Source organism: Saccostrea cucullata, unplaced genomic scaffold (genome assembly GCF_032062105.1).
Source record: "Saccostrea cucullata isolate Sc308-1 unplaced genomic scaffold, CSIRO_AGI_Scuc_v1 ctg319, whole genome shotgun sequence".
Lineage (NCBI taxonomy): Eukaryota > Metazoa > Mollusca > Bivalvia > Ostreida > Ostreidae > Saccostrea > Saccostrea cuccullata.
In genome coordinates, this window is record NW_026920610.1 from 567,151 (window position 1) to 681,929 (window position 114,779).

Sequence of the window (114,779 nt, forward strand, 5' to 3'; positions counted from 1 at the left end):
TTAATTGCCTAGGAAAACATGAAGAGATTGAATACATATGTGTATATATGTATCTTTTTCCACTTCTGTCTTGAACAAAATAACAATTTACCTAAACATTACAATTTCAAATTTTGCATTTACAAAACACATTGATAAATCAACATTAAGCTATAAACAACACAGTCAATAATCATCATGTCTTATGAACACTACAAAACAGTTTTTGTCTATTTATCACAGCAAGGGTAGTTATTTGTAAACATTCAAATGACAAGAGTTACATCCCTTAGCATTTTACCCAAACATGTACATGTACCAGTATTTATGATATACCTTATGTGTATCACTCAATTTTACTGTAGATTTAATGCAATCACGTGACATCGTGATCCGACTTTCCAGTTCACCACACTGTGGTTTTCTGAATCCATATTACCACTCTCTGAAACTGATGACGTAGTACAGAGAAATATGACGTTATTTTTCTTGCGCGTTAAAAAGTCTCTTGTTATTATGCTTTGTTTAATGGATTAATATCAGACAATTGATCACTAAAGGTTTATTTTAATATATTTAGCCAATAATAAGGGGGTATATAATAAATTTATGATTATAACAGTATCTTGATCCAAAGAGCCGTATCATGTCTCGTTGACAGGCGTGGATCATTAGATCAAACTCGATGCTCTCGTTTGATCTGATGATCCGCGCCCGTCAACTCGACGTGATACGACCCTTCGGATCAAGTTACTGTTACAAAAATATATATATATCAGGATTTATTCTAAATGCACATCTTTTTACCTGTGAAGGGCATTTTGTAAGACTTTTGTTAGGAAATAATGTTTTGAGCAAAATCTGAAATAACACTATAGAAAAACATGTAGTTTTAAACTAAAGGGAATTAACTCTTGCACATCTGAATGACTAAAGTTTGAATGCATTTCTAATTTCCTCTATAACCATATATAACAGTTATCATAAAGCTATAACTATTCAAATCATCTTAAAAAATATATTATAATAAATACATGCAAAAGCTAAAGTAATAATAAATTAATGAATACATAGAGTAATTAAATAGGAGACAGGAAGGAATAAATAGGATTTCTGTCTGGAATGGTCATGGAGAAGGTGGTACATAGAGGGTGACAAGGTTAAATAGGTCAAGGTCATACACTATCTATTTCAATAGGCCAAGGTCATACACTATCCATAATCTCTGAAATATGTAGTATGTTATTGAGTTATGCTAGGGAACTAAATGTTAGGAACTGACACTCATATTTTACTTTCACTAACACATTAAGGATAGATTGTACAACCAGTAAACTGCAATGCTAGCCATAAACAGGATAAAATAAACATTTGATTAATTGTGATCGCTAACCTTTTGAAGATTGAAAAAATGCCACAGTTGTACATACATGTAGATTTTGAATTTCTAATAAATTGTGCAGTAAAAAAAAAACATGGACCAAAATTCAAAATGAACAAATAAATGGACAAAGCTAAAACAGAAGTATTTTTAATTTTTTTTGAGGGGGTGAAATAGATTAAGTACCCATCCTAACATACAAGTCAACAATTTCATATACTTAAAAATCTCTCAAAAACACCATCCAAATTTGGTATTTTGGATTACCAGGTACTCAGTATATTGGAAAAAGCTGCTCAATTGAACATGAGATATGTAAAAAAAAAAATACTTAAGAACAAAAATATCAAATTGTATCAAATAAATGTTCAACAACAAAATAAACAAAATGATGCAATAATTAAACAAATAAAGTAAGATAAATAATCAATAAAAATATATAACAAAACCCAGAAGCATATTCATGCACTAAGTCTATTTATTAATTTCACGTCTATGGACATATCTATGAATGTTTAAAAAATAATGAAATTAATTAATACTTTCTTAGAAAGTTTAAATGTTGTTCACTTTGCATTCACAACTGTTACATTTTACACATCAACCTTATAAAAAATTACAATAATACCATAAAATATTACATTGTTATAGGATTAATTTTGAGTTTTTCTACCCTGATGTAATTTTATATGGGACCTTTTTTCCTTCATGAGAAAATTAACAGATTTTACATTTCTTTTTTAAAGATTCTGTATTCCAAAATAAACAAATTAATAATTTATACATGGATATAAGTGTATATAGTGTAAAGCAGTTTTATGGATTATCTAGATTCCTTAAATCCTACTTCCTCTATAAAATATAAATTAAAGCAAGTACATTTATCTGTAATTTCACTAAGTCTTGAACCATCTATGAATGTAACATAATCTTTTATACTCATGGGCATAAATTTTGCACTGGATAAAGAAATTTGAATAATAAACGAATACTGAAATTAAGGTAACAGCAGTAAATCTTCAAGGCCAAAAAAAAAAGTCGGAGGGATGAACCTTAATACTGACAAAAGTAAGACACCAATAAAAATAATTTCAGCATCTCAGTCTCTCACCAATTCTATCTTCTATGATTGAAATTTGAAAACTAGTCTATATCCCTTGTGTGAAAAGTATATTTTAAAAAAGACCCCATTTTCTACACCAACAAGGAGAATAATACGTACATGTACTTAAGGCCATAATAAATAAATTGCTAGATTCTCATCCGAATTTTTTTAAAAACAAGGCTTTTATTTTATATTTTTTATTTTTTCAATTTTGCAGATTTTTTATTGACCTAGTCAATCGGTGTAATTTTATCTACAATGAATAAAAGTCATAGTAAAGGTTCCATTATCTCTTACTTCACATCATCACCAATCTTTTCAACCAATGACCCTTGTTTAAAATATATACGCGTGTATTACAGCAATTACCATCTTTTCAGCTGTCAAAATTATGTTGACATTCGCGGGATTTAAAACGAAAGTAGTATATTTAAGACGAAGAAAAAAGAAATAAAAAAAATCGAGGCGGGGGTTTAAAATCGGGGCGGGCGGGGATGAGAATCTAGGAATATTTTTATTATGGCCTAATCTAACTATTTCTATTTTTTTTAAGTATTATTTAGTATCAAAATTTCAAAAAGGAAATAGTTTGAAGAATTTTGCTCAAGAATCTTGAAAATCTATGAACTAAGGCCAAATAAAATTGAAATCTTGGTTCTCAGGCCCGCCCGCATCTGTTTTGAGGTAACCGCATTGCTGATTTTATTGTTTTTTTGATAAAATAAAAAGTTGATATTGCGGAGACCAATCCGGGAAAAAAATTTCCGACCTCATTTGTTTTGTAGTTTAGTATTCAAATATCACTTCCGGTAGCAATTTACAATGAGATTTTGGCTCCTTCGCTTGAAAATACATTCAAGGACATTACCTACGATATTTACGTTGTTAAGCAATGGATAAAGCAGTAATTTTGACCAGAAATGGAAAGTATATCTGTAATTTAAAAAATTATCTTTATGTTTAAGAAAATTCGGAAATTAAAAATTAAAAAAATACCTCCCTCATCTAATTTTTTGCCATTTAAATGAAAAATAAAATGCCGCCCTCCCGCATCTGTTTTGGAGAAAGTTGGCCTGAGAACCAAGGAATTAAATTTACATAGCCTAATTAGTACAAAGCAAAGACAATATTGAAGAAAAATAATTGTTCTTACAAGCTTAAGATGGCAATAAAAAGCTGCTATACTCTCTTTTGTTTATACTTAAACTCAAAACTTGTTCAAACTATATTTCCATCTAAGCTATTAAGATGGTCCACATATATCACTGACAAACTCCAGTGAAATACACACTGATAATCTCCATACAAACCATATCAAGAACTATATAAAAATAGCATTTAAATACAACACTTTTGTATCTGGAAGAATTTCTTACAGAGAGAAAAAAAAAAACAAGAGGCCCATGGGCCACATCGCTCACCTGAGAAGCTTTGACCATTCTGTTCTTCACCAGATTTCACCCTTGTTAACATATGCATCTACCCCACTGATCATAATTTAGACATTTTGAAATCTACACTACCACATGATCCTTCCATAAAAGCTTTTTGGCTAGAAGATTTTCAAAGATTTTTCCTATATATTTCTATGTAAAACTTTGATTCCCTATAATGGCCCCGCCCTTCCCCCGGGGGTCATGATTCCTAAAATTTAGAATTTACACTACCCCAGAATGCTTCCACATAAGCTTCACTTTTTCTGGCCCAGTGGTTCTTAAGAAGAAAATTTTCAAAGATTTTTCCTATATAGATAAAACTTTGATTCCCCATTGTCGCCCCACCCATCCCCCGGGGGTCATTATTTGAACAATTTAGAATCTACAATACCAGGATGCTTCCACATAAGTTTCAGCTTTTCTGGCCCAGTGGTTGAGAAGAAATTTTCAAAGATTTTTCCTATATATTTCTATGTAAAAATTTGATAATTGTGGCCCCGCCCTTTCCCTGGGGGTCATGATTTGAACAATTTAGAATCAACATTATAAGGATGCTTCCACATAAGTTTCAGCTTTTCTGGCCCAGTGGTTCTTGAGAAGAAGATTTTCAAAGATTTTTCCTATATATTTCTTTATAAAACTTTGATTCCCCATTGTGGCCCCACCCATCCCCCAGGGGTCATTATTTGAACAATTTAGAATCTACATTATACCAGGATGCTTCCACATAAGTTTCAGCTTTTCTGGCCCAGTGGTTCTTGAGAAGAAGATTTTCAAAGATTTTTCCTATATATTTCTATGTAAAACTGTGATTCCCCATTGTGGCCCCGTCCTTCCCCCGGGGGTCATGATTTGAACAATTTGAATCTACACTATACCAGGATGCTTCCACATAAGTTTCAGCTTTTCTGGCCCAGTGGTTCTTGAGAAGAAGATTTTCAAAGATTTTTCCTATATATTTCTATGTAAAACTTTGATTCCCCATTGTGGCCCCGCCCTTCCCCCTGGGGTCATGATTTGAACAATTTAGCATCTACACTACCCCAGGATTTCCACATAAGTTTCAGCTTTACTGGCCCAGTGGTTCTGAGAAGAAGATTTTTTAATGACCCCACCCTATTTTTGTCTTTTCTTGATTATCTCCCCTTGCGAGGGGATATGTCCCTTCATTTTAACAATTTAAATTCCCCTTTACCCAAGGATGCTTTGTACCAATATTGGCCCAGTGGTTGAGAAGAAGTCGAAAATTGACGGACAGACGGACGGACGGACGACGGACAAAATGTGATCAGAAAAGCTCACTTGAGCCTTCGGCTCAGGTGAGCTAATAAAATGCTAAAATAGTAGAAAAGAGCAATGATAATGGAACAACTGTAAATGACGTGATGATAGGAGATTCCTTGGTCAGTATGAGTTATCTGTCCCTTGTTTGATTGCTGTTCTCTTGCTGCCCGTCCCCTCCATCAGGTGGCGCTTCATCGTCTGGCTGTTTTGTTGTTGTGTCGGATATTGTGTTGTTTTGGTCTGGAGGAGAGCTACAAAATCATAACAACTGTATAAATACTTCTATAGACAACATACAATAAATATATTAATAACCAAACAATTGATTTAATTATTATATGGCATTATATCATTACTGAGATGACATAAACGTATATTAGTATCCTTTTAAGCTTATTTTTTTCAATTTTTTAATTAAAATGTATTTTAGAATCCACAAGAGCAGGAAGTTTTATTTCATTTTAAAAAAAATTAGCATTTTAAAATGGTAAAATAGTAGAAAACATCTGCTTCTAAAATTAGCAGCATGTAACATTTGTATATAAATGTTAGGCAAAAAAAAATTGCAGCCCTCTACATTTTTATTGCTAAATCAATAAAATAACCTCCCTGTCATTTTTTGAGGTTTTGTACAATGTAAAAAGCTGCCTCATCATGTTATTTAATAAATGTAAAAAAATGCCTCCCTCCCTCATCATATTTCTTGAAAAAAGGCCTGAGAACCAAGTAATTAATTTTGCATGGCCTTATCTATTTATTTCATAAATGTAGACTGTCCTATAAAAGGCACTACAATAACATCTTTGTGTACTTTAAAAGAGAATCATTTTACTCCTGAAACTCAACAGAAATGTGCTAAGTGCTTTCAAAGGGTAAAAAATCTCTAAGCTCTACTCAGTATAACTCTAATATAATCTAAACTCAATTCTTTCATTTTCTTTGTTGTACTCTTTGTATAAACTTTTTTCATAATGATAGAAAAAGAAAAGAAGTAGCAGAATGGATTAAATTTTCAATATTTTGCATTTTTAAATTAGTAGATTAAATAGGTAAAAGCTTGCACATGTGAATATTTTTAAAATTTAAATATTACAAAGCCTAAAACCTTGCATTTAGTTAAATATTATCACTTCAAAGAGAAAGAGAGAAGGTACAATTGAAGCTTTAAGTCTATAGAATGCACACTTCAGTGTGTTAAAAGACTTTCTTGGCCTGAGGTCTATACATGAAGTGCACAGTGATGGGTGTTAAGCATAAAACTGAGGCTATAAAGATAGGCACTAAAATATACCTTGTTTAATGCATAACAATTCTGAAACAGAATATTTCCATGACATTAACTATACAACATGCCACACACAGAATGGGAAAATGTCAACATGCAAGAGTGATTGTCACCAAGGCATTATGGTGGATTGATAGCTTTAGTGATACAACATTTTATGTCATCATCTAGTAAATGTGTTTATTGAATTTCAAAGTCTGCAAAACAAAGATTTATTCTAAGAAACCTTCGGGCCCAGGTCTGGACTATCTTATGGCAATGTAAAAATTAAAGGTTGTAAAAACTTAGCGATTAACAATTACTGCTGAAGATTTGGCAAACTGTACCATGAAAGAGGCTTGTCTGCAATTGTAGACAACAGAAATAAGATAGGAGAGGTTATATTATCAAGATCAAATGAGAGACTTGGCAAATATGGATAACAACAGTAATAGACGACAATCAACATTGGTTACCTACCCTGCGAACATGCACAAATTTCCACAGCTCACTACTGTGCATTAAAGGTCAAGAGTTCATACAATTTTAATATGATTCTCTTAATGATGAAGAGACTTTGTCAAAGGCTCATTATTAAATTCTAAACCCTGATTTTCAGTGTTTTGTAAAGAATTTTGCATTTCAGTGAATCGATAACACACAATTGATTTACCTGGAAAGACATAATGGCTCATTAAGATTTAAAACATTACATATGACCATTTTTTCCCCAGATTTTGCCAGTAAATAATGCATATTTAGGTGGAAAGGATAAACAGTGGAAATACATATCATAGATAGTATTTTTTTTCACAGTATGAGAGGTGTCTATGAATTTTTCTACATTTCAATTTTCAAGCCTTGTATTCAATTTGATGATAAATGCTTATGCACAAGATTACACGTTGTATTTGCAAGAAAACACATACAGCTATTTCCATTGCTGGAGGATATTAGTACTTATTTAATTTTCTCAGTACTTTGATTATCAAGTCAAGTTTACCTCTCGGCAGAGTCCGGCACCACAGGAATCACATGATCCTCTGCGCTCTGTCCCTTCACATTTTTACGTCTATAATGGCTCCTGCAACAAACACTACATTGTGAGACATACAAATCTATACAAATGTGATACCCTGTATGTTTACTGCCAAAATTTATAAGAAATAGCATAATATCACTATTAAATATTGTCTGCATAACAAATAATCTGCTTTTCGTATATTTTGCAAAAAATGAGACATTGTATACATATGTATGAAGTGTTAACCTGTATCGTTGTTGGATTATCACAGACTTGTTGCCTCCCTTTTTAAGTCGCTCATGTTCTTTATATGTTCTGTACTGGTTCTGAATTACCACTGCAGCATCCCTCGACTTCTTGAACCTCTTCTGGGCATAATAACTCCTGAACTGACTCTGGATCAAAACAGCTGCCTGGCTCATCTTTTTGTAGTAGGCATACTAAACAAATGGAAAGATACAATAATCATTCTTAATTCATTAGTGCAAAACTAATAACAACATTTCCTCAAAATGTGTCCTCTACATGGTAACTTTTCTAAAAAAAAAAATTACCTCAACAATTCTTGTCTATAAGTGAAGGCAAAGTAATACACAGACTGGGCTCTTTAACCTTGACCAGTTTATTTTTAACCCTGACCTGTTTATATTTTCTGTAGTATTTCACAGCCTCTATCTCCCTGTGGTGTTGCTGTTGAAGCCACTGTTTATCTCTGTTCACATTTTAACCCTGACCTGTTTATCTTTAACCCTGACCTGTTTATATCTCCTGTAATACTTCTGTGTCAGTACGGCAATCTCTATCTGTTGCTGTAACTGCTGCTTGTTTCTGTACTTTCATTTTAACCTTGACCTATTCATCATACACCCTGGCCGTGTTTATATATCCTGTAATACTTCTGTATCAGCACAGTAGCCTCTATCTCCTTCTGTTGTTGTTGCTGTAACTGCTGCTTGTCTCTGTACTGACATTTTAACATTTAACCTTGACCTATTCATCATTAACTCTGACCTGTTTATATCTCCTGTAATACTTCTGTATCAGTACGGCAGCCTCGATCTCCTTCTGTTGTTGTTGCTGTAATTGCTGCTTGTCTCTGTACTGTCTGTACGTCTTCTGAATCACCTTCGCTGCCTCATACAGCTTCCTCTGCTCTTTGTCTACAACAGTTTGAAAAAATAATTTTTAAGATCTTCATTGTATGAAATCATCACATCATCTGTAGGTTTTTTTAAATGAAATTCTGCGATCAATAGCAATACTATTCCAATTTAGCTATGAGATTATAAATGAAGAAAGTCTTATTGGAGGCAAATATACAAATATTGGTGTCTTACCAGAGAGAGTGAGCTGTGAGAAGTCCTTCTCCATGAACGTGGTCGGAGCATTGAAGTACTCAGTGAAATCTTCTGTGGTGGGGGGTGGGGAGTCTAGGGTGAAGCTGTAGGGACTGTAGGGGCTGGGCATACAGGTGGAGTCCGGACTGAGGGAGGAGGCAGGTGTCCCAAGGTCAGCGTACCTGTCAATTACAAACATATGTAATAGCAGTCATTTCAAGAGAAAACTTGAAAAAAAAATAGGATGAAACAGATTTACATGTATATACTTCTCAATAATATTATTTTTTTTAATATAACATATTTTTTTCCACGCTCACTAATTTTTAGAAATACACTTCAAATCATTTGAAAATTGTTGTTGATATTTTATAAACCACTTTTTTTCAAACACTCAATAAATTTCATTCTGAACATCAAACTTAATAGCAAAAGTTAATATTCAAAAACCTTTACTATAAAACTCACACTTAATACATAAAATTGCTGATTAGTTACAGTTCTATATGGTGTTAATTCAATTAACAAAACTTATACAAATCCAATGAAAAAAAATCCCCTGTCTCTAATTGAAACACTTGCCTGTAATCATCAAAAGAGAACGTGTCTCCCATTGGAGTTGAGATTCCCGAGTCCTCCTCGTAAGACGATGTATTGGGTGATGACTGAGACTGGAGCGAGCTGTAGGAACTACACCGTTCCCGCTCGGGGGCCACTTCATCCCCGCGACTAGGAGACAGCTTAATTCGCTCCGGCATCGCAGCGATGATCTGTTTGGCCAAGGTCATCATCTGGAGTTTGACATCCTCACAATTGTCTGAGCCTGGAATGAGTATAACATATCAATACAGGATGAGTTAGCATTGCCTTGATTAGATATTCATACACATATTTCTATTTGTTTGCTCTATAATAACTCTTTGAAAGTTAGTGGAGTTGATTTTTAGCTCTACTGGTCAGAGACCAGAAGAGCTTATGCGATAGTAATGCGTCCGTCGTCCGTCCATTCGTCTGTCTGTCTGTCCGTCTGTAAACAATTTTTCAAAATGCTACTCCTCCTACAGTTTTGGTCTGATTTCAATATAACTTGGCACACAAGTAGACTACACTAAGATACATAATTCTGTGAATCGGTTTTTGATTTCGATGAACGGTGTTGCCGTGGTTACTAAAAATAGAAATTTCTGTGAAATTCTTTCAAAATGCTACTCCTCCTACAGTTTTAGTCTGATTTCAATATAACTTGGCACACAAGTAGACTACACTAAGATACATAATTCTGTGTATCGGTTTTTGATTTCGATGAACGGTGTTGCCGTGGTTACTAAAAATAGAAATTTCTGTGAAATTCTTTCAAAATGCTACTCCTCCTACAGTTTTAGTCTGATTTCAATATAACTTGGCACACAAGTAGACTACACTAAGATACACAATTCTTTGTATCGGTTTTTGATTTTGATGAACGGTGTTGCTGTGGTTACTAAAAATAGAAATTTCTGTGAAATTCTTTCAAAATGCTACTCCTCCTACAGTTTTAGTCTGATTTCAATATAACTTGGCACACAAGTAGACTACACTAAGATACACAATTCTGTATATCGGTTTTTGATTTCGATGAACGGTGTTGCCGTGGTTACTAAAAATAGAAATTTCTGTGAAATTCTTTCAAAATGCTACTCCTCCTACAGTTTTAGTCTGATTTCAGTATAACTTGGCACACAAGTAATCTACAATAAGATACATAATTCTGTATATCGGTTTTTGATTTCGATGAACGGTGTTGCCATGGTTACTAAAAATAGAAATTTCTGTGAAATTCTTTCAAAATGCTACTCCAAATACAATTTTAGTCTGATTATAATATAGATGTGGCATGCAAGTAGACTGCACTAAGAACATATAGAGACTTAATCAAGGATCATTATTCTATTTATTGCTGTTGAAAAGTTTCAATTTCCAACTGCTTAAGTACTTTTCTCTTCCTTTGCTATAAGTACAAACCAGTAGAGCTTCAGTCTCGACAGAGACTTCTGGTTTTATCATCCTAACAGAATGTAAATTTCACCAAGTGATCTAGGTCAGGAGCTAAGGAGGCTAATATGCATGTAAATCTTGTGTGTCTGTCTTTGTTCCTGACACTAAGGAAGCTTAATTTGCATGTAAATCTCTTGCAACTTTGTATTTGAGGTCAACGGACTTGACTATTAAATTTGACATGCGAGGCCTTGTGTAATTTAAATCTATCAGTCTACATTTTTAGATTTCTAAATTTACAATCTTGTTTCACAATGAAATTGAAATATAAGGAATCACTGTCTAATGAGTAAAGTTATGCAAATTATCCCATGTTTCCAGCTATTGTTGATGCCCTGGCATACTCTACTGACTAAACAGTGATTCCTTAATAATACAATTATTTATACACTTGACCCAAGTGATATTTTTTCCTAATTGACTGTGACTTGACCCAAGTGATATAACTTACTTATTGACTGTGACTTGGAGCGAGTTTGCTGGTAGTACGATTCCTCATCAGATGACACTCTCTCCACGTCTATAATGGGACTTCCATTAGTGCTGGACTCAACCTCATCTTGAAATAGAAAAAAAATTCTGAAATTGAAGTTCTTCAGAAATGGATTGTAAGAAACATCAAAGTTGACCAATCAAGTGGTATGACTTTGAAGAAAAATTGTGAGTTAAATTTTTTTTAAGGAAATACTCTACCTGTATCCATTTTTGTGTAGCCTAAGGTTGTCTGTATTATGGATGCTGAACTTGGGTCCATGTTATCCAGATTCACCCGCTTTAATTGGTCAATTTCAGAGTTCACCATCAGATCAGGGGACATAATATCTCTATTGTTATCTGACAGCATTGGGTTATCTCCCCTGGTCATTGGGTGATCTGTTGCCATGGGTAAGTATGGCTCAGAATTTGTTTCTCTGATTGGGTATTCATATGAACCAGCCCTGGTTGCTCTTCCTTCATCAGAGTTGGCTGGTAGATCCACTGAAGCTCTCTTGCTAAGCTTCTTACGTGTGGCTTTCCCCCTCAGATCTTGTTCACTCTGTCGGCGGATCAGGAAGCCTTGTTGCTGGGGTGGATTTGGTATCTGTATGTGTAAAGAGGTCATGCCGTTGGGATGGGGCTGCTTGAAGACATTCTGGTTGGACTGAGGGCATAACGGGAATGCAGTGTCAACTGAACCAGCAGTTTGGGAAGGGCTTATAAGAACAGTCTGGTATTTGTGTAGGAGACCGTAGATCTGGTGATGGCCAAACATTTGAGCGAAGTTGAGAGCGGTAAAGCCATCCTTGGTGGACACCTTGAGTGTGTCAGAATTCCACTGGTACAAAACAATAGCTGCCTGTTGGTGGCCCTTAGCACAAGCCCACATCTGTAGAGAAAGCGAAGAGGATAAGTCAATTATATATACATCCATGTATCAAATTTTTTAATCCAAATGTTCAGGGTTTCCATTAAAAATACTCTTGATCATTTATTTTATATATGTAAACATACATTAACAACACCTAATTGACAAAACTTACTAGTGCAGTGCAAGAATTTTCATCCAAGCAATTAGCATCAACTTCATAATCCAAGAACCAGCATGGATTATTTGTCCTGTTAACAAAAGATTATATATATATATATATATATATATATATATATATATATATATATATATATATATATATATATATATATATATATATATATATATATATATATATATATATATATATAAATTGCTAGCACATATATTTTGGGTGGGAAACTATCAGACCTATTTAAAATATTGTGGAAAAATGCTTATATTATTAGTTTTGCGCAATGATTTATGATACCTTTTAAAATATTGTGTTTCATAATTACAACTGTATGAACATGTTGAAAGATCGTAACATTCTTTCTATACAGACACTAATTACAGTGTTTGGATTTAACTAGTGCATTAAGGTTTTATATTTCCTATAACTTCCTATAAATAAGATATAAACATGATCATATATTTTTCTCTAACAGGGAGAAATCTGATGCTCTACCTCCACTGCAGTAAGGACTGGATCACTCTGGAGAACCCTAATGCTGCTGTTAGGTGCAGTAAGGTCATTCCGTATTTACTGCACTGTGGGAAGCTCTCTGTATCACTCCAGGTCCCAGAAGAAAACATTTTGATATACCAGAGTAGCTTTCCTTCCAAATCAGAGCTCTCCACCAAGTCTTCACTAGCCTACAAAGTATGAACACTTCCACTAAAACCTGAGCAAAATATAACTTCATCACCTACTAAAGGAGGAGACTATACCCTCCTGTAATATGCCCCTATTGGGTCATTTCCAAATACAGTTTCAACTTTGTAGGGAGACTGTTATGACCTTCTAATTAAATTTGAAGAGATAAGCCTCATAAGGTAGATTCAAAGAATCGGTATGTCTACAATGAAAAAAAGTTTGTGAGGACGTTAATTCGTGGGTAAAAGTAATTCATAAAATCCACAAACGTCATTCCTCATAAACAATGATGATTCCACATTATTTTAAGAAGGGAAAGTTGTATCCCTATGTAGTGTCTGTGACAAGGTCATTACCTGTTGGAGAGAGGGCACAGGTCCATTTCTGTAGTGAGACTGAGTCAAACGCTTCTCCAACTGTACAAGTCGCTCCACCAATAAGGTCTTCAGCTCTTTTTCTGCAAGATAAATCATTCATATTCTGAATACCAATGTGGCTTTGGAACTTCTAATTTTGTAAACAAGAAAAAAAAAAAATTCTGAAATGACATTCACACAATTATTTGACTTATTTTAAACTTTTATGTTAAATTCTTCTCTGAGTTTTCATTAGATGAACTGGGGAAATAAAAGGCTCTGAGATGAACAGGTTGAAGAGTACTTAGTTAGCTACCTTCCACAGAGAACCAGGAGAATCGGGAGCAAGGCTTGTGTTCTGGGTTTTCTTTGTACAGGAATGGAACAGGTCGAGACAGTGTCTTACCATCACAGCTGACGTACACAGGAACACAACCCTTATCATGAGCTGTTAAAAAAATTCATTTTAAACTTTCTTGCATGCCAGAATAAACATATTAGAAATAGACAAGTTTTTCCTGGCTTTTGATTATGTTAGTGTTACGTTAGTGTAAATTACCTGGTGTGTAACACCTGAGAACACCTGGCTGTAAGAGTGTTGTTTGTACCGGTTCATTGTCTATCACACAGGTATATGTGGAAGAAACTTTTGTCCAGGGACCAATTAATAACAACTTAGACCCACCCTGTAATAGAACAATGAAACAGAAAGTAATTTAAAAAGTTCATACATTAAGATAAAATCTGTAACTATAGAGTGTCAAGTACCTCTGTGTAACTGAACTCGGGTGAGTAGTCCAAAATGTCCACTAGACCACGTCCGCTCGGCTTTCTATGACTGATCTTCTGGTCTACTAACAATTGTTTGGATTTCTCCTGACACTGTACACAGTTAGACACAGATTTGCCAGGAGGCCTGAAGTCTGTCATTTGTCCTAAGCTTGTGTTGATTTTATTGTCACACTCAGATACAGGAATAGATCCCACCATACCCTGAGATGAAGGATCCTCTGGGGTCTCTAGAAAGCTGCACAACTTCTCAATGTCATGGAGCTCAAGGTCAAGATTGTCAAAGTCTGAGGAACCAAAGCTAGCACTCAGGGGGTCATGTTCTAGCTCATTTGGAACCCCTTTGGATTTCTCCTTGTTCTGTTCAGAATGAGATCTGATAACATGCTGAACATCCTCGGCGGTTACTGATTTAAGATATGGGACTAGGTTCATTTCAGGTTTGTTAATGCTAGTGCTCCCAATCATAGGAGAGCAGCTTTCTGAAGATAACTGCATTGGTGCAAGGTCTTCTCGTTTACTTGAGTTTAAGAGAGATTGCTCTATTGAGCTGACTAGTTTACTATTGTTATCACATATATCTGTAAGAGAACAAGCACTGTGTAAGCCCTGAACACTTTGATAGTCTAGTTGAGGGGCCTCATTCTGAACAGAGGCCCCTGACACACCCGGACAGGAAACCATCGTACTGCCATCAGGCCTTGTCACTTGTAACCCCCCACCCTCAGGCATTACAAGCCCTGGGGTAGAGTGTCCACTCTCTGACCCCCCATGTCCATTTACAAGCAGATAACTACTTCCCGGTACATGCAGGTTTCCCCCAACATTCAACAAATATGGAACATGTGCCACCTCAGGTTTATGGTGTATAACATGAGAACTCCCCCCACTTGGACTCCCTGTTTGCTTCTTCTGGTATTGATGTGGGCGGAGACCTTTATTAACATTGACAGGTGTCTCCCTGGGGGTTTTATCACCAGCTGCCAATGAGGTTTTATCTTTCACAAACTTGTTAGCATTCTCGTGGTATTCAATCAAATGTTTGACCAGAGCCTCCACTGTCTCATCAATCTGAAACCAAAATTGATCTTTATTTCATCTATCTGTTCAAAGCTATTTCACCTGAGAAATAATCAACATTGGAAAATTATGGATTCTACAATAATTGCATTTCTATAAATATTTACCGATGCGTCTGAAATAACGGTAACACTGATAGTTGTCATTATTCTAATACACATGTACCTCTATCAGAGGAATTGGATTGTAGGGATGCATAAAAGTTAGATTAAAAATTATGTAAATCCATTCACTTTATGTAAATATACAGCAACTTTCTGTTTACAATGTGAAAAAATAAATCTTACCATCTGTTCCGATTCTTCTCCTGGCTGGCCAGTGGAAACTAAAATCATTGCATGAAGTAAAGATTAAAAAAACTTAACTGTCTCTTAATTTTTTCTCCAAGAAATTTCATTCAATTTTGAACTTAGTGAAAAGCCGTTTGATATGGACAGTCTACTGAATAAGCCAAACTATCCCCCTTTTCCCCCTTACTCACACATTGGTCTGAGCTGATCTACCAGTTCTTCTTTGGTCCACTCTTTTTTCTCCAGTGTGTACTGTGGTACAACGGGGATCTTCACCTTTGTATTGTCTTGGTAGGGGATGTTCAGGTAATGAACCAGGACAATATCAGGGTTCTGTCAAAGAATAGCACTTTATTGAGTCATTTTTGTAATTTTCTGTATTTAAAAAATCAGTTTCGATCTCTTCAGTATCTCAAACACTGATACTTCACAAAACATCAATTGAGGTGATCTGGATTTGGATTTTTAAAAGTATTTACCCTAAATATCTAAATTCACACATATCTCAGTCCCATCCAGTTCTGAGATAACAAGGTCTGACTACAGTCAACACATATAAGTATAAACTAAGAATATTGATGCTTTATGCCTTCTTAAGATTATAAAAGGCCTCTCTTAATTACCAAGTAAGCTTGACCCTGGGTTATCACCTAGAATCAGACTTTGTCATAAACAGCGACTAACTCAACTTTGAAATTAGAGCTTCAAACATGCAACAGTCATATGATTATCATGGATATTGCCTGATTATAATGGATTTATATTGCATATTGTTTAACGTCCCTCTCGAGAATTTTTCACTCATATGGAGATTATAATTGAAAATGAATTGCCATGTCATTTGGGCTTTTATCAAAGTTGAGTCTTTCTCTTCCTTCATCCAAAGACATGGTTTGGTTGAAAATATTTTCTAACAATAACAGTACCTCTCACTACAAATAATTACATTCATTTTTATATTCAAGGTTTTAGCACTTAACAGATAATTTCTGTATTTTTTCTTCATAAATTCTTTTACACTAAATTATATAAGTGCACGACACACATAAAAAAGTAAAGATCTTGTTTTTTGGAGAAATTAATTTAATAGTTCGTTTTATCTGCAATAATGTAGCACTAAGGATGATTACAAGATTGCTAATGTCTGAGTTTAAAGGGAGAGGCTTCAATTCATGTCTTAAAAACAACATAATTCTACATTGTTGCCGAGATAAACATACATACTGTTGACAACTTGAATACAAACTTTGTATACAGCTAAGAAGGCATCGATTTCCAAGAAAGAGATATGGCAAAACCTGCACCAAACACATGTTACCCTGTAATTCTGTAGACTGCAGTCATTCAGTGTGAGAGGGTAAACTAGTACTCACCTGTAGCAGCCAGTAGCAGCGCCGATGGAATGTCGGTAGGATATCAGAGTGGACATAAGAACCGTAGATACACTACAAATATACAACACAACATATAGCTCTCTCAGTCGCTGAGTCAGCATCAGATTATTACATACAGGTTTATGACACACAATAAAACAAGCACTTGTACTGGTTCTGTGCAACATTATTTTGCATCTGAAACAAATAAAAATACACTTACAAAGAAACTTCAAGACCTTGATTTCATTCAAATTACCTTCCTGTACAAATGGTCAATACATTTAATACCATCAAAATCAATCACATGTCAAAGAGAAAGTTCATTTTATAAAGTCCTGACAGGAATCTTGTCAATCATTGTGACCTTGAACTTCTGCAGAGACCTTAACTAAATGTCATAACACCATATAATCATAAACAAGCCTTAGTGGATTCCAGTTTTAACAATTACAGATCTAAATTTATGTTTACTGTCAAGCAGTATTTCTCCATCACAAAGCTATATCCTTGTGTCTAATAGAAAGAATTAACTCATAGACAGACAAAAGATTCAACACTCCCCCCCCCAATCCAGAAGTGGAGAGGGATAGGGTGTATGAAAGCAAACAACGCTAAAATATAATCAAAAAAGTAGATGCACTATGTATGTGGTATATTTGTTAGATAATGTATGATTTATTCCTGCATGATATAGACAGTTTTTCCATATTGCATTACATTATTTATTTGACAAGACAGCATGTTATTCAGCTGTTTTTAAGTACCAGTCCACATAAAAATCAGACAAAGGGTGATATATGAGGGTTCTCAGAATTTGATGATTTTTCACTCATAGATTTACTTTGAAGTATGAACAATGTATGTAAAAGGAAAAATGTTTTGAGTCATGGTAACCATGGAAACCCGGCCAAAGAAATTTCCTTAGCAACCGGCGGATTTTTCAGTGTTGAAGGACAAAAAATCACCTATCTTTGAGGCTTAAAATAACTCGAAAATACCATGAGAATTATTCTTACTTATGGGTGTAATAAAGATACACATTTATTGTGTTCTAATAATGTAATAAAAAATATTAAGGTCCTAAGTCAGTTCTGTGGTAGTTATTGGAAGGTACACATGTTTTACAAGTTTTGCTGATTCAGCATTTTTCGTGATTTTGGCAATATTCAAGGCCAAATTTTAAAAATGGCCAGATTAATACAATTGTTGCATGTATCTCACATAAAAGCAGAGGTATTTCTCTTTCAGAATTTGAAGTCAAATCCATGGGCTCTTTTGAAAATCGAATCTGTTGCCTAGCAACAAAAATGGGCTTTTTGATGCATAAAATGATAAAAAATGTAAAAAGTTTACGGAAAAATCAAATGAACGGTTATTTATGATAAATAAGATACAAATTTTAAAATACTATACTTAAATTGGGTCTCCCTAGCACATCATTGATATTGCATAATTCTTTATCTCCATAGCAACGGCAGGTTCTCCATAGCAACAAGGCAAAGAAAGGTAGTTTTGGCGTGTATTCGTTTAATCTTATTTAGGCTTATTCAAATTAAGTCAGAAAAATGTGATTGAGCAAAACTGACAATGAACTGTTGGTAAATCTTAATTTTTTATCTCCATAGCAACGGCAGGTTCTCCATAGCAACAAGGCAAAGAAATGTAGTTTTGGCGTGTATTAGTTTAAACTTATTCAAGCTTATTCAAATTTAGTCAGAAAAATGTGATTGAGCAAAATTGACAATGAACTGTTGGTTTTATTACTGTTATTTTTTTTTGGTACTTAATCAACCCATATGGCAAGGATTCCGTGTACATGACAACCAAAGTTCCTAAGTCTCCTGTAAAACAGATTTGACTTTGGGAGTGTATTGTTTGTCATGGAATTGGATATTCAAGTAATATGCTGATAATTGCATGGTGATAGGTCGGTAAGACTTTAAAATGTTGTATCAAGTTATTAAATATTGTTCAACAGAATGAATAACGTCACTATGGAAACATTTCAAATGATATTTCAAATTGAATATGAAGATCAGGTTTTAATTATTCTATTGATACTTGTCATAGATTGGAGAGTGTTTTTTCCAAACAAAAAGAACCGTTCGCGGTAGCTCAAAGGTAGCACCTACTGCGTCCCACAGTGGGATTCGAACCCGCGAAGGAAGGATCAGCTCTTTCCTTCGTGACTCTAGAGAAGACGCTCTAACCACTGTTCCATGAGGGCGACGCGGCACATTAAAATAAATCTAAACAAGCAAATTCAAAGAATTGTGGTCCCCCGCTTTCGGTGTCTTTGTTGATGAGATGTTATTTTTTATGACATATTGTGTCTAATATGAACATCCTATCATATGTCATTTATTTAGAAATTATCATTGAAGTTGATTTTTTCGAAGGATGAAACCCTAATCCTGACTGTTAAAAAGTTATGGCCAAAGTTAACGTTTTTTAAAAGTAGGACAACTCCAAAGTCAAGATCAAAGGGTCAAAGTTGTTGATGAATGGTTTCCTCACAAGGATTACACATGTAAAGAATGAAAGCTCTAGCCCTTACCGTTCAAAAGTTGTGGTCAAGGTTAAAGTTTTTTCATAAGTACGTAAATCCTTAAGGTGAAGGTCAAAGTTGTTGATATTCAATGAAAGGACTTGCCACAAAGAATACATATGTGAAATATAAAAGTCTTAGTATCTATCGTTCAAAAGTTGTGACCAAAGTTAATTTTTTTTAAAAAAGTAGTTAAAACTCCAATGTCAAGGTCAAAGGGTAAAAATTGTTGGTATCCAATGAAAGATCTTCTCAAAAGGATTACATATGTGAAGTACGAAAGCCCTAGCCCTCACCGTTCAAAAGTTTTGGTCAAGGTTAATGTTTTTCCATAAAAACGTACATCTCCAAGGTCAAGGTCAAAAGGTCAAGGTTGTTGGTATCTAATGAAAGGTCTTGCCACAAACAATACATATTTGAAATATGAAAGTCCTTGTACCTTCCATTCAAAAGTTAAGGCTAAAGTAAAACTTTGGAATTTTTGTGTAAAAGAGGGTCAAAGTACAAGGTCAAGGTCAAAAGGTTAAATTTGGTGGTACCCAAAGAAAGGTCTTGTCACAAGGAATACACATGTGAAATATGAAAGTCATAGCTCCACTAAATCAAAAGTTATGGGCAAGGTTAAAGTTTTTGTGACGGACAGACGGACAGATGAATGAGATTTAATGTCCCGTCGCTTTCGCGAAAGCTGGGGACAACAATAAGAAAAGTCGCATCGCAGTCAGTAACGGTTATTTACGTAAAATTGAAGTTTACACCATTTGAAAGAAATATTGCAAGATGTCCGAAGCTAGATCAAACAAATACAAATGAATTTAATAAAACATGGCTAGTCACACAAGTAGAAACTTTATTTTTGTATGTTGTTTGGTGAGATTTGCATTAATGTAGTGCAAACATATTTCAAAAATTATGCAAACGATGGTCAGAGGGTCATCTTCATGTATCCGGTTAATTCATATCTTAAAATGGAAATATTATGCATCAAAAACAAAGCAACTGACATCGAACTCATGCATGTAACACAGGGCTCATGGGTCACATCGCTCACCTTAGCACTGTGGCTAGGAAAAATCAATTCAGTAAATGCCTAAGTGGTCCCGATCCTAAAAGGGGGGGGGGTTGATTTGAACAAACTTGAATCTATGCATATTTGAATCTACACTAACTAAGGGTGCTTACATATTTTTTGACTAACTGTGGCTTTATTCCAAATAAGTTATGTACTTTTGTGGTTCCACCCAATCCTGGGGGTCATGATTTTAACAAATCTTTATCTAAATTACTTGAGGATGCTAACATTTGAACAAGACCAATCAAGATTTTTATATATTTAAAAAAAATATATTTTCCCTATATATTCCTAATATGTAAAAATTTGATCATCCATTGTGGCTGTACCCCCGGGGGTCATGATTTGAACAAACTTGAATCTACACTATTTGAGGATGCTTCCATATAAACATGACCAATCTTGGCTTTGCTGTTATTAAATTTTTAGCTCTTCTGAACCAAAGGCTCAAAGAGCTAATTCTATGGCCATTTGTGCGGTGTGCGTCGTGCGGTGTTTGTTAACTTTTTAGAAAATGGGCCATAACTCAAGAACGCCTTGGCCAATCAGTGTCAAATTTGTCACAGGGTATCCTTGGCCCAAGGGCTACCATTTATACTAAAATAAGGGTTGGGACCCTTAAAGAAGGGGAGATAATCAGGAAAACAAAACCAAAAGCACTGGTTGCAAAAAATCTTCTTCTCCAGAACCACCTGGCAGATTTTCACCAAACTTACACACAAGGATCAGAATATATTGAAGATTGAAAATTGTTCAAGGCATGACCCTGGGGCAAAGGGCGTGGTCTCAAGGTCACTTCAAAGTTGACCTAAATTTACAATTGATAAAAACGTTTATATTTTGCTTACTATAAGGACTAGGATCATCAAGTCTTGTAAGTTGATGCATCTTAATAACTTCACATCATGTTAAATTAAAAGTAGGTCACAGTGACCTACTTTTTTAATTTTGCGGGCATTTGTTTTCAAATTGATTTGAAGGCATATTTTGGACACTTTAAGGCCTATGATCATCAAACTTTGTTAGTTGATGCATCTTTGGTCCTTGAACAACGTCAACTTAAAAGTAGGTCACCTTGACCTACTTTTTGAACTTAATGACTTATCCTTTTTAAAACATTTAATCCCATTATTGCAGACACTGAGAGGGTTAGAATCATCAAATCTTGTAAATTACTGCATCTTGGGACCTTAAAACATATTTATGAAAAAGTAGGTCACTGTGACCTACTTTTTGAATTTTGCAGGCATATGTTTTCATATTGTTTAAAAGGCTTATTTTGATTACCTTCAAACCTACGATCATCAAACTTGGTCAGCAGATGCATCTTGGGACTTTGAAAAATGTTGACTAAAATTTAGGTCACGGTGACCTACTTTTGACATTTTATGGCTTTATTTAAGTATCTTCGGTATTTATAAGCTTAGAATCATCAAACTTTGTGAGTTGATGCATCTTGGGTTTTTGGAGAGTGACGACCAAAAAGTAGGTCATGGTGACCTACTTTTGACATTTTATAGCTTTATTTAAGTATCTTAGGTATTTATAAGCTTAGAATCATCAAACTTTGTGTGTTGATGCATCTTGGGTTTTTGGAGGGTGACGACCAAAAAGTAGGTCACGGTGACCTACTTTTGACATTTTATGGCTTTATTTAAGGATCTCTGGTACTTATTGGCTTAGAATCATCAAACTTTGTCAGTTGATGCATCTTGGGTTTTCAGAGAATGTCAACCAAAAAGTAGGTCATGGTGACCTACTTTTGAATATCTCAGATACATATTGGCTGAGAATCATCAAATTTTGTCAGTTGATGTATTTTGGGCTTTCGAAAATCGCCTACTAAAAATTAGGTCACAGTGACCTACTTTTTAGAGGCTTCAAATAGAAGTGATAGGTTGTACAATTTATCAGAAGAGCGATTCAAGGCCCTTGGGCCTCTTGTTTCTTTATATTCCTATGTAAGACGTTGGTCGTCCATTGTGGCCCCACCCTACAACCGGGGGTCAGGACTTGAATAAACTTGAATGTACACTACCTGAGGATGCTTCTACATAAGTTTCATCTTTCCTGGCCCAAAGTTTTTACATTGATACCATTAATTTATATTGATATGGTGGTAAGAAGTATAAAATTCAAGTCCATCCCCTTCCCTTCCTCAAGTAAACTTTTGAGTGCTGAGCTGATTTATTTTTACCTAGCCCATGTGCTCAGGTGAGCGATGTTGGAGATTGCTCCCACTACTTTGATACATGTTGCTTGGGCCTGTTCTCTGGGTAATTGCGTTTGAAGCTCCAGAGCTACAGATTCTTGTAAACTGAATAAGTGTCAGCTTCCCAACAACAAGTTAAAGGTACAAGCTTATGGATATCTATCTTTTGAAAAATGGAAAACATATTTATAATTCAATACATACTTATACAAGTAGCAATAATACTTACTAAGTATATTAATATCTTTCCCTGTGCTACATGTACAGGCGTAATTGTGATGTCTTCAATTTAAAAACATTCTACTGTCTTTTGAGATGATTGTTTTTTCCTTTGGCTGTGTAAGAAGAGGGGGGTGGCTATTATGCCGATACTTAGCTATAGAACACTATTGAAAACTTCACTACAATATACATGTGCCCCCTCAATAATAATGATATCTGACGATCTTCTATTTTTTGGTTTGTTTGCCAAGGCATTTTCGGTTGTTGATAGTGCGCAAACTGAAAATATATGGTTGTAACCCCCACCCCACCCCCCACTCCCACCCCCGAAATTGCTTACTAAGGGTCTGTATTTACCAGAAGTGGTTTCTGTATGCCTTTTAATTTCCATTGTTGCACATCTGAGTTCAAACTTAAAACTGCAATTTTAAAGGGAGATGTGCCTCTGAGAATTTCATATGTCACCTGAGTCTTTCAGGTGACATATTGCTATCTCTGTTCGTTCGTCGTCGTATGTCATTCGGCGGTCGTAAACATTTGAACATTTTTAGCTTCTTCTCTGGAATCACTGAACCAATTTCAACCAAATTTGTAAAAACCCATCTTTGGGTAAAAGAGGAACACAACATTGTGAATTTCAGGTTCCCTGAGGGGTGGGACCAAAACCACTAAAATTAATGCAGTCTTTAAAAATCTTCTTAACTTCGATCTAGACATCAAGCAGTGAAACTGTTGGAATGATTGTAATAAGCATTGAATCTTCTACACTGTACCAAAATAGTAAAATTCTTTGCCCCAGGGTCAGGGGTTCTGTATGCTAGGGCTGGGCTAAATAGATTATATAGTGAAATTATTTCTTTGAAAATCTTCTCCTCTTCTCCTGGGTACATAGTTACGATGAGAAAGAATTCCTGTTCTACAGTAGTGAATTTCATGGCCTTTGGACAGGGGTTCTGGTGTTAGGACGGGGCTTAAATGATTATATAGTTAACATTTTTTTTTATTCCCCTACTCTGTCTATGGTTATAAAGTTACGAAACTACATAGGCGTCGGAACCGGGGGGGGGGGGGGGGGGGGGGGGAGGGGCTAGGGCTTAGTCTTTTCCTAGTATAGACATTGAACATTGCTGCGTAGGTTTAAGCCCCCTACTTTCCACACACATTGCTGAATAGTTTTAAAATTAGGAATTCAAAGTGGTGCTGTTTGGAAAAAGAGTGGTACTAAATATCGAACTTACCCCCCCCCCCCCCCCCCCTTCCATGTCAAGGGCTTTGGTTTAATACATAACCCAAAGTCAGTTGCAAAACTCATTATTTTGGATTTCAATAATTTATTTATGATTTATACTGTAATATTTTTCACGAGTTAAGTCTTAAATCCTAGCTACTTTCATTGGATAAAAGTACTGCTTGAAAAATGTCAGAGATGAAAACTTTAAAATATCGGAAATGAAAACAGTTCCGGAAATAAAATGCAGCCATTGAAACCATGCACCATGAGTGTCTTGAATCTAATCCACAATATCGTACAAGTTACATAAAAACATTATCTATGGAAAACATCCTTAATATGGCATCATATGATTTTTGCCCGTTTCACACATACAGGAAATTTTGCCCCATTTTAAATTCGCCCAGTCACAGTTCTGTTTAAGAATTTAAAAATGTACTGTGTTTTTTTAACTCGCCCCATTTTAAATTCACTCACATGTAGTTGTTGCCATGGTAACAATTGATTGAACATTTCATATATTTTTTTAGCACTCTACACAAATACAATCATCAACACATGAATTTAATTTTCATTTCTATGACGAACACTGATCCATAAGTCAAATCTCTTTACAGGAGGCATAGGGTACATTGGTTGCCATGCACTGGGAATCGTTGCCATGTGTTGATTAAAGACGGAAAAATTAAGATTGACCAACAGTTCATTGTCAGTTTTGCTCAATCACATTTTTCTGACTTAATTTGAATAAGCCTAAATAAGATTAAACGAATACACGCCAAAACTACCTTTCTTTGCCTTGTTGCTATGGAGAACCTGCCGTTGCTATGGAGATAAAGAATTATGCAATATTCAATGATGTGCTAGGGAGACCCAATTTAAGTATAGTATTTTAAAATTTGTATCTTATTTATCATAAATAACCGTTCATTTGATTTTTCCGTAAACTTTTTACATTTTTTATCATTTTATGCATCAAAAAGCCCATTTTTGTTGCTAGGCAACAGATTTGATTTTCAAAAGAGCCCATGGATTTGACTTCAAATTCTGAAAGAGAAATACCTCTGCTTTTATGTGAGATACATGCAACAATTGTATTAATCTGGCCATTTTTAAAATTTGGCCTTGAATATTGCCAAAATCACGAAAAATGCTGAATCAGCAAAACTTGTAAAACATGTGTACCTTCCAATGTCTACCACAGAACTGACTTAGGACCTAAATATTTTTTATTACATTATTAGAACACAATAAATGTGTATCTTTATTACACCCATAAGTAAGAATAATTCTCATGGTATTTTCGAGTTATTTTAAGCCTCAAAGATAGGTGATTTTTTTGTCCTTCAACACTGAAAAATCCGCCGGTTGCTAGGGAAATTTCTTTGGTCGGGTTTCCATGGTTACCATGACTCAAAACATTTTTCCTTTTACATACATTGTTCATACTTCAAAGTGAATCTATGAGTGAAAAATCATCAAATTCTGAAAACCTTCATGTATCACTTTTTTACAGTTTTGTCTGATTTTTATGTGGACTGGTACTTAAAAACAACTGCAATAACTTTAACCTCATACATCACAAGCCTTTGTGGTATCAAATTTAGATTCATTTTCACTGCTTGATTTCTGAGCAATGAAGACAATAATGTGCAGTGAATCAGAATTACGCAAGTCATAACTCTGAATGGAGCTTAATGCCTCATTTTCCTTTTATTGTTTACGAGGATCTATAAAATAACAAACAGTAAAACTGGAACAAGGGTAATGAGCATTATTACACACCTCGAGACCCTGGACTTTCAGCTTCATGTGGTCCTCGCGAATGTTTTTGCCATCTTTTCTCTTTTTCCAGCAGTAGCCGTCTTTGCGGTACCTTACGCGGTTCCTGCTGTACATTAACATGGAACCACTCGGTGGCCGAATCTTCATCTCCATCTTTAGCCATTCTTTATGTTTGGAGAAGGCAATCAAAATGGATGCAATTTCCTAATTAAAGAAACAAATAAGTTTTTATTTATTTCTTTTTAGATGCATACTTTTTTCATACTAAAAACTCTGTCAACTGAAATTTTATTCCTTGATTTATCATTGTACCACTAACTAAGTATGGGTGGTAGAAAAAAATCCTGAACACAATTAAAGAATCAAATTTTACATCAGAGGCAGTTTCCAAAAGATCTCCATAAATACATCAACAGAGCTAATCTAGTCCATGTGTTAATGAACCATTAATTACATTCTACACAAATTAAAAGGATATTACAGAGAATCAAATAAAGCTAACAGCTAGCTGTCCTTGCATATTAACACCTAATGAGGGATTGTCACAGTCTTCATAATTTACCTCCTAAAACTTTAATATTCAAATACTTTTATGTACACTATTTACATCTAAATTTACAAAAAATTGACATACTATTAGCTATATCAATGCATTCAAAAAGATCTCAAAATACATTGACAAGTATTGTGCAATTTTTTTTGAACTTTTTTTTTCATTCCTCTGTTTGCCAAACAGTAAAACATAAATCAGGGGCATGACAAAATTGATCGAGAAGTTTCTGTACCAAGAAGGGAATTAAATATATAGGCAGAATTGATTCTTCCCTAGTAAGGTGACTAATTTCAGTATTTCTACAATTATACATGTGCTTCATAATAAATCAATTTGGCCTGCACCAGTTTCACCTCATCTAAAAGATACAGAGTTCAGACAAAATGTAAGCTTTTGGTTTTTTTATTTGTTTCTTGAATATGTCTACAGTTGTCAATATGCACATGATGCCCTAATTGCTGTAATTAATTCATACAGTGAATCAAGAAGTGATCACACAAAATAAAATAAACATATTAAATTTTTAAACAAGAGGCCCAGGGGCCACATTACTCACCCAAACAACTGACTAGGTAAAAGCAAAAATTAGTTCAGTATTGAAAGGTTTAAATATATTATAAAAATGGGTTCTGGGAGGGGAGGGGGTATTTAAACAAACTTTTGTGACACATTATGGTTTTGTTATTTGTAAGAAAATTTTTTATTGATATAGCCTTTGTATTCATTTGTTCTCTTTATGGCTCCTCTATTCTCCTGAATTTCAAATCTACATTACCTTTCTATGCTTTTAAATTGATGATTAATATCATGATGGCTTTGTGAAGAATTTTAACGATTTTTACCATGGATTTCTATGTAAAACCCATTGTGGCCAAACCCGTGCCCAAGGGGTCATGATTTGAACGAAACTGAATCTTCCCTTTCAGATGATGCTTCTGCATGAGTTTCATTTTTCATGGCCCAGTGAATCTTGAGAAGAAGATTTTTTAAAGATTTTTCCTATTTATTCCTATGTTGAACTTTGATCACCCTTGTGGGCCCACCCTACCCCCCAGGGTCATGATTTGAATTTGTAGCAAGTTTGGTTGAAATTGGTTTAGTGGTTCTGAGAAGAAGATGAAAATGTGAAAAGTTAACGACAACAACAACGACAACAACGGCAGACAATGGACAAATTTTGATCAGAAAAGCTATCTTGAGCCTTCGGCTCAGGTGAGCTAAAAAAGTATATTTAAATACTGTATATATAACAAATACTTTTTTTCTCTCCCACTTTCCTGAAAGCAACATTCTGTGACAAAAACTTTTTAACCTTGGTCAAAACTTTTGAACAAGAAAAGATAAGGCTTTTCATGTTTTGCATTTAAATTAAGTGACCATTTTTGACCCTATGACCTTGAAGTTTGGCCTACTAAATTTTCGTGAAATTTTAAATATCAGTGATTGGTTTTAAAAAGGAGATCATATTAATTTTTGACTTGTGCAATACCAGAGTGTGACAAGTTTTCAAGGGTGCTAAACCTTTTAACCCCATGACCTTGAAATCTGACCTTTTAATATATCATTATAACTTTTGAATGAGACATTATATTTTATAGCTTACATGAGCATTATCTGTTATGAGACCTTTCCAATGCCTACTCTGTTTTCTTGATCTCATGAACTTATAAATTTAAACCTTCAGTCTTCTTCAAATTACTTTGCAATGGTAATAACTATTGAATCAGAGAAGATAGGGTTTTTATATTTGACATGTACAATACCCATGACAACTACCGGTACTTTAAGAAAAATCTTTTCACACCATTATTGACTTCATGACTTTGACCTAGAGGTATACCCTTCTTATCAAATATTTTGTAACTTTGGACATAATTTTTGCTCCAGAAGAGACTGTACACTGCTTTTGAAACAGTTTTGAAAACAGCTATGAAATGAACAGCTGAGAACTGCTAAATAACAGCTGTAAAGAACAAAGTACGTTATTAGCTATATGCGGCCGAGAAATTTAACTATTTTTAAACTTCGATTTTTTATGCAAGTCTTTTATGTTTCGAATTACAATAAGATCAAAGCTAAAGTCAACTTATATAAATATGACGTAATATGTTACAGTGACGTCATAGTACTACACCAAACAGCAATTGCTCAGCGAAATCCGTTTATTTTTCATGAAAAATCAGTAAACATTGATGAAATTGAATATGTTCCCAAGCATTAACCACTTTTATTTTTTGTGTATAAAATTATTGGCTAAAAATCTCCGTCCAGTATTAAATTCGTGTCGGTTAATGAGTGGGAACAGTATACTTTTTTATATAAAGTAAGTCCGGAAATCAAAATTCAATATTAGCGTTCAAGATTTTACGCTGATTTTACACAGTATTTACGTAGGAAACGAATAATATAAACAGTTCTTTTTACTGCTGAATACAAAGAAATTCATACAGGATAAAATCCACATCTGTTCATAAGTTAAGAATTTAGAGATGATACAAGTAATCATATTTTATAATTATTTTTCAAGTTTATAAAATCCCTTAACATTAAGAATGAACCATTTTAGTGTCGGGATTTTCATTGGTTGCATGGTTCAGACTGCGTTACATGTACAAGAAGGATATGGAGATAACGAACAGTATTCAATATTAAAGTCCGTAAAACAATACAAAATCGGAGCAGAGAAATCACGGACCTCCGAAACATCAGAGGTGGGATCAAGTGCCAGGTACAATGAACGTAGAGCGTTAACCTTCCTCAATAATGTGCATTTGATGGTGACCTGATAAATAATAAATACATATTTTATATATTTTAATTCAAAATTAGCAAGACTTTTTAAAGTATATAGCTATTATCAGTTACATAAATTATGCGTTGTTAGTCCTGATGTCTTTTTTTATTGAGGGTGGGAGGGGGAGGGGGGGGAGTTATACCATATAATGTGTCTTGAATAATTCCGCGTTTCCGAATTTACCTTATTTACCGCTGTACTTTGCACAACTCATACTTGGGAAAATCCATCAGTCATAAGCAACTTATACAAACAAAAAATAAAGATAAATAATCTTATGCTTCTATTTAATCAATAAATTCACGTAATTTTCCATGAACTTGCCAGCCTATAGGCTAACCGAAGAATTGTCCATTTTGAGAAGCTTATAATATGACATTTTTCAATGTCGAAGGTTTGTTCGATGTACGAAGCAGGACATACTTACATTACAGAACGGCAATTTTATAAGCTTCAAAAAACATTATATATTGTTTTTAATACACTGCAAAAATAAAGAAAAAAAATTAAGGCCATATTTATATAGCCCTCTAAGGATGCGTATCATTTTTTTTTCAAAGTTGTCATTACTGCTACAAAAAAAGGTTACCGTGACATTACCGCTACATGTACATTTGAAGGTAAATGTATTATATACATAACCGACACATTGACTCTTTCATCAGCCAGCTATCGACTTATGCATGTAAAGGTTGAGTAAAAGTACAACTCATACATTCATAAAACCTGTTTCCTCTGTTCATAACGGGGAGGTAAAAGTTTTTTTTTATTTGAAATTTATTTAGATAATAAAACATTTTTAGTTTCAAAACAGTGCAATTTTCATGCGTCCTGCATTTCATTTCTGGAAATCATTGCTGGCTCATCCTATATGTAGTCTGCAATTCTCTTATTGAAAAAAAAAAAATGCAGCGGAAAGTTGAAAATTTTCGCAGTGTGGCGGTAATTATGATGATGAGCACTTTGCACACAAGCTTAGTTTAATTTATGTCAGATATTGTGTTACACTGGTTTTGTTCAAATGCCTGGAGTGCATGTAAAATATACCTGCAATTTACTTTATAATATACATGTCGATCCGTTTATATAACTCAGATCCGCCTCATCGCAATGCGTGAATCTTTAGGGGGCTCGGAGCCCCCCCCTCCCCCCCGCCTTCCATCTCCCGATCAGAAAAGAAAAAAAAAACTGTCAATGCCAACTATTTAAAGAAGATCAAAGCGGAGGGTGCTTGAAACTGATTTGCACTGTATAGGTACATGTACCTTGTAGAAAGAGAAAGGAAGGGGTGCTCTATATGAAACAAGTGCTTGTGAGAAATGCCCTAATTACCAGAATTTAATTCTTTGATTCATCAAATGAATTTTAAAAAAGATATGTAAAATATCTTAAGTTTTAAGAAATGATTTAATACCAAATAAACGCACAAAGTTTGTACACATACAAGTTTTCAACAATAATAAATTAATATCCCCATTTTTAAGATTATTTCTTTCCTCTCAAATAGAAAAGCAAAGTTACAGTGTCAGTTTGACAACAATTTCTGTCCCAAATAGTTTCCTTTATTTTTATAATACTTAGGGGAAAAACCGCTTCTGCCGTTTTAATATACCGAGGACGGGAAAAAGCATTTACAGCAACCATTCAGTGTTTTAATATATTAGGTAGATATTTATAAATCATGCATTTCTAAAGGATTGACCTCAAGTTCGAAACATTTGAGCATTGTGCAGTGCGCCGCCTGTGCAATACAGCTGCTATTTTTCAATAAGACAGATTTCAAGCGCGTTTAAAACGTTGAAACCTGGAGAAGGGGGGATGAGGGTACGGTAAGTAGAATCGAACATTGGATTTAAAAATCCATACTAAATCAACAGCAGAAAGCTAGTCTCGGAAAAAAGGAAGGGGGGGGGGGGTTACCACGGGCGTGCTAACTATTCAATCATGTACAGAGTGGGTGTTTATTCCCACTGTGTTCAATTACCTGAAAGTTTTATTTCAAGCAAATAATTCACGTGTGTGCAAGATTGACTTTCTAGCATCCTGTGCATAGTGTTCTTTAAAAAAAAAATTAAGAATTTAAAAAACAATTATACTGAAAACATGAAAAAAATATATACTTGTTATTATAAATTAAAGCATCATTTAAATTACGTTTATGTGTCATGGGTAAACTCTAGCTGTTTAGTGTCGCTAAAATAAATACTGGTTAGAGTTGAGTTCCACGATTCATCCACAACACGTACAACATCGTCGAGATGGTCCACGGTTTCCAATATATAATTATTTCGATAAAAATTTAAAAGATACAATCGGATTAAGTCCAACGGAATAATGAATATTGACCCTTTGTGAAATTTGGTTATTTGCATTATCTGTGTTAAAATTGTTTTTATGATAGGTTTTAATTTATTTCAAGTATTATAGCTACCATCATTTATTATTATCCCCTTTCCATAACCTCAAATTTTGAAAAATTATATACAGGATCTACATAGGTATGTAACGGTGTATTTAATAAGATATAGAGATGGAAAGAGAGAAAGCTATAAAAGTAACTCGAGCTCCTGGAAAAGGAGTCGTTTTATGTCCTATGCAGGCAGTCGGATGTTTCTATATGCATTACATATATTCATGTAAAATCCTGTAATCCCTACCCCATCTCTGCTATGACCCTAATGATCAAATGTAAACATAATTGCAAAGAAATTCTAAAAATATCTTTGAATGGATTGATAAATTCTATTTAACAGACAATCGTACATCACTTTTATTCATATAGGATCTTTTGTATGACGCACGAAAGACATGTACGTCAATGACGTCTTCTAACAAAATGAACGTCGGAACTGACGTTACGAGCGCTTAAACACCACTTTTTATCATTATTTGCGATGTGTTACACGTAATCAGATATAAGCAAGTCATATATTGCTAGAAAGATAAAGTTCCTAACTTCTGAGTCAGATAAACATCAATTTATTTCAATGTTCGGCGAAAATCAACCAATAACGTACTTTGTTCTTTGAAAAACTGGTAAAACACTGCTATATCAGCTAAAAACAGCAGTTCATTTTGTCTTGGGGTGCTTTTATATTTTTCATATGTGCATTACTTCTGCAAAGATTTTTTAAACTGAAAATGATATATTGCATACAATATAAAAATTTTTCAACCTCAAACTTTAATCTAAATTATCTTTGATTTTCTTTGATAATGTTGATTGTTATTTCTTAGTTTTCTGCACCTTTTTAAGACTTTTCTCTACTTTTAAAATGGATTTTTAAAATAAGCATTAAAATGAAAATCTTTTGAATTTTAAAATCCACTAGACTGGATGTTCATAGCTGCAATTTTATAGGTTATGGTAGGACATCCAGGAAAATTCAGTTTGAAAAAAAGGCCCTCAAGTACTGCCTGCTAATCTTAACAAATCATTTTATATATAAGGTAGTTCTTCAAGGAAGAGCAATGAACTTTAATAAAACAATAAGTTTAAGCTTTGAAATAAGAAAACTCTGCATGGACCTTAGAATAACTCAAGATACAAAAGCCATTTTCTGGCAGTGAATGCTCTACTAAACATTAATCACCATGATCACTGCAGTCAGAAAATGATGGTGATGCAGATTATTTAAGAAGTTTAAGACCTCTTAAATCTGAACTACAAATTGCTGCCAAGGACCTGCTTTTATAATGGAGCTATTAGCAGACTTAAAGAGCAGCACAGGGATTTACGACTCTGTTCATCGGTAACAGATTTTTCAGTAGGAAGGCAGGTACTAAATACCATCAGATTGCATCTTCACCTCTTAGATCTTATCTCATGTAATGAATATATTCTAAATTCCATCTTCTACTTGGCACGAGTTCTGTGTAGTGGAAATCATTTCCAGTAATTTAATTCATGGTAATTTCAGCCTCCATGTAAATCAATTAACAAATCTCATGGAAGAACATGACTATTTATGAATCCTCTGTAAATCTGATAATTAAGAAATAATTTGCAAAGGGTTTTATGTAGTTAATTAATAAAATTGATAATATTTTGAATTTAATCAACATATGCATAATTCAGAAACTAATCAAGATGAAGGCTAATATATTTAGAGTGAAGTCATGTACTGAACGTAAAATTTAGTGATTAATGGACTCTTCCCAAGTTTGGCAAAAGTTTTTTTTTTATTGATAAGCTGCTCTGGCTGCCATATACTGGTAAATATAGCCTAGCATCTCCAGACAAAGCCTTTGAAGAAAAAACTCCTGGGAGTCATTATACTTATAACATGATACACAGACACAATGATAGGAAGTATATGTACAATACTGAGAATACTGAATTATCCAAATGGTAAAAATACTTTTTTAGCACATGATTTGTCATCTGATAAAGGATTTTTTCCTCCATTATTTATTTTACAGTATTGTACACTACCTGTCTACCAGAAACTTATTTTTACATGATTCTGTCATTTCTGTGTACTTATATCGAATTGTAAATAATATAATAAATCAAGTTCATAATTATTTGATTTAAAAAAAATTCACATAAAATTCATTTATACAGCTTATGTATAGGAAATAACTGTCAGGATTTGTAAAGGAAAAGTATCTGCATAAACACTTGATCAAGTACACCCTGAATTCCTGTCTGGACAGTGTTTTCAATAAGAGCCGGCAACCGGCAAAATTAACCGCCTGTACGAGAAATTTTGCCGGCTATGAAATTTCCGTCATAAGAATTTTGCCGGTGCTGCTACGTGAAATCATTACCGCAACTATTTCCATGATCTAGAGTAGCTTCCCTTGAGTGCGCTCTTTTTTCAAGGAAGTTTGATTAGATCGATAGTCAAGTGTCATGTAATGGCGTCGCGGACAACGAATATTTGAGCGAAGTCGTGGAGAAACGTGCTGCTGCTGTAACACATGGGTTTGAGATCACATACGTTAAGAGGCATAAAAAATGGTCCCTTCCGAAAAGATTTGTTTGTGTTTTATAATTTTCTATTGAAAATTGATTGTGCGGCAGCCTCAATATTAAGTGAGGGGTTCCCCGGTGATTAAGACCTTACGAAAAAATGTATGAATTCTTACAGGCTTTCCACAAAATCTCAAATGTTAAGCTAAGACGTAATCATTACGAATAAAAGTCTTAATATTTTAATCTTGACTCAGACGTAGAAATTCTTACAAAATTTCCACAAACTGAAAACGTGAAATTTCATTCTCATTTATTTGTGCAAGATCTCTTGAAATACAGGAAAAGTATATTATTTTCACATTTGGAAAAGTTTTAATGTACTAGTATTTTGTATCAAATTCCATTTTCTTAATATTTTTGTTCTGACAATCTGTACAAAGTCGTCAAGATTATTTTATGAAAAGTCTCAATATTGCAGAATTTTTCCATTTTTGGGGGGTACTGTTCATCACCAAAGTGTTTTAAAAATCTTAAATTTTTAACTTTATAATCTTTTTTTTGAATTTTGAATAAAAGTCCTGACCAATTTATGTGAAAAGGACTAAATATGTAGAATTTCTAGTATAATGTTTTACCTAGAATTTCACACATGTTGTCTATATGTTTTTATAGACACTTAGTTTCAGAAGAAAAAAATTTAGTCTTTCATAAATCTGTCAAACAAATCTGTGAAAAGGTAAAAATTTGTTTTCTAGTTGGCTTTTTAAGTAAAATTTGATAATTGATAGTGACAGGAATGTGAAAAAATGGAACTTTTTAATGGCCTTAGAGGAAAGAAAAATGAGTCCAAAATGCTGATTTTCGTTTTCGGCCGGGGGGCTTCGCCCCCCTGGGCCCCCCACCAGGGCTCTGCCCTGGACCCGCTGGGGGCCTAAGGCGGCCCCCAGACCCCTCGCCGAAACTGGTTTCCTGCTATTCCATCTATTTTTCCTTCTATTGAAAATCTTATTGAAACCACTGTCAGCAATAATCAGGAGTGCTCCTACCACACGCGAACTCCTGACCCTAGGTCTACACATAGCACAATTTTTGAAAAGGCACACACTTGCTTATCAAAATTACTTGATTAATACCAAGGAGCAGATTTCAAACAATTTGTTTTCAGTATATAAGTAGAGCCCCCCCCCCCATTTTGGTATCCCTGACCCTGGGGCCTTGAAATTTACAATTCTGGAAGAGGCGCCCATCATAACTATATAAATAGTTCATCTGCTTATTACCCAGAATTAGAGAAAAAGATTTTAATAGATGTAATGTATTTTCACTATATAATCATTATAAAGCCACACCCTAACACCAGAACCCCTGACCATGGGGACATAAAATTCACAATTTTGGTAGAAACATTCTTGCTCATCATAACTATGTCCTTAATTAGTTTATTTAATACTCAGAAGCAGAGAAGAAGATTTTCAAAAAATTAACGCATTTTCACTATATAATCAATAGAGCCACGCCCTCACACCAGAACCCCTGACCCTGGGGCCATAAATTTCACAATTTATGTAGAGACACTCTTGCTCATCATAACTATGTACTTAGTTAGTTTATTTAATACTCAGAAACAGAGAAGAAGATTTTAAAAGAAATAATGCATTTTCACTATATAATCAATAGAGCCCTGCCCTAACACCATAACCCTGACCCTGGGGCCATAAAATTCACAATTTTGGTAGAGGCACTCTTGCTCATCATAACTATGAACTTAATAAGTTAATTTAATACCCAGGAGCAGAGAAGAAGATTTTCAAAGAATTAATGCATTTTCACTATATAATCAATAGAGCCCCGCCCTAACACCAGAACCCCTGACCCTGGGGCCATAAAATTCATAATTTTGGTAGAGGCACTCTTGCTGATCATAACTATGTACTTAGTTAGTTTATTTAATACCTAGGAGTAGAGAAGAAGATTTTCAAAGATTTAATGCATTTTCACTATATAATCAATAGAGCCCCGCCCTAACACCATAACCCCTGACCCCGGGGCCATAAAATTCACAATTTTGGTAGAGGCACTCTTGCTCATCATAACTATGAACTTAATAAGTTTATTTAATACCCAGGAGCAGAGAAGAAGATTTTCAAAGAATTAATGCATTTTCACTATATAATCAATAGAGCCCCGCCCTAACACCAGAACTCCTGACCCTGGGGCCATGAATTTCACAATTTTGGTAGAGGACTCAATGCTGATTACAATCATACCAACAGTTTAACTGCTTGGTGTCCAGGAGTAGAGAAGAAGATTTTTAAAGATTGCACTAATTTTAGTGGTTTTTGCCCCACCTCCCAGGCCCCAGGGGGGCAGGGACCATGAAATTCACAATTTTTGTTCCCCTTCACCCATAGATGCTATATGCCAAAATTGGTTGAAATTGATTCAGCGGTTTCAGAGAAGAAGCTGAAAATGTTTAAAAGTTAACGCACGACGGACGACGATGGACAAAAACAGATAGCAATAGGTCACCTGAGTTTACTCAGGTGACCTAAAAATAGCCCGCTCTTTAGCTTACTTCATTGGTGTTCCATCGGTGTCTGTACTGGGGGAAGTCCCTCGCCGGTCGGATATCCTCCAACTGTTTTGGGAGTACCCACTCCTTGTTTCCTGAAATTTTAAAATTCTTCATTAATAACCACTGTTACGTCTTCATTGATGTTCTAAACATATGGCCTTCACCTTAGTGAGTGTAAATCAACTGTATGACGCAAAAGATATTTAAACAATTAACAGAATTCAGAATCTTGTAGTTAATATATATTCAACAAAACAGAAGATCTCCTATAATAATGTTCAAGAGGTTAAAAGTTATTAAACACAAATAATCCTCACTTTCAGTTACTTCAGCCAAGCTGTTCATAAGATTTTTAAAAGATTTTAATATTTTCTTGTGAAGCATATTATGCCCCCACCCTAACTCTAAAGGATCTGAGAACCCATGCACATACCATGAGCATGCTTCAATATCAATAGGAATGACATTTTTGCTTAGAAAATTGTTTTCCTGTTTACTTGCATTATGTAAAATTGATATTGAATTTAGCCAACTAACCCAGCAGGGTTCAAATTATCAGTTAAGAAAACGATTTCACAAAACATGGGGATGTTTGCAAATTTATAGTTCTATTATTTTGCATAATCATGATAATAAGAGTTTTTTAACTTCTTGATTTATAGTTCCATGAGAAACTTTGATCACATATTAAGGTTGGACCCATGCAACCCTGGGGTCCACGATTTCTACTTTCTCAAGCTCATCAGATTTTCAGAGATTCTTCTAATATACTGGATGATCAAAAAGCCCACTTGAGCTTTCAGATCAGGTGAGCTCAAGCCTATATTTGTTGTATTTAAAGGTTAGAGTCCATGAAGAAAGGATGATTCAAATAAGCACAGAAAATATACAATCTACATGTATTAGATAGGTAAATCTATGCAATCTGTTATCATGACAATCATCCGATAAATACATCTAATTCCATAAATGTGTCCATTACCTCTGCAAGATAAATTCTGATTCTAGTAAAGGCCATTCTGATGGGTTTATACCTATGTATAAAAACTCAAGAGAACACGGAATTTCTAGTACAAAATGATGCACAGGTGATGGAAGAAGTAACAAATGAAAACCCAGAATTCTTGGGTTTCTTCATACCGATACTTTGTACTTCATAGGTAAATAAAGGACCCCAAATAAATGCCTTTGTGGTTCTTTGCAATATTATATTCATATTTAGTTTGAGCAAAATACTTTTTATAATCTTATTTTGTATTTAAATAAAGGTAAAATTTTAATTTGAAGGGGAAAAACACTCAAAATTTGCCAACATCTGAATACATTATGACATATTTTTTAACTTTATGCATATCTTTAAATAACAGATCTTAATGATGAGAATGCCACTGGTCTGCAAATAGAATGCATTGTGACAGACAGCTAAAATACAAATACTATGTACATGTAGAATATACAAGTAAACCTTTCTGTGATGCAAAATACAGAAGGACTTGCATGGTCCAAGAATCTTAATACAGTACCCGAGTATGTAACATATTTACCTGGGGGAGCCTTGCTGTTGTCCTGGTGACTGGAGGAGGAGGAGGCTGGCTCTCCCATTCCAGCGGTCCTCACCACTTCACTTCATCTGTCAAAAACAAAACACTCAATTAGATCCACTCCCCAAATAGATTGGTCACTTAACTGTCAAACTCCCTCAGAATCACTTAAGTTTTATGTCATTTCACTCAATACATATATGGATAACTAGTGTTCAGAACGAGTACCAAGAGATATCATTATGGGTGGGTTTTGGTACCAATGAAGAGATTTGTTGTTATTACAAGTCTATACTGGTAAATGGCAGAGCACGGAGCCTGACATTCCCCGTTAATAAGCAGGCAATTCACTGACCAACTCACTCCAGATCAATAACATTCTCAGCTAAAACCTCTGCCTTCACATGCAATCATTCTCTCCTTCTATATTCCACTATGGAATTATATCCCTGGAAGAGGACCAACTCTATACTTGTAGGGAATCCTTTTTCTGAGTTAATGCTAGCCTGTGTCTGTGACTGACACCTTCCCTCTCCTCAGGCTCTAGAACAGACCAGTGAACTGGGTATCCGTTAGAGAGAAGTAATGACTTGTTTTGAATGGTTAGACAAACACATCAGATTATTTTCTCAGCCAATTGCCCAACATTTATTTAATGTGGATGATATTTGTTTAATCTGAGTGCAGTGTTAGAGGAAGCCAGGCATTGAGATGATTTCCCAACACCTGAACTTGCTTCTAAAACATATGTAAAGTCAGTCCCTCAAGAGCCACACGCAGGCATAAAACACATCCAATACGGCTTAATGACAGAATGGCATTTCCAAATGTTTTAAATTCTATTCTTTCAGTCTGTAAGCTTAATGCACACAAAGAAGAAGAAAAAACTCTTTCTTGCTAGACAGAGATATGAAAATGATCACTTTGATTCCAATTTTACATAATTATTATAGTATACATCTGTCTGTAGCTAGACCATAAGAATTAACAGATTATTAAGACTTACAGTCAAAATTTTGATTCTGAATACATGTATTAAAATGTTTTATTTTTCATATCTATTGAAAAAAAATCTATGTTTGTATGTTTATTTTTGAAATGTAAACTTTTTTGTGAAAATTGTAAAGGTAGACATACATGTAATTTTCATTTGCATGGCACTTAGTTAGCTGACTTCAGTGTTAACAATTACTAGTATGTTGCTGCAACATAGAAAATATCTTGTTTTCTAAAGGGTCCTGTATACTTTCAAATGGAATTAAAAAAAAAAATACCTGGTAAACAAAATTTATTGATGTCAGATCTTATGTTTTTCTTTACAAAATATATTTTTGCTCAGATACACAGCTAGCTGCAACTATTTGAGGTGACAATTACTGCTGCAAGTGCACTGACCCTCCAGATGATAATCAATATGGGATTCAAATCCAGTGAATTTGTAGTGTTTTGAACTGCTTGCCCTTGTAAAAATAACAAAGGGACTACATTGTCATTACAAATAGACTACCGGTATATCATAATTACATGTATATATAACAGACCCAATTTTACATACATTTTAGAGAGTCATATTTATAGCATTAAAGCTAACAATCATTCTTCATTTAACTGAGTATCAATGACTTTATTACAAACTGCGTTTCAATCTGTCATTATATAAAATCCAATTAAATTTAAGAATTTCATAAATATCCCAGACACACATTCTTAGAACTGTGAATCCATGACAGGTTAGTTATAAATCAGTGCTCAATATTACGTTTCAGTCTATTGCCAGAGACATTAAGCAGATGAAACTGATTTCCCCGGATAGCAATATGTAACACAAATGGATACTGGCAATATCATTATGAAATTCATAAAATTAACACAAGGAGAATTGTCAATTCAATCTATATAAATGCAATAGGTTTATCATTCCCAAGGTTAGCAAAGCAGTCATATCTTGAACTTCGATGTAATTCTGCTTTATAGCAGTAACATTCAGAGCTGCTATATTTTATTATTTTACAGTTAAGAAATTTGATATGATACAAGTAAAAAAAAACAATATTTAACACTGACTGAAATTCAACTTTTCCAATAACGGTAATCATAAATGTTTACATGATATTGCCAATTAGAAATTATGCCCAACTTTCCAATTTTCGTAAGAAAGTTTCCTACTTGAAATGAGCAGAAAATTGCAAAAATCAATCAATGTAAACAGAGACTAATATTAAAGCATGCATGTTTTTTAAATGCTATTGTGAAATATGCAACATTTTTCAAGTACCTAGTACATGAAGTATTTCCAGTTGATAATATTGAATTTAAAATCCCTAAAAATATAGTTATCATTGTAACTAACTGAATTGTCAATTATTAGTTCAGTTCTATAACAATTAATTAACCATCTAGAAAGGTTTTTAAAATGAAGAACAATTTAGAAATCTCTTCTAAGAGCTTAGCCCTTTATTTTTTTCATCAATATTCATTCTGGCCATACCATCCATCTTCTTTTATTGATGAAAATTTAAAATGACAAAATAGGTAAATGCTTTAGTAAGAATGAATCAGAAACATTTTATGGCCTACTTATTTTGTATTTATTCCTATAAAACAATTTTATCTACTAAATGAATTTTTTTTTTCTTATGAAAACCACATGGATGTTATTGGAGCAATTTAATAAATGTCTTGCTATAAAGTGTGTGCCACCTTATAACTGCAGTAAACTCACCGAGAGATGATTATACACAAAGTCCTGATTATCAATATTGATCTGACAGTCAATTTCAAAAATTCATTTTAAAAGTGAAATATACACCCAGCTCAAAAAAGCTCATTGTTTCATTAAGATTTCCATCACATTGACTTTAACAGTAATGAAATTTTGCAGATCTATTAATACTGAGTTATAACAGGAGTTAAGCTAGAATCTCATCAACAGGAGCATAGGTTACAAAACATGGAGTGTTTCACAAACTTGGCTTCTTCTGAGAGCTTTATCTAGGTAATTAGACCTCCTCAGATCCCTGCTAATTCTAAATGGAGCTGGCTTTCAAGCTTTTACTTCTTGTTAATTATAAAATTAAAAAGAAAAGCGTTTTTTGTTTAATTTCTGTGTTTTCACTTTTGATCTCATTTTTTCCTGTATTTTTTTCTGGGTTGAGAAGCTTGAGAAAAACTGCTATTCTGCCCAAACATTACTGTCTTAGATTCAATTCGTTGAAAGTATTTTCCCCTGGAATCTTGAAAACAGACATTACACTTACCAGTAATTTGTACAATGTACCAATCTCACACTTTAGTGATTAAATTCTTTCTGTTAGCCTTCTGACTTTTCCCTGGCGTTGTGAAGTATTGAGTCAGAAAACACAATTATCACTTCTTGTGTATCCCGTGACCACTAACATGACAGCAAACACAACAGTATAAGACAAAGGTTTCCCAACAGAGAATTACATATTGTAGAGAGAAAACTCTGTAGTCAAAGAATGGCTACAATATTGTCATCGAAAGATGCATTACACATGACCCCCTAGTGTAAGGTACATCATGCAGTTTATTTCTCTCAAAATATAAATCCCGCAATCCGTAGTGTTTTTTTTAAAAATCAAAATAAATTATTTAATGTTAATGAATCTGGAATACTTGTACCGATTTAGCTTGCCATCAAAAGAACCCGATTCCTGACAATAGTAAAACCTTGATTGGATAAGTAGAAGGGATGTGCGTCATTTTCAGCTTAATATTTCTAGTAACATTTTCATACACTTCACAGACTGTGAAAGAATTGAATTAAATTGGACAGGAACATTGAACTAAATATAATTAAATTACTGCTTTACGTATTAATTATGTTATAAACTATACAGGCTAGTCAAATTTGATTTGGACCAGACAAGTAATAAATATTTTCCACTAAAAGCCAATCTTCCATAGTCAACCTGGTTTCTGATCAACTAGCCCATTCTCAAATCCATGCTACAAAAAGTTGGGATGATCTCAAATCTTACCACATATGCATGCAGTTTGCATCATCAATACAAAGAACAGAATTTTCAAAATTTGATGTATCTGAAGAAAAATTAATAATCAGGTATCAATTTAAGCTAAGTTTTGTGTTATTTAAGGTGCCATTTAGGATGAGTGCACTTTTAAAAGCTATGAAAATTTGGTCCTGGTGTCTTGTGCAAAATAAAGTCCCAAAATTCATTAAATTAAATTATTTTAAATTAAATTTATGTTTTATAGGTATTTAACGATGTCTAATTCAAAAGTGGTCCAGTTCAAATTTTTGGAATTTAAGACTTATACATTTTCTTTTCAATGACATTGTAATTATAGAAGGAAGTATGACCAAAAATTCAAGGCATAAATATCAAAAGCATATGCTTGCATAATAATCATAGAATAATTTAGCGATATATTGTAATGTAAAGCTTAAAATGGATAGGCAAAAAGGTTCCAAATGATGTACTTAAGTGCACTCACTCTTTATACAATGTAGATTACAGTAGAACAGGCTTATAGCAAACAAGCTTATAATGTATTGATGCTTACAGTGATGTGATTTTCATTCCCCCTTGACTTTAAAATATACTGCAAACTTAACAGAAATTCATATCAAACTAGAGATACTGTGAGCAATGAGCTCACTAAATGATACCCCCTGCCTCCCATATGAATATAATGACAGTGTCCATGTTTTGCTATGGGAAACCCATAATATGTGTTGGATCAAAATGTACAAGAGGCCCATGGGCCTTATAGGTCACCTGAGCATCATGCAACAACTTTCAAATGATCAAATTTGGTTCCTGTTTTAAGTTAGATACTATGGCATTCACAGTTTTGAAAGAGGCACCATTGCTAATCATAACTATAAACTTAGCAATTGTTTAGTTTGTTTACTTAATACCCATAAGCAGGGTAGGAGAATAAAAATGCATGTCAACTTATCAGTAATATTCAGCAATAATCAGGAGTGCCCCTACCACACATGAACCCCTGACCCTAGGTCTAAACACTGCATAATTTTTAAAAAGAGAGTAAACCCGAGTTTACTCAGGTGACCTAAAAATAGGAGGTGCACAATGGCAATATGTAATAAAGATTCTGTTAAAGTCTCATCAATTATTTATTCAGTGGTATGAGAGGAGCTGCGGTTAAGAGATGTGTACCCCATAGCATAACAGACGAACAGCTATACAGATGGACGGACATCCCGATTACTATATACCCTCCCGCTTTTCAAGCAGGAGGTATAATTACACTTATAAAGAAGCAAAAATCTTCCATCCCTGGTACTTCAACATAAAGGTGTTATACTATACATTATGCACATATAATCAGTATCATATTTACCATTTATAGAATGGTATGTTATCTTACAGATCCTTGTTTTCATTCCTAAGACTACAGAGTCAAGATATTATTATATCCCCAAATGAATGGACATTCACCGTAGCACTCAAGAAAAAAAAAATTTTGATACAATAAAGCGCATTTATAAAGTGGTAAAATTTTTTTGTATGGATGAAACGCTCTGAGTCATGTTTTGAACGTCAATTATAACACAAAGACACGCCCATATTTTTAGAAATGAGAAAGAAATATTCGTCTTAATGTTTTAGGACACTGCACTCTTCACGACAAGCAACATGAGTTGCAATGAAATGGAGCTTTAAAAAATTAGAAGAGAGATTAGAGAAGTAAAACACAAATTGCAATGAATATGTATATATTTTTTAATTTATCATATCTATTGAAGTTACCACAACACATGCTTCGGTCGAACACGTGTTTACTCAGTGTTCATTTAGACCGTCAATTTGATTGGCTATTGTATTTATGGAAAACCTGTTTTACAGGTATTCGGATAAAGAAATGGAGAGTTTTATCCATTTCTAGAGAAATGCACGTGTCATCATATGACAATCAACGTTCTAAAGATAGCTTGAAACGATCCATTCGAACGGAAAATTTTACCACTTCAATGCACTTCATTGTAGCAATGGTAAGCCAAGATTTGTCAACGGAGAAGAAAATACTTCCGTTCCTACCTCATTAAAAAATTGACCAATGTGAGTTAAGTATAGAAAATGAATATGACGAGACCTTTCCATACCCAATGGGACTAAATAGAGCATACCCGATATCTTATTTACTATTAATGTCAATTGTTGATTTCAATTGCAATGAAAAATAAAGGTAATTTATTTTCATTAGTTTAACATGACATCACAGCATAGAGGTAATAATTTAAGATTACGACACTTTAAGTGATCAAGAAGCCACTGATAGGAGAGCGCTTTTTGTGCTCCATACCAAATGCTTGAGAAGAAGATCTACTGCATCTACGGAATGTTTGGACAAATACAAAGATTATTCAGTCAAGAAAAATCATATCCCCTGAGGGCTTTGCTTTTTTTTCTTGGCTGAATAAATCTTCATATTTCCCACACAATAAATTGTTTATTATGCTGAATCAAGCCAAACTTTGAAAATAAGCTCTGTGACTTTTAAATTTGGCACTATTCTTTCAGTTGAAAAAAGTCGCTGGAACACTTTACTACTTAAGTCCCAATGGACACTTCATTAACAATTTTTTAAAAAGTTTTTGTTCAATGAATGATAAACACTTAATTGCAGGAAAATGCACAGATCTCCTAAGACCTCTTAATAAAATGAATTATACAAAAAGAATGATGAAAACAAGGAAATATGAAATTTGATGGCCCTGTTTAGAATTAATCCAATTAATGCATGGTGACTAGAACAGAATCTTAACGATGAAATAAAATTCAAAAATTTGTGCACACTGAAAACTTTCAAAATATTTTTAAGGAGCAATAGAAGGGATATTTTTTCACTAACATTCAAACAGTACTCTGAGGTCAAAGCTCAGTTACTTTTATACATAATAATGATACCCTTAGTAAAACATAGTCATTATATATAGAACGAAACAAGTTACAAAATAAATTTTTCATAGCAAAGACTAATCTATAAAATTTCCAGGTCCAATTATGACTATATTACACAGAGATCATTCAGATCAGAAAGAGATTCTGTTCTCATACAGCTGCCTATTTACCAATACTTATGAGGAATCTAGTGTAGTTATTGTGTAATTTGCTGGATTTGATGACATGGAATCAATAGTGACTGTCCTTGTTAAATCAGAGACAATATACTCTATACCGGTATGTCCCCAGTGTGCCAGTTTTCCTTAAAATCTAGGAAAAAGGATCAATAAAATGCGTGTTTAATGACATCATCGGATATTCCTCTGGTGATCATTAAAATTTGTCACCAAGCAACTAATCCAGATACTGACAGAGGAATGCTTATCTCGTCTGAGATCGGATAAAGCAGCTTTGGAAATTAAAAATTAAATCCAGTCAAATCTCAGCTTTATGTCTAAACCAACAGTATGAAATTTCTTTTTGAAATCTTATCTAAGATAGATCATCTACCAACTGATCACAATCAGTTCCCATCATTTGAGGATAAAACGCTTCAGTAAACCAGCAGTATATTAAAGGATGCTATAAAATATCTTAATCGGGATCCAGGGGAGGGTTTCAATAGCTTATTTCTGTTGACCAAACCTGTTCATCATCTACTGTCAATAAAATCAAATACTGCATCCACTTCAAATACTGCATCCACTTCAAATGCAGGAAATTGATGAAGATTTTATTTGCCTCAGTGACTCCTAGCTCATGTCCTTCCTTGTGCAAACAACAGTGCAATGGACTAATGTATGAATGGAATAAAAAACTTGGCTTTTATCTATTTCACTGGTGACCACTCCAAGGTCTAGCATCACACTAATGAACTCAAAACCTAGCTAGTAACTACTACCCTATTGAATACCTCAGCTTATGAGCATACTCCTGATTTGTCACTCATTACAGAATGCCTCATCATTAAAATACTAACCTGTACTCATGGTCATTGTTTTTTTAAAGGTCACATGCAGCAACTTGAATTAATTCTTTGATGTAATAAAAGTTAAAACTTTATAGTTTGCTCTACCTGAAAGTTATATGACTCAGGAATTGACAGGAAGTTACCTGCTATAGGGACTTAAACCTTAAAATTGATGAATGTGTCCTATGTGGCCAATTAGGGAAAATGATTTGGTGTGATTTCTAAACCAGATCTATATGAAGAAAACAAACATGTTCTATGATACTAGTTTATTTGCATATTGCATGCATTGGAGAAGCTTCATATAGTGAATTATGACCAGTGAGAAAATAAGTATCCAAATTTGTAATGTTTTATCTATTTATCATATAAAATCTTTGCTATGTTAAGAGTAAAAATTTCCAGTGCATCACAGCTAAAATCAAAGATTCTTTTGAGATAGTAAAAAGCACTACCCCAACATGTACAAATTGAAGTTTCCTGTTGTTTTACATGTACAGTGTATTTATTTGACTTCCTATTTTATTAACTACATGTATAAAGAATTTGATCCAGCTGTAATTCTGTAGTTCACTTTCTGAACAATATTTGATGTACAATCAGATCATCAACATGATCAATACAGCATCATACACACAAGACATTTCAATTTACAATGTTTAGGCCTATAAAAATATGTTTGTTTCCTGTAACCCGACCGAACCATTCAAATTACCCTGAGCGGATTATTTTTCCCTACCAAGTCTGTGTTTGATCAATCACCTAATTCCATTCATTCGAAAAATATAGATTGTTGTTTTACTTGATATATAAAATATGTCAACTTAGTCACCATTTACCTTAAATATTATATAAAGAATAATCATTATTGTGCAGAATGTGTTGAAATCTTAATATATATACAGCATTCAAATCTACAATATACAACTCGCTAAATGTGAGTAAGAATGCCCTATATGCTAGTTTGAAATTTGGTAACTCACAAAAACATGAAAGTAGGGGTGAAACAGTTCAACGCGGTATCTATCCACCGCAGTATTTTTTCTTAGTTTGATACACGATACAAAATCTCCATTTTCGGTTTATTTTTTTGGGCAGGATTGTCATTCAGTCAGGTTTGGCATAAGGTATATACACGTTTCTCAGTATAATTAAGTATACAGAAACATTTTTTTTTTTGGACTGATAGTTTGTAATTTAATAATTTTTAACAGTCAAATCAATTTAATTAAATTTCATTTAGTCATTTTGCACGTAAATAATGTGTCATGACTAGATTGTCAAGGAAAGCATGAAACAATGGTTGAATTTGTTTCCTTCTATCAAAATGTATTGTATCAAAAAATAATTGTATTATTTATATGATAATTGCAAAAAGTCTTGTGAAATTGCAAGTTCACTTTTTTGGCACTCGCAATTATTTGTGAGTTGTAATTTTTGGAAGTTTTTACCCATGATACAAAATTGTTCTAATTATAATCAGACTGATAGGAGATTTTTTTTTCATACATAAACTATGAAATATAAAGGCAAGTGAGATTTTTTTGATAAAAAGCTTTTTAGCATAAATTATCCTATGTGAACTGAAGAAGGTGTATTTTGTGTTACCACCTAATATTACAGACTAATTAATCTCAGTGAGATGTTGTAGGGACTAAAAATTTTGGTCTGACTTCCACTACGACATCTCAGTCCAGTTCCATACATCGTGATTAGGGATTTTTTGCTCAAAACTTTGACCGCTTGTTTCAATGATCAATATGGGCTGAAATGAATTAGCTGCTCGCTTCAACTTTTTCCTTTGGACATCCCTTTATTAGTAATTTCAGTGAAATGTGAAGTTTTGCATTACGTCATAACCTATGCTGACAGCTGCACTCAAGGTAAATAGTGTACACATTCCTCCTATGCAACAGACTATTTCCGTGTCAATGTTGATAATATGAGTTGACCAATCACAGCGACGGCTGAATTGTTTACGCTGGATACATCTGTCGAAAAAGATCGTGACGTAATGCATAACTTCACACTAAACTGAAATTACTAATAAGTCTCTATCATGATAAAACTTTCCTTTCTTACTTTTAAAAGGTTTAAATCCAACAAAATATAAGGTTGTTGATTCTTCCTATAAATATCCCATTCATTTAAACCTCCCATGCTGAAGAGTTCCACAATAGTCTGCTTTGAGTAATTCGTTCTACTACCATTTCCTATAGGAATGAACTATAGTAGGACTGAGATGTTGTAGTGGACGTCAGACCAAAATATTTAGTCCCTACAACATCTTGCTGAGATTAATTACAGACCTGATACTGTACGATACCCTATTTTGCCGACCTTGCAATGAAGGGTTGCTTTTGCCCTTTGGATAATTGCAAGTTTACAGATAATTATGGACAAAAAATCAACGAACTTTAGTATGTATATGCATTGCACTGCCCCATCAGATAAAGCGAAACTATTATTTGTATCTCACTATCTGCACTGTAGCTTGCAGGGATCAGGGCAATTTGACGTTCCTTCTGTTCATAAATATAATTTTTGAAGGAAATAACACATAAATCACTCTTAACATACACAAATTGTTAATCAATTTAAAGCACTAAACATTAAAAACTAAATACTTACAATACTAATTTCTTCGACTTCGATACTCCTGTCAACAAATATGAAAGTCGACTGCGCATGTGCAAAAAGGGAAATAAAATAAGATTAGTTCGTACTTTAGTATTTCTAATAAAAGTGCATATATTAAAAACGAAAATTAAAATTTAGAAATTTTATTAGTTTTTCATATGCATATAAGGAATATAATATAATTTTTAAAATATGAGAAGATGAAAATTGTATTAAAAAAATTAATAACTATGAATGATTTCTAGTACGAGGTAACTCTACAAATTCCCAAAACGTTGGCATGGAAAAAGTAACAAACCCAAATAATCCTGTTGTCTTTTTTGATGTTTCGATTGGCAACACTGTATGTAGCAAGTATTAACAATAAAGACCTATTTATCACAAAGAAAGATGATTGATTTCCTTTCTACTTTTCATAGAACAATAATATTGAATTAACTCGAATTTCCTCCTATCGTGAAAATGGGATAATGGATTGAAAGTGTCAATTAAATGGCCAAATCTATATTAAATGCAAAATCAAATGCGAATTTTTTATTTTGTGTTTTGATATTTTAGGATATTGGAAGGATAAAATTTGAGTTGTTTGCTGATGTTGTTCCAAAAACGGCAGAGAATTTCAGGTAAGTTTTAATGAAGAACCAAAAACATGTATATGTACATTATAAGAAGTCATTAATATTGAAAGAGTCACAGAGTTTTTTCATAGCTAGCAAATCTTCAGCTGTTAGATAAGAGTTTTAATATAAAATGTCATCAGAAATGCTCTTTCATATACTCAATGAACATTAAAATAATTCTTTTCATCTGTACAGACAATTTTGCACAGGAGAATATAGGAAGGATGGAGTGCCAATGGGATTCAAAGCCTGTACCTTTCATAGGTAATGTGAACTTAAACAAGTCATGATGAGTTTTCAGTGTTTTCCCTAAGAACCGGCAACCAGCCAAATTAACCGCTTCAATTGACAAAAATGCCGCTTTGAAATAACAATTTGTTGTAAGCTCCACAGAGATTTTGTTCATAAACTTCATACCCTAGCCTGTTATAACTGATCTCTAACCCTTTACTTTGAAATAAAAGGAAAACACTGAGTTTTTTTGGGCATTTCAATCAGAATAATCCAGCTTCTGTTCAATTTAAAGGCCTCCTTATCCTTACATTCTGCTTCAACAAGAGATATTTCTCAAAATTGTTCATTGTTAATATACTTTTAAGAAAGTTTTAAATTTCAACTTTTATTCTCACTGAAAAATATTCCAAAGCTAACTAAGAATCAAAAGTTCTGTCTATTAAACGTGATAATCAGGCAGGTTTTTTTTTTTTTGCCTGTGGACAGGAAGTAAAAATAATTCAGTTGGGACTTGGGAGACCACCTTTAGACTTTAGGAACCCTATTGGAATTTTTGTTTGTCCCATCACTTTTTCGACATTCCTGTTACATACCGTAAAATTGGTGTATGAATTCATAATAAATTTAAAATATTTTTTCAGGGTGATTAAAGATTTCATGGTACAAGGTGGTGACTTTATAAAGGTAATGTTTTTTCTCTTGCAATTTTTTTTTTGGTTGCGCCTGAAAAGCAGAGGGGTAACTACATTGGCAAATGGCAAATGGACTTTTATGATTAAATTGAATCTATTATTGAATGACATAATGTACTCGTAATGCTAATGTGGTTATTAAGTAAATATTTTGTCTGCCCAATATTTGGAGAACCCTTCGCTCAACAGAGATCAAACTTTGTATCGTGGTTGTCCTGAACTATATGTAATAGATATATCATTCTTTTATTTTTTTTTACTATCATTGTAGAGATTCTTAATTTAATATTGATCCCTTCAAAATTGCTTTATATGCTATATTGAGGTATACAATATATACTTTATATTTGTGTATGCACCATTTTTTTTCGTACAGAACTCTGAAGTTGAGGACCACTTTGTAAATAATGAATATCCCAGTTTAAACTTCAACCTTTACACACCAAGGCTGTATGACACACATATATTTCATTTTACTCTTCAGTTGTTACTTTCTGATTACAGGGAGATGGCACTGGTGTCTGCAGCATTTATGGAGGAGGACCCTTTGCCGACGAAAATTTTAAACTTAAACACACTGGACCTGGAATGCTTTCTATGGTACAGTCATGTTATGAGAATTAAATATTACCCAAGGACATAACTCTAATTCTCAAGCAAATGCATGTTTTGAATTTGTGTGATTTGTATTGAATATTTGTTTTAATTTTTGTGAATATCTGAACATTACATTGTTAACCTAATTTATTTAATGTAACAGTTAACTTATCAATTACTATAGTGTGCTACCAATTCAATTTAATAATTGATTGAAACTTTGGTCCCTTTGCAACACTATTTGAGCTATACTTATGAAGCCAAATGATTTTTCTTGTGTATCTGAAACAGACTTATTTCGTATTTACCTCAGGCAAACAGCGGCAGAGACACAAATGGCTGTCAATTCTTCATCACGTGTGCAGCGTGTGATTTCCTAGACAACAAGCATGTTGTATTTGGTATGGTTTTTCTCATAATATCCTAAAAAATAAACTATCGTAATGTAATTTTTTGAAAATTAAAAATAGTTCACAATAGTAGTTGTCTACTTGAAATACTCCCATTCTTCTCTCTTGCTGCAGATTATGTACATCATAACATCTCTGTATTGTTTGTAAACAAGAAAAAAAAAGATTTAAAAATGTACTTAAGCTGTTAGATAAGTAAGTAAGTAATTACAGATCTATTGTTCATTTCAGGAAAAGTAATTGATGGACTACTGGTTTTAAGAAAAATTGAGAATGTGCCGACAGGACCAAACAACAAGCCAAAGATTGCTGTAGTCATAACGCAGTGTGGGGAAATGTGAAGCTAATACAAGTGTAGTACTGTGAAAATGACTGATACAGTATAGTACTGTGAAAATGACTGATACAGTAATAACTTGACAGGACAATCCTGGAGATGAAGAACATGACTGGTTACAAAAGCTATGTATATTCTGACCATGTTAACAGAGACGTGAAGGGGCATCAAAACCTCACTTCAGCAGTCAGAATGAGATTGAGGTCATATGACATTTTTGTATCAACAAACTACTTGCAAATACTATTTATTTGTTGTGCAGAATACCCTCCAGTGCAAATAAGGGAAAAGATTAGCCTTTTTTATACTTTTCACATGTATAATGGTACCACAATGTGTTCTCTGTTGTTACCAAGCAAAAAAAAATTTTAAAAACATGAATTTTTATGCCCCGCCATGAATATTCATGGCCAGGGCATATAGTGTTTGTCATGTCCGTCTTCCGTCTAGCTGTCCTTTTGTCCTTCTGTCTGTCCTTCCGTCACACTTTGTGTTTAGCTCTGTTCAAAGCTAAGTTTCAAAGAAACTATCCAAGATATTTTCATCAAACTTCATATGCTGATAGATATTGATGAGAGCTATGCAACTGCATCAACATTTTTTTACCTTGACCTTTCCTTTAACCTTGACCTCACTTTTCTTAGTGTTTCGCTTAGTTTTAAAGATACCATTCAAGATATTTTTATCAAACTTCATATGTTGATACATATTGATGAGAGATATGCAACTGCATCAACATTTTTGACCTTGACCTTTCCTTTGACCTTTGACCTCACTTTTCCTAAATCAGTGTCAAACTTCATATGCTGATACATACTGATGTAAGCAATTCAACTGCATCAACAATTTTGACCTTGACCTTTTATTTGACCTTGACCTTTATCAAATTGTGTTTAAGTCAGTTTTAATTAAAGACATCATTTCTAGATATTATTATCAAACTTCATATGTGACACATATTTATGAGAGATATGCAACTGCATCAACATTTTTGACCTTGACCTGTGCTTTGACATTGACCTTACTTTTACTAAATTAGTGTCAAACGTCATAAGCTTGCTGCTGATAGATATGAGTTTAGCATTTTAAGTGTATCATCATTTTTTACCTTGACCTTTCATTTGACCTTGACCTCACTTTTATCTACTTGTGCTTAAGTCAGTTTTAAAGAAACCATTTATAATATTTTTTCAACTTCATAACCTGATACTTACTGATGAGAGCTTTTCAACTGAATCAACAGTTTTTGACCTTGGCATTTCCTTTGACCTTGGCCTCACTTTAATGAAATTAGTGTCAAACTTCAGATGCTGATACATACTAATGTAAGCAATTCAACTGATCACTATTCAAGATATTCTGATCAAATTTTATACAGGTACAAATTTTCATGTTGCTTTATTAATATACCCTTGGCGGGGCATTCATGTCCTATGGACATATTTCTAGTTTAAAATAAATTCTGCAATCACTAAAGAATTTCATGCGTTTTATGATTAAATGATTTATGTCAAGTAAAGGAGGTTAATCTTGTCAGGTTTAAATCTGTGTTTCGATATAAGAAATAGGTAATCAGAGATTACAGAGCTCACCTCAACAAACTTGTCTTTTAAGCAAGTCAAAATCCAATACTAAACTAATAATCCAGTGGTTTGCATCCCTACATGCATCATACATGCAAATTTGATTTAGGTAGGTCTTGGTTACTTAGGAATAGACCTGCTCTAAAACTTTTTAATTAGGTCATTTTTCTGGAAAATGTAAATCAAATCCAGTATCCAGAGCAACTGTGGTAGTGTGCGTCAATAAATGTTTCTTCAGTGCAAAGTTTAATGATTAGCATAAGTCTTATAATTTTAACCTGCATGGTCATATATCTGAAATGTAGGTCAAAGTCAGCATCTAGTGTGCACCCTGAGATATATCATCCATGCAAGTTTGGTCGAGGTAGGGCAGATTGTAGCTTCAGAGAGAACTAGCTCTGAAAACCTGGTCATTCATCCTGAAAATGTAGGTCAAATTTAGCATCAGACGCAAGCCTGGTAATGTGCATCTTTTGATGTATCATCCATCATGGTTATTCTTCAATGGAAATTTAAGCATCTGAAACCTTGACTTGTACAATGAAACACACATATTAGAAGGTTCCTCCATGAACCTATGATTAATGTAGGGCATAAAAGTGCTTGAAAAGAAATCTGCTCCAAAAACTTTCATCTGGGATGCTGGCACCAAGGGTACTTCATAAGCACCCTCTAACTTAGTTGAGGTGAGCTAAAAGTGTCAGATTATGTGCTGATAACTCTATAGAATCTAATTATACGAGTTCCAGTTTAGGTTATGATATCCTTACTCTTATATACATGTAATATGTACAAGTAATATTTCTTCACTAAAAGCATCACAAAGAGCTAAGTCGGTAAAGCTTATAAACAATTCTTTATTTAAAATTCTGTTGATGCATGCAATAATATATAAAGATAAATTGTTTGTGTTGTGCATTTCACTTTTCCAACAAGTATTGTTTGTACAGTCTTTCGTTTTCAGAATCCTTGAATTTAGGCACAAAATTAACACGAACAATTTCTTTGAAGCCCTCAGATAACTCTGGAGTCTTTAGTTTAGATCTGTAAAGTAAATTTTATATTAAAAATTGAAAGAAATAGAGATTCCTTTATCTAGAGGTTAAAAATTACATGTAGTGAAAAAGAAAAGGAACAAAAATAAGGCAGGATAAATGAACAGACAGAAACAGAGTTTATGTTTTATATCCCCCTCCCTTTCCAACTTTTGAGTAGTATTAGCAAGTACATGTATTAGGACACTTTTCTATATATTTGGCAGAGGAAATATAATTCCTGCACACTCTGTTTTGCTACTCACTTGAATGTGTTCATTATCATGTCATTGATTGGTTGGTGAGACTTGTCAATCATCTCCCTGTACTATAAATAAAAAAAAATATTTTCATCAATCCACTACAAATGTCATAAAATATGCAAAGGAAAGTGGTTTTCATCATATAAATTATTAGAATACGAGAATATGTACAGTGTATCTTAAATCAAATTGTTTTATCATTTTCTGCTGAATGTTTATCAATGCCTCAAAGCTGGCTCCAACACAGCTCCTTGTTATGCCTTTAATACCCCCCTCCTCCCTTGATATACCTACCCTTTTATTGTGTCTGGCCTGTGTTGTTATACCTACCCTTTCACTGTGTCTGGCCTGTATTGTTATACCTACCCTTTTATTGTTTCTGGTCTGTATTGTTATACCTACCCTTTTATTGTGTCTGGCCTGTGTTGTTATACCTACCCTTTTATTGTGTCTGGCCTGTGTTGTTATACCTACCCTTTCACTGTGTCTGGCCTGTATTGTTATACCTACCCTTTTATTGTTTCTGGTCTGTATTGTTATACCTACCCTTTTATTGTGTCTGGCCTGTGTTGATATACCTACCCTTTTATTGTGTCTGGCCTGTGTTGTTATACCTACCCTTTTATTGTGTCTGGTCTGTATTGTTATACCTACCCTTTTATTGTTTCTGGTCTGTATTGTTATACCTACCCTTTTATTGTGTCTGGCCTGTGTTGATATACCTACCCTTTTATTGTGTCTGGCCTGTGTTGTTATACCTACCCTTTTATTGTGTCTGGTCTGTATTGTTATACCTACCCTTTTATTGTGTCTGGCCTGTATTGTTATACCTACCCTTTTATTGTTTTCTGGTCTGTATTGTTATACCTACCCTTTTATTGTGTCTGGCCTGTGTTGTTATACCTACCCTTTTATTGTGTCTGGCCTGTGTTGTTATACCTACCCTTTTATTGTGTCTGGCCTGTGTTGTTATACCTACCCTTTCACTGTGTCTGGTCTGTATTGTTATACCTACCCTTTTATTGTGTCTGGCCTGTGTTGTTATACCTACCCTTTCACTGTGTCTGGCCTGTATTGTTATACCTACCCTTTTATTGTTTCTGGTCTGTATTGTTATACCTACCCTTTTATTGTGTCTGGCCTGTGTTGTTATATCTACCCTTTTATTGTGTCTGGCCTGTGTTGTTATACCTACCCTTTTATTGTGTCTGGCCTGTGTTGTTATACCTACCCTTTCACTGTGTCTGGTCTGTATTGTTACACCTACCCTTTTATTGTGTCTGGCCTGTGTTGTTATACCTACCCTTTCACTGTGTCTGGCCTGTATTGTTATACCTACCCTTTTATTGTTTCTGGTCTGTATTGTTATACCTACCCTTTTATTGTGTCTGGCCTGTGTTGTTATACCTACCCTTTTATTGTGTCTGGTCTGTATTGTTATACCTACCCTTTTATTGTGTCTGGTCTGTATTGTTATACCTACCCTTTTATTGTGTCTGGCCTGTATTGTTATACCTACCCTTTCACTGTGTCTGGCCTGTATTGTTATACCTACCCTTTTATTGTTTCTGGTCTGTATTGTTATACCTACCCTTTTATTGTGTCTGGCCTGTGTTGTTATACCTACCCTTTCACTGTGTCTGGCCTGTGTTTGTTATACCTACCCTTTTATTGTGTCTGGCCTGTGTTGTTATACCTATCCTTTCATTGTGTCTGGCCTGTGTTTGTTATACCTACCCTTTCACTGTGTCTGGCCTGTGTTTGTTATACCTACCCTTTTATTGTGTCTGGTCTGTGTTGTTATACCTACCCTTTCACTGTGTCTGGCCTGTGTTGTTATACCTACCCTTTTATTGTGTCTGGCCTGTGTTGATATACCTACCCTTTCATTGTGTCTGGTCTGTATTGATATACCTACCCTTTCACTGTGTCTGGCCTGTATTGTTATACCTACCCTTTCACTGTGTCTGGCCTGTGTTGTTATACCTACCCTTTCACTGTGTCTGGCCTGTATTGTTATACCTACCCTTTCATTGTGTCTGGTCTGTATTGATATACCTATCCTTTCATTGTGTCTGGCCTGTATTGTTATACCTACCCTTTCACTGTGTCTGGCCTGTGTTGTTATACCTACCCTTTCACTGTGTCTGGCCTGTATTGTTATACCTACCCTTTTATTGTGTCTGGTCTGTATTGTTATACCTACCCTTTTATTGTGTCTGGCCTGTGTTGATATACCTACCCTTTCATTGTGTCTGGCCTGTATTGTTATACCTATCCTTTCATTGTGTCTGGCCTGTGTTTGTTATACCTACCCTTTCATTGTGTCTGGTCTGTATTGTTATACCTACCCTTTCATTGTGTCTGGCCTGTGTTTGTTATACCTACCCTTTCATGTTGTCTGGCCTGTGTTGTTATACCTACCCTTTCACTGTGTCTGGCCTGTGTTGTTATACCTACCCTTTTATTGTGTCTGGCCTGTGTTTGTTATACCTACCCTTTCACTGTGTCTGGCCTGTGTTTGTTATACCTACCCTTTCACTGTGTCTGGCCTGTATTGTTATACCTACCCTTTCATTGTGTCTGGCCTGTGTTTGTTATACCTACCCTTTCACTGTGTCTGGCCTGTGTTGTTATACCTACCCTTTTATTGTGTCTGGCTGTATTGTTATACCTACCCTTTTATTGTGTCTGGTCTGTATTGTTATACCTACCCTTTTATTGTGTCTGGCCTGTGTTGTTATACCTACCCTTTTATTGTGTCTGGCCTGTATTGTTATACCTACCCTTTTATTGTTTCTGGTCTGTATTGTTATACCTACCCTTTTATTGTGTCTGGTCTGTGTTGTTATACCTACCCTTTCATTGTGTCTGGCCTGTGTTGATATACCTACCCTTTCATTGTGTCTGGCCTGTGTTTGTTATACCTACCCTTTTATTGTGTCTGGTCTGTATTGTTATACCTACCCTTTTATTGTGTCTGGTCTGTATTGTTATACCTACCCTTTTATTGTTTCTGGTCTGTATTGTTATACCTACCCTTTTATTGTGTCTGGCCTGTGTTGATATACCTACCCTTTCATTGTGTCTGGCCTGTGTTTGTTATACCTACCCTTTCATTGTGTCTGGCCTGTATTGTTATACCTACCCTTTTATTGTGTCTGGCCTGTATTGTTATACCTACCCTTTTATTGTTTCTGGTCTGTATTGTTATACCTACCCTTTTTTTGTGTCTGGTCTGTGTTGTTATACCTACCCTTTCATTGTGTCTGGCCTGTGTTGATATACCTACCCTTTCATTGTGTCTGGCCTGTGTTTGTTATACCTACCCTTTTATTGTGTCTGGTCTGTATTGTTATACCTACCCTTTTATTGTGTCTGGTCTGTATTGTTATACCTACCCTTTTATTGTTTCTGGTCTGTATTGTTATACCTACCCTTTTATTGTGTCTGGCCTGTGTTGATATACCTACCCTTTCATTGTGTCTGGCCTGTGTTTGTTATACCTACCCTTTCATTGTGTCTGGCCTGTATTGTTATACCTACCCTTTTATTGTGTCTGGCCTGTGTTGTTATACCTACCCTTTCATTGTGTCTGGCCTGTGTTATTGTGGCAGTGAAGAAAAAACATCTACAGGGTACCTTCGCTGTCTTGGCACAGTTTATATACCTTAAGAGTGAAAAAAATCTTTTAGTAGCAAAATCAAGAATTAACGCTTACATTGAAGTGATTTTCATTCCCAATGGCTTTAAAATAAACCGCAAAGTTTATGGATATAATAAATTATATTTATAACAAGGAAAAATTACCCTTCCCTGAACATGTTTTACTGCAAGAGAACACAAACAGATGATATAACACTCTGTCCCTCTCTAACTGTGTACTAATATGTTGAGTATTGTGAGTACTTTCCATTGCTTGGTTTCTTTGTCTGGGTCAGTATTATCAATGAAAACACTCTGTCCCTCCCTCAGTGACTTAGTGTACTTATATTGTACTTTATGGAGTACTGTGTGTAGTTACCTCTGCCTGGTTTCTTTGTCTGGGTTAGTATTATCAATGACCACACTATGTCCCTCTCTCAGTGACTTAGTATACTTATATTGCACTAAGTACTGTGAGTAGTTACCTCTGCCTGGATTCTTTGTCAGGGTTAGTATTATCAATGACCACACTCTGTCCCTTTCTCAGTGACTTGGCACACATATCTACACATTTCTTCCAAGTTCCTAGAGTGTCCTATTGAAGAATTTTTTTTGTAAAACTATCTTTCATACACATGAGCACTGTACTGTGCTTGAGTTTTATATTTAACATAAATGTGCTTAGCTCAAGTTTATTTTCATACACATGCACTACCAGCTTTTTACATCACCTTTGCTTCAAAAAACATTATCAGTATTTATAATGATGTAAAAAAAATTTCATATTCCTATTTAAATATTTTAGAAGTTTATTAAATTCTAAATTTTTTCTGGCACATTAAGTATACATCTTTATTTCTTTAACAGACTTTTCAGGTCTTTCCTAACCTTGATCAGCCTACAGTATCGGGGACCTATATACTAAAAGGATAGGCAACTCCTTCATCGTCATGTTTATTTACCCAAAACATCACGCACAACACTACAAGTTTTTCAAACTACATTTATTCCCAGTAAATAGCCTGTTTTCTGATTAATGTCATTTTTTCCTTTCATGTATTGGAATGGATTTTTAATAAATTTTTAAACATAAATTTTAATATAATTTAAATATAAAGAAAATAAACTCTGCAATTGGTCAATTCTTAGAAATACCACAGATCAGGGGAATGTGCTGATTTTGAATAAAACGAAATTACTACTAAGGAGAATAATCCTGCTAAAAAAGAAATCTTGAATAAATTTTTGATATATAATTAAAGGTTCTGATGAAAAATTTGATAGCATTACAGATATAATTGATTAAAGTACTCTTACAAAATCCCACCACTTACAAGATATCGCGAGATTTGCTTATCCAGTTAGTATCTAGGTCCCTGACAGTATCTATACTTATTAAATATTCTGTACATTCTTACCCTATTGACATGCACATATCCTTTAGGAATCATGTAAGTTTTCGAAAAGAATGATTTGCCACCTGAAAAAAAAAACACAAAACCATATAACCTGCTTAGAATCTGTTATGAAAATTAACTTTTCACTTATAGTACATGTATATAAATGTATATATTTATCCCCCTTTACAAAGCAATCCTTTTTTGAAAATTTACAAATGTGAGAGAGTAAGGAGAGAATCATATTTATTCATTCAGATTGCTTTGTTTAACAAAAATGCTAAGGAAACTTCCTAATATTAAAATAATATACAACTTACAGGCTGGAAATCCTACCAAGACAACAACCTCCTGTGATTTAGAGGTTACAGAGGCACTGGGAGGATCTAAAAGGGGGGCACGTGTGTCTATGGCTCTCTGAAATATAGATGTTAAAAGCATAAGAATGATTTGCTTTCATACAATCTGGAGACTTAAAAAATTCCACCCATTTTTCACTTTTGATACTAACTGGGTCAAACTCTGGTAAAGAAAAAGGAGCTGCCTTCTGGAACATGAAGAACTCCTCAGGAGTGTAAAATCTCAGCCCGATATTCAGGGAAAACTGGAATTAAAATCATCTTTTCTTTGTCAGTGCAAAAATAAGTCAAAAAAAAAAAACTGACATGAATCAGAGCAACTTATCTGTGTAAAAACAACATATTTCATGACCAAATAAAAAGGACACATATTATGTTATATGAAACAAAAACACTTAATATCAGTCATATTACTCTGCAATCTCTTACCAGCCTATCACTGCAAGAAAAATCCTTCTTCTTTTTGGCTGCCCATTTCTCTGGCCTCCCAGCAGCATCTACAGCGCACCACAAGAAATGGTGAAAAGGTACATCATATATCATTTGAATACAGTTTGAAATATCAACCTTTATGGCCATGACCTTGAGACAAAATAAGTGCTTACCTCCCACATATAAGCTGTCATTAATATCAATTTTAACACCATTATTGGCTTTCTGAAAAGTAAAAATAGAGTTTAATATTTCAATACATATTGAATCTCATTACATTTTTAAGACTAGGAAGTTGACTATTTTTTACTTTTATATTTTTTTACCTGACGAAGAAAGTCCCACATTCCTCGGGCTGGCTTCCGGTAGACTCCACCCCCAGTGGATATAAGAATCTATCAGCAAATTGTATACACTTGTGTTATATTATCAAACTTGATAGATTAAATAAGACATTATTTTCCATGTAAATTAACATAAAAATTGTAGAGTTGTAGAGAATTTCCTTTTGGATAGCCAAGAGAATTAGCAGTTAATTTTGTGGTCAATTTTTCCCTAAACATAAACCATTTTCATCAATTTCTTAATTCTTGTTCAGAGCAAACAGCAGGACTCGAGAAAACTCTGATGAGGTTTCAATAAAATTAATTTATGCCAAAAATACCTGTGCAGGAACTCCAAGTTTATCAAGAACACTGCTAAATTTAGTCTTTAATTCTTCAATAGTAGTCTTTCCTCTAGAAACACCCAGCTGTCAAACATAAAACAGATACATGAAAACATCTTCCACTATACAGTGTCATCTTGTTTTGGATTTTAATTATTATGTTATTCGTACCCGATTTTTAAAGAAATCAATCTTTTACCTAATATGAAGTGATCTCATTCTTACCTGGTTTGTAAAAAAGACAATCTTGTAGCCATCGTTATGCAATTTTTTCAGCCTCCCTGGAATCTCCGGATAAAGAATTCTGAAATGCCAGTGATAACATGGTCTAAATATAGACTAAATAATCTGACAAACAACTCCTTCACCTTCCTAAAAAAATCACAGGTATATTGTAAGGCATGTTTCAGATTCAATTGTACTTCATGCAAGTAAACTCCAACCTAGCCCAAACTGAACATTTACTTGCCTGAGGAAATTAGACATATTAATGTTGATCCCTGATATAGATTGGTACTTACCTCCAGTCACCAGAGTGAGTAGGAAACGTTTTACCAGACTGGGTTGTTATAATGGTTCCATCAATATCAAACCCAGCAATCTAAGAAAAAAAAAACACCATGCACAAGTTTTTTTTCAGAATTTTGTCTGGCATGATAATGTCGATTAGAGAAGAATCATTTTCACTGAATGTTTTGAAAGATTTAAATGTCAAATACCCAAACAATCTTCAAGCATGCAATAAGTTTGAATGTGTTATTAATTGAAATTTTCACATAATTCACAATATTATCTCTTACCTTACTTCTGGCCATCACTCCTTTCCGTGTACACACATACAGTTTCTCAAACTGCTGCCATTTAGTCTCTGTTGCTGGTGGACCCTCTGTTACCTGAACAGATTTACTTATAGAACCAGATCCAGCTGAAGTGTTCATAGCTGAGGGACTCTTGGATGAACCAGATCCAGAGTTCTGAGTTGAGGGTTTCTTTGGTGATTCAACAGCAGCTGCCTTTTCTTTACCTCCAGTCAAGATGGTTTTCTGTCCATTTTTGGATGGCACATCTTGACTGTCTGGAGTGAATGTAAACTTTTTCTCAGCAGCATTTTTCTTTAGAATTTTTAGTTTTTGTTCCAGAAGTTTTATATCCTCCTCATCTTCCTCTATAGTTCTATTTGCTGAATCATTCTTCATATCTACATCATTAGACTTTCCTTTATCCTTTGAGTCAGATTTTCTGGGCTTTTTCGCCTCCTGACCAGAATCAGTGTTATTAGATGCAGGCCTTTTGACTGATTGCCGCTTCTTTTCCTTTAAATTGTTTTTAAGGTCCTCAGTTGTTACTGTACTGGTTGATTTTGGGGACTTCACATATTTGAATTTGACTTTCTGAGGATACAATCCAGCCAAAAGATATATAGTGCCATCTGCTGACAGCTTGCATGTTCTGTCTGCAATACATAAAACAAACAGATTAAATACATGTACCCTGACAAGATAGTATTGCATTTGGACTTATACCTGATATCAATGGACACATTTTGTTGATTTAAGATGATTCTATACAAGTCAAAATTGATAAATTGCTAAAAATCAGTGTAAGTAAAACTGTTTGTATTATGTAAGTAGCTGCAGGCTTTAAAAATATGGTCATTGTATCTTTAAGTAAATTACTGTCACAAATGTAATACCAATATTTTCACAGCAAGTCTGAGTTGTACCGAGTCTTGCAATCCTGTGCTCTAAATATACAGTGCATGTTTTGCATTTTATCAATGCTGAAATACATGTAAATGATAGTTGGAAGTCCTGATGGTCATTTTCTTTATTCAGTACCTTTCTCTAGCTCTATTCCATCAATGGCCGAGGAGTTGGCACCCAGCTGTTTAACCGTCACTTCTCCCGTCGACCAATCAGCAGTCACCTCCACTGAATAACCAAAAATATAATTTTTACTGCATGGCTACATTGGGCAAAAAATCAACAAACAACATTTGATTTATGATCACTCTACTGGATACAACTGGACAATATGTTACTACTGACATTACTCATATCTAGTAAGAAAAACAGTAAAACATGCTTACAATGATTTAACACAATTTTATACAGAAGTGATTTTCATAAAATAAAACACAATTGTATATTTTTTACAAATTATGCTTATAACAGAATAATACTGTATAAGAGTAAGAAATTTGGACCATTTCTGGCATTTCAAATTTATTCACATCTATCTCCATGTAAAAACACTTAGTTTTCCCAATAATTTTCTGGATACAGGTCCAGCACAATACCCTGATAAAGGTATATACAGACCTGTTTACCCTTATTGTTGTCTCTCAGTATTTTTGATCAGATTTGTCCGTGAGATTTAACATTTGCCAGTAAGATTTCGCTTTCCATTGATTTTACGTATATAATTGGAGAGCAAATGCTTTTTGATTACTAAAACATGGTTAAATACATGTAACATGTTCTTTTCATGTTATACCACAGCATTTTTGATAACTGGAAATCGACGATGTGCTTGATTTTTTTTAACAGTGATTAAAGGGCGTGAAACGGACAGATCATAAGCATGGTCGATTGATTGTTTAATGTCTGTCGCAAAATTTTTTAGTCATTAAGAAGCCACCACCTGCCCGGCCGTGAAGAGCTGCAAATTTTGCTCTCTACTCAGCACTCAGTACCATTGAGCAGGGAGGGTTCTGTTTCGTGCCAGCACCTAATGCGACACGGTTTATACGGTCTGATTTGAAGGACCGGTCTCCAAGGCGCACTAGTGTGATCCGAACCCTCGATATAAGGAGAAAGTCCTTACTGTGCACTACACAGAGTAGACGCTCTAACCACTGCGCCAGGCGGGCGACCAGATCATAACGATTGATTGTCAATAATTGTTGCTGTTTTAAGCCGAGTCGGCATTCTTTCAGCTTTATTGCAGCAGATCAGAATGAAAACTAACTGCAAAATTCCAAACGAAGACATTTCCCTATTTTCATAATAGCAAAACGTGAGACGTAATTTGGATTAAAAATCCGTAAAAAATACGGCGAAATCGTAAGAGTAAACACCTCTGTATATAGCTTGATAAAGCTATAGGTATATAGCTTGATAAAGTTATATAGCTTTATCTAGGTATTACAAATACCTTGATCAAGGTATTTTATGTAACGAAAATTCAAAAAAAAATCTTAAACCAGAAGTCTCTGTCGAGACTGTAGCTCTACTGGTTTGTACTTATAATGGATGAGAAAAGAAGCCATTGCCATCAGACCAAAACTGTAGAAGGAGTAGCGTTTTAAAGGAATTTCACAGAAAATTCTATTTTTAGTAACCATGGCAACACCGTTCATCAAAATCGGAAACCGATGCACAATTTTATGTATCTTAGTGTAGTCTACTTGTGTGCCAAGTTATTTTAAAATCAGACCAAAACTGTACAAGGAGTAGCATTTTAAAGGAATTTCAAAGAAAATTATATTTTTAGTTACCATGGCAACACCGTTCATCGAAATCAAAATCCGATGCTCTATTTTATGTATCTTAGTGTAGTCTACTTGTATGCCAAGTAATATTGAAATCAGACCAAAACTGTAGGAGGAGTACCGTTTTAAAGGAATTTCACAGAAAATTCTATTTTTAGTAACCATGGCAACACCGTTCATCGAAATCAAAAACCGATGCACTATTTTATGTATCTTAGTGTAGTCTACTTGTGTGCCAAGTTATACTAAAATCAGACCAAAACTGTAGGAGGAGTAGCGTTTTAAAGGAATTTCACAGAAAATTCTATTTCTAGTAACCATGGCAACACCGTTCACTGAAATCAAAAACCAATGCACTATTTTATGTATCTTAGTGTAGTCTACTTGTGTGCCAAGTTATTTTAAAATCAGACCAAAACTGTACAAGGAGTAGCGTTTTGAAAAATTGTTTACAGACAGACAGACAGACAGACAGACAGAAGGACGGACGACGGACACCTTACTATCGCATAAGCTCTTCTGGTCTCTGACCAGTAGAGCTAAACATAGGTAATCAGAGATTACAGAGCTCACCTCAACGAATGTTGTCTTTAAGTAAGGCAAAGTCACACAATTCACCAAAAAAAGTGTACATCCCAAAATGAAAATATTTATGCAAATTTGATCTGATACTTTGGAATAAAGCTATATAAAAACTTCAAACTAGTTCTTTTTCATGAAAATGTAATTAAAATCCAGCATCTGAAGCAAATTTGAGAGTTTTCATCCCTTGATGCATCATTTGTGCAAGTTTGGTTTATACAATGTTATATAAGCCTTATAGTTTTTTGGTAATAGACGTGCACCCATAACTTTTACCTGGTCCATTTTCTGAAAAATGTATGTCTAATTCAGCATCCGAAGCAAGTCCATTAGTGTGCATCCTAAGATGTGTCGTCTATGCAAGTTTGCTCATTATAGGGCTCATAGTTACTTGGAAATGAAAGGCACCAAAAACTTTAACATGTTCACTCAACCGGAAAATGTAGGTCAGATACAGCATCCAAAGTAAGTCTGGTAGTATGCATCCTTAGATGTACCATCCATGCAAGTTTGGTCATAATAGGGCTCAAAGTATCTTGGAAATGAAAACTGCACCTAAAACTTTAACATGTGCACTCAACCGGAAAATGTAGGTCAGGTTCAGCATTCGAAGCAAGCCTGGTAGTATGCATCCTAATATGTATCAAACCTGCAAGTTTGGTCATTATAGTGCTCATAGTATCTTGGAAATGAGACCTGCACCAAAAACATTCACTTGTTCACTCAACCGGAAAATGTAGGTCAGATTCAGCATCCGAATCAAACCCGGTAGTGTACATCCTTAGATGCATCATCCATGCAAGTTTGGTCAACATAGGGCTTATAGTTCCTTGGAAATGACACCAACATCAAAAACTGCACCAAAAATGTTAACCTGCTCCAAAAACCTTAACCTGGTCATCCCTTTGCTGAAATTGCAGCATTTGAAACTTTGAATGGTACAATGAAACACACTAGAAGCATCTTCCATGCATGTCTAATCAATATAGGACATAGAAGTACTTTAAAAGAAAACTGCTCCAAAAAACTTAACCTGGGACGCCGACACCGACGCCGACGGGGACGCCGAGGGTATTACATAAGCTCCCCCAACTTCGTTGAGGTGAGCTAAAAATTAAATACTGAAAGTCGAGTTCTGAGTTGTTGTCAGTAAATTCACCCATGCATGTAAAGTACTCAAAAACAAAGAAATCAGAATAAAAGCATGTCATGTGAAGAGACATTCTTTTACAGGTCCAGTCCAAAGACTATTTCTACCTACGTAACTATTAAAAGCTACGTAGGTATTTAAACCTACCCAAAGTAGCTATTTTTACCTACTTTCTGCTTTCCTTGCATTTTGTAACCAAACACAGGAATGGCGCAACATGGTGAGCACTGAATTTCTTGATACAGTCACACTGATGATGAATATGACAAAAATTTGTCCAAAAAATGATTACTTCGTTTATTATCAGTTTTGCATAGAAACTAATGTAAAATTGCCGATTCAGGAAGTAATCATTTTTTGGCCAAAATTTCGTCATTCATCATTAGTGTGACTGTATCAAAATATATGGTATTCACCATGTTGCGCCTTCAGTCTTTTGGCCACAAAATGTAGATAATACAAAAAGTAGGTAAAAATATCTACTTTGGGCCATATAAAATTGAAATCTTGGTTCTCAGGCCCGCGCGCATCTGTTTTGAGGTAGCCGCATTGCCGTTTTTATTGTATTTTTGATAAAATAAAAAGTTTGTATTGCGGACACCAATCCGGGAAAAAAATTTCCGACCTCATTTGTTTCGTAATTTAGTATTCAAATATCACTTCCGGTAGCCATTTACAATGAGATTTTGGCTACTTCGTTTGAAAATACATTCAGGGACATTACCTACGATGTTTACACGCTGTTAAGCAATGGATAAAGCAGAAATTTTGACCAGAAATGGAAAGTATATCTGTGATTGAAAAAATTATCTTTAAGTTAAAGAAAATCGGAAATTAAAATTAAAAAAAATACCTCCCTCACCTACTTTATTGCCAATAAAATGAAAAATAAAATGCCGCCCTCCCGCATCTGTTGTGGAGAAGATTGGCCTGAGAACCAAGGAATTAAATTTAAATAGCCTTGGGTAGGTTTAAATATCCTGGCGTATTGTATTTTCGACCTATTTAGATGTTATTTATCAATTCATTGCAAACTTTATAGAATCTGAAAAAACATGGGCTTAAAATGTTAGCATATGTCTCTATAAAAAAATGATATAACCCAAATTGCAGTTTTGTGTTTATTTTATTTATATGTCATAATAAGGAGAGGGTACAGTTTTCCTTACAAAAATATTGGCGTCTTTGTGTTTTCGACCTAAATATAGTATCAACGACCAATCAGTATTGGCTATAAATATCCTCTGAATATTCCAAACAATAAAAATAAGACTGTCTGTCTTTCAAAAAAACATTGAACAAGTTGCATATTTTGGTTGCAAATACATTTATTCGTTGGTTGAACCCATCTGTCAGTAGCTGTGCATTTCCAAAAAAAAAATCAATGAAATTATGTTGCATTTTTCAGTAAAAATCTGTAAGAAAGTGCTCATATTTAAGGAAGAAAAAAAACTGTTTGATCCACCCATGCATTTCAATATTCATGCGTCTCTTTGACAGAGATCTTAATTTTCTTTCAGAAAAATGTCATCAAAAAATCTTTGTAATTAACCGATTACGGCTTTGATTAGTCAACAGATAAAATGTGCATTAGTAAAAAGACTAGAATTTCTGACATCGGACTAAAACCATCGGGGGAATTCCGCTGAATTAATTATTTTGGGTATTTTCGCTACAGTTGTGCTTCAAAGGTATTTTTCCAAGTGTAGCAACCGAAAATAATGTTCTACGGCGCGGAATCTGCACAGGAAGCAGATTGGGAAAAAGAGGTCGAAAATACAATACAGGATACGAGACGATACCTATTAATAGCTACGTAGGTAGAAATAGTCTTTGGACTTGACCTGTTTTATGCTATATTTTTGATACCAGAGTGCTTTTCATGTACGAGTGGGCATACTGACAAGAACTCAGAACTAATATTTAATTTTTTAAGAATTTTTTTTTGAATTTTCACTACATAAAATACCTTGATCAAGGTATTTGCAATATCTTGATAAAGCTATATAGCTTTATCAGGGTATTGTGCTGGACCTGGGATAAGCATACAATTCAACACTTATTATACTAAGTTAACTGTTTACATTGCTTCCTGGAACATCTGGGGTCGATACACCTGGTAGCTTCACTTCTACCCACGTGGACAGCCTCCCTGTCAGGAAGAGGGATGGGGTCGTGCGTGTTGTTTGGACAAACCAAGTGACAGCTTTTAATCATAGTCACTTATCTTACCGATCACTGACAAGACAACACAGTGCCCCTTTACCTCACAGTTATCTTCATGCAGAAATACAAATAACAGCGACAGTACATGTACACATCATGATAGTATTTCAACTTGTTTAGTTGTTAGTCTTATACACAGTTACAAGGTGGGAAAGTGGCGCACTGTGACTCTTCACTTTTCTACCTTCATATGTTGAAGAGCGTCTATTCTACGGAACCTCATAATGGAAATAAAATTGATTCACTCCTGGTGGAGTATTTTTTTTTTAGAGCTCACCTAAGCTAAAAGGTTAAGTGAGGCAGAGTGCTTCTGTCCATCCATCTGTCTGTCTGTCTGTGAAACGGTTCATAGTCTCATCTTCTCTCAAGAAGATATATTATGATGTGATAAGACCATGTGCATGATATGATGATATTAATATGATAAACTGTAAATAGATCGGCAAAAGTACATCAATCACTATACATTTGAAGGTGGTTTGTGATTCAAAGGAAGAAGAAGAAGAAGAACCACTTGACCAATTTTAATCAAAGTTGGTACAAATATTTGAATTATCGATCTTGGGTGAAAGGGAATTTTGGTATCATGTCATCATACATAAAACAAATACACATAATAAATTATATTAGTCCTTCGAAAAACTAAATTTGGCTACCCAGAAATTTTATACCGGGTATAGATTTATAGATATCAAGGTAAAATTGAGGAGAAAAAAAGAGAGGTCAAATTGTTGCATTGAAGGGCCAACCCCTTTGAAATAGGGAGATGATTGAGAAAAGACAAAAATTAGTAGCTAGGGTGAGGTTATTTAAAAATCTTCGTAAGACAATCTTCGCAAGACGTAGCCTGTCGTTAAATATTGATTTTATTTGAACAAATAATTTAACCGTGTCAGTCCCACCGAAGAGGGACATGCTCTCAGAACTGAACATGCTGCAATCACTAAAAAAATCATTATAGAATGCATCACCACAATGTAAAGAAATGAATTTTTAATTTGTATTCTTAACCATATTAATTATGACCTGATTAGAATTGCACCCTCTCAAGTCGTTATTGATTTGTTAGTGGACAAAGAACTGGCCTTTAAAATTTTCACCATGATAAAAATTGGGACATTCATTTACAAGGACACCGCATTTTAACCCGTGTTCAGTGCAGCTGTACTTTTCCCTTCTCTATCTCTGGTAAAATTCTAATTCATAGGGTATAAGTAGATACAAATTTAGGATTTGATCGACAAGTTGTTCTACTTTTTTTCTATTTACACACAGCCAGTAAATTCAAAAGAGAACACAAATTGTCTGTGCCACTTTGTCTGAAGGGATTATTCAATTACGTGTACATGTAATTAAAACATCGATCAATATTAATGTTACATATAAGCCAATTTCTGAAATGGTTGGGAACTAAATTACCGGGGTATAGAAATTCCAGAAACCTTTCCCTCTCAACAATCAATCAATCAATCAATAAAATGAAATAAAACAAAATTAAATAAATAAATAAAATATTGACAACAAATAATTTTGAATACCACTATTCCTTATTTCTATTTATCACAAAATACGTGTAGTACATCAAAATGCGTGAACGGTGCCTTACAGAGGTCAAGGATTTAGCCATATGAGATTTTTTTTTCATGATGTATAATTGTATATACATATGGTCAAAACGTGACATGAACCTGGTGAAAAATTCTGCAGTGATGACATTGATTTACCTCTCCACGGCCCAAAACTGTGACATTTATTTGCAGAGATATTATCGCATGTAAGAAGGAACCCTCCATGTTCCAAACAGCTGGTTTGGCCGTTTGTCAAGTTTTGTTGATCTTGTTGTATAATTTAAATTTGAGAGGTGGAAGTAAATACAAAATTTTGAACATGGCATGCATGCATTGTCTGCGCCATTTCATTTCAAATAAAATACAAATTTTTACTTATGTTACATAAAATGTATTTGAACAAATTTTTTAAAAAATACTGAATTAATAAACCCATAAATATAAAATATTTTTCTGGTGTTTTTCGCTGTGTACCGTTTAATGTATCTCAATTTCTTTTTTATGGTCTTTGTATGTATTTTTTCTCTTTTAGCCGAAATTATGCAATACATGAAATATAGCCATTTACAATGAATTGGAACAAAGTGATTTTTTGCAAATCAATTTTTTGCCGATATCAATAAATACCTCAAATAGACAAATACGTCTATACTGTGTCTAAAAGAGTAAAGGATTAGCTATAAAAACGAATAAAAATTTCCTAAAGGGATTATGACTCTGAATCTTTTATGACTTCAACACAAAGATGTATTATAGTATTGGTAAAATGACCATTTCAATTATGCTTAAGAGTCAAAATCAGCAAGCATCGAGCATTTAGTTAAAAAATGTGGAAACTGGCATAGAAACAGATTTGGTTAAAACTCATATATAAATTTTCAGATCAAAGGGTATAATAGAAAAAAGCAAGCCAAAAATAATTTTTCGCATTGTTGCTATGGAAACCACGCGCCTTTCAAATAGCGTGTTTTGTACTTTATCATGACACTTGAATTTATGGTTAAACAAATATTTTTTTATTACTAGTCATTAAAAAAAGCTTTTTAAATTATTATTTTATTTATATAAAAATACTCTATTTTAACAACTGTTGATTATTGAAATTCTTTTCACCTTTTGATAAATAAAACTAGTTTTTGGAGGTTTATTTTGCTTTAAAAACCAGCAAATTTGAAGTACTCTATAAGAAATCTACAACCACATAAAAGCTTATCAACATAAAATATATATTAAACAGTATTTGTTCTAGAAGAATCAAGAAAAAAATCTGCAGGCAACTAAAGCATTTATATATGATAACTGATTTAAATCCATAATTTTCTGTCACTTTTGCTTCAAATTACCTCCCTTTGGTATAGCTCTCTAACATAGGAGGAATAAACGGTAGTTTGCATACATTGTTTTCAATAACAGTGTACAGAAGACTAGCAGAAAATTACAAACTTGGAGCAGTCTGAGCCTCAGTTTTCGCGTTTTTATGAGTCTTAATTACGGTGAGTGACTGAAATTTTTATAATATACCATTACAACAGTTAGTGAAAAATGTATAACATAAATTAACCATGCAGTAAAATATGTAACACTTGGCAGGTGTTTTTTGCACATGTATTTCAATTTAATTCTGATTGATTACTAGTATATATGTTAGCATTACTTTAGTATTTTATAACTAAAAAGAAAAGATTATGCATTATATGAGGTACCAGGAGGAGGGTGTATCCCCCCTCATAATATTGCCGAGATAAAATGAAATTAAATTCCCCAACATAGATTGTTTCTGCGGGCCTAACGTGAAAAAGTTGGTCATGATCAGTTACTTAACTGTATCCCAAATTATAAAGTTTAATTTGAAATTAGTTATGTTCCCCAAACGGAGTTTGGGAACATATTGTTTTTACTCGGTTTCTTATTATTATTATTATTATGTTCCCCAAACGGAGTTTGGGAACATATTGTTTTTACTCGGTTTCTTATTATGTTCCCCAAACGGAGTTTGGGAACATATTGTTTTTACTCGGTTTCTTATTATTATTATTATTATTCTTTTTTTTCTTCTTTGTTCTCCGGTACTTTTTTGTCCGCGAGTGTTCTCAGAAACTGTTCACCCAACTAAGTTAAAACCTTTTTAGGGTTAATAGGTGTGTAGTGTAGGTGTGCGGAACGAAGGTCATTTTGCGCGCATTCGCATGCACGTGCGTGCGCGTAAAGTGAGTGAAATGACTGATATACTTTATATGGCTATAACTTTTACATTTTTTGATGAAATGCTTTGAAACTCATTACATAAGGATATATTAATAGTGTTAATAATATGACACTGTCAAATTAGCACGAACTCACGCGAATGCACGTGCACCTTGCTCTGATTGGCTGAAACAAAAATCTCAATATCTCTTTTGTTTTTAGACGAAATGCTTTGAAATTTTAAACGTTGTCATGAATTAAGACATCCTACAACAAAGTATGGAAAAAATTTCATGAAATCACGCGCATGCACGTGCGCTGCAATCTGATTGGCTGAAACTTTAAATAGCTATATCTCCTTTGTTTTTTGACGAAATGCTTTGGAATTTAAAACATAGTCTTGCATTAGAATATCCTGCAATATGATATACAAAAAATTTCAACAAATCACGCGCATGCACGTGTGCTGCAACCTGATTGGCGGAAAATTTAAATGGCTATATCTCGTTTGTTTTTTGACGAAATGCTTTGAAATTTAAAACATATTCATGCATTGGGATATCCTACAATATGATTTAGAATAAATTCATGAAATCACGCGCATGCACGTGTGCTGCAATCTGATTGGCCGAAACTTGAAATGGCTATAATTCCCTTGGTTTTCAACCAAACAGGATGGGATTTAGAATATAGATAGATATAAGGGCCTCCTACAAGAAGGTATGGTCATCATGCACGCGCACGCACGTGCGTGCATTTGGAACGAGTGAAATAAAAAATACACTTGAATGAGTGATTTTTAATACTTTTGGACTAAATGGTTTAATATATAGTATATTTAAATACATAGAAAATTGTAGACAAGATGATATGATCATTACGCACGTGCATTCACATGCACACGCGTGCAATGTTCAAATTTGAATATAATTGGTATCCATCTGGGAAAACGTTGTTAAAGGCAAAAATTGCACAGATGTTGTCTTATTTAATAAGGCTTAAATGGAATATGGCACCAAAAGGGAGTTGGGGAGAGTTTGGGGAACATCTGTAACGGTCCCCGTTACAATTAGCACTAGTTATTATGTTCCCCAAACGAAGTTTGGGAACATATTGTTTTTACTCGGTTTCTTATTATTATTATTATTATTCTTTTTTTTCTTCTTTGTTCTCCGGTACTTTTTTGTCCGCGAGTGTTCTCAGAAACTGTTCATCCAACTGAGCTAAAACCTTTTTAGGGTTAATAGGTGTGTAGTGTAGGTGTGCGGAACGAAGGTCATTTTGCGCGCATACGCCTGCACGTGCGTGCGCGTGAAATGAGTGAATTGACTGATATACTTAATATAGCTATAACTTTTACATTTTTTGATGAAATGCTTTGAAACTCATTACATAAGGATATATTAAAAGTGTTAATAACATGACACTGTCAAATTCGCATGAACTCACGCGCATGCACGTGCGCCTTCCTCTGATTGGCTGAAACAAAAATCTCAATATCTCTTTTGTTTTCCGACGAAATGCTTTGAAATTTTTAACATTGTCATGAATTAGGATATCCTACAATATAATATGGAAAAAATTTCATGAAATCACGTGCATGCACGTGCGCTGCAATCTGATTGGCTGAAACTTTAAATGGCTATATCTCCTTTATTTTTTTACGAAATGCTTTGAAATTTAAAACATAGTCATGCATTAGGATATCCTGCAATACGATATACAAAAAAATTCAAGAAATCACGCGCAAGCACGTATGCTGCAATCTGATTGGCTGAAACTTTAAATGGCCATATCTCCTTTGATTTTTGACGAAATGCTTTGAAATTTAAAACATAGTTATGCATTAGGATATTCTACAATATGATTTAGAAAAAAATTCTTGAAATCACGTGGATACACGTGTGCTGCAATCTGATTGGCTGAAAATTGAAATGGCTATAATTCCCTTGGTTTTCAACCAAACAGGATGGGATTTAGAACATAGATAGATATAAGGGCCTCCTACAAGAAGGTATGGTCATCATGCACGTGCACGCACGTGCGTGCATTTGGAACAAGTGAAATTGAAAATACACTTGAATGAGTGATTTTTAATACTTTTGGACTAAATGCTTTCATATAAAGTATATTTTAATATATAGAAAGTGTAGACACGATTATATGATCTTTATGCACGTGCATTCACATGGGCACGCGTGCAATGTTAAAATTTGAATGTAATTGGTATCCTTTTGGGAAAACGTTGTTAAAGTAAAAAATGCACAGATGTTGTCTTATTTAATAAGGCTTACAGGGAATATGGCACCAAAAGGGAGTTGAGGAGCGTTTGGGGAACATCTGTAACGGTTCCCGTTACAATTAGCACTAGTTATTATTATTATTCTTTTTTTTCTTCTTTGTTCTCCGGTACTTTTTTTGTCCGCGAGTGTTCTCAGAAACTGTTCACCCAACTAAGTTAAAACTTTTTTAGGGTTAATAGGTGTCAAGTGTAGGTGTGCACAACGAAGGTCATTTTGCGCGCATACGCATGCACGTGCGTGCGCGTGAAATGAGTGAAATGACTGATATACTTATTATAGCCATAACTTTTACATTTTTTATTGAAATGCTTTGAAACTCATTCTATTAGGATATATTAATAGTCTAGATAATATGACATGCTCAAATTAGCACGAACTCACGTGCATGCACGTGCGCTTCCCTCTGATTGGCTGAAACAAAGATTTCAATATCTCTTTTGTTTTTTGACGAAATGCTTTGAAATGTTAAACAAAGTCATGCATTAGGATATACTACAATATAATATATAGCAGGTATCATGAAAACACGTGCATGCACGTGCGCTGCAATCTGATTGGTTTAAACTTTAAATGGGTATAACTCCTTTGATTTTCAACCAAACAGGATGGGATTTAGAACATAGATAGACATAGTGGATTCGTACAAAAAGGTAGGATCATCATGCACATGCATGCACGTGCATGCACATGAGATGGATAAAATCAAAAATACACTTGATGAAGCGTATTTTTTAATACCTTTGGATTAAATGCTTTATTATTTTATTATATTAATGTATATAGATAGTGTAGACAAGAGAATATGGTCATTACACACATGCATTTACATGTGCACGCGTGCAAATGCTAAAATTTGAATATACTCGGTATACTTCAGGGAAACGTTGTTAAAGTGTAAAATGCATAGAGTTTGTCGTTTTTAATGAAGCTTAAAGGGAGTATGGCACCAAAAGGGAGTTAGGGAGCGTTTGGGGAACATCTGTAACGGTCCCCGTTACAATTAGCCCTAGTTATGTTCCCCAAACGAAGTTGGGGAACATATTGTTTTTACTCTGTTTCTTATTATTATTATTATTATTATTATTATTATTATTATTATTTTTCTTCTTCCTGGGAAAATTTTGTCCACGAGTGATCTTGTAAACTATACATCCGACTTAGGTGAAACCTTTTTAGGGTTAGTAGGCATGTTGTGTAGAGTTGCCAAACGAAGGTCATTTTGCGCGCACGTGCTGGCAAGAGCGCGCACGTGCAACACGTGAAATGACCAATATAATGGATATCGCCATAACTTTTCTAGTTTTTGATGAAATATTTTGAAACTCATACTGTAAGGATATATTAGAATTATAAACAAGATGACATGGTCAATATAGCAAGATCTCACGCGCATGCACGTGCGCTTCGCTCTGATTGGCTGAAACTAAAGTCTCAATAACTTTCTTGTTGTACGTCATAATCATTTGAAATTTTGAACTTAGTCACACATTATGAAGATCTACAGCATGATATATAAGGATTTTCATGAAAGCATGTACATACACGTGTGCTGGCAAGAGCGCGCACGTGCAACACGTAAAATGACCAATATAATAGATATTGCCGTAACTTTTCTATTTTTTGATGAATTTTTTTGAAACTCACAATGAAAGGATGCATTAGTAGTATCAACAAGATGACATGCTCAAAATGGCTAGATCTTACGCGCATGCACGTGCGCTTTGCTCTGATTGGCTGAAATTTAAGTCTCAATATATTTCTTGTTTCTTGTCATAATCCTTTGAAATTTTGAACATGGTCATACATTATGAAGATCTACAGTATGATCTATAAGAATTTTCATGAAAGCACGTAAATTTACGTGTGCTGCAATCTGATTTGTTGAAACCTTAAATGCCTATAACTTTCTTGTTTCTCAACAGAACAGGATGAAATTTAGAATATGAATAGGTATAATGGAATCCTACATGATACTACTATCAAAATTGAATGCAAGGACGTGCTTGCATGTACTTGCGCAAGCGCAATGCGAAAAATGAACTATATACTTGAAAAACAGTAACATTTATATTTTTATGACTTTTTATTGATTCCTGGAATATAAAGATATGTTAATAGTTTAGACAACATGCCATGATCACCGTGCAATGCGTTAAATGACAAAAAGTTGATATCATTGTAGCTTTTAAAATTCTTTCTATAAAATTCTGCGATACTGAGCATATTAAAAAAGGTTTTAAAGGAAATTGGCACAAAAAGGGAGTTGGGGAGCGTTTGGGGAACATCTGTAACGGTCCCCGTTACAATTAGAACTAGTTATGTTCCCCAAACGAAGTTTGGGAACATATTGTTTTTACTCTGTTTCTTATTATTATGTTCCCCAAACGAAGTTGGGGAACATATTGTTTTTACTCTGTTTCTTATTATTATTATTCTTATTATTATTATTATTATTTTTCTTCCTGGGAAAATCTTTTCCGCGAGTGATCTTGTAAACTGCACATCCGACTTAGGTGAAACCTTTTTAGGGTAAGTAGGCATGTTATGTAGATTTGCGGAATCAAGGTCATTTTGCGCGCACGTGCTTGCAAGAGCGCGCACGTGCAAAACTTAAAATGACCAATATATAATGGATATAACCGTAACTTTTCTATTTTGTGACGAAATGTTTTGAAACTTATAATATAAGGATATATTAGTAGTATGCACAAGATGACATGGTCAAAATAGCAAGATTGCACGCGCATGCACGTGCACTTCGCTTTGATTGGCTGAAACTAAAGTCTCAATATCTTTCTTGTTTTTTGATACAATCATTTGAAATTTCGAACATAGTCATACATTAGGGAGATCTACAGCCTGTAATATAAGATTTATTATGAAAGCATGAGCATGCACATGTGCTTGCAAGAGCTCGCACGTGCAACACGAGAAATGTCCAATATAATTGATACAGACGTAACTATTTAAATTATTGATGAAATGCTTTGAAATTCATATTATAAGTATATATTAGAAGGATAGACAAAATGACATGGTCAAAAAAGTAAGATCTCACGCGCATGCACGTGTGCTTTGCTCTGATTGGCTGAAACTAAAGTCTCAATATCTTTCTTGTTTCTTGTCATAATCCTTTGAAATTTTGAACATAGACCTACATTATGAAGATCTACAGCGTGATATATAAGAATTTTCATGAAAGCATGCGCATGTGCGCGTGCTGCAATCTGATTGGCTGAAACTTTAAATGGCTATATCTCCTTTGTTTTTTGACGAAATGCTTTGAAATTTAAAACATAGTCATGCATTAGGATATACTACAATATGATGTAGAAAAAAATAATGAAATCACGCGCATGCACGTGTGCTGCAATCTGATTGGCTTAAACTTGAAATGGCTATAACTCCCTTGTTTTTCAACCAAACAGGATGGGATTTAGAATATAGATAGATATAAGGTACTCCTACAAGAAGGTATGGTCATCATGCACGTGCACACACGTGCATGCATTTGGAACGAGTGAAATGAAAAATACGTTTGAAAGAGTGATTTTTCATACTTTGGACTGAATGCTTTAATATATTGTATATTAAGATATGTAGATAGTGTAGACAAGATGATATGATCATAACGCACATGCATTCATATGCGCACGGGTGCAGTGCTAAAATTTGAATATAATTGGTATCCTTCTGAGAAAACGTTGTTAAAGTCAAAAATGCACAGAGTTTGTCTTATTTAATGAAGCTTACAGGGAATATTGCACCAAAAGGGAGTTGGGGAGCGTTTGGGGAACATCTGTAACGGTTCCCGTTACAATTAGCACTAGTTATTATTTTTTTTCTTATTTGTTCTCCGGTACTTTTTTGTCCGCGAGTGTTCTCAGAAACTGTTCACCCAACTGACCTAAAACCTTTTTAGGGTTAATAGGTGTGCAGTGTAGGTGTGCGGAACGAAGGTCATTTTGCGCGCATACGCCTGCACGTGCGTGCGCGTGAAATGAGTGAATTGACTGATATACTTAATATAGCTATAACTTTTACATTTTTTGATGAAATGCTTTGAAACTCATTACATAAGGATATATTAATAGTGTTAATAATATGACACTGTCAAATTAGCACGAACTCACGCGCATGCACGTGCGCCTTGCTCTGATTGGCTGAAACAAAAATCTCAATATCTCTTTTGTTTTCCGACGAAATGCTTTGAAATTTTTAACATTGTCATGAATTAGGATATCCTACAATATAATATGGAAAAATTTCATGAAATCACGCGCATGCACGTGCGCTGCAATCTGATTGGCTGAAACTTTAAATGGCCATATCTCCTTTGTTTTTTGACGAAATGCTTTGAAATTTAAAAATGGTCATGCATTAGGACATCCTGCAATATGATATATAAAAAATTTCAAGAAATCACGCGCATGCACGTGTGCTGCAATCTGATTGGCTGAAACTTTAAATGGCTATATCTCCTTTGATTTTTGATGAAATGCTTTGAAATTTAAAACATAGTCATGCATTAAGATATTCTACAATATGATTTAGAAAAAAAATTCTTGAAATCACGTGGATGCACGTGTGCTGCAATCTGATTGGCTGAAACTTTAAATGGCTATATCTCCTTTGATTTTTGATGAAATGCTTTGAAATTTAAAACAGTCATGCATTAGGATATTCTACAATATGATTTAGAAAAAAATTCTTGAAATCACGTGGATGCACGTGTGCTGCAATCTGATTGGCTGAAACTTGAAATGGCTATAATTCCTTTGGTTTTCAACCAAACAGGATGGGATTTAGAACATAGATAGATATAAGGGCCTCTAACAAGAAGGTATGGTCATTATGCGCGTGCACGCACGTGGGTGCATTTGGAACGAGTGAAATTAAAAATACACTTGAATGAGTGATTTTTAATACTTTTGGACTAAATGCTTTAATAAAAAGTATATTTAAATATATAGAAAGTGTAGACAAGATTATATGATCATTATGCACGTGCATTCACATGGGCACGCGTGCAATGTTAGAATTTGAATATAATTGCTATCCTTTTGGGAAAACGTTGTTAAAGACAAAAATGTACAGATGCTGTCTTATTTAATGAGGCTTACAGGGAATATGGCACATAAAGGGAGTTGGGGAGCGTTTGGGGAACATCTGTAACGGTTCCCGTTACAATTAGCACTAGTTATGTTCCCCAAACGAAGTTTGGGAACATATTGTTTTTACTCTGTTTCTTATTATGTTCCCCAAACGAAGTTGGGGAACATATTGTTTTTACTCTGTTTCTTATTATTATTATTATTATTATTATTATTATTATTATTTTTCTTCTTCCTGGGAAAATTTTGTCCATGAGTGATCTTGTAAACTACACATCTGACTTAGGTGAAACCTTTTTAGGGTTAGTAGGCATGTTATGTAGAGTTGCCAAACGAAGGTCATTTTGCGTGCACGTGCTTGCAAGAGCGCGCACGTGCAACACGTAAAATGACCAATATAATGGATATTGCCGTAACTTTTCTATTTTTTGATGAAATTTTTTGAAACTCATAATGTAATGATACATAAGTAGTATAGACAAGATAGCATGGTCAAAATAGCAAGATCTCACGCGCATGCACGTGCGCTTTGCTCTGATTGGCTGAAACTAAAGTCTCAATATCTTTCTTGTTTCTCGTCATAATCCTTTGAAATTTTGAACATAATCCTACATTATGAAGGTCTACAGCATGATATATAAGAATTTTCATGAAAGCATGCGCATGTGCGCGTGCTGCAATCTGATTGGCTGAAAATTGAAATGGCTATATATCCTTTGTTTTTCGACGAAATTCTTTGAAACTTAAAATATAGTCATGAATTAGGATATCCTACAATGTGATATAGAAAAAATTCATGAAATCACGCGCATGTACGTGTGCTGCAATCTGATTGGCTGAAACTTGAAATGGTTATAACTCCCTTGTTTTTCAACCAAACAGGATGGGATTTAGAACATAGATAGATGTAAGGGACTCCTACAAGAAGGTATGGTCATCATGCACGTGCACGGATGTGCGTGCATTTGGAACGAGTAAAATTAAAAATACATTTGAATGAGTGATTTTTATTACTTTTGGACTGAATGCCGTAATATACAGTATATCAAAATATATAGATAGGCCTAGTGTAGACAAGATGATATGGTCATAACGCACATGCATTCACTTGAGTGCAATGCTAAAATTTGAATATTGGTATCCTTCTGAGAAAACATCTGTAACGGTTCCCGTTACAATTAGCACTAGTTATTATGTTCCCCAAACGGAGTTTGGGAACATATTGTTTTTACTCGGTTTCTTATTAAGGTCTTCCGTCTTCACGGAAGACCTTCTAGTGATTCTACTGTTTCTTATTATTATTATTATTATTATTATTTTTTTCCCCAAAATTTTGTGCAGGCGATTTCTCGAAAACTATTCGGTGGTTTTCAATGAAACTTTCAGGAATTATGCGTCATTATATGAACTTTGTTCATCAGAAGGAAAATTTGGAATACTCACTTTCGGTTCCAAGTTATTGACAGTTTTCTGATTTTAAAATGGATTTTTGTCCCCCCTTTTTTACGAAAATGGTCTAAGATATTAACTGGAGACTTGTTAGAGATGATAGATGATGACTTTAAGATATGTGAAATCACCTTTTCGTGTGTCGTCAGTACTTCCGGTCGCTAGCGGAAGCGAATTTAAAAAGTCCGCATTTCTAACTTTTTTGTTTTTCAATATTTTTCATTTATTTTTGGAATGTTAATAGAAACCGTTCTTATAATGCTTACTATATAATTTGTTTGAACATTGATTAATCCAAACTCTAAATATTAACATTTAAAAATCTGAAGCGGGTCCAATATGGCGGCTGCCTATGTCAACTCCGACATTTCGCAATAGGGGTTTTCAGAGGCAGCCAAGCGTTTGTTTGAACGAAAGTAAATAAGGATAAATGAAATGTAAAGGAATACGGGGATTGTCACGATGTAGATACGTTGGAATTCTGTGTCAAACTAAGTTCAAATTCATGGTCGTCTCAAACGTCTTCTATAATTGGTTTTGGCTGGTTCTCAAAGTAGAAAAAGAAAAGACTAAATGTGCAAATGAAATACATACCTACTATCATTTGTTTTGCGGAAAAACAGAACTTAAATCATAGTTACAAATAATAGTTTTAAGAAACAATATCGATGTATATAGTAATTATTAAACGTATCCACTGTTTTGCTCATGCACACTTGAGTCAGATTAAACTAAAAGGAAAGACAAACATAAGAAAACCATTTTTTAGAAGAATTGAGTTTATATTAATATTCTTGTCTCAAAGATATGATTTAAGTTATTGAACATAAATGGTATCTGATTCCTTGACCGTCTTAGGGCGACACATGTTTTTCGGCGAAACATATTAACATTTTCATGAAAGTTTAACTAATTGGGATAGTTCAGTATGGGGATAAACAGGGAATTTTAAAAAATAAAAAGTTATAGCAGTTTCACTGATTGTTACTTATCTATTTACGTCATAGAATTTATAAATGTGTTAAAAACAATTTCTTTACCTTGAAATTTTAGTTATAAGAACGTTCTTTTTTTATTTGCATTGAAGCTATCACACCTAATTAATGGGACATTCCAAAGAAAAGGCGCGAAGATTTACTCGTGGCGTTTGACGCAAAATTATGAATAGTGACCGCCTTTCATTATTCTAAGACAGATGTACTGTTTCAGAAGTATATACAAGTAGATTTAGAGATGTGGTCCCAATAGCGTAACAGTAAGCGCTTTGGATTTTCATGCTGGCGACCCGCGTTTAATCCCCTTTGTTTCCCTAAAAAGTTTAATCACTTTTTCAGATCGGTTTTCCTAGGTTTTTTTCAGAATCAGACGGAAGACCTCTCGTTGCTCGCAACGAGTTTCTTTTCTAGTTATTATTATTATTATGTTCCCCAAACGGAGTTTGGGAACATATTGTTTTTACTCGGTTTCTTATTATTATTATGTTCCCCAAACGGAGTTTGGGAACATATTGTTTTTACTCGGTTTTTATTATTATTATTATTCTTTTTTTTCTTCTTTGTTCTCCGGTACTTTTTTGTCCGCGAGTGTTCTCAGAAACTGTTCACCCAACTGAGCTAAAACCTTTTTAGGGTTAATAGGTGTGCAGTGTAGGTGTGCAACACGAAGGTTATTTTGCGCGCATACGCATGCACGTGCGGGCGCGTGAAATGAGTGAAATGACGGATATACTTTATATAGCCATAACTTTAACATTTTTTGATGAAATATTTTAAAACTCATTTAATAAGGGTATATTAATAGTGTAGATAATGTGACACTGTCAAATTATCACGAACTCACGCGCATGCACGTGCGCTTCTCTCTGATTGGCTGCAACAAAAATCTCAATATCTTTTCTGTTTTTTGACGAAATGCTATGAAATTTAAAATATAGGCATACTTTAGGATGTACTACAATACGATATATAACAATTGTCATGAAAACACGCGCATGCACGTGCGCTGCAATCTGATTGGCTTAAACTTTAAATGGCTATAACTCCCTTGTTTTTCAACGAAACAGTATGGGATTTAGAACATAGACAAACATAATGGACTCCCACAAGGAGGTATGGTCGTCATGCACATGCATGCACGTGCATGCACGTGCGATTTGCTCTGATTCGCTGAAACAAAAATCGCAATATCTTTTTTTAATTTTTGACGAAATGCTTTAAAATTTTAAACATAATCATGCATTAGGATGTCGTACAATATGATATATAACAGTTGTCGTGAAGACATGCGCATACACGTGCGCTGCAATCTAATTGGCTTAAATTTAAAATGGCTATAACTTCCTCGTTTTTCAACCAAACAGGATGGGATTTAGAACATAGACAAACATAACAGACTCCTACAAGAAGATACAGTCGACATGCACATGCATGCACGTGCGTGCACGTGAAATGAGTAAAATTACAAATACACTAGATTAAAACGTATTTTTTTAATACTTTTAGATAAAACGCTGTAATTTCTAGTATATAAATAGTGTAGACAAGATGATATGGTCATTACGCACATGCATTCAAATGCGCATGCGTGCAATGCATAAATTTGAATATACTGAATATACTTCTGGGAAAACATTGTTATAGTCTAAAAGGCATAGAGTTCGTCTTATTTAATGAAGCTTACAGGGAATAAGGCACCAAAAGGGAGTTGGGGAGCGTTTGGGGAACATCTGTAACGGTTCCCGTTACAATTAGCCCTAGTTATTATTATTATTCTTTTTTCTTCTTATTTCTTCTCCGGTACTTTTTTGTCCGCGAGTGTTCTCAGAAACTGTTCACCCAACTGACCTAAAACCTTTTTAGGGTTAATAGGTGTGTAGTGTAGGTGTGCGGAACGAAGGTCATTTTGCGCGCATACGCCTGCACGTGCGTGCGCGTGATATGAGTGAAATGACTGATATACTTAATATAGCTATAACTTTTACATTTTTTAATGAAATGATTTGAAACTCATTATATAAGGATATATTAATAGTGTAGATAAGGCGACACTGTCAAATAAGCACGAACTCACGCGCATGCACGTGCGCTTCGCTCTGATTGGCTGAAACAAAGATCTCAATATCTCTTTTGTTTTTTGATGAAATGCTTTGAAGTTTTATACATAGTCATAAAATGGGATATCCTACAATATGATATAGAAAAAATTTCGTGAAATCACGCGCATGCACGTGTGCTGCAATCTGATTGGCTGAAACTTTAAATGACTGTATCTCCTTTGTTTTTTGATGAAATGCTTTGAAATTTAAAACATAGTCATGCATTGGGATATCCAACAGTATGACATAGAAAAAATTTCATGAAATCACGCGCATGCACGTGTGCTGCAATCTGATTGGCTGAAACTTTAAATGGCTATATCTCCTTTGTTTTTTGACGAAATGCTTTGAAATTTAAAACATAGTCCTTCATTAGGATATCCTACAATGCGATATAGAAAAAAATTAATGAAATCACGCGCATACACGTGTGCTGCAATCTGATTGACTGAAAGTTGAAATGGCTATAACTCCCTTGTTTTTCAACCAAACAGGATGGGATTTAGAACATAGATAAATATAAGAGACTCCTAGAAGAAGGTATGGTCATCATGCACGTGCACGCACGTGCATGCATTTGGAACGAGTGAAATTAAAAATACACTTGAATGAGTAATTTTTAATACTTTTGGACTGAATGCTTTAAAATATAGTATATTAAAATATATAGATAGTGTAGTCAAGATGATATGGTCATAACGCACATGCATTCACATGCACACGGGTGCAATGCTAAAATTTGAATATAATTGGTATTCTTCTGTTAAAGTCAAAAATGCACAGAATTTGTCTTATTTACTGAAGCTTACAGGGAATGTGGCACCAAAAGGGGGTTGGGGGAGCGTTTGGGGAACATCTGTAACGGTTCCCGTTACAATTAGCACTAGTTATTATTATTATTCTTTTTTTTCTTCTTTGTTCTCCGGTACTTTTTTGTCCGCGAGTGTTCTCAGAAACTGTTCACCCAACTGACCTAAAACCTTTTTAGGGTTAATGGGTGTGTAGTGTAGGTGTGCGGAACGAAGGTCATTTTGCGCGCATACGCATGCACGTGTGTGCGCGTGCAACACGTGAAATGACTTGTATACTTAATATAGCTATAACTTTTAAATTTTTTAATAAAATGATTTGAAACTCATTATATAAAGATATATTAATAGTGTAGATAATGTGACACTGTCAAATTAGCACGAACGCACGCGCATGCACGTGCGCTTCGCTCTGATTGGCTGAAACAAAAATCTCAATATCTTTTCTGTTTTTTGACGAAATGCTATGAAATTTAAAACATAGGCATACTTTAGGATGTTCTACAATATGATGTATAGAAATTGTCATGAAATTACGCGCATGCACGTGCGCTGCAATTTGATTGACTAAAACTTTAAATGGCTATAACTCCCTTGTTTTTCAACCAAACAGCATGGGATTTAGAACATAAACAGACATAATGAACTCCTAGAAGAAGGTATGGTCATCATGAACATGCTTCACGTGCATGAACGTGCGCTTCGCTCTGATTGGCTGTAACAAAATTCTCAATATCTTTTTTGTTTTTTGACGAAATGCTTTGAAATTTAAAATAAAAGCATGCTTTAGGATATCCTACAATATGATATATAATAATTTTCATCAAATCACGCGCATGCACGTGCGCTGCAATCTGATTGGCTTAAACTTTAAATGGCTATAACTCCCTTGGTTTTCAACCGAACAGGATGGGATTCAAAACATAGATAGACATTATAGACTCCTACAAAAGGGTATGGTCATGATGCACATGCATGCACGTGCGTGCACGTGAAATGAGTAAAATTACAAATACACTAGATTAAACATATTTTTGGATTAAATGCTGTAATATTTAGTATATTAAAATATATGAATAGTGTAGACAAGATGATATGGTCATTACGCACATGCATTCAAGTGCGCATGCGTGCAATGCTGAAATTGGTTATTTCTGGGAAAACTTTTTTAAAATCTAAAATGTTTCGCGTTTGTCTTATTTAATGAAGCTTACAGGGAAAATGGCACAAAAAGGAGTTGGGGAGCGTTTGGGGAACATCTGTAACGGTCCCCGTTACAATTAGCCCTAGTTTAATTTTGATTTGTTGTATTCACGGTGTGTAACCAAGTCACTCACCAGTAAAAATGATTATAACTTGAGTGATGGTCGGGTAAATAAAAATTCTGTATATAATAACAGATATCTTTATTTACAATAAGATAATACCTGCTTTTTACATAAAAAATTATGAATTTATGAAAACCAACACTATTATGAATTATTTGTAAAATGGAATGACCTTTGTTATGGCGTCCGTAAAAAAAAAGGGGCAGGGGGTTAACTCTATTTTAGTTTAGAAAAGGGGATTACCTTGGAAGTATTGTGATACAGACAGGTGTATTATGTAGTGGACTAGTGGTAACTGAATTGTATATATACCACAGCAGAATAATTAATTTAAAAAAAATTGCTGATGTCATCCAGTGTTTACTGAAGAAAATTCATATTCAGCTAACATTTTCTCCGGTACCACTGAACTAATTTAAGTCAACTAGGTTCAAATAATAAGCATCATTAGATTTAAAGCACGTAAATTTATGAAAAGAATATCTATACGCCATTTCTTCTTGGGGGGGGGGGGGTTATTGGAAAGAAATGAAAACCATAATCTAGAGTTTTGACAAAACCTAGAACCAATTGACCTTTTTATTACAAGTTTTTTGAACTTAAAGAATATCTTAAATCAATACAGTCTCAATTTTGTGTTGTATACTTCTGTTTTTAGAATGAAATTCGGCACGCTGAAGCCAAACTCGGAAAGAAGCAGAAACAGAATTGGATGAGCTGATATAGAATTAGACAGGAAAAACATGTAAATAATACATTTAGTAAAAACGTTAGTGAAGTTGAGTTGGAAGTGATGAGAAAGTGTTACCGGAGACTCGGGGATCCAGAAAATAGATCCATAAATTGTACAGTGTATTCATGAAAGTGGATCAAATAAAAATGTTCAATCCAAAAGTAACATTCTTTGTTTGTCTGTTAGCATTTTTTTATTGATGTAAATCTAATAACTATCCAATTTTTGGATGCAGATTCATAAATAGATAGTAGAAAAATCTATATTCTGCATTTTGAATTATCATAATTAATACAAGGTCAATATTAAATGATTAATTAATTTCAAAACTAACAAAATGTTTTTGTGAGAAAAAAGAAAGAACGCTTATTTTTATATTGTACCTCATGTACCACTGATGTTGGTGTGAGTGAAATAAAAATGATGATGATGATGAACTATAGTTTAAAGTGGACATTTTCGGTTTGGTGAACTTCAACAGCTGTCAGCGACTATGGATAAAGAAGTGTGGAAACCATGCTGTGCCAAAATGAAATAACTAATACAAACAAATGATATTATCTGATCAATCAAAATGGTTATCAGATACATTCGATTCTGCATTAATTTTTTTAATGGTTCAAAACAAAAGAAAAGTATTCCACAGAATATCATGTATACATCTGCACAAAATACCAAATGCCAAAAACAGAATACTGCTAATTAATATAAATATATTCTTTACATATGAACCACATTATTTCTGCCCCCTTGAAAATAATATAAAAAATGTTGCAAGTAGGTTATCAGCATTGGCTTGGGCTAATTCGAAAGTGGAAGTTGGAGTTTGGCTCTAAATAATCTGTGATTATAAATCCTGGCTTTAAATTCTGAATTATACGTTTGAAATCAGTACATGATCGATATGTAGGTTTTAAAACTTACGAGTAAATAACACGTGTGATGCTGAAAGCTGGAGTGAGCTTTTCTCCGACAAATGAAATACTGGGAACGCATTCCATAAAATTTTAGAGATTTTAGGACTGAATTGTTAAGAATGACATCTGAAATCCATGGTTTTATGAATCTAAAACGAGGTCAGTGGAGCCCCCTCCTTATATATACTAGTAATCATGCAATATATATCTAACTACAGAAAATAAAGCTACTTTATGGGACCCCCCCCCCCCCCCACACACACACACAAGTACATCTGATGACCATTTTTTGGCCCAATTTTATTTTATTAGTCCAACTATATTTTCTTAGAAGGAAAGATTGTATGGTATGTAAGTTTCATCTAGATTTATATACACTGTACTTGACTTAAAATATTTTTTGCGCATAATGCGCTCCATACTGAAGATCCGTAGTCGCTATTTTGTAAATGTTCACCTAATCGAAAATGTCCAGTCGGACGACACGTTCCTCAAATTTATATGTTTTGTATCTCTAGGTATTAGGCCACACCAATTTAATTTCTTGTTCGTCGGACATTTGATTTAAAAAAAGTACAAGCGGGCAAGTGGTTAAATAATAATATTATTACTTTTTTTTGGTCAATTTTTTTAGGCGGAGCGTGAAAAAATTTGAGCGTACAATAATATTTTTTTCTGATTTACAGAGTAAGCAGATTAAGAATACAATAAATACAGCGGAAATGAAACAGAAAATAGCATATAATTCCTATGATGCGTTAAAGAGCGTGAGTCAAAAAGTACACAAATTCGCCTGATTTCAAAATAGGACAATTTGGCCTCTGGATATATCTACAGACTATATATTTTTTTAATCCAACTTTCTTTTTTCAATATCTCTTACAGATTTTCTGTAAGAGGTCTTAAAATAGCATATGTATATGAATGAATTTCGTATGTATAACGAAACGTCATTATGACGTTGTGAATTTTAACACTTGTGAGTTCTCATTATTGAAGTGGTAAATATTTATTAATTGATGTGTATTTCACAAAAAATGTATATTACAATATATTACAGATAGTACTTCGATATTTTATTAATAAAACATATAACTTTGAAATTATAACAAGCTTAGGTACTTGTACAAGTGAAAATGGCAGCGTGTCCCTTCAGCGTGTGCTTATCGCGGTGCACATAAAAAATTAAATCCACTGCAAAGTTTCATAATTGACATTGATAATGTTTTATAATAATAATTTTATCAATAATTTACACAAACTTTATGCATTTGACATTTTAATCAACCCGTAAAAAGCTTAACCCCAATCCAGGTATGTAGCAACGGGGGTGGGGGTGGGGGGTGGGGTGGGGCTAAAAGCACTTCATATAATGATAAACTTATATAATCATTATGATAGTTGCACATACATGTAATATAATGACATATCTACATCCTATAAAGAAAGAAGTACTATGTATAATGGAAGTTGGGCAGGATATATTTACCAGTAATTAAAATAGTACCGCATTTAATGAAGAGAACACTGCATATAATCTTTATTCCTCATATAAAACAGTCCCGACGTTCCATACACATTCTCCATGCTTGATTGACATGGTTTTACTTTAAAATTATGTGAGCTGTCATAGTGTCTCTCTTTCATAAACTAGAATTATTGTGAGCAAGCTCATAAAATAATACCAACCCTCCTGCTATTGCATTAAATGTTTTTTTTTATTTTAAAAAAGGTCCAAATGTTAATTTGAAATCTTTTAAAATTTTGCTAGTGCAGATATACATACCAAAAATGACTATGACAAATACTCAAATCATACGTAGTAAAACCGTTGTGTTGAGTGCAAACTCATATAGTACACTTTTACTGCTGTGACCTTGAAAAAGCTATGTCCTTAAGTCAAGATCAAACATGTCCAAATGAACTTTGGTCAAAGTCATGACAAACCTACAGCTCAAAAATAATTCCCGAGATGAAACCAAGTCTTTTCATTAGAATGTTACAGAATGGGCAAAGATTGCACTTTTCTTCTACCAATGACCTTGAACTTGTTCAAATGACCTTGAGTCAAGTTTTTGACACATTTCTCGATCACAAGCAATCTTAATATTAAGTATGACATTTCAGTGGCACTTCATTGAAATGTTATGGACAAGTCAAAATTTTACATACATATGGATCGGTGAACAAGGTGATTCCTCCCCCCCCCCCCTTTTCCAAGTTTCGTTTGTGAGGAATATAAAATTCCTTTTGAAATTGAATGGGCATTTATTTATCAACAATAGTAAAATTATGAGTAAGCATTGATCAGAACCAATGTGACCAATATAATGGACACTGTACATGTATTCAAATTACCCCCACCCCTTCAAAAAAGCTTATAAATGCCAGATTATCACAATTTTAACCATTTGTAACTTTTTTCTACTAAAGTTGCCTGCAAATTTTATTGTATAGATATGACATATAGATAACCCGTAACAAGATCACACCATTCATTTTTCCAGCAGTGGTTGTAGATTTTGTGTATATAGTGATAAACATATGTAACTTTTTTCAAAATTAATAATCATTGACGCCATGTTCTTTTCCCGTTGTCATGGCAACAATAACACCACAGAAATTTTGATTTTCCTGTTTTGGGAGAATAAAGTAATTCCTTCTTTTAACAAATAAAGTAACCAAAATACTTTATCTTATCACGTCCAGAAAACATATTCATATAAAAATGTCTAAAAATCATTGATTTTCATAAGGATTTATGAACCCGTTGCTAAGGAAATGAATTTCCTTGGATACCAGTCCCTTCATATGTTCAAATTAGAATTTAATTGTGTTTTAGCATTAGGTAGGACAAACTCTTTTATATACCAAAAGCTTTTGAAAAAATAAAATTTTGACTTTCCATTCAATGCTCGATGCTTGCTGATTTTGACTCTTAAATATCTTACATGCTCACTTCAATTTATCCATAGCTGCTTAGCCTGTATCGTAATTGTGCTCATTTTGGTAAAACATTGCATTAGCAAATTTTAATACTAAGTAATCAAAAAGTTTTAAACCTTCTATTCACAGACTTAATTTGCATAAGACTGAGAAAAGAGGTACACATGGGGAACATAAAAATAATATTTACATGCATATATATTGATCATATTTTCTGGTATGATGTTTAGTGAAGAATTCATTTTTTTTTCTCTTCGATCATAATTAACATTAAATTTGACTATTTTTTTAATTTATTGATGCTAAGTTCATTTTTTAACCATGTACACTATTTTATTATTTTGAATTAGCTAGAAATATACCAGAAAAAATAATTCTTGACAGCAAAATTATTTCTTTTCAATAAAAAGATTTAGTATCTAAAAATGTTTTTAAAAATGGCGTCTCACAAAGTAAAAAAAAAAAGAAATCTACTGGTAGTAGCCAGTATGAAGTATTCATGATCGATGTATATATGGTCAATTTAAGCGTGATGACCTGACTAGCGCCCGCTCAAGTCGTTATTGATTAGTCAGCGGACAAAGAGCGGCCTTTAAAAAAATTCACCATGATAAAAATTGGGACATTCATTTACAAGGACACCGCATTTTAACCCGTGAAAAGCTCTACGCTTGCCTTCTACATGTGTGTATCATGTGAATTTTTGACTCGCAAGGTGAACATGAATACAAATATAGAACACTCTGACGGATAAATTGCTCTACATTTTGTATTTAAATTTACTTACGATCAGTAGATTCAAAACATATCTAAAACATTCGCATTTTTTACATGCTATTTATTTTCAAATGGAAAAAAGTAATAATTTAAAACACCGATTCAAACTGTGGCTGAATTTACATGTTATATGCCCAAATAATTTAAATTAATATGCTCAGCTTCATAGGGAAATTTCATAGGGAAAGAGAATGCCCAACTGACTAGATGAAAGTGCAAATGATGCAAATAATAAATTTCTAAAATATAAAGAAATCGTATTATTGTAAACATTCTATATGATGTTAAAAATCCCATCTTTCTGCAACCATCCTTATCATTAATCTATACATTTTTTAAAAACTTTAAATCCCTTATTGTGACAGTTTGAATGAAAAATTAAATAAAACTACGCGGTGAAACTTGTTCATTTTACTCATTAAAACATGCGTATGACCCAATTTTTTGACAAAAGATTGTTTGTATCATCTGTACTTAATGTAGCTTTCTTGAGAACTTAAACCTATACTGCTGCTTTTTTTTCATCTGATTGTAGTTGTAAATATTTAGTTTTCTTAAATGTCCCATCTTACATGTACATGTACGCAATTATCCATTCAAAATGGCCCAAGAAGCAAAAATCTTATAAAATTTGAAAATGACATTTTTGAAACACTAATACGAACAGTGAAATAGTCGCTATGCACTTAACTAAAACTCTTCCCTAGTGTAGAATGTTATGCTTGCTTTGACACATTTTCTCTCTAAAAATGATATAAGGAAGATTAATCTTGCTCCGGTCCTTCAAAAGATTTTCCCCAAGTGAGGAAGTACACAACATTGTGAAACAAGAAAACTTTGTTTATTTATATAATAAGTATATTCTTCTTTTAACATAAAAAATCTAATATAATGTTCATTTGTTTGTTTAATACAGTTACGTATTGTTAGCAGATGCTCAGACTTCTCATTCACTTCAGGTTTTGAGTTCACATTTTTAATAAAACCATGGTTTGTAAATAAATGAATACATGAATATTATTGCATTTGTTCATTTGATTTTATAAAACAATGGAAAAACAAATATCAAATACAAATTGTTAAATATAAACTGAACCAAGCATTCATTCAGCACGTGAATAACTTAGAATTGTCAACATAAATCTTTAAACTATTAAAATTTGTTAAAATAGTCAAACTTTGGGGACTTTAGGAAGCAGGGGGGCTACACAGATGGCAGTTGGATAATACTTATATGGTATACCATTGTCATTAGACACATCCTTGAAGATTTACTACATTAAATAGGGACAATAAGATTCAGTCCTGTTCTAATGTTTTTAGTCCTGCTACGACAGCATACCCACTTAAACAGACGAGAAGTTTGGTGATGCTGTGACAATGGGAAAATTCTCGATGTAGAATCTCAAAGAACGTCACATAGAAAAACGTCCCCGTGGCTATACTCTGCAAGATTCCAATAGTCAGCGACTGACTGGTACCGTCCTGTGTGACTGCCATGCCTATAAGGACGCCAGCAGACGACAGTATCGCAAACACAAGAAGAAAGGCGGTCATTTTACATCCGGTTCCCAAAATCTGATGCATTTCCATTCCGACACTAAAAGACACAACACACTTGTGAAGAGATATGGCCAGTACCAGAGACCAAACAGTTAATTCAGTTTGTTGAAGTCCTACAGCCAAGCCTTCAAAAATCATGTGTAGAGACAGGGCCAGGACAAAGAGAGAAGCCCGAAGCGGAGACGGGGCCACCTGAATAGCCTCTCTGACGTCATCGTGTACACCGGAAGCAGAGAGATGATCCTCTACAGTTTCCCTATTAGGTTCAGGAATCAATTTGTCATTCTCTGGAATTGATCTGTAACCATCGCGAGAGCAGTCATTGTTTACCCCCGGGCCATGACCAACTCCATGCATAATTCTCAAGAGTACAACCTCCATGATAAGAATGATAAAGAATCCACAACTTACGGTTAATTCATGAATAGGGTAATGTATTGTTGTGCCGTTCTCACCCCTACCATCCAAGGCTTCTCTCATGTCTTCCTCAGACTCTGCCAGCAGATGTAACATTGCAGTAGCGAAAAACACACCGCCAGCAAAACAGTTCAGGTGACTGATGATATTCTGGATTCTCCATCTTATGGAACCTCCCTTCAAACACCTCACGACGAGGGGAGGTATCAGCCCGAAGATGAATGTGATGAAAAATATTGTGAAAAAAGCAGCGACTTTATTTCCTGTCAAAGAAACCATTGTCAAATGCTCCAGTGTTAAACTTACACAGCTACATAATGTATAGACCATGTGGATTAAGTCACATGATCGTAGTCCTTGGTCCTAAAAATAAACATCAATAAAACCGTTTTCACTCCACTGCGCTACGTATGCCCGACTGTCGGTTTAAAGGGAAGTTGGTTTTGTCTATGTACTATTATGTGACCTTTTGACCTATACTTCCCGGATTTTTTTGCTGGTGTGATGTACAGTTATACTTAATATTTTTAGAATTATTTCATTTCCGTGTCTCAATTTATTGAAAATTAATTAAATACATTGGCGGATCCAGAGGGGGGGTTCCGGGGGTTGGAACCCCCCCCTTTATTTTTTGCCAAGTGGAGAGAGAGAGAGAGAGAGAGAGAGAGAGAGAGAGAGAGAGAGAGAGAGAGAGAGAGATAAAACATTTTCTGAGAAAAAATATTTGTACGTCTAACTTATGTATTGAATAGATAGATTCCCACACATTTAATTTCCTCCATTCACCTTCATTATTATTTATTTATCGAGCGAATGGTAGAAAATATTCTACTTATTTCTATATATCTTATATATGATATGCAACATGTGAGGTTTAATTTGACTAGACTAGACTGTTGATATGATATTCCCGCGATCTTTGACTGTGTTGGCTACATATATAATTATATGTACCCTTTTTAATCATATCTTTTGAGAACTAACATAAAACTCTTTGCTTTAAACCCCATCTGCATCTTACCCCCCAAAAGTTTTTTTTTTTCAAATTCTAAAAGAAAATTCTTATTACTCTAATTTGGAAATGCTGCAGATTCATTCATTTTTCTAACGCTTCATTAGTTTTTGAAATGAGTTTATATATTCTGACTTGGGGTACTTTTTCAAAGAAGAAAAGGGATGTAAACAAAGATATTATTTACCATATCATAAGATCTTTCAATACATGTGTGTGAATCTTTGCTTGAGAGTGTGTAAGGGGGGGGGGGGTAGAGGGACACAACCCTGGAACCCCCCATTCAAAAACTGCTGGATCCGCCCCTGAAATACATGACAATTTTTGTATATAGACAAAATTAATTAATTACAGCAATTTGAGCGAAATTTACAGCACTATATAAGTTTTTATTGACTGCCATTATATATTTCTTTTTAAACAATTTATTTATATATTAAATAATTTATTTCATAGTTAAATTCCTCATGTAGAAAGTATATTACGGTAAGTAGTTTTTGCTTAAGAATTTTTAGGGAAGGATCAGTGTTGAAACTCAATAACTTAATCATGCATACTATTTAATTTTATCAGGACTTTGCTATTTACATGCATGATACAATAATCTTGTCCAGATATTGGAAGCTGGTTTTTTTAATATTATTAATAGTTACATGTACATGTACTAGTCTGTTGGGAAATGTTATACAGTGGTAACTTTTTCGTAGTCAGATATTTTGTATTGACCGAAAGAACAACTATTTTGATAAAACGATTAATCTTTCTCAGTTATATAATTATCTCTGAATATGTCCTGTGAATGATTCTTGACTTGACTTTCTATTCGCATTGGTCCATTGGCATTAACTTGACCCCAGGCCCTTCGGTCTATCTCGGAATTCTTCTGTAATCTAAGCACTAAAGAAAGCAATTTATTTTGAGTTCACGTGAAGGTGAACATAACGTAGTATTTTTATGCCCCGTAAACAAAGTTTCGGGGGTATACAGTTTTTGTCCTGTCCGTCCGTCTGTCTGTTTGTCTATCTCTCTGTCTAGCTGTCTCTGTAATCTCTATCTGTCTGTCTGTTTGTCCGCAAAAACTTTAAACTTGCCCATAACTCTTGATTTAGTGGAGCTATGACTTTTATATTTCACATGTGCATTCCCTGTGAAGAGAGCTTTCTTTGGGTACCACCAAATTTGACCTCTTGACCTTGATCATGGAGTTTGACCAACTTTTATACAAAAATTCCAAACTTTTACTTAGACGATATCTTTTGAACAGTAGATACCAGGACTTTTTTTTACTTTATATATGTATTTCTTGTGAAAAGATTTTTCATTAGATACCAATAATTTTGACCTTGACCATGGAGATCTCCATACTTACGGAAAAAAAACCCTTGAATATTGGCCATAACTTTTGAACGGTAAGGGCTAGTGCTTTCATACTTCATTTGTGCAATCTTTGTGAGAAGACCTTTCATTGGATACCAAGAACTTTGACCTTGACCTTGGCGTTTGACCTACTTTTGAAAAGCAAACCTTGACCTTAACTTTTAAAGGGTTAGGGCTAGTGCTTTCAAACTTCACATATTTAATCCTTGTGACAAGACCCTTCATTGGATACCAAGAACTTTGACCCTTTGACCTTGGACTTTGACGTACTTTAAAAAAACCTTGACCATAAATTTTAAGGAGTAAGGCAATTGCTTTCACACTATTCATATTTAATCCTTGTGACAAGACCTTTTATTTGATATCAGGAATTTTGACTTGACCTTGGAGTTTGACCTACTTTTTAAATTTTTTAACTTTTGCCATAAGTTTTGAAGGTATAGGGGTAAGGCTTCCATACCTCACACACACACATATATATATATATATATTCTTTGTGGCAAGACCTTTTATTGGATACCAATTACCTTGACCTTGGAAATTTCTTGTGAATAAACTTTAACCTTGGCGTACTTTTATATTTCACAATTGCATTTACAGTAAGAATACCCTTCTTTGGGTACCAATATATTAAATTTGCGTTTTAAGAAAAGTTTACTCTTCGCTGTTACCATACGGGGACATCATTGTTTCAGAAAGGTAACACATCCTGTTTTCTATTCAATTCTTTATTCACTCGAAAAAAAAAATCACTGGTACAAGAGGTACATATATAATATATACATATATACAAACCAAGAAATCTAGTACAGGGTAAAAAAAATAGACAAGTACACACACACACACACACACATACCCACTCACACACACACACACACACACACATATATAAAGAATAAACATATAATCAGTTATATAATATAATATACATGGAGGATTCGAGATGGACAGTTTTGAAAATTTTGCTAATAAATTTTGACAATGATTTTTGTATTTCTACATTATTACTGTTCATTCTACAATGTTGGATCACAGCCAGCCAGAGAGATATAGGAATTATTCACTAATATAATCTCAATTTTTATTCTAATAACTTACGGAAGAGGTATAAGCCACAAAACTTGAAGAGAGAGAGAGAGAGAAAAAAAAACGTACATCACGCCTGTTACAAATAACATCAAATCTTTCAAAACTATTGTCATTTTTTAAAAGTTTATTATTCTCGGTATATAGCATACACTGCCTACTTGTAACTTATGTGCAATTTTTGAAGACTACTTATGTCACTGCACAATCAGCTTTATTTATAATGTAGAAGATGACATAGTACCTATATAGATCTTTTCTGATACAGTTTAACAGATCAATATTTTACAGAGATAAATGAACTTAAAGTGGATCTTTAGATATTTTTGTAACTTTGAAAATCTTTCGCATTTTCTAATGGATAGTAAGGAAGCGTATTGCTGCCACTTGAAAAAAAATATTGTAAGTCGGGATAGAGACTACAGAATTTAGAAAAGATCCATTTAGATTAAGATTTAGTATGCATTGGTCGTTTCATTAACTCGTGTACATAAATACCAATTAAAATTGGAAGAAAAAAAACGTAAAATTTAAGAGATAAAATTTGACTTTTTTGATAAACTTTACGCAAAAATTTTATCATTATAGAGACGACAAAATGTCAAGCTGGGTGTGATATATTTTTACTCCCCCCACTCTCATTCTCTCTCTCTTACTTTTTTTGCTCATATAATTATATAAATATTTGTACCCAGTTTACATCACTTCCTTTTTTCTTCAAGGCATAATGTTCTAAAATTTAATAAAATGACAGGATTTTTGGCTCTTTTGAAATAGTATTTCTCATCTATGTATAGAGAAAAAAACCAAATTTTCAACTCATTCGATTTTATTATTATTCGAATTTTTAATGATATTTATTTTGTGCACTCCAGGATTATTTTATAACAAATAACATTCAAAGGCATTTTTTCATGCTTGATGAAAAATTGACTGGTCTTATAAATTGTGAAAGTTTTTCAGGCAGCAATTTAAACATTTTTCGCTGGCCAGAGGTTATTTCTGACTGACTTCTCTCCTAGCAAACCCTCTGTGAGGAGAGTAGCATCAGAAACTCTTGGCTAGCAAAGGTGTAAACCATGTTGTTTTCAAAAGGACAAAGGGAGTAATTATGCCTTTGCTTGTTTGTCTTTGGTGGTGCTGGTCCAAACGACTTCGTTAGTTAATTAGTCCTCTTTGTGCTTTGAACACATACGGCCCTCACCGAGGACCTCCATCTCTGTCTGTCTGGTCGGACATTGACTGTACAATGCCCCAAGTCCATCCCTGTCAGATCTTTCATCTCTTTTTCTCCTGACCGTCGCCATGTCTCCTTTGGTCACCCTCTGTTTCTCTTTCCTGGTGTAGTCCATCATAAGGCTACCCTTGGTATATCTGATTGTTTCATTTTCATGACATGGCCAATCTATTTCCAATTTTCCATTGTTTCACTTAAATCTGATCAGATATGGCAACTGTGTGAGTTCTTTCATACAGCTCCTCATTGCCAGAATATCCTGAGTATTCTACGAAGACATCTTGTTTGGAAGATATATAGTTTTTGAGTGATGCTATTTGTCACCTTCCAGGACTCGGATCCATAAAGGAGGACTCCAACGACATTTGTTTTGGATATCCTTATTTTGGTTCTGATAATTGACGATTTCCAAATGTCCAGTAGGTTGGCAAAAGTGGCACGGGCTTTTAAAATTCTATTCAGCTTCCATGGTGAAATCTGCATTGGTTGTGATCTTACCGACAAGGCATGTAAATTTGTCTACTTCTTCTATTCTGTTATTTGCTGTAACTTTCTTATCTATCTTTGTATTTATATTCATTAAATTTCTTTTGTTTACATTTATAGTCCAATTCGTCTACTATACTCTACCAGGTCACCAGTTTTTATCCGTATATCGCTGTGCTGGTAAAGCGATGTCATCTGCACAGCTAAGATCTTTAGTGACTGTTGAAATGTCCAGGATATTCCTCTACTGACCTGACTGGTAGTGATTCTTATACACATTCAATGCAGAAAGTAAAGAGCCAAGGTGAAAGCAGACATCCCAGTCGTACCTTAGTTTCGATTGGGTAGCTGTCTGTCAGTTCAGTGCCTCAGATCACCTTTGCCTGGAAGTTCTTGTATAGCATCTGAATGATGGATTTGATCTTGTTAGGGATGCCATTATGTCCAGGGATCATCTTTAAAGCAGGACGATGTATACTGTCAAATGCTTAGGCAAGGTCGATGAAATTGGAATACAACGAAGCATTCCATTCATTGCTCTGTTCTAAAATTTTCCCCAAGGAATATATCCGGTCTGTGCATGATTTCTTTTTCTGAATCCATCTTATCCTTTATGAAGACTGAGACCATTCTGTTTTAGATGACTCTGCACAAGACTTTGTTGCTAACTGAAAACATCATAATTCCTCTCCAATTTCAGTATCAGCTAAGGCAACTTTCTTGGGCAACTTTACTGTGAGATCGACCTTCCAATCTTCTTGTGTTGTGTCTGTCTGCCAAATAGATTTCAGGATATCTGTGAGAAGTCTGGGCGTTTTTTCCTCACATATTTATTCAAATATAAGCCAGGATTTTACATTACCCCTACAATCCAACCTGACTAGGGGGTATGGGGTGATATAACTTAAATCACAGTCACTCACCCATACATACAGATAAACGTTCACTCAACAGACTGAAGAAAGGAGATCGAGAGAAAGAAAGGTAACTCTGGCTGTTTTTATACAAACCCAATATACATTACTTGCACTATAGTTACACTATTTTGTTTTTGAAAAAAAGACATATTTCTAGTTAAATATGGTTCTATCTATTTATGTTTGGGTATTGTTGCTAACAAAAAAAGAAACTTAAATCTAACTGTAATAGAGTGAAATTTTATATGTTTTTAATCAATTTATTTTTCAGGTATTTTCGTTGATTTAATTATTATTTTCAGAGTTTAAATTGAAATATTTAAATAAAGATTTATTTCATTCAAATTATGAATTCAAGTATGTGTTTCGTTATTTTATCATTTATGAAGTCTTACAGGTAAAGTATTTATCTTTCTTTTGGGCTTACCTGTAGATTTGTAGCTATTTATAGATCTGGTTAGATAGTGGTCATTCTGGATTGGTCAGGTGATTTTTAGGAGGGAATTCTATTTTTTTTTTCATGCCCAAGCATTCTGATGGGTGTGTGTGTTCTAGTGCAGTTTTTAGAAGTTTTTGCTTTGAGCTGAATTTGATATTCTTGGTTTGAAAATATTTCTGGACAGAGTTTATTCCTTTACCAGGTTAGTGTTTAGTTTAGGTTTTCACATTTCTTTATTTTTCCTACTTTATCTACTTTGTGTGAATGTTTGAATGTTAGGCTGAGTATGAGGGAGTGAAAGTCTTTTGTGAGATTTGTATGAAAGCTGTAAATAAGTTATGTAAATATAACAGCATTAAATAGAGTTTATTTTAATTCTAAATAATTTGCTAAAATTAGAATGGAGATAGTGAGTGTATTAAAGTTATAAAGTTTTGAAGTAAATTCCTAAAGTATTCATTTTTCTAAATAATTACCTACATTGAGCAGTATATCATTTTTTTTACATTTAGAACACCACATATTCATACAGCTAGACAGCTGAGGTTTTGTATATATGCCAGACCTTTGCACCTCATGGGAGGTAAGGTTAACTGTGTGTTGGTATAAAAATGAACACAGCATTATTTTTTTAAATATTGATGAATTATTCTGTATTTTTGAAAGTATTTAAACTCATTTTTCTTTATTTGTTCAATTCATGTAATTTGAGAGTTTTGCATGAGGTTATCTGTTATTTGAAATTTATCTAGTTTGTGTTCATCAGAAACTATGAATATTCTAAACTTATTTATAATGAGTTTATGATAAACATTTTTGTTAAAAAGGATAATAGTTTACATTGGAAATTTTGGTTTTATTTTATGTTATAACTGCTTTGCCTGTGAAAATTTGCATGCAGAGTTATTGTTCTTGTATTTATAATTTTAATACGTATTACAGGGTCATCTATCTTTACCATAATGGGCAATAGTCTACCATCACAATAAACCCACGTATTATAAACCAGATGGAATGTGTTTGAGTTGTTGCTTATTTCCACCCGGTTTCAATGGCGCCCAACGGAATTGTGATTACTTGGTGTGACAACGCCCATTTTTCATTTCCGGAAACATCTGTTCCACAGTGAAAATTCCACGACTTCGTTGTCTGTGTTTACTTCCGGTTGTGATTTGGTATACGTGAAAAACCACAAGTTTTCCACTGGACAGCTGATTGAGGTTTGAAAATAAAACTTTTTGACTTGTTTCATTCTACAGCAGTTATATTTATTTACCAGTTGACTTGTTCCTGTTATTCGCGAACAATTATTTCCGTTTGTGCACCTGTATGAGACATTTATTTGCAGCAGTGCCAGTACTCGGAAACATGCGTTCAAATTAGACTTGATTTGCTTACAATTTTGCTTTTGTCAAAGTGAATATTTCTGACTCTTTTCGAAACAAATTTTGATTATTTTTTTTCAGGGATTTCAGCAGTATTTGTGTTTATTATTTATTGAATTTATTTATTTTGTTTGTTTATATTTTATCACTTGTGTCTGTCGTTGGTACTTTATACTTATATACACAAACAGACATACATTTACTACAAGGTCAAGGTTACCGGATCCGGAAGTGAGGGTAGTTAGTGTAAACAAATCTTGAAACACTTTAGTTTCTCTGTGTTTACTTATTTTTTTTCAGTCTGTGCATTTATTTTTTTTTTAATTTAGGAATTTATTTTTGTCCCATATTATTTTGAGAGTATACTTATTTTCCATTTAATTTGAAGTTATTTAAATTTTTATTTGATATTTCAATTTCAGTTTAGATAATTTAACATAAATAACTAAAGATAATTTAGAGTTAAATTGTAATTGAGAAGTGAACGAGTCGGTGAATATGTAGTTGCATGTTTTTCTGAATTAACAGTCTTTCTGTTTAACTCTACCCTTGCACATCCTATACTTCTATTACTTTCTTGTAATCATGTGAAGAAATACTTAGAGGTTTGTGACATCAATTAGTTTATTTGGTAGTGATCAGGTTATCATCTAGGTCAGTGGAAGTTTCCTTGATTGGTATATTTGATTACATTTGGTGAGGATTTATTTTTTTTTTTTGTGGGTCGCATTTGAGTTTGAAGGTTTAGAGTTAGTGTTTATATTCAGCCTATCCAGAGTGACCAGATCTATTATGTAGTGTGAAAATATATTTTAGAATCAAAAACTTAGTACATAAGACTATTCCTGTATCGTGCATATAGTAGTAATAGTAGATCGTTAAAGTAAAGTTTGACGCGTATCAATTTTTTTTCTTTCGTGATTTGCTTACGGCTACTTGACGAGCAGCTGATTATTCCATTATTGAAGATTAGATTTTTGGAATAGGTAAGCATACTGATTTTTGTCATTACAAGTGATTTCTCAATCATCATCCAAGATTATGGAAGATCATATGCTTTGTATTTTGTAAATAGTTTGTGATTATTTTTGTTGTTGTAAATATTTGAATGATTTTCATTTTGTGATTTGTATTATTATACAGAGATCATCATGGCGGACAAACAGGACACTATTACAACTCAGCCTACAAGTCCTATTACAACCCAACCTACAAGTCCTACTACTACTTCACAACCTGTGGAAACAATTGTCTACGACCAGATGTTCAAAACATTTCAGGCCATGGGACTTCATCCTAAGGGAGACAACCCAGCTGAACTAGACAAATGGATCAAGGAGTACATTGCTCATTCGAAGGATACCAAACCAGATGTGAAACCCAAAGTTCCTCCACTCACTCTACCACCAGAAGGAACAGGCACAGTCCCTAAGACAAAAACAGTTACTTTATCGCCTTATCCCCCTAAGATAAGAACATTTTCCGGTGGTGATATCAAAGGTGAAGTAGCATATGACATTTGGCGGTATGAAGTGAAAATGGTGATGAAAGATCCTGGTTACACGAAGGAACAGAAAGAGTTTGCCATCCGTCGCTCTTTGACCGGATCTGCCGCTAGAATGTTAATTTACCAAGGACTGGACAAACCAATGAGTGATGTTTTAGACACTCTTGACAGTGTTTATGGTAGTGTGGCAAATAAAGAGCAGCTTTTAGCCGAGTTTTATAGTGCCAAACAGAGAGAGGATGAAGACGTGTCAGCATGGAGTGGAAGATTAGAGGACATCATTGGAAGAGGGTTGGAGAAAGGAGTTGTTAAGAATTCAGAAGTGAATGGTATGTTACATGGAATGCTATGGATGGGACTTAGAGACGAATTGAAGGACATTAGTGGCCACAAGTACGACACAGAGAAAGATTTCAACAAATTGCGTATTGCATTACGACAGTTGGAGAAAGACCATAAGAAGCCAACAAAGCCCCAGATAGCTAAAGCAGCCATTACATCATCAGATAGTGACATTGCAGAGCTTAAGGGTATGGTGAAACAACTGACGCATAAAATGACGAACTTAGAGACCCAACATCAGCAATACAGAGGAAATAACTTCAGAGGAAGAGGAAATCAGAGAGGATCCTGGAACAACAGAGGATGGAAAAACAATAGACCACCTATACAGCAACGTGAGGATACATATGATAGGGATCAACAAGAATCATCCCAGGGAGCTAAGGGAAACAACAGTGATACCGTCTATTGTTATAGATGTAAGCAGCCAGGACACCTACAGATTGGATGTCGGGTGAAACTTGACCACATGAGGAGTCATTTAAACTTCAGGAAGCCTGGACGGAGGGGCCAGTACTAGGCTTGAGTAGAAGAATTATCGATGGTCCCACTATTACAAATAACAGGGTACGCACATCTATACCACCAGGAATGTTTGGGAAACCAACAGAAACGGAAATCATTCTACATGGGAAAAGAATTAAAGCTCTCTTGGACACAGGGTCAACCGTGTCAACAATTAGTAAAGGATTTTACAGAGAGGAATTATCAGACTTAATTGAGATGAAACCGTTGGATGAGATTGTGGAAATAGAATGTGCGGGAGGATCACAACTACCGTATGAAGGATACATAGAGGCTGACATCAAAACTCCAGGGAACAGTAACATCATTACGAGAACCATAATGCTAGTTACTCCAGATAGTCAATACAGTCATCAAGTTCCAGTACTCCTAGGTACCAACATACTACACTCAATGATAGAACAACTGAAAGCAGAACATGGTGTGAGATATCTACAAACAGCTAACCTGACTACACCTTGGTTTATGACCATGAGATGTCTGACACTTAGGGAAAAAGAACTTCGAAGGAATGACAACAGATTAGCTGTAGTGAAAACGAATTGCAGAGTAACGCTTCCACCAAATTCAGTGACGTAAGTTGAGGGTTATTACGATAAGGAATTACCATACCAGGGAACTGCTTCTATTCTTCAATCAACTGAATTATCACCAGACTACAAAGATTTTGATGTCGAACCAGTTCTAAGACCTTACTACTTCAGGAATAACAGACAGGTCACAGTTCATTTATCCAACACAACTTCAAGGACTTTGACGATTCCATCCAGAGGTATCATATGTGAGGTTCAACCCGTCATCATTGAAGATCTACCTAAGATGCCTGAACCGTCTGAGAAGTTCAACCTTTTAGATGAGATTGACATCATAGAGAGTGATTTATCAGATGAACAGTTGGAGAAGGGTAAGTATCTTCTTTTACAGTTCTCGGATATATTCAGCAAAGGAGACCATGATGTAGGACACACAGAGAGAGTGAAGCACAGGATAGATTTGTTAGATGACACCCCTTTCAAGCAGCGGTACAGAAGAATACCTGCATCCATGTTTGACGAAGTGAGATCGCATCTTAGACAACTACTTGACATTGGTATCATACGACCTTCACATTCTCCATACGCATCTAATGTGGTACTTGTGAGAAAGAAGAATGGGAGTCTGCGATTATGCGTCGACTACAGACAACTGAACCAACTGACTAAGAAGGACAGTTACGCACTTCCAAGACTTGAGGATCTTTTAGACTGTATGGCAGGAAATAAGTTCTTCTCTCACATTGATATGAAGTCAGGATATCATCAAGTGGAGATATTGGAGAGCCATAAGGAACGCACAGCATTTTCTGTCGGACCGCTCGGATTTTATGAATTCAATCGCATGCCATTTGGACTCACTAATTCTCCGGCAACATACCAGAGACTTATGGAGAACATCTTAGCTGACCTGAATTTGAAAGTGTGCTGTGTATTCATAGACGATGTGATAATTTTTGGCAAGACTTTTGAAGAACATGTGCACAACATACAACTTGTATTCAACAGAATAAGAGAGGCTACACTGAAAATAGCTCCATCCAAATGCCAATTCTTCAAGAGGAAAGTAAAGTTCATTGGCCATATTGTTTCACAGAATGGTGTCGAGATAGATTCAGAGAAGACAGAAAAAGTTCTTAATTGGCCGAAACCCAAAACACCAGAGGATGTACGCAGAATTCTCGGATTCGTCGGATATTATAGACGGTTTATTGAGAATTTCAGTAGGATCTGCAGGCCATTGACTGACTTGATGCCATCTCCTCTCAAGAAGTCAAAAGGAAAGAACAAACAGATTAAAGAATGGCATTGGGGAATGGAACAGGACAAAGCCTTTGAGACGCTGAAGACTCACTTAGTTTCTGCGCCGATATTAGGATATGCCGACAGCACCTTACCTTACGAGTTGCATACAGATGCCTCAGGTGATTCACTAGGAGCAGTCTTATATCAGGAGCAAAACAAAGTGAAGCGTGTCATCAGCTATGCCAGCCGTGGACTCAACAAAGCAGAGAGAAATTATCCTCCACATAAGAGAGAATTTTTGGCATTGAAGTGGGCAGTTTGCGATAAGTTCAAGGACTATCTGTATGGCCAACATTTCACAGTATTAACAGATAACAACCCTGTTACCTATGTGTTGACTACAGCCAAACTGGATGCGACTGGACATCGGTGGTTAGCAGCCCTTGCATCTTTCAACTTTGACATCAAGTATAGAGCAGGAAGGAACAATGCTGATGCTGATGGTCTTAGTCGTCTACCCATCAACACTGAGACTGTACAAGCCATTTGCCAGTCTACTGTACCAGCTTATGTAGAATCTCTGACTTTATCTCCAACACTAGTTGTTGATGATGAGGATCCACGAGGAACCAGTACAGGAAATATTATTGATTGGTGTAAAGCCCAAGATCTAGATCCAGACATTAAAAGAGTGAAGGAGTATGTTAGATCTAAAGTAAATTTTTTAGTAAAACCATCCAGGAAGGAAGTAGGACCAAACCCCCTGTTACGACAATTTAACGACTTGAGGATAATAGATGGTGTGTTGCATCGAGAAACAACAACAGACGAAGGAGTGAAACATCAACTTGTCCTACCCATTGCACATGCATCAACTGTGATAGAGGCAATGCACAATGATATGGGTCATCCAGGTAAAGACAGAACCTTGTCACTTATCAAGGATAGATTTTACTGGCCTGGGATGCACAGCGATGTAGAGACATGGATCACCGAGTGTGGAAGATGTACCAGGAGGAAGACACCAACCAATCAGCGAGCTCCTCTTGTGAACATCACCACCAGTGCACCTTTGGAGTTGGTCTGTATGGACTACTTGAGTCTAGAAACATCCAAGGGAGGGTACCAGAACATCTTGGTGATCACTGACCATTTCACTCGCTATGCCATTGCAATACCTACCAGGAACCAGTTAGCCAAGACTACAGCAGAAGCATTCTTCAACCACTTTATTCTCCATTATGGTATACCAGCCAGAATTCATTCTGATCAGGGTGCCAACTTCGAGAGCAAGGTGATTAAAGAATTGTGTAGTATTACAGGTATGTGTAAGTCAAGGACAACAAGCTACCATGCGATGGGAAACGGGATGTGTGAGAGATTCAACAGGACTCTGCTAGATATGCTTGGTTCCCTACCATCTGAGAAGAAGGCCAATTGGAAGGCATACGTCAATCCTTTAGTACACGCCTACAATTGTACTCGTCACGAGAGCACGGGACAGACACCTTATCTACTAATGTTTGGTAGAAATCCCAGATTGCCTGTGGACATGACTTTTGGCCTTAGAGAGAATGAGAAGGAACCAACGACTCAGTATGTAGCTGACCTGCGACGCAGAATACAACAGGCATATGAGTTAGCAGCAGCAGCATCTGAGAAAGCACAGACTAAGCAGAGGGATACCTACAACACAAAGGTAAGAGGCGGAACAGTAAAGGTAGGAGATCGAGTTCTGGTCAAAATAGTAGCTTTTGATGGTAAACACAAGCTTTCTGACAGATGGGAGCAGGAACCGTACACAGTTATTGGTCAACCAAATGGAGACATTCCTGTTTTCACAGTCAAGAGGGAAAATGGTGAAGGCCGGACTCGCACACTGCACCGTAATCTCTTACTGCCAGTCGGTTTTCTCAATGACGCACCAGCAGCACCAAAACCAGCTCCAAGAAAGGTTAAGAGTAAGCCTGCAGTACAGAGAGTTGATGAGGAACAAACTGATACCATTCATGACCAAACCAATGATAGTGATTCTGAGGATGAGACTGAATGGAGAGTAGAAGTTAGTCAAGAAGAGTCAGAGGACAGCAGTCCAGTGATTGCGGAGGAATCTTGTGTGGCTCATGAGACTAATGTACCAGATATTGTATCAACTAGCGCTAGTGGAGAAGGAGAGATTGCTCAGGAGCAAATTCCAGAGGCATCACCATCTCAGGAAATAGAAGTTCCTCTGAGAAGGTCGACAAGACAAAAGAAACTACCTGTTCGATACCAAGCAGGAGATTTCATTCTGAATAAATCTGCAGTGCATCTACCACCTACTCAAAAAGAAGATTGGGAAAAGAAAGTTTCATGCATTACTTCTTTAGTTTCTAATTCTTCTTTGTTTTCTAATTTGCAGGAAGAAGCTGGCAGAACTATTCTTGAGATTTTATCATCTAAATAAATGAATATCTTGTTTTCAGAAACAGATCAGAGGTGAAATGCCGAGACGTCATTTTCCAACGCGGGGGAGTATGTAATAGAGTGAAATTTTATATGTTTTTAATCAATTTATTTTTCAGGTATTTTCGTTGATTTAATTATTATTTTCAGAGTTTAAATTGAAATATTTAAATAAAGATTTATTTCATTCAAATTATGAATTCAAGTATGTGTTTCGTTATTTTATCATTTATGAAGTCTTACAGGTAAAGTATTTATCTTTCTTTTGGGCTTACCTGTAGATTTGTAGCTATTTATAGATCTGGTTAGATAGTGGTCATTCTGGATTGGTCAGGTGATTTTTAGGAGGGAATTCTATTTTTTTTTTCATGCCCAAGCATTCTGATGGGTGTGTGTGTTCTAGTGCAGTTTTTAGAAGTTTTTGCTTTGAGCTGAATTTGATATTCTTGGTTTGAAAATATTTCTGGACAGAGTTTATTCCTTTACCAGGTTAGTGTTTAGTTTAGGTTTTCACATTTCTTTATTTTTCCTACTTTATCTACTTTGTGTGAATGTTTGAATGTTAGGCTGAGTATGAGGGAGTGAAAGTCTTTTGTGAGATTTGTATGAAAGCTGTAAATAAGTTATGTAAATATAACAGCATTAAATAGAGTTTATTTTAATTCTAAATAATTTGCTAAAATTAGAATGGAGATAGTGAGTGTATTAAAGTTATAAAGTTTTGAAGTAAATTCCTAAAGTATTCATTTTTCTAAATAATTACCTACATTGAGCAGTATATCATTTTTTTTACATTTAGAACACCACATATTCATACAGCTAGACAGCTGAGGTTTTGTATATATGCCAGACCTTTGCACCTCATGGGAGGTAAGGTTAACTGTGTGTTGGTATAAAAATGAACACAGCATTATTTTTTAAATATTGATGAATTACGAAGTATTTTTGAAAGTATTTAAACTCATTTTTCTTTATTTGTTCAATTCATGTAATTTGAGAGTTTTGCATGAGGATATCTGTTATTTGAAATTTATCTAGTTTGTGTTCATCAGAAACTATGAATATTCTAAACTTATTTATAATGAGTTTATGACAAACATTGTTGTTTGAAAGGATAATAGTTAATGTTGGAAATTTTGGTTTTAATTTTATATTATAACTGCTTTGTTTGTAAAAATTTGCATGCAGAGTTATTGTTCTTGTATTTATAATTTTAATACGTATTACAGGGTCATCTATCTTTACCATAATGGGCAATAGTCTACCATCACAATAAACCCACGTATTATAAACCAGATGGAATGTGTTTGAGTTGTTGCTTATTTCCACCCGGTTTCATTTTCATTTGAAAAAAAATTCAATCATGCATACATTGACATACATTTCCATACACACATTTCTTCATGTTATTGTGGAACATTACATTTGAATCAAGAACAAATGCAAAGATATAAATATTCTTTTTAAACAATATTTCACACTATTCATACATATACAGACTTATTCATTCAGTTGTGTGAAAAGTTTCCATTTCTCATAAAGAAGTCTGGGAGTTAATACGTCCTTGCCCTTTAACACTTCTGCATACATGTACCTGATCATGTCTGATGGCATGTTTTACTTCCTCTATTGTTGGTGCGTTTGTTTCGATGTCCAAAGTGTCTATACCTTCAATAATTTCAGCTTGTCCTGTTGATGGACATTGTCGGTTTAATACTCTTTCAAATTGATTTTTCTAACAGACAAGCTCTTCTTCTCTACTAAAGGCCAGTTCTCCATCTTGTTTTCGTACTGGTGTATCTGTTCTTAAATTTGAATCCTCCACACAAGAGTTTTTGTAATGCGGTAAAACGTCCTCATGTTTTGTTTTGAGACAGGATTTCCTGCATCTTACGCAAGCTTGTCAACATAATCTTTCTTGTCCTTATTTGCACTTTTCTCAACTTCTTTATCTTGTATTGAGTATGTTTCTTCTAGCTGATCTTTTAGCCTAGCTGACTTGGCTGTTAGTATTTTCTTCTTTGTTTTGCGTCACAGTTCGACCATTTCCCAGGTCTTAGATGATATCCATTCATCTTTCTTCTTCTTTTCCAACCCCAGTATTTTCTTTCCTGCTTCAACAATTTTTAAAGTGTGGTGTTAAATTGTTCAATATTGAGTTCTTGTTTATTTTTTAGGATGGTAAATCGGTGTTTAACCTCTAGCAAAAATGATTTCATGACTGCAGGAGTTTGCTCACATCCAATTTGGGAGACCGTTGTTCCCCTTTCTTTATCTTTCTCAATTTCAGCTTTTCAAGGACAAGCATGTGGTCACTTCCTACATCAACCCCTCTCAAAATGCTCTTACATCCTGCAATGTTCCTGTCTACCTTTTATTTATCAGTACATGGTAAATTTTGTTCTTTGTGTGACCATCTGGTGAAGTCTATGTTAGTTTAAGAATGTTCTTGTGCGAGAAGATGATGGTACCAAACGACTTAACACAAAGAATACTTCTGTTGATAAGTAAACCAAACCATACTTGGGAATATATACCCGAGATGGGATCAGGTGCCGAGGGGAGTAAGGCATCCCACTGTTGACCGGTCACACCTGCAGTGAGCACTATGTACTGATCATGTGCTACACTAAGGTTCACAAAATCGTACAAGATAATAAATTGGCGGTTTTAGGTTCATTGAAATTAAAGACCTTTATTTTTTATGCATTATCTGTTACTTTGAAGTTTAAAGCATGCAGTTGAATGAATCTGCTAAAACGACACCAGGAAGTATTTATAACTACGTGTATATTTACAGATAGAGAAATAAGAGTTAGTTTTCCTTGACTTAAGCGTGTTCCTGTATTATTCCAAAATGTTACAACTGACTTTCTGTTGGTGAGTGGGGAATATGGATAAACCCTAATATTATTCAAGTGCAATTCCTACTACATGTATTTTTATTTAAATTATGAGATATTCAATAAATATCATGAAAATAGAAGCATGGCTCAATAAATTCCGTTGTCCTATAATTACCTTTCCCCAAAGAAAATCAAACCTTGTAAGACTTCATCTAATAAAATTTTCATTTCGTATTTATTTATGAAAATTATTTTTTAAGAAACTACATGTATAAAGGAGTGTGTACAGCAAAGTTCTAAGAATTTGATTTCTTCATTTTGGTTTTTAATGGTAAGACTACTTGAATCAGTTGAATGGTTCAAAATCTTTACTATCTGTATTTCAAAGAATTTGTGTTTTCTCTGCATAAAAAAAGTATCAGGGAATCGGAGAAAGGTTTATCGACCCCAGATTTAAAAAGCAAAAAATGAAAGGGGGGGGGGGTCCAGTCCCCAAGTGCCTGTGGTTAAAAACAAGCATAACTACATGCTACATGTAGAATGATGACTATATGTATATATATATATATATATATATATATATATATATATATATATATATATATATATATATATATATATATATATATATATATATATATATATATAAAGTTCAAACCGTAAATGCACTGACTGACAGAATTATTTTTTAATATGGAATATTTCTTTTTCAGATCGAACCCGCGTGTAAATAACGTATCGGTCTCTCTGGCTTTGAACCCCCTCCTCCTAATGAAATGCATATAGAATAGTCGTGTATTAATTACCTGATGTCAGAACTGCAATTCTGCAATTAATGTACATAATTTACATTTTTTTAAATCAACAATTTTACAAGATTTTCCATTCATAACACACCCGATGCTTGAATTGCATAAAATAGACATTTTCTTAAAAGACTAAAATCAAGAATAATGTGTAAATATTGCAAAGATCAAAGTAAACGAGAGACAAAAGTTGAATTTTCCCCCCAAATCATAGATCTTTATTGAAATAGAAAAAAATATGACCTAATTTATTAAACAGAAATTTAATGCAATAGTAAATAATCATGACTAAAAATCACAGAAATGAGCATCAGGGGAAGAACATTTAAAACAACGTTAAAAACTAGTATGTGAATAGATAACTTAAGAAGTCGGTTGATAGATTAAAGCAATGGAATGGTCACAATGCATGAAACTGCAGACCAAGGACAGACTTTTTAACAATATCTTTTAGATAGGTATATTCCTAGAATACCGCGTCTAAAGATTACTCTTGTTAGCTTATCTTTTTAAAAGAGATTCAAAGTGATTACATTTTACATTGAATTTTGGTTCATAGAATGACATTTGAGTTTAAAAAAAGAAATAAAAGAGAGAATACTGTTCACTCGGTACATTAAGGGTAGAGAGCACATCATCACTCGTTAACTTATCATTAGAAGTATTTTCTCCTCTTCTAACATGATGTGATATTTTTCTTATGTAAGAGAAATAAGAAATTTTTGTCTTGTGCGGTGAAATTCTTCCATGACGGAGTTTTGATAGCTTAGTAATTCGTTCCTTAATGAATTCGCTCCTGAGCTTTTCTTAGAGATAAAATCAACTGAACCTAATCACGATAAGAATCAGCCTCAATTGATATTAAGGTATAAACACCTCCTCTATCTGAACCACTATCACTGAGATCGCAGGTTCGACCCCAACAGGTGCACAAAAGATCCGCACTCCGTTACATTATCTAATCTTTGGAAAGATGAAATGGAAGTTTTATCAATTTAATTAAAGATTTTAAATATGGGTTGATTTGGAATTCCTTGGCAGATTTGTAAGTCGGTATCCTTCTTACTTTTGTCATCCGGGCTAGTTTGGAATGTCACGTGGGAAGAGAACACCCAGATGAAAAACGTTTGCCAACTGATTACTTTGTTAATTAACTTACATACTATGACAAAAACAATCTTTCTTTGTAGATAACAATGCCAGTGAATTTAATCAAGTATGATACGTTTACCAATAGGAGAAAATGAGATTTAAACATTAGTCTTAGCCAGTACAATCGAAAAGCAGGTGTGTTCTATGCAAAAACTTGTGAAAATGTACTCACTTTTTGCAATAAATGACAGAATTAAAGATAAGTAAGGATCTTTTAATCTAAGAAGAATTCTTATCTTAAAGTTTATACTGAGCCAGAGGTTTAACAGTCATCATGCATATTTTAGCCTTAGCAGAGCTTTGTATTAAATTTGATGTACATAGATTTTCATAGATTATCAGTCCACAGAGAGAGAGAGAGAGAGAGAGAGAGAGAGAGAGAGAGTTTCTTTGTTACATACTGTCCATTGTTAGGACCATATTCTTTCCAATCAACAACAAATGATGCTTATGGTAGACTACAAAGGGGGATTTCGGAAACTACTTAAGCAAAAGATGTACAGATAAAAAATATAACAATGTTACTATTGTACGGTCTTTTCGTTTGGTAGTTCTAACGGAAGTGGTATTTTTACTCCTATCTGCCATCTACAAATATCAGCAACAGTTTGGTAGTTCTAAGGGAAGTGATAATTTTATAGCTATCTGTCATCTGAACCACAGGCACCTGAAGTATGGATAATACCCCCCCCCTTTTTTTTTTATAAAAAAAAATGTAAGAGTGTATAATACCTCGAAAATATAAAATTTCCCCGTTAAACACATCTATATGTTGTTATATGCAAGCAGATTGTACTTTTTCTCACGTTTAAAGAATGGCCCTATTCGGTATAATAACAAGTATATACTGACAAAACGTCAGAGATACTCAAGCTGTAGAAAGTTAGCTAGGAAGTGTCATTAATTAATATCCAAAATGGTATAAGATGAGGGCTATTGAGTTCAATCTTCTGTTGAATAAAATACATGTACATGAAACAAAATTCATATGTTGAATTTAATTTTTTGCGAAGATAGACATAATATAGGCATAATGTTGAAAATTGGGGTTTACTTTTCTTTTGTTTAGCCCCCCCCCCCCTTTCAATTAGCCCCCACCCTCACTTTCAGTTTGTTTCCGACGCCTATGAAAACATTTAAAATACATAAATCCAAACCTGTAAAAAAGTTTTTTCAAGGGGGGGGGGGTGCGGGCTACAAATAATCCACGTGATTACGGATTCATCTCTGTGTGGTATGTCCCATACATATAATAGATCTATTCCATACGAATCCAAAAGAAGTTATAGGTTCATTACTAAACTGAAGATAATACTGTTTTTTAGAATTTAAAAACAAACGTATGAGGGAGAATTTAACATTAATTTATGTTGTGTTATTATTCTATTGTCACTCAAAGTACACATCATTTGCAGGAAAGTGAGAAGCAATATCAGCTGGGGGGGGGGGGGGGGGGGCACAGCCATACATTTTCTGGCCATGCATTGTAGAATTTGTTAACGATAGGGTAACCTGCGTCACCTTTCAGAGTCGCCATTGGACTCGTCCAAGGAT

General features: G+C 34.3%; 4 protein-coding genes across 4 annotated transcripts; 1 reads left to right on the forward strand and 3 right to left on the reverse strand.

The window, feature by feature from the left end:
* Nucleotides 1-5,218: 5,218 nt before the first annotated feature.
* On the reverse strand, nucleotides 5,219-49,071 carry LOC134254078 (calmodulin-binding transcription activator 1-like). The gene is made up of 21 exons (XM_062736643.1): nucleotides 48,954-49,071; nucleotides 38,400-38,485; nucleotides 36,856-36,947; nucleotides 26,013-26,216; nucleotides 16,940-17,011; nucleotides 15,758-15,899; nucleotides 15,564-15,601; nucleotides 14,176-15,267; nucleotides 13,967-14,093; nucleotides 13,724-13,855; nucleotides 13,408-13,508; nucleotides 12,863-13,050; nucleotides 12,365-12,440; nucleotides 11,538-12,210; nucleotides 11,296-11,403; nucleotides 9,393-9,633; nucleotides 8,811-8,992; nucleotides 8,485-8,633; nucleotides 7,720-7,913; nucleotides 7,453-7,533; nucleotides 5,219-5,436 (listed from the first exon to the last, which is right to left on the reverse strand). Exons 2-21 carry the CDS (start codon nucleotides 38,455-38,457, stop codon nucleotides 5,316-5,318), a joined length of 4,071 nt encoding a protein of 1,356 aa, XP_062592627.1. The 5' UTR covers nucleotides 38,458-38,485; nucleotides 48,954-49,071; the 3' UTR covers nucleotides 5,219-5,315.
* Nucleotides 49,072-49,226: 155 nt separating this feature from the next.
* On the forward strand, nucleotides 49,227-53,031 carry LOC134253156 (peptidyl-prolyl cis-trans isomerase H-like). Its single transcript, XM_062735669.1, has 7 exons — nucleotides 49,227-49,305; nucleotides 49,521-49,585; nucleotides 49,778-49,846; nucleotides 50,458-50,500; nucleotides 51,013-51,108; nucleotides 51,419-51,506; nucleotides 51,747-53,031. Exons 1-7 carry the CDS (start codon nucleotides 49,243-49,245, stop codon nucleotides 51,854-51,856), a joined length of 534 nt encoding a protein of 177 aa, XP_062591653.1. The 5' UTR covers nucleotides 49,227-49,242; the 3' UTR covers nucleotides 51,857-53,031.
* Nucleotides 53,032-54,274: 1,243 nt separating this feature from the next.
* LOC134253993 (bifunctional polynucleotide phosphatase/kinase-like) lies at nucleotides 54,275-68,846 on the reverse strand. Its single transcript, XM_062736570.1, has 16 exons — nucleotides 68,542-68,846; nucleotides 63,071-63,163; nucleotides 62,033-62,685; nucleotides 61,754-61,833; nucleotides 61,458-61,536; nucleotides 61,230-61,316; nucleotides 60,892-60,960; nucleotides 60,739-60,790; nucleotides 60,563-60,630; nucleotides 60,286-60,378; nucleotides 60,095-60,191; nucleotides 59,796-59,857; nucleotides 58,863-58,972; nucleotides 58,315-58,402; nucleotides 54,736-54,797; nucleotides 54,275-54,479 (listed from the first exon to the last, which is right to left on the reverse strand). The coding sequence occupies exons 1-16, from the start codon at nucleotides 68,672-68,674 to the stop codon at nucleotides 54,356-54,358; spliced, it is 1,950 nt and encodes a 649-aa protein (XP_062592554.1). The 5' UTR covers nucleotides 68,675-68,846; the 3' UTR covers nucleotides 54,275-54,355.
* Nucleotides 68,847-92,970: 24,124 nt separating this feature from the next.
* LOC134253163 (protein zntD-like) lies at nucleotides 92,971-94,256 on the reverse strand. Its single transcript, XM_062735681.1, has one exon. It carries the CDS (start codon nucleotides 94,213-94,215, stop codon nucleotides 93,205-93,207), a length of 1,011 nt encoding a protein of 336 aa, XP_062591665.1. The 5' UTR covers nucleotides 94,216-94,256; the 3' UTR covers nucleotides 92,971-93,204.
* Nucleotides 94,257-114,779: the final 20,523 nt, after the last annotated feature.

Bases quoted from the DNA above. Each gene is read 5' to 3' on its own strand.
- LOC134253156 (XM_062735669.1), top strand. From the start codon at position 49,243: ATGGAAAAAGTAACAAACCCAAATAATCCTGTTGTCTTTTTTGATGTT. The intron at 49,586-49,777 runs GTAAGTTTTAAT...TCATCTGTACAG, and splicing joins AAAACGGCAGAGAATTTCAG to ACAATTTTGCACAGGAGAAT. The intron at 49,847-50,457 runs GTAATGTGAACT...ATATTTTTTCAG, and splicing joins AAAGCCTGTACCTTTCATAG to GGTGATTAAAGATTTCATGG.
- LOC134254078 (XM_062736643.1), bottom strand. From the start codon at position 38,457: ATGGGAGAGCCAGCCTCCTCCTCCTCCAGTCACCAGGACAACAGCAAG. The intron at 11,404-11,537 runs GTAGAGTATTTC...TTCTATTTCAAG, and splicing joins CTACACAAAAATGGATACAG to ATGAGGTTGAGTCCAGCACT. The intron at 9,634-11,295 runs GTAAGTTATATC...TACTCATTCCAG, and splicing joins CTCCAAGTCACAGTCAATAA to GCTCAGACAATTGTGAGGAT.
- LOC134253993 (XM_062736570.1), bottom strand. From the start codon at position 68,674: ATGATTAAAAGCTGTCACTTGGTTTGTCCAAACAACACGCACGACCCC. The intron at 61,834-62,032 runs GTAAGAGATAAT...TTTTTTTCTTAG, and splicing joins GAGTGATGGCCAGAAGTAAG to ATTGCTGGGTTTGATATTGA. The intron at 59,858-60,094 runs GTAAGTTGTATA...TTTTTTTTTCAG, and splicing joins CTTGGTAGGATTTCCAGCCT to GTGGCAAATCATTCTTTTCG.
- LOC134253163 (XM_062735681.1), bottom strand. From the start codon at position 94,215: ATGGTCTATACATTATGTAGCTGTGTAAGTTTAACACTGGAGCATTTG.